At 40.1% G+C, this 144,179-nt stretch overlaps 2 protein-coding genes across 12 annotated transcripts; one reads left to right on the forward strand and one right to left on the reverse strand.

The window, feature by feature from the left end:
- Positions 1–3,565: 3,565 nt before the first annotated feature.
- On the reverse strand, positions 3,566–65,196 carry ESYT2 (extended synaptotagmin 2). 4 transcript variants are annotated; one of them, XM_044425330.1, is made up of 23 exons: positions 64,794–65,195; positions 50,824–50,865; positions 49,999–50,133; positions 47,741–47,817; positions 45,175–45,247; positions 44,855–44,944; positions 36,833–36,888; positions 32,631–32,751; positions 31,260–31,436; positions 29,941–30,023; positions 29,044–29,092; positions 28,000–28,089; positions 27,118–27,213; positions 20,292–20,354; positions 17,661–17,735; positions 16,042–16,128; positions 14,176–14,325; positions 12,153–12,538; positions 10,707–10,805; positions 8,470–8,601; positions 7,639–7,744; positions 7,240–7,289; positions 3,566–7,155 (listed from the first exon to the last, which is right to left on the reverse strand). In XM_044425330.1, the coding sequence occupies exons 1-23, from the start codon at positions 65,136–65,138 to the stop codon at positions 7,110–7,112; spliced, it is 2,628 nt and encodes an 875-aa protein (XP_044281265.1). In that variant the 5' UTR covers positions 65,139–65,195; the 3' UTR covers positions 3,566–7,109. The 4 variants fall into 4 exon arrangements, with proteins under 4 accessions (XP_044281265.1, XP_044281262.1, XP_044281263.1 ...); XM_044425327.1 differs by lacking the exon at positions 20,292–20,354 and adding an exon at positions 24,438–24,539; XM_044425328.1 differs by lacking the exons at positions 10,707–10,805; positions 20,292–20,354 and adding an exon at positions 24,438–24,539 and having other exon boundaries at positions 64,794–65,196.
- Positions 64,894–102,955, forward strand: DYNC2I1 (dynein 2 intermediate chain 1). Of its 8 annotated transcripts, none has more exons than XM_044425324.1 (25): positions 64,894–64,958; positions 70,242–70,295; positions 72,239–72,677; positions 75,499–75,551; positions 76,039–76,362; positions 77,976–78,043; positions 79,014–79,074; positions 83,788–83,859; positions 83,986–84,057; positions 84,691–84,937; positions 86,469–86,571; positions 87,609–87,738; positions 88,600–88,714; positions 89,312–89,397; positions 89,808–89,937; positions 91,248–91,420; positions 93,219–93,381; positions 94,960–95,073; positions 95,555–95,616; positions 96,847–96,898; positions 97,563–97,623; positions 98,255–98,348; positions 99,230–99,361; positions 100,993–101,216; positions 102,394–102,955. In XM_044425324.1, the coding sequence occupies exons 3-25, from the start codon at positions 72,488–72,490 to the stop codon at positions 102,563–102,565; spliced, it is 2,898 nt and encodes a 965-aa protein (XP_044281259.1). In that variant the 5' UTR covers positions 64,894–64,958; positions 70,242–70,295; positions 72,239–72,487; the 3' UTR covers positions 102,566–102,955. The 8 variants fall into 8 exon arrangements, with proteins under 8 accessions (XP_044281259.1, XP_044281253.1, XP_044281254.1 ...); XM_044425318.1 differs by lacking the exon at positions 64,894–64,958 and adding an exon at positions 68,733–68,889; XM_044425319.1 differs by lacking the exon at positions 64,894–64,958 and adding an exon at positions 68,733–68,889 and having other exon boundaries at positions 88,600–88,711.
- Positions 102,956–144,179: the final 41,224 nt, after the last annotated feature.

Raw genomic sequence — 144,179 nt, forward strand, 5'->3', positions numbered from 1 at the left:
ACCATGTGAGAGTCACCTACTGAGATGTATGACTGTGTAAAGAATGGAACCTGGATCTACAGAGTTGGGGATGACTGCCAGAGGACACCAGTTTATGCTCCTGAATGCCTGGGAGCAGAGACAAGTCTTGACCTGGTGCCAAAGGATGACAAGGTTAGTGCTCAGCGGGCCTCACGGAGTGTTTCATAATCAAATACTTGAACTCAAGACAGTAGTTGTAAAACATCCAAAGCTATTCCAGCAAAGATTAGATAAGTTTAGCAACCTTAGAGCAGTGTGAGCAATTAGACACAGTTTGCAATGAGAAGTTCATCATTACAGCTACTTCCTGTTTCCTGACAGGAAGGGCAGTTTTCTGCCTCGGTGACCAAAATAACTTGAGCTGGCTTATGCCTGGAGTGCAGGTAGGTGTGCGTTTGCTGCTCAGCCTAGGCAGCCAAATGTCAAAGCTGGCCCTGCTCAAGATAATACAACAGGACAAGTACAAGTTTTCTGTTATAGAGCTGTTCCCACTACACAGATTAGTTGTTGCCTCAGAAAACCTGCTAGGAGATGTTTCCATTAGGTATAGTATAGAATAGATGCTGTTTTGATTTCTTTGTTCTTCATATTGCAGAATCATCGTGTTTTAATGACCATCATGAAAATCACAAGGAGGATTTTAAAGCATCATTTTATATGGCTTAAAGGGCAGTTCTGTTGAATTATTAATTTTCATGCATTACTTCTATTGGTGTAAATATGGTCCATGTTAGAACAGCCAAGGCAGGGAGGATGATCCCATTTAATGTGCTGGGTGCATGATAGCATCTTTGCTAAGTGGGGTGAAAGTAGGTCTTGACACATGCTTGTGCTGTGTCAGCTCAGTCAAATGTACTACTGACTTAAAATGCAGATAACCTTCTTCCCCACTTCAAGTACACATGTCATTTTTATCTGCTGCACTGTGGCTTGTGTGCCTTTCCAACATTCCCGCCCGTTGTAGAAACATACACGGCTTCCATGGATATATTTCCAAAAAACACAGTTGTTCCTTCAGGTTCCTGATCTGATTGCCAAGGTGGCCTCACTTATATTTCCCAAAAGCATTTGTAGAGGTCTCACAATAATTACAGTTGCTCATTGTCATTGGGTTTGCAGTATAGTTTCAGCTTTTGCAAAAACATAATTCCTCATATATGGAAATTGTAAAACTTCATCAATGTGGCTTCCCATTCTTATGTAGCTTGAATAAGCATCTAGGTCAAAATACACAGGCAAGGGGTCTAGAGTATAGAAAAAGCTCCTACCCACAGCTAGTAATCAGTAATCTCATTTGTGAAAATTCTATCCGCATTCTTTCCCCCCCTTTACTGTGCAGTTAACGGTTGGAAAAAGTGACCCTCATTTAGGCTAGAATCTTCTGCAGAGCACAATAAATTGCTTCAGAATTGATATACACATTAGGGGTTGCATGCATGCTATGTACATGTTTCAAATTACGTATTAGAAAGCTTTTCTCCATGAACACTACTCAAGGTGAAATAAACTGGAAGAGCAGCCATTCAGCAGAATCTGCAGCACCATCTAGTGCTATATAAGCATTGTGTGAGAGACAGAGAAAGCTGTTCTTTTAAGAATGCGCATAAAAATCCATGTGCCAATATTACACATTTTTGTGTCATTCCAGGTGCTTAAAAGGAAACATGAATGCAATACAAAGTATGAAATCAGACGTTTTCAGAAAACATTGCAAAGCTTTGTAATTGGCAAAGCCCGTGATGTTGCTTTTATTTTTATAATATTTTTTGCTGGAACCATCTGTTAGAACTTCTTTTAAAAATGAACAAGCAATATCCTTCTGAGTTATATATGTGCTTACTAATGGAAGAACTCTACTCCTTTATAGAAAACACAGTGCCCCCAGATTTATCTATGTGTAAAAATAGTGTTTTTTAAGGGCTCAAGGCAAGTTCATTGAGGATAGATTAAGGGCACACACCCTATGCATTTTTAGACAGAATATTCATCCTACAACTGGTTGGGGAATGTTGGGAGCTGCAATACTTTTTTTGTCTAAGCATGCATAGGATTGAAGTAAGTCTATAATTCTGTGCAATTTGCACAGAAGCAAACTATGGAAGCAAAATGGGATTTTGCGTAAGTACATATGGCAGTGTTGATGCATTCTCTGAATCACATTTGCTGTGGACAAGCACTGTGAAAATGTGCTTCTGGTGTATGTCACTGCCTCTCAACATCAGTTACCCATAGGGAAAGTGGGCATAGGTTACAGCATTTCTGGGGAAGTTTTTTGTGGGAGCAAGAGGGTGACTGTGAAGAATACCATCCAGTGAATGGTTGATTTTATAGTCTTCCTGAGATGCAGGCATTTGTGTTGGAAGTTAAACATATTGAAACACAGCACATAAAGAAAGAAACAATAAATACTGGGTAGCATTTTGGAGATAAGAATGCATACAAATGTGGGTAAAAACACATATACCAAAAAGGTATATGCATAAACACCATGTAACTGATACGGTTACATTTATATTTTACAGGGTCATCCAGAAATTATTATTAGCAAGGGGACCTCTGAATGTGAGAATATTTCCTAGTAGTCTAGAACTACATAATGGCAAGGCACTTAAATATAATACCCCATTTGTTTTGGGGGATGCTGTGTTCACAACCAATTAGACATCAGGGTGGGCCCACTCCTGTTCAGGACTATCTAAAGGGTTTATGCTTTTAGGATTTACTGACATTAGAAGCATGGTTTTAATTATGTATAATTACCATCATTCCACAAAGAGGATTACAAGAAAAAATTAGTTGCATTAGGGTGAGATAGCAAAAATAAAGAACATTTCAAATTGTTATCTATATTCCGTATTTCCAAAGGTTTTCAGTGCCTTATTATGTCCAATCTAAAGATTGGTAACTTAAGTTTTGCTTTTTGATTGCTGTAGCACATTATATAATTTCAAACAGTGTGTCAAGTCCTCCTTTAAACACAATCCTATGCACTCAAAAATAAGGCCCACTGAGCTACTCCATCTGGGTTAAGGGTGGGGTCATAGGATTGTTTGGATTCCCAGATTTAAGGTTGGAAGAGAGCTCAGGCCTTGGAGCTGAGGGTCCACATTCTGATTTCCCCTCCTAGCACAGCTGGCTTGGAAAGAGCCATGTTGGCTGCTTCTTCAAGGTCATAGCAGTGACCTTAGAAGAGGAATTTAGGTGCTTTGCAGAATGGAAGCAGTGTGAAGGTGACCTTTGCTTAAGCATGTTCATTCCTGCATGCTTAATCACCAGAAAAGTTTGGGTAATGATTAACAACAGCCTTGGTAGTCACTATCAGCAGTTTCCCTAAACCAAGCTGTTGTCTTCAGGTACAATACTTCAGGCATATTGATTAACGTCTTTCCTGAACCACCGGAGTCTCATTGATTTCAGCAGTCAATGTACACACAGTACAGAACTTCGTTAATGCAGTACAGTGATGGTGAACTAATGGCTGCCAATTATGTTGCATAAATATATAACACTGTCTTGGAATAAAGGAAAAAAGACAACACCAGAATAAATTCCATATGAATCATTTATTGAATAAATACATGCAGTTGCAAAATTACATGAGCAAAAAAGGCAATCTGTACTAAACCAACCAGCCTTTCTTCTCTTTTCACCAGCTGTTGCAGGTTGAATAAAGAAAGGGATCAGAATTGATCTTAAATCCCAAACCCAGGTAACACATTGAGTTGATTACAGTCGCTACTTTCCTCTTCAACAAAGCACAGCATCGAACAGCTCCAATAGCACAAAAATAAAGAATGGTAAGTGCAGAGAAAAAAGCTTGGGTTTAAACACATAACATATTCAAGCTTTCCTTTAAGGCACAGGATTTAAAAAAAAATGGAAAGCTAGTCCATTGACATTCAGTTCTTGATTTGCTAATGGAAAATCCATACTTCCTCATCATTCTTCCATGGATCATCAACTATGGAAAAATAGATTTGTGCATGTAGTTTTTAACTTTCAAAGGCAGAAATAAATTTGTTATAAGTAATGCTGATTTTGGTCCAAATTTTCAAGAGTTCGCCATCTCTTCCTTTGAGGGCCTCCTGGGATCGTCTAATGTTACACTCAATTCTTTTTGCATCCATTATTTAATATCTCAATTCTCTCATGAAATGTTACTCATTCAGCAGACCTGTACATGTTGGAAAGGACACTGCTGATGTATCAGGAGGCAGAGGGAAGAAGAGACAACATAACTTGTACTTCAATAACCAACTGAAAGCTTTTTACACCTTTGCATTGTGTGCCCTGCATTACTCCTAAAACAATTCTTCTCAAAAAGTACTTCTGATGCCCCAAGCTCTACTGATACATGAAGTTGTAGTTCCCAGACTTTACAATTCTTGAGTTCACAGAATATGTTTTATTTCTTGGACACTTCTGCCTTCAAATTACATAGAGTGTTCAAGACATAAATCACACCCTCTGACCCGCTGAGAAAGCCACTTCTTTTAGGTTGTTCCTCATACACATATGCTAGAATCATGGGCACCCTCATCTGCCAAGGCAGACATTAAATCATTATTTAGAAATGGTGGCATGAATATCACCCATGTACAGTGCCCTCACTTAGTGAAATTGCTTTCAGTCAGAAGAGAATGCTAGGTTAATTGGACCAAATTTCTTCAGTAGGACTTCTACTGACAGCTTCTGCATCTTCATTATCCTTGTTTCTCATAAAAACTGATCAGAACTATAGTTTACAGGTATTCGCTCTTCCTAGTATATAGTTTCCCGTTAGAGCTCACCAAAGATGGCCATGCACAGTGGAGGTGTCATTTCAGAAGAAGTGGAAAATTGTATTAGATTAAGCTGTAGTCATGTAAGCTGGTTCTCAAAGAGCTCATTCAGGCTATTCTATATGCAGCCAAACAAGTGAATGATGCCTCAGAGAGCTACCTGGCGAAGCCTAAGCAAAATAAAACATCATAGATGCCAATGTACAGGGGTATATGTGTCGTGCCGAGGTCCAGATTGACACATGAAACTGAGTGCGTTTTTAAAAACTTGTATGAACAGTGTTTACGACAGGCACTTTGGTAATTCTTAGTAGTGTAATTAAAGGGCACAATGGGAACATCTTCTGTGCAAGCCGAACTGAAGGGTGCTTGGTCAGGAGAAATTCCTGCAATATACCTATTATCTAAGCTAGAATTAAGGTTCTGTACATTTCATTATAAAGCTAATAAGCTAACTTCCTGAAGTTTAGTCACCTTAAGTTATTTTGTAATCAAAGCCATCCTAAGTCCATCAAACATGTGATAATCTGTTTTAATCTGTTTTAGACACTTTTTCTAAAGCAATTGCATATTTACCTAAGACTCTAAGACTACTGACCACAGAGGAACTGCACTGTCTTTTTGGGTCAAAACACAAAAATGTACATTTTTTTGTTAAAACCACCTGAAATATATCTATATAATGCCCCACTGATTCTGTTCGGCAAGCAACAATGAATAAAATGAAGCAAAAAGTTCCCTCTTAGATCATAATCAAGTCCATTTTTGTAAACTGCTCTTGCACTCCCTGGGCCTGTAAAAATCAAAAGAAAAGACTACACTGATTAGACCATATATTTGATTTTAAATGGCTCTTTTGCTTTCTGCGTTATTCAGAAGTGATGCATTCCAGATTCAAAGTCAGTTTAGCACAATTGTGAAAAGCACGCTGTCCTTTCAACTGCCTGTGACAGCTTCCTAACTGGTAGTGTATGAGGCTGCAGTCTCATTCTTGTTTATACAGAAAAGATGCAAACCTCACCGCATTCCCCAGCTCACCATGCTTTCTTTCCTACCTGAACAGACACAGGCCTGCACCACGAAGGAATCCACTTCAGCGATGGTCCTTGCAGACAATGCAGTACTGTTTAAATGGAATGTGACTCTTCACATGGGTCAGACCCAAAACAGAGAGAATTGCTCCCAACGCTGCTTTGGGCAGCACTGAAGCAAAGTGTCAGCCAGAAATTTAGGTTTGGAGCATTCTATAGCTTGAGTTCCAGTTTAACAACAACAGATCTGCTAGCATTTTATGGTATCAATAGTAAACACATGTATTAAACTATTTTTTATCTGAAGCAATCAATCTGATACCACCACAAATGGTAGATTATCAGTATGGTTACTGAACAGTAATCTATTATACACTTTAATTATGCTCTTGCATAGACTATTTTATGGTACTAGGGTGGGGCAACAAAACAAACAGGCAGCAATGACTGCAAAGTGCATTTAAAAATTGTGCTACCAAAGCATTCACTTTCACATCACTGGAGACCCCATATGAATATACTGTGATTTCAGGACCTTGATAATCTTATTTATATATCATTTTATATATTTTCTTTATAATATCTGAATGAATGTGTGAATTATAGGCATTATCTCAAATTCCAGGAATACATTCTTATAAATATTTAAAAAGTTACTACATTGTACTCTCCTCTTTTGCAAGCCTTTAAGGCCAGAAATATGTGGGCTAACCATTACATTAATTTCTTCCAGACTTTTTTAAAACAGAAGAAATCCATAAATTCTTAACATTAGTACGACCATTTTGCTGCTAAAACCATTCCCAAAACACTGCCTTAAGATTTTATAGCATGCATTTAGAAGAAAGGAGCTATTTGCTTTGACATTTTTTTCTGTCTCCAAACCACAGAGGAAAATTCAATTTAAAAAATAGTATCTATTTACATGGTAGCCACCTTGGTGAGGTATGAAACAAAGTAGGAAAGACAGATAAACATTGTTTCATTTTTTTCAGGGGTACAAACACCATAAAAGGGTCCATTTAAACAAATGGTTACACTACAAATTCCATTGCACATTAAAATAGCTGTAACAAATGAAGAAAAGGTTTACAATTAAACTGACTTAAGCCTACATAAAATGTCCAGGTGTTATAAAAACAGTTGAGAAGCAGTGGTGAGCCTAATAACTAAGAGTTATAAAAATAATATTGGTACATCTTCATGAACGATGCTGATAAAATATATAAAGGTTGGCAAATGTATGCTAATGGGATCTTCTGGCATCCAAATCTGCCTAAGGTGCAGTGCGTGGTCTTGTACCATCCTCAGTCAAGTCATACCTTTAAGATGAACAAAAGTAGACAGTCTTACTGAAGGTACAGATACAGGTAAGATGGAAAGAGGGTCAAGGTGCTTGTACTTACCACTGGGTAAAATTTTTGGAAAGTTCTTCAGAAGCCAGTGGTATCAATACCTATGAAACAAAACAAGAAACTAGATCAGATCAGAAAAGGCTGGGTCTGCTACTATCTTATAGGAGTAATTTACTTTCTGATTTTGAAGCCTAAGCACCGTAAGTAAGCCTATGTCCCACCTCAATCTTTAGAAGCCTCACAGGAAATAGCACAGGAAAGTTTTTGCTGCGGATCAGATGAAATGCATGCTTGAACCTAACTGAGCAGCCGTCTTAAGAGGAGAAGGCGGCATCTCTCGACAAAGACAATGTACACAGATTCAGGTCAGAACACTTTGACTCATATGGACCTATACCTGGGTCCTGGTGTTTCTTTACGCACCTATGTTTCTTTTTGTCCATAACTTACCTTACCAAGCAGCCCTTTGTCTTTGGACAGGAAACCTCCACTGTTTTTCACTGCTACATCTAGTGTTCTTCTCTGCAAGTCAGCTAATGAAACACTGAAATCAAAACTGAGAAAAAAAAATTCAGGCAGCATATCATAAAAGAATTTGGAAACATGCATTGCTATGTTTCAGACAAGTAACACCAAATCAGGCATCTAGTTCAGGATCTCTGCAGCTTCATTTTTTAAAATTAGTATTTCCAATCCACAGAACTGCAGAAAGGAACTTTAAAAATCTGCAAGTGACTTTTGAGATTGCACTTAAACTTACATAGGACATTCAGAGACAAAAAGTGTCCTTAGCCTTATAGTGACTATTTTCTCCTGGACAATTACTTGCTTTTTTGGCTTTCTGCCCCCTTCTTCAAATTGGCAGAAACCATTGCAAATTTTAACTATACTGTTTTCCTGAAGATAAATTTAAAAACTTGCATCTCTTTATATTATTTCCAACTTCATCATAGATATTTTTCTGTCTTCTTATAGTCTAGATCAAAATCCTTTCATTGTATCTGGTTTGGCACAAAGACACATGATTTAAAACCTTTTTTGTTGGCCAATAAGCATGAATCAAAAGTCAGTGACTTTTTACTTAGAATTCTAGGATAATGAAACTATTTCTATTGCATTTTGATATCATGTGAGTCCATTAGATGACAGAAAATAAAAGAAAGGACTCTGGAATCAATTTACTCTTAAAAGATTCTCTTTCAATTTCAATACAAGTAAATGAATTTTAATAATTTTATCAACTCCATGCAATAAGAGCAGCAAATGCTGATTGCAACGTACGCCTGATCAAATACTGGATTTAAATTCTTCTTGGAAACACTTGTTTTTCTTCTTCCTGATCTCCTCTTGTCAGGTAATAAATACATTCGAACATAGGGGTCAGATCCTTCCTCTGAAAAGGCGATTAGATTTCTGTGGCCAGAGAATGAAAAATAACCAGATCAGAACAAAGCACAAATAAAGAACAGCACACATTCTGGCTATTAGTAGGCACCTTGTCAGGCAGCACTTTCTGGATGTACTGTAACTTCAGCTCTGCTCTCCCAATTGCCTGCCCACATGCATATGGGGCAGGCAGAAAAATCTGGCTGGTGTTTGTCACAGCTGTTTTTCAAGCCAAAACAGCTAGGAGGAGTGGTGTATTTATCAACAAGCCACATGCCGGAAAGACAAAGGAGCTTTCCACTCCTCACTGCCTTCTCAAATGCAGCTTATTAAGAACTGCTGTTGTTTCTTCTGGGGATCAACACTATTCTGGGAAATCTTCAGAACCAAGGACAGAAAACCGGAGAGATACAGAGTAGCACCTCCCCATTTCTTGCTCCAAGCTCGGATGAGTTGCAGCTAATGAGTCGCAGCACGTGATGTCATAACCTGGCGCTGCTACTCCTTTCAGAGCATGCACATTGCCACGACTATGGTGTCATCCAATGCTTGGCTGCTGGGGTGATGCTGGGGCGACATGGCTTGCATGCTGACACAGCCGGATCTGCGTGCCCACTCTGGCACGCATGGAATACTTTCGCCACCACTGGCCTAATGCTACCCTGGTGCAAACCACTAACCCTTATATAGAAATTAAGTTCCATTAAAAAGAGGGCGATTTTGAAAAAGCCTTGCTTAAGTAGGTTTTCCAGCACAGCTCATCATTAACAGGACACCTCATTTTTCTAACCCTAACCCTACCCTGTGCACACCCCAAGGCCTAATATAGGGGTGAAGTCCCATTGAAAATAATGCAATTTTGAAAAAGCCTTCCTTGAGTAGCTTTTCCTGCACAGCTCATCATTTCTGCCCATTCTAAACACATTCCAACCATCAAAATCATGCCAGGACACCTCATTTTTCTAACCTGAACCCCAACCCTACCCTGGTGCACACCCCTAACCCTAAAATAGGGCTAAAGTTCCACTGAAAATAATGCAATTTTGAAAAGGCCATCCTTGAGTAGCTTTTTCTGCACAGCTCATCATTTCTGCCCATTCTAAACACATTCCAACCATCAAAATCATGCCAGGACACCTTGTTTTTCTAACCCTAACACAGTGATGGTGAACCTTTTAGAGAACGAGTGCCCAAACTGCAACTGAAAACCCACTTATTTATTGCAAAATGCCAACACTGCAATAAAACATGAAAACAGCCAGTCCAAGAAAATCTCTCTCTCTCTCTCTCTCTCTCTCCCCCTCCCCCTCCCCCTCTCCCTCTCCCTCTCCTTGGCAGCACACTGACCAGCCATGCAAAGGCTTGGACAAGTTATGGGCAATGTGTCGTGGCTTGTGATGTCATCGCCTGGCACCACTATCCCTTTCTGAACATGCGTATGGCCCATATGTGTGCTTTTATCCACTGCTCGGCCGCTGGGGTGATGCCGGAGTGACTTGGTTCCCGTTCCAACAGAGCGGGCTCTGTGTGCCCGCTCTGGCACGCGTGCCATCGGTTTGCCACCACTGTGAGGTGTAAGGAACTTGGAATTGGTGTTGGGTCAAATGGTCCTTCTGGTCTGGTATTGCCAACCCCAACTGAGAGAAGCTCTCCAGCACCTTGGCTGGTAATCTTTCCCAGTCCTGTTACCTGGGATCTGCTACTGGTCATGCTGGGAACACAGAGCATCAGTCAAGGAGAAGAGACCGTCTCCCAAAACAGTAGGATCCTCTTAATAAAATTCATATTCTAGCCAAGTAAGGTTGGTCCTCTGTTGAAATGGCCTGGCACCCAGACACATTCCTCAAAATTGCATAATTATGAAGACTTTTTATGAGCTTCTCTGCCCCATCATAGATTCCTAAATATGGCTGATGACCTTAAAAAGAATGCTTGCTTCTGCTGAAGGCAGCAGATATTACAACAGCAGCAAACAGTGACAGATATACATTTGCTGAATACACCTGCATTGTATTCTGGCCTTGGTTTCTCCTCCTCCTCCAATGTGTTACCTCAGAAGGGCACAGCTACTCAGTTTTTTGTAATGTCACAGTTCTGCTCCAAGATTTAGGAAGGATCAAAATTGGACTCACCTACATGTGTGAACCACTACCATAAGTTTGTTTCTTTGTGAGCTGTGACGTATTGTTAACTGAATCTGTCCCAATGGAGACTGTCCTAACGTTGTGCCACTGTGAAAATAACAATAGCAGCAGTCAGTATTTAGTTGCTAAGGGATAACTGTTCACACAGACAAGCAGACTGCCCTTTCTTTTAGATTTCTGGAATATTTTACTTCTTCATTCAGCTTCTCTGTTGAATCATAGCTATTGCTATTGAGCTTTGTTTTTCAAAATTAAATTATGTGTGTTTAAAACTTTTAATTTTAACTTTTGTTAACCACCCAGAGAGCCTCAGCTATTAGGCAGTAGAAAAAAGAAATAAATAAATAGGATATGAGATTTCAGAAGTATTGTTTCAATTAAACTTTTCATCTAGTATACATCCAGTAGCATATATGTCACAAAGTAATAACAACATGCAAATGATGCATATTTGCAAGTTGCCATGAGCCTTTTTAAAGGAAAAGGATCCAAATAACAGTAGTATACTAACAACCCCAACAATAATGATATCATCTTTATCTTCTATATGTTGGAGTCTATATTTAGATAAACAGATGTAACATACAAAACAGTTGCTGTTATGTGCAGTTGCCAACAGATGGCATCAACTGGTTTTCAGGAAAAAATAGCAGCAAAGGCTGCATATTATATAAATATATCTAACAAAGCTGAACTACACATTTTGTTCCACTCACAGGCATATGCATGTGAACAGAGAAATACGTCTATGTTCTGAAAAGCATAATAAGAGGCGTTACCAGGCAAGACAACATTAGTTAAAAAGGATCTTCGCTAGATGGCTTTGATTTGGTCATGAAAGATCCAATATATCAATCTAAATAGGTAAATGTTATAGCCTGCCTACAAAGGGAAATACATTTCTAAGAATAGCAACTTTTTCTTTAACCGATACTCTACCTGCAGTCATGCTGCTACAACAGTAAGAAATATATTTTCATTAGACAGTATTGTATTTGTCAATTTATCTGTGTACTGGGTTATGTTACTATTTATAATCCAAGGATGCCAGCCATCATCTAGTTGCCCAATCCTTATTTTCAAACATCAATCCAATTCAGAGTTTGTAATACCAAATTATTAGAAAAAAATGCAGGCATTGCTAATTTCGCTTTCAGAAAAAGTAATATTTCTCTTGTTGCATAGGTTTTGCTTTATGCAGAGACCCAAACCAATCAGTATATTTGGAAAGTATAATAAATTTTATTCCAGTCAGCCTGGCTCGCTTGCTCTGAAATCACACTGTTGGGCATTGAGTTTTCTTGCAATGCAAAATCCCATGGTATGGACTATATAACTTGACATGTAAGGATCACAGCTTCTAACATCTATTGCATAGGCTTGCATCAATTCCTTCCAAGTCTACAACTTCATAACAATATAAAAAAACTGTACTTTTCAAGTTGTCTCAGTCGCTGCCGCAGCTCCTGCGTGGCAATGGGTAGTGATATGTCCGAAGCTATACTTGGAGTTGGTTCTTTGACTGAAAGATGGCTGGGTGAATAACTCAAGTTGGAGGCAAGCAGACTGGAAGAACTTCTGCTAAGATCTGTTGGCCACTGAGGACTAGGATTTGAGGGATGGCTTTTTTCAACCACATCAGTCTTTTTATCAGTGTCTGTTGCTGTGGAAGCAGGGGGTTTGTTCAAGTCAGCAGCTGGAGAAATGGGAACCTGAGGCTTGAAAGAACCTTTTCTTGCATCTTTGGAAACAGATGGCCTCTTCACTTGGGCCGAATGTTTGTGGTCTGGAGACCTCTCTTGCTTTTCAAGAGAAAGGATCTAGCAGCCACAGAACAAAGAACATGAAATTAATTCCAGAAGAGAGCTTCCTATGCAGTTCAATTAAGATAGAACTACTGCAAAATCCATGCGTCAAGAATGGAAACTATTTACATAAACAGATAAACAAGGCAATCAATTCAGTTCCAAACTTGAACTCTGGACATGAGTGCTTGGAGAGTGTCTTGCTAGCCAAACAGCTATTTATGCTCTTTGTCCAAACAATTCAGTATAAACATTGCTGAAAGATCCCTAACATGACCTTTGTCAGAGAGGTCTGTCCTCCATTATGGTGGGGAAAATCCAATTTGTTAAGCTTAGGTACATAAAACCATAAAACTTTTTTTGCATTCTGCAGCAAACATTTTCGCAGCCATGGTACCTGTCCCTTTTCCATGGAAGTTTCTATTGCTTGTATTAACAGTTCACAACATTTCCTCCATTGGTCAACCACTGGCCACTCTTACACCTTTCAATATGGTTACAACCCCACCAGCAAACCCTTTCTCAGTTTCTCCCCACCATCTTTATTGAAGTTACTTCTTGAATGAGTTACTTTTGAACAGCTTTACAGGCGTTTCATATGTTATGGAGAAAAGCAGAAACAAAGATAAGCAAAAGAGAAATGAAGTATTACCTCGCCCCCACCCACAATTTTCTTGAAATGTAGGAACTGAAATGTGTAGACCTCACCTTCTGCAAGATTTATTGGTGTACCAGAGGCCACTTGTGGCACAATGGATAAGTGCAGGGACTCGCAGTTAATTGTCACAATATGTTGAGAAAGCACGAGTAATCCGAGTTGCTACCTTTTTCATACTGTGTAGTGTTTATTCTCATCAGGAAGTGATCTCATTTATTTGCTCTTTTAAAATGTTTGATCTTGAAAGTTTATGTGAATATGTTTTGAATCAAGATGCATTACCAAAATTTAGAGTTACCCACATGCATTCCAGAGTTAACAGAGCTTTCTGCTTTTCTGCAGTGGATCAACCATACCTAAGATAGGAAACCGCCTCGTACAGAGTTAGGCAACTGGTGTTTCGAGCCCAATATATTTTTTTTAAACCTAATAGAAAAGCAATCTTCAATTTCTTCAGGCAAGTCCTTTCCAGATCTGTTAACTGAGATGCATTTAAAAAGAGATGCTAATGAGAGTCTGGAACTGACCAGCTACATGCAAAGTTTGAGCTAGGGCACCAATGCATGGAAGACTGTGGTACTTTCCAACTGTCTGCAATCTTATCTTGAAGAATGTTTGCTGTTTCCTTAGTAACTCTACATATAAAATAAATGATGGTTTGTAGTATTCAAGTAATTTACACAGGGCTGACTCCAACATCACATAAGCAGGATATTGCTTAAGCAGCAGGACTTCCCTGTCCTCTCCTCCTCGAGGCTCTCATGCCACCCCTAAATCTGCTCTGTAGTGTTGCCCAACCCTCTGCAGAAGATCTGGTGGGCACCCAGGAGGTTTCAGAGAGAAGGAGTAATCTATTCTGTCAACAGTTTCCTCTCTTGGAAAGAAAAAACATGGATAACAGTAGATTTCTTTCCTTTGAAACACAGGAAATACAGTTGCTTATCCCCCATCAAAATGTAAACGTGTATTCATTTAGATAAATTTTATAATATACCCTGAGAGCAATCTTCATGTTTACAGTGCTGTTTGGACCAGAATTGCTAAGGTGAAATCTCTGATGCATAGTTAGATCTTCACTCTCAAGAAGTTGGCTCAGAGGAAGCTTGAAATTTCCCAAGGAGCACTGGTGTTGTTCATCCTTGACCTAAAGCAAAAAGGAAAGATGAATGATAACATTTAAATGATTTTTCTTTAAAGATACACAAGTTCACACTCACTAACAGTTATTGATTGCATGGTAAAAAAAAACAGATTATTAAGCTGTCCTAATTCTACAAATATAAGCTAAATCCTGCTGAGAATAAATTCAAGGGAAAATGCTGCTAAGGTACCTTGAGTTGCCCTAAAAAATTCAAGAAATGGACTTATCAATTTTGTTCATTTTCTTTTATAGTTTGGAACTTTAATTTATTGCACTCCTCTCTCTGTGAACCCAAAAAATCCACATAAGGTGAAGCCAGATTTACTGTGGCTACCAAAATGTACATTGCAAAAGCTATGTGAAATATCACTATCTGACTCTGCTAAATAACATTTGACTATGCAAACTGTTCAGTATTAGTAGAATTAGCACAATTTTTCCCAAGACAATATTACCCATTCTAGCTGAAGCAATGAAGCACCTTGTAGCACCTGACAGATTAAACATATTTATTGTGGCTCATTTATTACATTTATATCCTGTCTTTTTCTTTCCAAGGAACTCAAGGAGGCTTACATAATTCTCTTCCATTTCTCAGTCTTATGTTCACAACAATATATACTTTTGTGAACTAAACTATCCAAGTTTACAGCATAATAAATTGGTAAATCTGTAAGAGCATAATCCAAATCTGAATTTGGAGGATTATGGGCATCCTGTGAGTGCTGGGAGATAAAGGCTGAAACTACTCTTCGTGTAAAATGCATAGATATCTGCTTTTGATCATCAAAGTGTTGTTCAGCCTTGGAACAGACTTAAAGAGTGTAAACAGCTGATAAGATACTTCATATTGTGGTGAATCCTGCCTCCTCCTGTTCTAGCTCTAGAAGCTAATATCTCTGGTTGCTCTTTGCTACATTGGAGCTGCAACCAGGGAATTTCTTTCAGCACTAGCTGCAAGGGTGGGTGCAGGACACTCCAAGTTCAGAGATCCAACTCAAAAGGTAGAGTAAGTTTTTGCCCTCAGAGCTGGGACACTGAAAAACCTACCCGCTACCAACCTATGCTTAGGCCCTGGTTACCTAAAGGAGCACCTGCGTCCATATATGCCCTCCCGCCCCGAGATCGGCGGCAGAGGCCCTTCTCTGGGAGCCCTCCGTGAAGGATATTAGGAGGGTGAGTACTTTGAGGAGGGCTTTCTCTGCGGTGGCGCCCAACCTATGGAATGCACTCCCCAGAGAGGTCCGCCACGCTGTCGTTTTTCGGTGCTAGGCAAAGAACTGTTTATTTAAACGCTATTTTAACTGTTAATGGTTTACTTGTTGATTTTAAATTGACCAGGCTGTTTCCACTATTTTATGTATTTTATTTATTTGTTGAATTTTTTTGCATTTTATACGGGATTTTAATGATTGTAAGCCGCCCCGAGGCTCATGCAATGGGGTGGCATATAAGTTGTCTAAATAAATAAATATGTCTAGCAGGCACAGGATTGTGCTGTAAAATGATGCAAGACTTTTTCTCTTGCTACAAGACTGATGGACCCCATGGGATTTGTTACCATTGTTCTTTAGGCCCTCAAGATAAAAATACTAAATGGGAAAGGAGGAATTTAACCCACAGGAATGAATAGTAAGATACTTCCTCAGGGACAGGAGTTGCAACTAGTATAAAGAAGGAAGGGCAAAACCTCAGGACAGTAAGAAAATAACATCCTACCTCAACTTCTAGTTCTTGCCGCCTAGGATTATGAACAAAGAAAGTGAAATTTTCTTCCCACACCGGTTCATTGGTTTTGTAGCGAATCTATTTAGGGATAGAGAGAGGTTTCTATTGAAATGCACGGTTAAAATGAAGTCAGCATATACCACATGTTGAGAACCTACATTCCCCCAGGAGTTATGTTTCATGGGCTGAATAGCAGTGGTGAGTGATGCTTGATCCAGAACTAGGTATACACTATACTCCAAGTGCCTATACAAGAGGGGCCCCCACTACCATTTACACTGGGAAAAAGTCTCCAATTTGTCCTGCTCACTCTTACTCAGCATTCATGCTGGCTGCAGAGGGAGAGGCATCTCTTCCTCCACAGCTAACAAATAAAATCAGTAAACTGGGTGCTGGATGCTGCCTCCCAGTGGATTGAGACACTGGTGTGAAATGAGCTTTAACTTTTTGCCCCTCCCTTGCCAAACTAGGCCCCACACATGTGCAATTTGCACTGCGATAAAAACAGGAATAAATGAGATTCTTTCTCCAACTACTAATTCCAGATTTCCTGATTAGAATTGGGACTACTGTGCAGGTTTAAATTGCTCATGTTTGCTCATGCTGAAGTCCAAATCCCGATCAGCCTCCAGGTCCTGCAATTTGCCACTTCTGTTCTGGCTGGAGATGAAGTGATGTGCTTCCCTCTCTAGCTAGCAATGATAACGAAGGAGAAGCAGCATGCAGGGCAGAGGAAGAGGGGCCCTGCAGTCCAGATGTGAACCCTCCAAAGATTCCCTCTGGCCTCCAGGTTTCTCATTCCTGAATTAAACAGATTATTTGTATTTTTCTTGTAACAAAGAAATTGACTAAACCCCCCCTCAAAAAAAAGAAGACAATTTCCTGTTGGCTCTCATTAGATAAATCACATAGCTTAAATAGTTCATGTAGTAAAACTGTGTATTATAGATTTAAAACCAATTTTCCAGTTTATTCTAGAGCCTTAGTACTGTGCTGAATAGAATGTGGATTTGGAGACAGAAAACCAAGATCATGTGTTTGGTTATGAGGCTCACTGGCTGATGTTGTGCAAGTCACCATTTCTTAACCTGTGAGGAAAACTAAATCCTTTTAATGAGGTCTTAGGCTCCCTGAAGGAAGGGCAGAAGACAAAAATGATAAATATATAACAGTTCAGAAAAGGTTGCAGTACAAACTTCATTCTTTTTTAAAAGAACAGAAAGAGTACTGGTGAACATATTCCCATAACATGCACTCTTCTGGCAAAAGACCAAGAGAGGTCTTGTAAAAGCATGGCAGCTTCAAGTTCTTCATCAATGGGGTGATAAAACTAAGGAAACTGCTGTACTGTTTTGCCTCTTTCTCCAGACATCTTGTCAGTCGTCCACCACCAAGGTACAGGATTGGGAGAGAAATGCTCTCTTATACATGAAAAATTATCTTATGGAAAACCTTCACCAGATGGAAATTTGCTCTTTGTCTCTTATTGAGAAGCACAGTGAGTACAGCTAGCTCTTCTATTTTTGATCGCAACATCTAAACTTGTGGGCAGGAGAAATACATGGTATTTTTATGCCTAACTAAGATAAATGTCGACAGTAGACGCTTACCTTACTTTCTTGTGCCTTGTGTCCAACTGTCAGCAAGACAAGCGGATTAGGGTTGCTGTTCATTTTCTTTCCTGACTGGAAATGAGGAAAAATGATGCCCATTTAATATATTTTTCAACTCCCATCACTTCAAAAGGGTTTTGAAGCCCACCCTCCATCTTCTATCAATTATTCTTACCACGTATTATATATTCATGGGAACTGGTGGGGCATAAAGTGTTCACACTGCATGATACTACTAACAAACTGGAATTTTAGATCCTTTCCTTATTTTCTGTATACCTTTTGAATGAAACTGTTTTATAAAATTCAACCTCTCATCCTTCAATCTGCATTCAACCCCCAAAGCCAATGAAGCAACATCAGAACAAATAAATGAATGTTGCAATCTGCATGCAAATGGGGGATATGGAGAAAGCGCAAGCTTAGAAAGCTTATTTTTACATATACATATATATGAAGGAATATATGCTTAAACTGTATTGCAGAACTGTAAAGCATTTTGTTCTGGGCAGTAAGGAATTCCGCATAGGTTTACCAAGCAATTACTAGACACCAGCCTTGCTCACCATATATATAGCTTTAGGTCAAACTGCAAAAGTAAACAATCCCTCACAATAATTTCACAGAAATTGAAACATTCCTCAACCATGAATATCTGTTGATATGCTTTGCATCAATTTTGCAGAGAAAAGCTTTTATTAAGGAAAAAGTAGTTACGGTGGTTAATCTAAAGCATTTATTAAAGCTGTTAAAACACATTACGTATACTGTTAATTATTAATTTGAACGGGGTCTCAAGAAAAAAACAACACAAAACTCAGATAGGCATGTTAGCTAAAATTAGAGGGCAACAAACATGTATTTTCTGGTTATATCAGTTATTCTCCTCAGTTTTTAAGGTAAGAGCAACTTGTATTTAGTTTTAATACTTATGCAAGCTTTTTCTGACAGTCTGCTCCTTACGGTCATTATTTCTCACTGATTGAAGCTTAAGTGTCTAGGTTGGGAAAATTATGCAGTATGTTTTGAATCTAATCAAATTAGGTATTCTTACTGGAATTGATCTTCAAGGGTCTTCCATTTCTTGGGCCAACACTCCATTTAAAAAGAAATATGCAACCAACATTGTTAATCATCAGTGGTGTCCAGCAGAATAGAAGGAGTTCCATTGATCCTATAACCACTCCCCACAGAATATGTCGCAATAGTGCTTTTTAGTGAACACTTGACTTTTTGATTGAAGTATTCAGTCACACCTGAATATAATTTAGTAGAATGTGTTGGCCTCTGATTTTCAAATAATTAGAGTATGCCCTCATCAATAGTTAGACAACCACCTACACACCAGTGTAACAACCTTCTCAATAGAGGTGGTTTCTTATTTTGATTTTTCAAAGATAGAAATATTGTTATAAAGTGTGTATAGTGTGCAAGTTAAATATAGTGTGTGCGCGCTCTCTCTCTCTACACACACACACACACACACATATATTCTGTCTTATATAAATTTATATGTGTGTATGCGCACACATGCACACACTGCTTTAATTACTTTAATCCAATTACTTTAACGCAGTGTATAAATATTTCAGGACTATTAAGCAGAAAAATATATTTGTCCACATTTTGTAAGGTGGGCAACATTATATTTATCTACAAGGCCCCACACATTTTAGGTGGGCTGGTTGCTCATAGGCAGGGGCGAGACTCCTCTCTTCCACAGGACAGCATGGCACCTCTCTTTTGCATCTGTCTCATGGTTTTGGTGAGGAGGGGTAGGTGGTATGTGCTTGGGAAGCGCAAGCACCTGAAGCCAGCTCTCCAATCCAAGCATGATAATTATCCTGTGTTCCCCAGAACATACCAGCTAGCACCATTCCGTACCTCCAACATCTTTATGAGGTACTTATTCCTATGGCAAAGTACACTAGAGACTTTCCCCTACCAGTTTCCCTACTGTATTTATTGTTACCACTGACTATTTGTCATTGGAACGCAGAGAGCTGCCTTAAATGGTGTCAAAGCATTGGTACATTTAGCTCAGTATTGTCAACACCAACTGGTAGTAGCTCTCCAAACTTTCAGGTGAGAATTCTTCTGGTCTTACTTGGGGATGCCAGGAATCCTAGGACCTCCTGTATGCAAAGCAAGTATTCTACTACCAAGCCAAAGTCGCCCCCCCCACCTGTTTATGTTGATTCTTGCCTCTATGTCTATGCAAGAGGCTACTCCTAAAAGTGAATGAGGCTACTCCTAAAAGTAATATACTACTTTTAATAAGGCTACAACATCTTTGTCAGTTCGCTAATGCCTGTCAGCCAGTTTTCAAAATAAGAGTTCCAGGATATACCTGTTCAGCAACAAGATGCTTATGCTCCACATCCAGCAAATCTTAAAAGTAATCACTAAATGTTGAACAAGTAACTTGGAAGTTTCTGGATTTAGCTATAAAGAGGCTCCAAGAAACTTAACATATTGCTGTAACCATTGGAAAGGATCTTGGGTAACCCCTTGCCTTCACTTCTTGGTACCAGGCATTATGCCTTCCAGCATAAAATATATATTAGAGTATCTATTTGTTGTATACAATCTTGTGTCTCCTTTTAATTAAACTTGCATTAGTTTTACCTTTAGGGCTTTCTGAACAGCAGACTTCTTCAAGGCATCTGGATTATAATCTAATGGATTATGCTTTTAAATCAGAAGAAAATGAACATATGAAGGGTTAATATAACATGCAATGAAGCAGTTCCACTTGGTTAATTAAGGACAGGACAAGAGGAGACCAAACAAACATTCTCAGAACATGGGGAAAACAGAAAAAAAAAGTTATTTCAAAATAATCTCACACAGCCTTTTGTTCTCATTCCATATTTAATTCCTATATTCAATTCTCAAGCACTCTTTCTCCCTTTACGGCTAAATTCTCCCCCATGGTTATTTTCTTCACAGCAAACTCTTTAAATTGCTACAACACAGCGAGCCCTCTGACAATTTCCATTAACTATTTCTCATTCTGTTTCAGTAAAAACTGCAGCCTCCTGAACATGAATGAGGCAAGCTATGGCTCATTAAAGTAAAAGTGCAATCCTACTAGCTGTAGGATCTTGCTTGAGGAATTAGGGCTTTAAGGAAAAGGAAGAAAGAAAGAGATCAGGGTGCTGCTCTATTCCACAGCTGTTGTGTTTTTTTAAAAAAGAAACAGAACACATTTCAGTGGTTAAGTTCTGTTTAAAAAGCCACAGCATTAGCTTTTTTTTTTTTTTAAAGTATATAAATAGCTCTGTAATTGTGCTATAACCCAAAACAGCAGGAGCAATTTTAAATACTTTGTTCCTCAAAAGACAGATTGATAATTTAATTTTGAAGAATGCACTTATTTTCTACTAAAAATAGTTATAAAGTTGTTAGTCACATCTTGTTGTCTCTGCTGTTTTATGGTCTAGCATGAGTAAGGAAGGAAATCATGCATATATTGGTGGGGTATAGTGGAGCTGCAGTTGCGTTCTGACTTGTGTGGATAAGAGAGAATGAACATCAGGAAATAATAGCTCCTTAAAATATTTTTCTAAGGAAAAAAACCCAGAAATCATACTTAAATCTTGTCAGTTCTTTTTCCTGAGATTCTCTCCTCAACTCAGAAAAATGCAAAAAAATGTTTCTATACTACCTGTGTGTCACTAGCATCTTGGCCATCAGACAGGAAGTGCAAGAATTTGGCCTCCCTGTATGTACCACTGAGAATAGCTGTGTGCATTGTGTACACACTAAGAGTAGAAAGAATGCCTATAAGAATTAAACAAAAATATCCAGAAGTGGTTTTATGTTGCACTTACATCTGCCTAGAATAGAAATAAGTCCATCTTTTTTTCTATATTGGTTCTTGGCATGCAAGATACTTGATTGTTCTTGTTGCTTTTGTTTGGCAGGAGTTCACGGGCATCTTAAGTATGTTACAATTCATGATCATGCTGAAATTTTGCCTCACACTACTTTAAAAAAATCTTCTCAACTTAGAATGAGCACTGTAACTGCTTTAAATCAAGAGAAAGAAGCAACATCAGAATAAAAGCAACTGATGGTAGAGAGGGTTGCAGTTTGCATGCCCTTGTCATGCAAACAAACATTAATGTCTGCTATGTATAAGGGAACAAGGTCAGTCACTCCTAAAAAAGACAAGATGAATTCCACTTTTATTTGGGTCAAGTTGCTATTAACATGTTTGTCCCCCTTTCTGAATCAAAACCTGCTTGGCTATAAGAAATCCCTATCTAGGGATCCAAGGCACAATACTTGGTAGACTGAAACCAGGTGACCAGAGGTGGGATAAGGGTTTGGTGACTGGTAGCAGGATAGAGGATTATGTACGCTTCCTCCCACGTGAATTTCCTCATGACCAAATAATTTTGGCATTCCATGTCATCACTAACCTGAGCCAAAGACAAAATTGGCCATGCTCCTTTAGAATTTTGAATACAAGATGAGTTGGTTCTGTTGTGTACCAGAAATGGACCATAGAAGAAATTAGTATCTGTCCCTCCAGGTAAATCTTGTTTATTAAATATTTTGAAAATGGTACATCAGGTGTAAGACTCCATATAGCTTGAAGTGCCTGATCCTGGAAGCCAAGTAGAGTCAAGCCTGGTTGAAATCCGGATGGGTGACTTAAAATGTTGTAAACTACCCAGACGTAGTAATAATAAAAAACATGTATAAAGCAAATTTTCATATCTATTACTGTTTAGCATTCATATATGGTCCAAAGCACTAAGTAGAAGCCATGGTGATATTATGGAGCCAAAATATATTTTCCCAATGTTAATAGTTATTAGCTAGGAAGTTAGCTATCTTCTCAAATTCTTTATGCTTCCAGATTCTTTCAGGTTGTAGCTAGTCTTTGCTGAGATTAAAGGTGACTACTTGTCAGAGGTAATCACAACTCAATATTCTGTTTTAAGATAGGATTTCAAAAGTTTCTGAAAGCTTTGGCAAAAACATTCAGTTCATCTTAGGGTCTGGAGTCACACACCATGACAAGCTGCACAGCAAGCACACCATGCTTATTCAGGCCGGCTTATAAAACCAGCTTATGAGCTACCCTGACAGGCCATAGCTTGGTGTTGCTGGTAAGTGCCACTGACACCCTGCCTCCATGTGCCCAAGCACAGGTGGTTTTCAAAAGCTTTTCCCAAGCCATGATTCAGGGAGTTGGCAGCTCAGGATGGGGGGGAATGACAACCAGTTCAGCTGCTCCATGAGTCAGCTGAGTCAATTGTGGCTGCTTCGATCCACGGCCATCGGCCCTACTGAATGAAGACTGCAAGATGAAGGTCAACTCACCACTGCCATCAGCAGTGGAAAGGGGAAGCCAAACGCTTGGCCTACCTACTCCAGCGTGGGACAAGCAGAGCATGTGTCGTAAGTCACTGCACTGTTTGACCCACCCAGTGATTTCGGCTGCTTGAGATGAGGATTCAAAATTATCTGCTTAGAAACCAAACAGTCTGTATGTCCTCAACAAAAGCACCTAAAAACAAGAAAACCATATCAAAAGGAAAAGTCCTCAAAATGATACATTACTATTTATAAACAAATGCAAGACACTAACGAATACCTATCTAGGATATAGGTGTGAAAATAGACTTGGGGTTATAATACTGAAAAAATACTAACATCGAGCCAATGTTAAGATAGACATGTTTAATACCCCAGCTCACATCTCGTAGTATCGTTTGCACATAAGACTTGTCTTTCTAAAACTTCATCATAAAGTCTCATAGAACCCCAAGTTTCTGCCTCTCACCTTTTACAGATTTTAGTCTATAAACTAAAACATGCCCAGGGTCCAAAAGTACCCCAAAATCTCCACAGGAGTAGTTCTGTGGGTCACTTTTATATGCAAACTATAATAAAGGAACCAAAGAAGGTTCCATACAGATCTTGGTTTCTTTTTAAAGCTAAGATTCTTAGCAAAAACTCAAGCAAACAGAATCCAGAGAGAAAGCTCTTCTACGATTTTTTTTAAAAATCAGTAGGCCAAACTATCCTTATGCAGAGAAAAGATCAACAGGCCAAGTATTCTTATGCAGAGTTTATTGTTCTGCATAGCGTTAGTACTGCATCATCTTCCTTGCCTAAGTCAATTTCACCTTGGATCAAAAAGTACCCCAAATGCAACTAAAGTTACTTGTTGTGGGCAGAGGAAGTTCCACAGTTGACTAACTGTCAAGGCATTACTGGATTTTTAATCAAAATTCACCAGCTTCCACAATCAAATTCAGTATTTGTTGGCTTGTATTAATATGTATTCTACAGGGCCACTTCTACAGGGGCATTTAAGAGGTTTCCAGAGTTAATTTTGCAACTTGAACCAAATGAGGCGGATTCCAGACCCTCACTTACACCACACAAAATACTTGCATTTCATTTTCAGTGGCATCACACAAAAAGGTTGACTCTTCAAATTCATTACAATTTCATTTCTCTGCAAGCAAATGTCAGCATTTTGTCTAGTGAATCACATAGATTAATGGATGAACATGCTATTTTTCGAAAAGGCTAACTTAAAATTGGCACACTTACCTAATAAGCTAAGCTGATAATACAATCTGGAAATGCAGTAAAAAGTATAACAACGCACGCTTTTAAAATCATGCATATAGACAAAAATTGCATGCTCCACCATTCCACTATTAGGGCTAAGTGGGTTTAGTAGCACTAATTCACTCTGGTAAGTTAAAAAAAAGAATATACATATAACACCCAAGAACTCACAAATAGTGTTCTATAGAGTGAGGTAGTGTTTTCACAAAAGACTAGTCCCGATGCTCTCCTCTCTTTTAAGTATCCACACCCAAAGTTTCCCTCGTAGATACTCTTTAGAAAGATGGAAATGGGAGAAAGCAGAGAGTGATGGGACTGGGGCAGCATGAATGCTCAAGCAGCTTTACCATTTGCACAGTTAAGGAAAACAGTCAAAGGAGTATGAAATTACTGACTGGCACACAAACAAAATGTTCAGCATGTCAGTATCTTTTTCTATGTTTTGTTCTCATCTCGTTAGCACTGAAAAGCAATCACTCAGTGACAATACCACTTGAAGAATAATTTTAAAAATCACAACACCTTTTAAAACACCCCATTTTATCTCTTATACAGGTATCAGTGAAGCAATCTGTATACCATCTGACCATCTACTGCTTGCTATTTTGGCATGCTTACAGATAAATATGCAAAGATTACATATTTGTGATCTCTTTTTAACCAGATCTAGGTCCAGCCTATGTGGGAGGGGAGGAGAGTTCCAGCTTTTCCAAGCCAGCTCTGAATAACTCACTAAAATCGTAATGAGCAAGTACAAGTCACAGCTTTTGTTCAGGTTCTGTTTTCCTCATATTACATTAAACATGTTTTTGATTGGGAAGACCCTTAAATATAAGGTTTTCCACATACTACAACTTTCTTCATTACTTAATCATGTTAAAAGGTACACCATAAACTGCACCACAAAATACATTTAAATTATGATCATGTTATCAAATCCTACCGTAATCATGTGTGTGCTCATTCTCACTTATTTGTTTTTTCACCATCTGTTTGTTGCCTGCTATATTTATATCTTGCTTCCCCCACTAAGGAATCCAATGATGCTTAGATGGCCCTCCTCCTCTCCTCCCCTCTCCTCTTTATCTTCACAAAGAGCCCATGAGCTAGTTAGGCTGAGCGTCAGTTACTAGCTCAAAGTCATCCAGGGATCTTCATGGCCAAGAGGGACTAAAATCCATGTCTTCTGAGTCTCAGACCAACACTCTAAACCACTACCGGTGATTCTGCATACTGCCTGTCAACCTCTTAAGAAATTTCAAGGCAAGGCAACGTACAACCAAAATCAAATCACAATATAGAAGAATAATAAAACATACATTGTGGGTTTCTATAGCCCATTAAGTTATCTGGCCAAATAAAAAATTTTCAGCCTGCTGTAGAAAGGATTGCAGTGTAGGTGTCAGACAACGCTTCTTAAGGAAGGCATTCCATAGCACACAGACCTGAGAAAAGCCCTCTCCTTTGGGACTGATAAAGGAGGCGCCTGTAAAAGGCCCTCAGTAGATCTCACAATTCAGGTCAATTATAAGCTAGAGTTTATTTTATCTCTTGTCCAAACGGATTAGTTTACTAAAAAGTTTCAAGTGTTGTTAGGTACAAAAAAGGTATCTTTCTTATTTATTTAATATATATATATAATATATATATGTTATATATCATATATAATATATATTATATTATATATAATATATATGTTATATATGTGTATGTGTGTGTGTGTGTGTATATATATATTCTGTTATATATATATAACAGAAAGGGAATAGAAAAGCTTTTTCTCAGCTCTTTTTAGCCATTTATTGCAACAATTTGTTTCTTCAAAAATAAGAATGGTTTTACAAATGTCAGTGCAATAAGAATAAATAGTGCAAACTACTGAAAACTCTACAACTAAAAGGTTAATTCTTTAAACTGTATTACTGCTTTACAGCATTATTTAGAATGGAAAAAGCCTGTACTCTGAGATCACCAGTATTCATTTATTATTCTATCTAGAAATTATCATTTGGACATGAGCAAACCTGAAACATTCTGAAATTGATTTTTGTAATTCTGCCTGCCTGCCAGAAAATGGAGGCAGGCAATCTTAAGGTGTTTAATACATTACCGCCTCTGCAAGAACAACATGTAAGTGGAGCCAAGAAGCATGGGCAGTCTCTAACCCAACCTTGGAATGTGAACTCCATTTTCCATATGAATAACAGAACCACTCAGGATGTGCCTATTATAGGAGAATGGACAGCAGAACCCAACGACCCAGTCCAGTATAAAGTACTATCACAAAGGTACAAGCTCAAAAGCAACTTTGGGCTCTTTCAACTCAGCCTTTATACCAGAAGACAGCAATGTCTTGCAAATTCAAAGAAGTGTTGCATTCACAAAAATAGCCATTCCATGTGTGTGCAACTCTCATTTTGATCATGAGCAAAAAGATCCAAAGTAAGAGTACACAGAATTGCAGCCCCAGCCCTAGAAGCTCCAAAGTATCTGCTCCTGAATCCAAGAAAATATACAAGTACTTGAGTTGGGACTGAGGACTGCTTACTCCTCTTTTATGGGATTGTTCAAGACATTCTTCAAAGATTGTGACATTAGCAGCAATATTTGGAAGTTATAAAAATAACATTCTGAAAACCCCATTGCAATACTAGCACTGCAAAACAAACTTAACCAGAATGCATGTTTGCCCTCGAAAAAATTGAGAGTTACAGAATGCACATGAAAATGTAGTTAAAACATGGCATAATGTGGGTTAGTGAGGCAAAGTGGCATAGCAGTAAGCAATGTGCAACAGAAGAAAAATTAAAGAATTGTTCAAGAGAAATGTTGTTACCACAAGGAGACTTACTGGCAGATTTCTTGCTGAGTCCAAATAGAGAATAAGCAATGCTGATGAAAGCCCATCATTGGCTTGGTCTTTATCAGCTCTAATGCTTTTTAGCACCTAAAAATAGAGATATGTAAAAATTAATTATCCCATTACACGATTTTTGTACATCATTTGCAAGTAAAACCAAAGCAAGTCACAGCATGCATATTAAAAATATTAATACATAAACACATTTGAAATACTACTCTTACTCATGAGCAAATAATCATCTAGAAATGAAACGTTTACATGTATCTCCAAATGTACTAAGATCTAGATTCAAGTGGTACTTCCTGGGAAAAGAAATCTCCAGAACAGAGACATTTTCAGTTTTGTTCACTTCTATGGTTTGATCTAGGGTCAGGCTTCCTTAAAAGCAAAGCCTCTATTTACTGGAGGTGTAAATGATCTGGGCAGATCCACTTCCCCCATACTACGGTTCACTGCATCAGGCAGGGTTTCTTATGTCCCTGTGCAATATTTTCAAGAAAATGGAAGGATAGCATGCTAATAAGGGCGCAGAAACATCCATTTGCATCACTATAGTCAATCCAGCTTAGATCTGGTTCCAAATCCTCCTCCTGATAGTAAAGAAATACAGAGCTCTCCTCCACCGTAAAAAGCTCTGCATGCAGAAGGCTACAGGAGATATAGAAGGGAATCTAAATACTACTGAACTGCTGTGTCACTTTCCAAGTATTTATACCCACAGATATCTGGTTGCTACCCTATATTCATTTGAAATAGACTGTGAGTGGAACTATGTACATAAGTGTGCATATACACGTACACAAGAATTTATCTATACTGAGATGTCCTGAAATTGTATTAAGTTGTGGTAGTGCAGTGTAAAATAAATACCTGGTCAAGATTTTCTGCAGTAGGCATCAATGTGAGCCATTCGAGTTTTAAATGTAACTTTCCTTTGGAGACTTCATCCAAAGTAAACCACTGTAAGCAAAGTCAGTAACATGGGTTGAGAAGCAAAAATACTCACTGAAAATTAATGTATGCATTATAGTTTCCTGGTAAAGCAGACACTGGTGGCACTTTTTGTGAAGTACCACTGATATAGCATAATGATACTGGAAATGGCAGAAGACAGCAACGTCTTTTTTTAAATGGTCAATTTGATTTCTACTTTCCCCTTGCATATATGTATTAATATGCATTCATATTAAGAATATCTTATGATAACATATTAAGAATTACCTTATAATAGCAAGTCAATAATAACAAAAGATGAGGTTTGTCTGTCTATCCATGCCATAGCCCCCAAGACCATGAAACCAGTCATCTGAAACTGGCATGCATGCTAAGAGGACCTTGGGGGTGTACACGTCAGTGTTATTCGCATGTTAAAACATACTAATTTATTTCAATTAATTTAAATGCATTCCTGTGGTTAAGGCCTGCAGTAACATCGTCAGTGACTAGGAGCAGGCAACCCTAATGAGCAAATAGCTCTGCAGTCCATAAAGTTTGAAGCAAGGGAAGATTGGCAGGCTGAGGAACACAGTTATCTGCTTGTCCTCTTCTGAACAAGAGTCCACATAGAAGCCAAGGGCTCAGCATAATGCAGTGGACAGACCCTTCCCTCAGGAGCCATAGGGGCGCACCATGGCAGAAGCCATGCCTGGAGGTGCCAGTGGACATGGCCTTGTTCAGACAGACCCAATGGGTAGGTTCACACATCAAGACAAGTATTACCATGAAGTTTTCACTGCAGTTTTTCTTCTTTTTTTACACAGATGTAACTGAAAGATGTTCAGGCTCAGCACAGTAATTCTCGTCCTGTCCCTCGTTTATTCCCCCCACCCCCCGTTAAGCATGGTTGGATCACCTCTCTCAAGGTACAAACCTACCCACCACTCCTCTCTCTTCCATGAACAGATAGAGACTTACCTCATCTAGGTGGCGCTCCTTTTCAACCTCAGTTAGGTCTATCATTAGACTAGGAGAAGAATGCAATGCATTAGAAGAATGCCATTATCCCTTTTATAGGATACGAAGCTAGAGTTATATGGAAGTAGAGTGATGAATAAAGTATTTTGAAAAGATGAAAGGATACTAAATGTATTTATCAGCAGAATGAGAAGAAGAGCAACTAAACTGTAATTGGGCAGGAAACAATTTAGAAAGAAAAGAATTGTCTAGCAGGTATGAAGTAAAGTGTAATTGTCAATTAAGAGTTGTGAATAAAAATGGCAGCATTTGCAATAGGAGGGGAGAGATGGAGATTTGGTTCTGGAATTGCGATAAAATGATTTTCGACAGTGGTGGTACAAGTAAACCAAAGACAGCTTTTTGCTGTCATTTTTCCCCAAACACGTAACTGACAGTTAAAAGCAAGCATTTCATTAAAAAGAAAGGCATAGTAAGTGGAACACTTTATTGTTACCTCTATTAGTATCAATATTTGTTTCCTTTCTTTTTAAAAGGCAGTCATTTTAAAGTCACAGCATTTAAAAAAGGAAGTTAATTTTGTATATATCCTTATAGGAATTAAAATGTACTAGTAAGTAAAGGTAAAGGTTTCCCCTTGACATTAAGTCCGGTCATGCCTGACTCTAGGGGGCGGTGCTCATCTCCGTTTCCTAGCCGAGGGAGCCAGTGTTTGTCCGCAGACAGTCTCTGCGGTCATGTGGCCAGCATGACTAAACACCGAAGTGCACGGAACACTGTTACCTGCCCACCGAATAGGAATTAAAATGTCCTAGAGAGGCTAGCTATTTTTCTTTCATGTCTTCAGTTTGAATCTTCATTCATTTTGGCAATAAAAATATTTTTTCTGGCATTTACCTTCCCAGAAAGTCATCCTTGTCTGGGTCTTCATCAAAGAGTTCAATCTCTAACTCCTGTCCTGGGTGCTCATACACTAAGGCCTGAAAATATTGGAGTTAACAAGAATAGTTTACTCTTTTCAACATAAATATTTCATACAGTTTGAAGCCTGTGTCTAAATTATACAAATAGCAATTATAACAGAACTATACAAAATAGGTGGGTAAATGCAGAGTACATACAGGTTTGGGTAAAAGGATGCTGATACACTATTGTGATTTACCATATATGTAGACAGAAACAAATAATGAAAGTCTGCTCGTTTATATCTTCCTCAGTGTGGAATGAGATGCTTAATTTCAAAATGCACTTGGAATCTCTACCCAGGCATTTATAATTAATCTGCAAGCAGAGGGTTTGGAGATCAAGAATTCCTGCCTCAATGAATCATGAGTCACATGGACAAAGTGGTGTGCATATTACGAAAAAAGAAGTTTGCATTTTTTCCTCCCATTCTGTACCAAAAGCCACATATGCAATCCTAGCTGTTGTTAGAAAAGCTACAGAACTAAGTTAGAACATTCCAAGAGGGTGGAAAAATATCTCTTTCAGTTTACACCAGGCTAAAGCTGTCACAAGATTTAGCTAAAAAATTCCAAGGAACTGTAACTTGTTTAATAACCCAAGAGGTTATCCTAAAATATTAAAGAAACTGCATTTGGTCTTCATAGTTATAACAACTAAAAGGATCAAGAATGCAATTTACACAGTTCCTCATATTTAGCCACTGGAAAAGACCATTAGATGACCCTACCAGTTTTAACTGATATTGTAATAAGCACAGTGCATTACAACAGTTTAAAACCAAATTCTAAATCTGGTGTCTGGTTTGTAGCTTATCTTGTTGATAAGGTGGTACAGACCCAGACTTGCTGTTTGTGGATGGATTAAAATAAAATGGTAAACCACAGTGTTAGGCTATTTATGAGTTTCCTCTTTCAGTTCCAGTTCAGTAACAAACCACTCAGTAAAACTTACTGTGGTATCCCAATTAGTATTTTCATGGATCTAACATCTAACATAAAGGTATTACCAAACACAAATGAGAGGAAATTACAAGGAAGGGGTAAAGAGGAAGAGATCATGCAGCAATGTAGGAATTATTAGTGCAATACTATTCACTGTGCCATGTGCAAAAAGGAGCGAGGGAGAGGGAGAGGGAGATAGATTCTCTCCATGTAAGAAAAATATATGATGCTGGCCCTGATGACTCTAGAACCACCTTAATGAAATTTGGATACCACAGCAAAATTTATCAGTAATTTTAAGATCTGTACCTCATACACTTCATTCCACTTTGGGTTGAGATTTTCTTTGATTACTTTGGTTTGGAAGATTTGATTACCAACACGAATGATTCCATAAGGATCCGACTTTCCCTTAACAATTCCCTTTAGGTAAGTATCTTTTCCCTCAAGATCCTGAGCTTCAATAAAGTGTATCCTTAGCACACCCTAGCAAAACACAAGAAAATAGTTATCACATAGTATTCAACAATAAATCACAATGTATTTCCAGCTATAAATTTGTCATTAACTAGACTGAGTTAATTCTGATGGGCACTGCTTGGAGTGATGTGTTCTGTCAGTTGCACAGTACCACAGGGCTAGAAAATTGATTCTGTTCCAAGGGCAAGTGTACATCAGTGTCTATGACAGAATATAAAGAAAACAGAAATCAGTTCATACTTTTGTTTTTACTCTATTAAATTGGAGAACAATTAACACTGGAAGCCATTAATACCACTAAGTCGCTAAAGACAAGCGGGTTCAGATTTGTTCAATATCCTGGATGGGGACCACATATAAGAATAGGATTTTAAAAAGCCTCTCCTCTGAATATCATCTGAAGAATTAGACAAAATGGAAAGGAGGGGCTTCTACTGATAGTTCCTTATGCACCCAATATATCCCTGTCCACACTCTTGACTATCCAGTTTCTGCACATATGACATCTCTTGATAACAGTGCTTTTATTTTGTACTGCAGTTCTATACACTTTCCATTTTAAAACTTATTTACAGTAGGCACTATATAAAACAAGAGGAAAACTTGAGCTATGGAACTAAATGTTATTAATAATTTTGTTTAAATATATGTCACAATATGGGGCAGTACAGTAATGAAATTACTAACAACAACTCCTCTAGCATGGGCAGGACATGGAATGTACTGTACCAGGAAGCAGCCACCTACAGGGGTTCATTGCATCCTACAGCCCCTTTATATTAAGTCACTTTGTTATGGCTTTTTCTAGGTTACCATAGTAATGTTCAGAAGGTCAGAATCATAAGAGTAGAGACAACAGAACGAGTTCTCCCAGTTACTTGATAATCAGGTTGGAAGGACCCATCCAACTTACCTCATCCTTATGGTTCCAGGTTTCTAAATAATATTATGATGGAATGTAAAGCAAATCCTATGCTGTTGTGGATAAAATTGAAGAAAACCAGACTCTTACACTGAAAAGGGACATTAATGAACAGTTATCTAGTTCTACTTTAGATTATTTGTTCAGTCTTTGTTTCAGAAATAGGTCTGTTCATGAAAGAGAACCTCTTATGGGGTCAGCACTCAGAGGAAGGCATCAGAGGTTCTCAAATGGTATAGATGAACACTATATCAGGATTTTCTACTGAAATTTCTTACCTTTGGTATGGGGAACCGCAACTGAGCAATCTGCACCTCACTGACAAGAGGAACAGTGATCCGATTTGGAAGCACTAGATAATTGGATATTATATCTAGTATTATAGTGTCTGATAAACCACTAACAGGGAGAAAAAAGGAGCAAAATTATTTCAAGGCATTATTCACAACAGTTTTACAAATTGTCATTATTTGAATATTTCTTATCTTGCCGAGTAAAGCCACAGTTGTTCATGATACTAAACAGTACAGAATAGGAAAATGTCAAATTTGGGATTTATTCATTCATGAAATTTATATGCTTCTCCATAACCAAAGTTTCAGGCAAGTCAGCATCATATTTGCCTTCCATTAGCCTTGGCCTTCCAATCAAAAAACAACAATTAAATTTACAGAGACTTCTATCTCTGGTTTGTCAACTCTTTTAAAAGTATTCTTATAATCACAAGAGATCTGCACAATTTTTCTTTGTCTGATGAAGTAGGACTTGTACAAGTGTGGAGGTGAGCACTTGGGAGGGAGGCATTCAGAATGGCCTTGCCTGACCAATGCCCTGGGAGGTGGCTGCTGAGAAAATGCAGCCACACCAACGATGGACACTGATCCAGGGATGCTGTCCTATACACTCTATTGGCAGCTGCCAAAGGTAAGCTGTCAAGGGAAAGCAAAGCTGTGAGTAGTCAAAGATGGACTGATTTAAAACAAACAAACAAACAAACAAACAAACAAACATTGTGAAATTTCTTGTGCTTAAAACTTAGTTTAAAAAGCAGTGGCAGAGCTGTTTGAATTTACTGTATTGCATCTAGTACCAGTCTTGTCCTATATATACATGAAATAAATCTACCACTTAGAATGCACAAGGATCTCAAAATGGAAGCAAACAAATTAAGTTTGAAAGTTTGCATGTATCCCAGCATTACATTAAATGGCCACAAGATGGAAATAGTAGCTCAGAGTAAGCAGATGGCCTAATGCTCTCCTTGTTCCCTGGATTATCTTTTGTCATAACTGTTGAGTATATTATACTGTTGGATCAAGTATAAGGTTTATTACATCAGGTTATTCTTTCATACATTTATTGATGAAGCAGATGTTGCTTCATGTAATCTAAGCATACAGGTTAATCACTTCACTTTCCTAAGGGCTAGTCATACAAAACAAGCACTGCTATGACAAAATAACAGCCATGAGTTGTTCAATCGTGCAAACAGATCCATTTAGTAAAAATCAGAATAGTGTGTGCATCATGGGAAGGACTTTCTTTTCTCTCAATATCTGGAGGGTTTGATAGATGATGCAGATAGGCTGTATGTAGCAAATCAGAACTTACTGAAGCATGCCACTTGCTCTGATCAAGAATCTTTTTTTCCTCCAAAAAAAAAGCAATGATCAAATACAAAAAACAATTCAGCTCCTTTTCCTCCTGGAAATAACTAAGCTGCCTTTCCACAAACAGTTTATTAATCTACTGCAACACAGCAGGCAGGCAAAGAATAAAAAGTGATAGTCCATTAGAGTCCATGGGAAAGGGCATGCCTTCCAGCATCCATCTAGCTTAAAATAGTTGTCCTTAAAAGACTGGAGGCTTTAGTAGCCTTCAATGGTTGCAGAGAAGCAGAATGAGGAACAGAATTGGGTGTATTCATATGCATGAATCTAGTATGACATAGGAGCATTGTAATTATTAAATGACAGTGACAAGGGCAGCTGATAGCATAGCATACCTCCCTGCACGAAAAATTCTAGAGTTCACTGGGCCCTCAAAATTTTCAATCTAGCCCAGTACCTAGAGCTCTTAAAGACTTAAAAAATGTATTTTTTCCCTGGGGTACCAAAGATACGGGTTAAGAAAAATTCAATTTCAATGAGTATCAGTATAGTTCAAATCGACAGCGAAAGCTTGAGTTTATTTTCTTTTAAATGGGATGCAGTTGGCTTGCAGTATTCCAGTTTTCCAACACTTGTTTGTCCACAGTTTGCACTGATTTTCTTTCTAGCACTTCCTTAATTAGTGTTATCCACAAGTACTGACAAGGTTTAATCAAAAGCTGACATTTTTGTAACAACAGCTGGTTGAATATATATTAATTAGACTTAACATCAGTCATTTTAAGGAAACTTATTCTTACATCTGCTGTCTTGCAAATGGCAGATGCCACACTTGACAGATATTGGTTCCTACAAAGAGACTTCAGAATACATAGCTTCAGTGATAAACACAATTTACAAGGCACCTAATTCTGTACTAGGCTGCCTAGGCAATATTTAACTTACTTGTATTTTAATAAATTCTAGGTGTTATTCAAAGGAACAGAACAAGTAGAATACCAATACAATCTTGTTCTTTCTAATGCATCTGAAATCCTTATAAAGCATTCAAAAGCCTTGGACTAACTGTCAATTCAATTAAAAGTGATGTAGCAAGTTAGCCTCTTAAAAGCATAGGGTAGTATCCATTGCTGCTGCTCTGTTTATACAATTGATGCGGAGCTAGTTCAAGTGACATCTAGCACTATGCCAGTAGCATAAACTGGCATGATGGATTTTCTCATAAATGGAGCATCAACAATGAAAGCTTTAAAAAATAATTCTAAGCAGTCTAAATGCAGCAGGAATGAAAGAAGAAAAAATGAAATCAAGCTACACTTTTCTGTATTATATATAGAACAACCATGCTGGATTTCTGAGACATTCAGGCACTCATGCCCTAAATATGAGCTGCTAGAATGATCCAACTGTTATTTTGAAGCAGTTTTAGAGGGAAAATTCTCTAGCAGAAAAGCAAATTCGTCTACAAAAGTCTGAAGTGCTTAAGTTTAAAGATCAGTTTTGATGACTCAAGAACAGCACAGAGTGAGTAATTGGGGCAGCGTATAGTAAATGAGTAAGTATGAAAGCACCAGTGCAGCTGTTAATACATCGACCAGGAGCACCACAGTAAAATTTCTTGTAAGCCATCCCGAGACACTCATAGTGGATGGCCTATAAAAGCTTTTAATAATTAACACACACACACACACACACACACAGATTGGAGCAACAGCATCCCTAACCAATGGAAGCTATCATGTACTGACTATAATGGGAGACTGCAGGGAAGTTTTTTCCTTTCCTGTATGTTTACAATTTCCTAAATGAGAGGTGAGATATAGCAGGGTGATCAAAAACTTTACATGGCATGTTTTTTCCCTCAGAGGTACTAAACCATCATCTTAAGAATTTCAGACTCAACAGAATGTATTGCATTTGGTGGCTGCAATCATAACGAACACAGTTATGCCTGAACATTTTGCACACAGATTCTGATTAAGCATTTCCCAAGTTAAGCACTCCAAGAGAAAAGGTCTTAACCAAAAGCAAACATAAGAGTTCAGAGCTTAAGGTACTGGGTGGAGCCTTGCAATTTAACCTCAGATATTTACCACCTCAAGACTGAGACTTCTCTAACTGCAACAAAGCCAGAATGGCTACATTCTTTCCTTTAAAGGGGTGAGCCAAGAATAGCTAGAATGTTAATAGCTTTCACTGCATAAAACATTTTGTTTACTTCCAGATGTTAAATCGCTGCAGATTATAAAAGCTATTGATTCACAAGAAAACATGAAACTTGTAAGCACAACTTTTCCATCTAAAATTATGTAGATCTTTCTCTCAATACAACACTTTTCCTTAAAATTTTAAGTCAGAACAAACAATGCACGGTATATCAGCCTAGTAGCTTTGCAAAATAGCTTGGATTTGGAAGAGTATTCCTAATGTCACATATTACTTCCTTTAGCCATTTCTGCAACCTTTCATGTACCATTAGTTTCAAGTTCATATTTAATACAATGAAGACTTTGTAAAAAATATTTAAAAATCTAACCAACATCTGTAGAATATTCTAATTGCATCTGTGGTACACATTTGTCAATTATGTTTCTACTGAAAAAAGATTAAAAATCTTTGCAAAAAGCTGCAATTGTCTGCAAATTTAGACAGGAAAAAAGGCCAACAAACCCCAGCAGGCCTGAACCAGTGACAAGGTTAATTTTTGTATAGTATGTTTATCTTAAAATTCAACTGTTGTATAATTTTCAAAGTCCCCTAAAGAGTATAGTAGAAACCAAATGCCTTATTTCTTTGTGAATACATGCTAAACACACACACTCTAAATTTCACACATCTATAAAAATAGTTACATTATATTTTCAGCTTACTTTAGTCCTGGAATATCCAGAAGATTAGTCAGTCCTGTCCAGTTAATTTCCAAAAGCTGAAAAAATGAAAACCGTATTAAACATTGGTCATAATTCCTACAGCTAAAGAAACAGGGTAAAGGGTCATACATTATGACAGTTGTAAGAGAGGTAGAAACAAATCAGTTTCATAAAGACACACAAGAATTTTAGCCAAAATGCCGAAACTGAAGAAAGCATTTGTGTTGTGGGCCTTTTGACAACTCCTGCACGATATCAGGATGGATATCAAACAATTTATTTATAGTTACAGACTAAGAACAGCAGGATAATCCCAGAATAATTTCTTCTTTACAACATATTAGGCTGCTATTCTGAAACAAATTTACACTGGCTAGTCCACCTAAATCAATCAGGACTATTCTCAGTGTTAAGAATTACATGCTTCAAAAATGAGTGCTAACCTTTTACAAGGTTGCATGCTATACATATTACAAGTGGCTGCATTGCATATAAACTAGAAGCAATGTGTTGTTGAAAATTTCACTCTGCAAAATGTTTTGGTATTTCCCTGTTATTGAAGATTACTTGGCTTATTATTGTACCCTGTTTGCAAGCTCTGGCTGAACTATTATATTACATCTCAGAAGTCTAAATGGTCAAGAAGGAAAGAAACCTTTTAAACTAATCATATTGGTTCACTGCATAATGAACTCTATACAATGTTTCTGATAGAACTTATGAAATAAATATTTACAGAGAGAGTTTCAAATGTTGGCACAATTGCTGCAGAAAAGGCTAACCCCATTCACCTGACCCAGTGCCATAATGGTGGCAATATTTGTTTATTATTAGTCTGGACTACTTGCTGTCTGATCTAGTCACCTTTTTCCAACACTTTGTAAGAAGTTTAAAAGGCACTGTAACTAAGCTTAAAGCAGATACATCTATTTTAGACAAGCTGCCAACCATAGCAGGATGCTTTAAGAAATTGGGAAACTTTCAAATTTCTATGCAATTCACAAAGATGTCAGCAATGTTAGTAGGCGGGAGAAAGCAAAGACTTGGAAGGAGCTAGACTATCTTATGATAATCCATTAGCAAGCTTAAAACAGAGTATAAAACACAGTTCCAGCTCTGATGCCTTCATTAAAGATTCCTCGGATCTTTTCCAACACTATACAAAGGGCATTTGAAATAAGACAGATCCTTCACCAGTGAACATAGTAAGATAATGCTATTCCTTTTCTCTTTCTGTACCAAGTATGAAAGCTGTGTATGGAAGTTATTTTTTTCTAACAGTAGCTTTCAACTCCATTTTAAATTGTCGGTGTGCGTGAAAGTCAGCACATTGCAGCATCAAGGCAACCATTTCTCTAGCCCATGCTAGACAACAGGAAAAGGGAACCTGTCAGAAATAGCAGTTCAAAGAAAAATCATCAGTACGTTCAACATCACAGCCAGCACTGCTTGGAAAGGCCCCTAAGCAGGCACAGAATCTGTCAGTCCAGCCACACACTTCAGAAAGCATTAAGCATGAGGTCTGCATGTATTGCTGTGCTCACGGGACTCACGCTACTGCTGCACTGCAGCATTTCCTTGGGCTTGGCAGCAAGCAGGCACCAGGTGATACAAAAAACAAAAGCTGCATTCCACATGGCCTAACCTGCTCCCCCCTAAGCTAGCTGCGGCAGAAGACACTGCCCTGTCACCAGGGTCACAGAAGGTTCAGCTCCCAGTCCACTTAATGCCTACATGTAGATGTGAGGTGTGTGGGGAGTGGTACCTCGTCTGTTACTATGGAATGCAGTGGGGTAGCATTCCCTCCTTTTCCTAAACAAATTAACTTTTCTGAGGAAAGAAAGAAAGATAAAAAGAAGGAAGGAAGTGTTGACAGGATGCAAGGCATGTAAGTTTATGGGCCTCAAACTTCAGGCTCAGCTCAATTTTGAGAATAACAACTTTTCAAACCCAAGCAATGGATGTTCCTGACCAGTATTATTATTAATTGCACTTCTATACCATCCCATAGCCAAAGCTCTCTGGGAGGTTTACAACAATGCATAGAACAAAACAATAAAAATACAATACAAAAAACATAAAACAGCTATGTGCCATCAAGTTGTCTCTGACTTATGGCAACCCTATGAATTAATGCCCTCCAAAAAAAAAAAAACAAAACCCTGTCCTTGACAGCCCTGTTCAACTCTTATAAACCCAATGAACTTCTTTTCAGGAACTGACCCATCAAACTTGTTGGATTTCTTCTTCTGTTTTCCTTAATTTCCTTAACACTGTCTTCTCCACTGAGTCTTACCTCCTCACAACGTGCCTGAAGTACATCAGATTCAGTTTCATCATTTTTGCTTCCAGGGAAAGTTTGGTTTGATCTGATAAGATCTAAGGTCAACTTAGCTCTCCTCTAGCACCATGTTTCGAATGCATCCATTTTCTTCCTGTCAACTTTCTTCACTGTCCAGCTTTCACACCCATACATAATGATCAGGAACATAATAGGGAGCATTCATACCCACCAGCCGGCAACTAAATATGGATCTCAAGTCTCAGCAAAGAAAGATAAAAGATTGTGTATAAAACAAACAATGTGGTGTACAAACCAAGCTTCCTGAATCATTCTTGGGAAGGCAATACATCAGATCACCTTAACCAGGAAGACCTGTCAGTACCAAAACTCAGAAGGTAACTGTTCCCACGGATTTTCCATGCTCATTAATGAATATATATTTTATGTAGGATGGATGCGGCAGTCTTGCAATGCATTGAGGCAGATGTCCAGGGCCCCTTCCCTTTATAAAAGATTGAGTGATGAAGCCCTCACTCAGTTGTGATTCAGTACCTCTTCCCATTATGACACAAGAGGTAGTAAGAGTGTTGGTATGTGTTATTTGAGAGACTAACGCTATGATGTTCCCCCTTTTAAAGCACCATTTTAACACAAGATCCAAAATGAACCCCATACACAATTTAGTTTATATCTTCATCCTCTGCATAGGCTGAATTCAGATTGTGGAATCCATGGGCAACTACTGGATAAAACCTGATCTCTCCAAGTAGCCTGGTAGAAAACTGCTACATTGATCCTTAGTTAATAAGAATGTTAGATTTAGAAGCAAATAAAATTTGAGTTTTGGTTATAGTAATGAGTAAGGACTGAGAAAATAACACTTCGCAAAGTTTTTGAAAGTAAATAGCAGGCAAAGCTACAATTCTACAGTTCCTTTAGGGCACACACGTTTAAACAAACACATTGAATTATTCTGTGCCACGTTAGTTATGAAGCACACCATGTTCTGAACTTTAGTGTACTATATAGAGATGGGATTATCCTGCCTCATAGAAGATATAAGATTAATTCTTCTTGTTCTACAACTTTTAATTACTACACAAAGGTCAAATAAATTTTGTTTTGTAAGTCACGTTTCACATGGAGCAATGGATAAGTACTAGGGAGAAGTAGCAATTTCCTACTTAACAAAAAAGCAAGCACATACGACCACCTCTGTATGATAACTTGAACAATATATAAAAGCTCCCAACATCCTCCTCTGCTGTGACATTACCTGCCTCCTTCACGATCCTCACTTGTTCTACCCTCTCCTGTAGAACCTAATGGTTCCCACTGAGTCCTTGCTAGTAGAAAAACAAGAAACAATCTACAGAAGATTGCTACAATGAGAACCAAACCTGTTCCCGATTTCTCAGACACAGGAGGTCATCGGGTTATCTCTGTTCTTCAATTATCCCGCCCCCCACGGCAGTTCCTTGACTGCAAAAAACAGCTCCCAACAAAGTCCTTCACTTTTAAATGGGAGAAATTATCTACAATCCATATTGGTATGTGTACTAACAAATGTTCCAATTGCTACAAGTCTAATTCTCACAAACAGCCCATGTATCACTTTAAACTGCACAGAGGACCTTTTTATTTACATGTTGCCTATAACAAAGGTGTTCCTCAAAGACTGAATGTTCTGCACACATACAAAAATATATGATTATAAAGAGAGAGCTATATGTTAAGAAAAAAGTTTTAGCCTTCTCCATAACTTACTAGATTTCTTTGTGCAGGGAATGGTTTTCTCACATGTGAATATTCAGGCACATGAGCCTGCATTCTAAAACAACCCAGTCCATTTCAGTTCATACCGCAGTCTGTGTGAAAAAGACCTGAACTTTTCTGCTTGAATGACTCACACATGTTAACATGCTTTCATTGTGAATAAATGTTTGAAATTTGGTAGACCTGTTTCAAATCACTGCAGCTATGCTGAAGCCTGAAATGGGGAATGTTGCATCTAATCAAGGAGATGGACTGAATTCATAAAGGAAGACACAGCCTTGAATTTAGAAGAGCAAAGTGGGGCTGTCATGGAGAGGACATTTTGGAGGGTTTCCATTCATGGGGTCTTCGTAAGTTGGAGATAACCAGATGCCACACAACAACAACAAACATCTAACCATGCAAACCTTGAGATCTGGTCTCAATAAAAATAGCTGAAAGACATCATCCCAATCCCATTAGGTGAGCACGGATATTCTTCCTCTTACAATACTCAAATCAGTCTCAGATTGGATGAGGAGGAGTTTCAGTTTACAAAAAGCAAGCTGTATTTACCAATAATTAAAGGAATTAATTAAAGGAATCTTCTGGTTTTTGCTTAAACTGAAGACAACTTTTCCTTTCAAAATGTCCACATGTGTAACATTTATCAAGCCAAGGCATTTTTATATTCTTCCTGTGCTCGCTATTAAAATACTTGCTAGCATATTAGCTGAACAGCTCTTGATAAGCACAGTAAAGCCATCCTGTAAGCTTGATCATGACTAATTTTGTAGAAATTATAAATTCAGGGATGCCTGACAACATCTTTGTATGGCCGTGAAGCCATACAAGGCTTAAGCAAACTCATTAGACAAATATGTTCAGAATTATTAATTTAGGCACTGCTGCCATATATAGTCATTGAGGCCAGTAACAGATACTGACTGCAGAGTATGTTGAATTTTTGCCAGTTGTTACTCTGGCCTGGAAAACATGAGAAGATGAAAAAATGTAAATAGTTGCCAAATAACTCCTCTGTTTCTTTCCTCACAAAAACAGTGCAGAGAGATTTTTATTAGATGCAATCACTGATTCTGGGTAACAAAAAATGACTAGTAAAATTTCCATCCTACACAAAAAATGATTTCCAACTACCATACTGAGTGGGAAATGAAACACGTATCATAAAATGGACCCTAAAACCCATTAAGAATTGCACTAGCTTTTCTAATTAATTTACTGTAAACTACAAAAGTGGGCATGCACAGAATATTGCCTTGGCTTATGAGTCATCATTTGTTAATTTTACATAAGAAATTTCTATCTCTGAAGCTTTGCAGAATTTGCAGATAGCTTTAGGGAAAGGCAACAATGCATCCCATTTGCACTAGGGAAAAAAGCAAGGTGGACCTGGGAGTGAGAAGCAGGGAGAGAGAACACAGGCTCACATGTGCACAGATCTGAAGACAGTAAGGAAAGGCAAAATAGTTCACAATATAAAGGTCAAGTCCCACAAATCACTAAAATCTCACCATTACCTTGGTTTCCTATTTTCCATTTCTCACTCTTGGGCATTTTAAAGTAAGAAGGTATCCTTTCTACAACAAGGTTAAGGAAACATGCATTCTCCATTACAACGGAACAAAGCAACATGGCCTTATGAAAAAGATGATTTTCACTGAAGTTGACTTAACAAGGTCAGATGCTTATTCATCTGCAATGACTGGAAGAATTTTACTGCACCTTCCCAAGACTTTTGCTTATCTTTAAAGAAGGCTGTCTGATGACTAATTTTCCCCACCATGTATTTTGTTCCATCTGGGTCATTATGATTGTGAAGTTTTAACTGCTTTAAATCTTGCTCCAGTATGATTCGTCATTAAAGTAAACCTAAATATAAAATATTGTTAAAATGAAATGAAAATAATGAAATGTCATTTAAAAGTTCTCCAGATTTACATAACTTTGCAATATTTGGGGTTTTGCACATCCGAGAATATTTTAGAAAAGGGAAGATAGAAGAGAAGCAGACAGTAGATCCAGAGATGCAAAACAACAGGATCAGGGGAGGGCATATAGAGCTTATGAAGTGCTGCCTCATTTCATTTCCGAGCCTACAAAAGACACTGTGCAGAAATTAAGAATTCTATTGAAAGCCCACTTGAATTACGTTACATTGGGGTTCAGGTTTTACTTCCTTTTAGCTAATGATGTAATGCAGAGGCAGGGAACCTTTATAAGCCATGGACACATTTGACAACTTGAGGAACTGTCCTTGGCACCAGGATAAAATGGATAGTATAGCAAACTATACTAACGAACTGTTCAAAAGACAGAGGTGGGTTCTGGGCCCCAACTCATTAACAGAACCCAGAGAAGGAACAGAACTCTATTCACAGCAATCCCATCTGCCAGAAGAAAACACGTCAAATCATAAAAAAAAAGTTAGAGGGATAAAACATCTTGAAAAGTGCCAAGGACAGCGTCCAAGGCAGCCCTGGTGCCCATGGGCACGATGTTGCCTGCTCCTGATGCAATGAAACCTAATGTCTAATTCTCAGTTGGAGTATGCTTAATGAACCATGCAGTTTAAGAAAACACAAACTAAAAATGACCTACAATAACTATGTCCATTGTCATAAATCTCTGGTTTCTAAACATTAGTGATTCAACATGGTATTTATTTTGATGACAGAAATTATATCTCTGCAAAGTCTGAAAGCAGGTGGCCCTAAATGAGAGAGTGTAAACTGGGCAGATTTGAGTTTTTTTAAGTTACTCATCAGACAGTACTTTCCATAAGTACTTTCGCAAAAAAGGACAGGAACATATGAGTCCTAATATCACCTTCTGGATTACAGTCAGCAAGTGGTGACCCCTGGAGCCCAATCGGCCCCGGTTTCCACTGCAGAGGAAAGTGTGGTGGTTATATCCATCAGACCAGCAAGTCTACTCTATCAGCAACCCAGTTTGGGTCAGGAAATGGAGACAAGCCTAGTCTCTGCAACTCCTGCTAGATTTATCTTCAAAACAAGTTGTCACTGAGCTCTATATAAAAGTGTGATTAAGAAGCTAAATTCCTAAGAATGCTATTGTTAACCAGAAATTGTAAAGTGACATACAATAGATTAGTTGCAGTTTTCTCCTCACCCAACAGCATCCACTGAGAAGAATTCCACTAATGACATGCCAACTGTCAAGAAGGGGGAGAGGTGATTTTTCCCAGTTCTTCCCACCCTCCACCTATGTCAGTCCAAAGCATTACCATCCATATTTATGTAAAAAAAGCCTAGTCCTTTGGATCTGATTTTCAAGGTGCAGAGGAACAAGAAGAGAATCAGTGAAGATCACCTCTATTTCTGCTCCGACAACCAAAACACTCAGTTGAAACAGAACCCTCCCATAGAGGAAAGAAGCTCTTTTATCTGTACAAAGCAGGTTCTAGATTCAAGCTCGAGATTTTGTTATTTTTATTACCAGTATATTAAATTAAAGAAGCAACAATTTGTAAGGTTGACTTCATTTGCACAAAATGGTTAACCAGAAATTTGCCTTTACTGGTAATGAGCAAAGATGCTACTGTAAGCAACCAGGTGCTCCTTCTTGGCTCCTCCTGCAAGTGGGTGTTACTACAGAAACCAGGAACCTACCAGCCATACAAAATATAGAATTATGTCTTAATCTCACTCTTGGCTGTCATTCCACGAACAAGCCACAATCTAGAAGACCAGTACAAACCCTGCCCTGACAAAGCAAAGACAACCCAGGAGCCCAGGTCTGAACATTATGCTCAACAATCTATAAATTCCTTGTGATTGTAGCTGTTCCTACTTAAAAAAGGAGCCAAGTGGGAGTTATCGGGGAGGATGCAACAACATTCTCACACACTACCAATAAACCAAAAATCTCAGCAGTTCTGCCTTATGGTTTTGTGTTAATCAGCCATAGAATTGGCAGGAATTTAGAGATTTTTCACTTACCGGTTTCCTAAGGAAAAATAAAGATAGTGCTCCAACTAAGGGCATGTCTCCAAGTAAAGGTTCTAATATAACTCTCATTGTACCATGAATCTAAAAGAAGAAAAACATTGACAAGTGTAAGAATACCAAGCATAAATTAAGGGTACAATGTTTAGAATAGCTATATATTACTGTAGGAAGCTGTCAGCACCTGAATACTTAGAACTATGTTAAAACAAACAGAAGAGTTTTGGTTCCAGTTTGGAGTTAGATAGCATGATTCTATGAAATTTCTATCTGAAAGACTGTAGTTTTATGTCAGGTAGAAAAATAGAACTTACCTGAATACTCTTCACACCAGCTCTACAGAAATACCTCTTGATCTCCAAGTCAATTTCACAATTGCCAACGAAACTGAGAAGTGTGAGGACATATTGCAATATTGTATTAGACATAAAACGTATACTGATATTTACTGTTTAAAAATTTCCTTATTTAAAATATTTTAGGTCACTTTTCAGGGTACAAACCCTCCTAAGGCAACCTCTAACCATAACATTCACTGTAATTAGCATTATTAAGGGTAACCCTAATAACAACAGTCAACAACAAAACCCAGGAAAACAGCAGCCAGCGTTCATAAAACAAACACAACCATGAAGCATTTGTCCTGGACTAAAAACCTGGAGCACAAATTCAGTTACAATCCAGAACAGTCTGATTAAATAGAATCAGGAAAAGGCAAGAGTTAACAAGTAAATCTTCAGGGCCTTCCTAAAAGCCTGTGATGATGAGGTCTGACAGATTCCTGACGGCAATGCTTTCCAGAGGTGTAGGGCTACTGAAGAAAAGGTACTTTCTGGTAAAATAACCACTGAACTGCTCTCAAATGTGGGCAACTGTTGATCTTTTACTGAGAGGAAGCTGATATAGGTGAAGATGGTTCTTCAAGCAGTTTGATCTCAAATCTATTAAAGCTTTAGAGTGGTCTCTGAAACACAATGGCAACTAGTGCTGCTGATCCTCATTCCCACCAACACAAGTCTTGCTTAAATGTCGCCACTATGTGATTAACTGAAACAAGGTCTTCTTCAAGTGGAAGACCTTGTTTCAGGTGAAATCTAGAACACCAGATGTCCCCTGAGCTGGCACTACTGCAGCCACCTGGCCTTCCTCAGTTAGCCTGGAGTCCAGGACAACTCCCAAATTATGCATTTTGTTTTTTAGAAGTGCAACACTTCCTAAGAACAGCTGTAAAGCTCCACCCAAGTAAACTGGTTTCCAAGCCAACAGTCTCTCCATGTGGTTTGTCTTGAATTCAGCTTCAGAGAACACCAAGTTGTTGGGTTTTTTTTTGGGGGGGGGGGGCTATGATCCAGTGTTGCTTGGCTAGATCCATACACTCCCCAGTACCTAATACCCTAACTAATGCATGTGCTATTTATACTAGATCTTGTTATTTGACAGGGCAACAATGCTTAAGTAAAAAACTACCATTAGAACTTCTTATTTAAAATGCATCTAGTCAAATCTTAAGAAAGCTTCTAAATCTTGATTTTTTCTTATTTTATTAGCATCTTTGGCATTATGTTGATTCACAATACCAAACCACCCAGCAGAATTGAACAAGGTCAGTAAATAGGCTAGATGGCTGTACCAATGTAATTCAGTAATGAAGCTGTTGCCTTCAACCCATATTTCTTGGCCTAGATATTTGGATTACAGTTTGTATGAAACATGATCTACTATTTGGACACTGAGTTAGGCAGAACACTTTATCCACCGAGTGCATAATGGCTGTCAGCTATGTAGGGCTAAATTAATCTGTGGATCCCAAACATGTCAGAAAGACATTTTACATATTACCAGGCAATTCATTAAAGTCACTTTATTTTCATCAAAATTTTCAAGATAACTAGAGTTGGAAGAACCAGTGAGAAGCTTTATATGGGTATAACTGCCAATAATTATTTGTCAATTCATGTGTAAAAGCAAACACCTTCTGTCAGTAGTGGCAGGTCCAATTAATGCTTAAAGTAGATACTGTACTTAGCTATTGGCCAAATATTTAGGCACACCTAATAAGATTTTCATCCTGGGCCAAATACTTTTGGCATGTACAATACAATATCTCATCCTCTGAACAGTAGACTTCTGCTTTTGAAACTCCCCTTAGTTTCAAAAGAGTTCAGAATGTGGGGGAGAGGGGAGCATTGAAAAACACACGTCCAAAGCTTCCTAGTTTGGATCTAGACTACTGTAAAATCCTTTACTATACGGTAACATGAATTTAAAGAAGAAAAACAAACTTTTAGCTACTGCAAGGAATGCAAGTATGTTGTGTGTCACCATGTTTTGTTTTTTTTAAATTGTGAGCTTTCAAGATACTAAAACTACTGCATATTTAACATTTCTTTTCATATTTTATCTTGTCATTTCAGTAATGAACAGAAATGGCAATGTTTGTTTCCAAATATGCAATTTCCTCTCCATTTGGCCCTCTTGCTCAGGGAAGCAGGTCTATTAAGTTACATGAAGACAGTTTTCTTATTGCTACTTTTATCATGGTTATACTGGCAAATTTGATCAAGGAGAAATTAATCCCTTATTACTGAGACAGGATATATAAACACATATGAGAAAGTACAATAACATTTTATTTCCCTTTCATGCTATGAAGCAGTGTTACACAATCCTAATGTCTGGTTTTTTGTCTGTATAACAGTACCTCCTTGTCTGATGTTATATAATCATGCTATTAAGACTTCTGTAGTTTTCCCAATTTTTATAGAAACAAAAAGGCACTTTTCTTCCATACCATTTTGCATTTTACAATATTTTCTGCAATAGATAATAAAACATTATTTTCATGTACATTTACAACTTAAACACACTTATAAAGATTACCTGATTTGAAGATCCAGAATGATCTGCCTTTTATCCACATTTTCAGTGTATACTTTAACACCATTAATCCTAAGAGGCTAAAGTAAGAATTTCAGACTTAATAGAGGAATTTTTCTACAAAGTTAGGTTTAAAAATAAAGCTTGTCCCTTAAAAAAAAAATGCTATTTGGATACAAGATTCAGAAAAAAAAAACCCAATTCACGGAATACCATGAACTAATTCTATGAGGTAAACTATTTAAGCAAAATCAGCACTATGTCAGAATGAAGGTTATTTTTTGCATCCCTACATAAATATTATAATGTAGCTCACCTGGTCACATGTATGGATTAAAAAGTACACTCAAGACACTAGGCAAGCAAGATTACATAAAGAAAATGTTCTCTTTCCACTTTCACCATCAGTGCTAAGGGAATAATCTACTGTTAAAACGTTAAATGTTATATGGGTTTCAGCTTGGTCAAGGGGCTGATTGAGAAAATGCCTACAAAAATAGCTTGCAGTGCCCCTGGGTTCTCTGAATACTCCTGATGCATGTGCAGCAAAACCAATAAATGGGATACATGGGTAATATGGTGGGTGGCCATGGTGAGTGGACAATCAGTAAATATTGTTGCAAACCTATTAAGGCACTGTAATTCTATCTTCAGTATTTTACCAGAAAGTGTTTGTTGTTTTTAAAATACAGATGTTGCTTCTGCTGGTGTAGATGCTTAGGCTAGGCCTTGGGTATGGATATTTTCTATAATCATTCCCCTATAGCAAGGGCAGGCAACTTGCAGCCTTCCAAGATGTTATTAGGTTGCAATTCCCATTAGCCCTCACAGCTGGTCACAGCTGATGAAAACTGCAGATTAACACCTGGTGAGCCACACATCACCTAAATCTCTTCCAGAGCCTTCATCATCCCCTTACAACACAGAAGAGGTTGTCCAGTTATACATGTGAGGAGTTGCCCCATGTTCCCAGAAGTGGTACTGCTAAATGCGTTGCACACGTGTGGGGGAAACGATTCCTTTACCTTCGAAAAGCACCAGTATAAAGAGTCACATCAGCACCAGCATCTAATGCCTAGGAGTGGCTATTCCCATCATTGTTCCCCCAGCATTTCTATCAGCCCTCACCCCACTTTATATATTCTTTCTCAGTTATTGTTAAGCCGCCTTAGAGGCCTGCTGGCAGGCAGAAAGGCAGGATACATTTTAGATAAATAAAACAAGAGAGGCAAGAATTGTTTTTGTCATTTGCATCCACCTAAGTAAAATGTCAGCACTTCCTGCAATTTCTAGAAAATATCATCATGGAGACTTATCAAAGAAAACAAATAAATGAGAACACTCCCAGAAGCTGTGTTTCAATTAAATGAAGAGATGCTGACAAAAAACATAATTCACATTAGTAAAATGTTCAAGAGTTATGTCAGTCTCAATCTCGGTCCAAATGCTTATGGCATGCTTGTCTGTTACTGTTAACAATAAAACTAATATTTGAACTGCTATGAGCAGAGCAGGGCATAACTTCTGGTTGTTAAATCAACACAGAGCAGAACTGAGCAAACAGTATCTGCTCTGAACAAGAGTGCTTTAGGGCTGATGTGTCTTGTGCTCTGAGAAAGTTTTTCCAAAGGAGAAAACTTTTGTCCAATAGGCATCTAGACTGCAAGCACTGTTTTTTAGAAAACGTAAATGATTTTGTAATATGAGAGTCTGCAATTCTTCCACTTCAGTTGTTCCATCACCACAGCATACTGTGTTTGACCACTAGCAAAATAGGAAGGACACAGTCTCCCAAGAATTATTAATACAAAATCTACCAAAGCACAAAGCTGACATACACCACCACTGGACTGAAATATGTCATGGTTCTGCTGCCAAGTGCCAATACTGCAAGACTCCACTGAATATTTTGCTTAAAATATGTACTGCTGCTTCACCAAAAACAGTTACAATGGTGACAAAATACTGAAATATTTTTAAAATAAAAAATACTCCAAAAATTAACACAGACCAACAGAATCAGATTTTTCTTTCCAGAACAGCAAATGATTGGGTTTGTCTTTTTAATCACTTCAAGGAAAAATCCTGCCACAATAGGAACTTGGGTCAATCTGAACAAATTAATTTAGAGCTTGTTTGAATTCTATTCACTCGCCCTGATCAGTCATTTATAAAAGTACAATCCTAATCTCAATACAATAATTGATGTCCTATGTGAATCGTGTTTGTAGAGACTATGTACAATCTATCAAGAAATTTACCTGATGTCCTATATCAATTTTTGTGAAACTGAATGTGCTCAGGTGGCTGTTTGCTCCTCTCACTGCTGGTTCTATCGTTTCACGGAAAAGTTTCTCAATAAACTGACAAATGAAAGGCCACATGTGTTTTACAGTCTGAAAAAGAAAAGCAAAGGAAAAAGATGGGATATAAATATCATCTAATAAAATACATACATCTGTAAGCTTTTCTGATATATAATCATATTAATAAAGCCACAATGGAGACCCTAGACACAGAGATTACTGGTTATGTTGTATTCATCATCAATTTGCCTTGTATTGTCCAATATAGCAGCAATAGTTCACCTTTACAGTAACAACAGGATCATTTTCTTAAATTACGGATCTCAATTCAATAAAAGGTTTGCATCTGTATTTGCTAATCATAGCAAGTTAAGACAATCTGCCTCATGGTTACCATAACTTTTAGTAACGTATCAGTTATGGAAAATAACCCACGGCAAAAAAATTAGGTGTTCATCAGCCTAGGACTTCTTTCCCACCAGGAATACAGTTTCAAAGTTTCTCTAGAAAGTTGGATCTCAGAAACTTGCAAACCCTGAAATTACTACTTTTTATTTAGTACTGGAACTATCTGACATGAAATTAATACCTACTAATGTCAGAAGGGGGAGACTTTGATTGCCTCTTCTGTATTCTGAAGCGGACCTTCAAGTCCTATACAAGAGGTTCTGAGCTTATGGAAAGTGTATGGTACGAGTTGGCCAAAATGCATGCCTTAATGTGAAGGGGCAATAAATATAATTCTATTATCAAATGTTCTTGGCAGTAGGAAAAACTTACCTTATTCAGCCATTCTGCTCTTTCTGTATCTGGAAAGTGGACCTAATAAAATGAAAGTTGCAGATAATTAGAAAAAAGATTCCTCAAATACCATATTGCAATCACAAGTGAGCACAAATCAATCAATTCTCAAATGCTGAACTATTCCGGATGTATTAGTACCCAAGGTATTTGTTACTCTTGCTAGGCAATACCTCACCCAGTGATCCCGCCATTAAAAGGGAGAACAGGTCAAGGAGTCAAAGATCCAGCATAAAGTAACAGTACAGTTTGAATATGACATTTTGTATTAGAAGCTGTACTCCCAGGTGTTATGGCAGGGGTGGGCAGCTTGTGGCCCTTGAAATGTTGCTGAGATTGCAACTTCCGACATCCCATACCATTAGCTATGCTGGCTAAAGCAAATGCAAACTATAAGACAAAACATCTAAGAACCACATATTGCCCACACTTACGCTAAGGTGTTGACTTTCTTCCCTAAAATGTAATGTCTGATCAACCTCTGACTCATATCAGAAGACTATGGATGGTCCTTTTGGCCAGTTTCTAAAACCATAATACCTTACAATACCATCAGCTTGCAGGCATGCACAGTCTTCAAGCAAAGGGAATTTCATTCAACTCAATTAAATTAGTCCCAAGAACTTTCTAAGCCGATTTTCTACTGCTGGTTCATCACAGGGAAGAAAAAAGGTAGCTGACCCACACTATGTTATGGGTATGTAACTGCATATTTTCTAAACTGTTTGCAAACAGACTATAACTCCTGGCATTCCTGGCAATCAAGCATGATGGTTGGGGCTGATGGAAGTTGAAGTCCAAAACATCTGGAGAGCAATAAGTTATGGAAGGTTGATCTGATGAATCAAAATGATTCCTGGCATTAGATAAAACTTTCTTAGCTTCCTTTCATGTAGACCTTCACTGTGAAGTTAATATAGTAACTTCAACGTTACTGTAACCTCAAAAGAAAGCAGGGCTGTTGGAGGTTTTGCTTGCTTGTTTTTTTAACTATTTCAGGATATAAATATCTTTAAAGCCCCCTAATGACAGGCTAAACCAACAGTATGAAAAAAAAAATTACATTGCAGCTGAAGTTCTTTAACTCTTTTCACAGCCAAAGCTTCTCAAACACCCTTCTCTTCAATGCTGTGGTTTCTATCATAGTTCCATTTACATTCCAAAGCCCTCTTTTGGTCCACAAACTAATATTGGGACCAACTTAGGCATCAGCTAAAGTAAATTACTGACAATAAACACAAGTGAAATGGTAAGAGCTTAGTATGACTATGCTTTCTAAATGTATTAGGATGTTTGTCATTCCCTCCAACAGAAACTCGGGTGGCTAAGAGCATATGAATCTGGATGTGAAGCAGGGACAGTAAAAATATAGTAGCTTCTACATGCTCACTGGTCTCCATGGGCCAGCAGCAGCAGCAGCAGCAGAAGTGTTTGTGAAGAAAAACATGTTTTTTTAAATTCCCCAAATGATCCAATAAGAAGTCTGAGTTTACAAGGGATGCGAGAAGGCGTCCAAGGAAACCAAAAGCCAGGAAGACAGGACTAGTCTACCAATTATATCTATGGGCGTTAGCCATCCTTCCCCAACCTGATACTTTCTGGATATGTTGACTGAAATCTTTGCTTAAGAAAGGGATAGTAAGTAGTTCACAGGGTTCTTTATGTTTTAAGTTTGGTCCTGAAAATACTCAATGTCCTCTACCTTTTCCACACTTTTCCAAGCTGCTAAATGTGCAAAAAAAAAAAAAAAAAAAAGGCGGGGGAGGGATGCAGCTAACATTTATAGGAACTGTCAAGGTTAAGTGCTTCTTTTAAAACAGGGGTTTTGATAGGGACACATAAAGATTTCATGGCTTGATTTCCAAGTCTGGATTTACTGTTACTAATTTTTTAATATAACTGCTTATGCTCTATCAGATTTTACTGTATATTTAATATTGCATTTTAAAAGGTATTGTTAACACCCTCTGGCTTTCTCTTTGAAAAAATGGGATAGAAATACTAAAAATAAAAGTAGATTCATCTGTTACAATCTGGCATCTGTGCTCATAATGTCACCCATATTATGCAATTTGCCTGTGCGAGTTAACTGCAGCCTTTCAGCTTATAATATATTTTTGATGCAGCTTGCAATGAACTAAATTCCTCTGGGATAAACATTAGACTAAGTTATAGAGCTAACTGTTCTTTCTTTAATTCAGTATCCTCCAGATATTTAAACTGCAACTCACATAATCTGACCAATGGCCACCGTGGTGGCAGTTGTAGTTCAAAAAATCTAGAAAAATTTGCTTGGGGAGGAAATTTTTGGTCAGGGGAGGGAAATCTGTGTCTCCCAGATATGGCCTACAAGTTGTCCATTCCTGCTTTATAGAATCATGATCAAAAGAAAAACAATACTAGATATCACATTATCTTCCAGAGTAATATCTTCCAATACTAGATATTACATTATCTTCCTAACTGCCACAAATGTGGAGGGCTGACTATACATGATCCAACTTACATACAAATTTGACTTACAAATTTATATTTTCTCAGGAATGGAACTCGTATGTAACCTGGAGACTGCCTGTAATAGGAAAATGTAGCTATTTATTGAAACACAGTAAAAGAAATTATACCTTCCATTGCAATGAGCTACCTAGTAGTCAGAATGTACCCTATTATATTGCCAGGTGTAAAAGCTGAACTGAGGAGAAAGATGACAGGAAGAGAACTGATGCATTCAAAACATGGTGCTGGAGGAGAGTATTGTGAATACCCTGGAATGACAAAAAAGATGAACAAGTGGGTGCTAGATCAAAACAATCCAGAGATTTCCTTAGAAGCAAAAACGGCAAGACTGAGACTGCCATACTTGAGAAAGCAAGTACACGTCATGAGAAAGCAAATCATGCTAGGGAAAATTGGAGAAGGAAGGCCAAATATGAGATTGAATCCATAAAAGAAGCCATAGCCTTGAATTTAGAACAGCTAAAAAGGATTGCAATGGATGAAACATTTTGGAAGTCACAGGGTTACTCATAACAAGTACATATTGCAAGTCAGCAACTACCTCACCCAGGATGTATTTAAGACATTTTTAATAAGCCTAACAGGTGGATATTGTTTACAGAGAAATGGCACTACATATTTTATTTATGATGATCTTAGTTTCTAAAAAGGCTTAGTCATTAAACTACACTTCAAAAGATGCTTATTCTGAACTCAAGCCTGTGTGCTACACTGATGCATACAAATATAACGTTAAGGTAACAAGGTAGCAACTAAAGCAAGTTTTTAAAAGATGGAAAAAATATGGGATGGCTTGTAGTGAAACCAGTTTTCAAACACAGAAATTAAAATAATTTGTTATAATTTAGAAAACTTGAAGGGCCCAATATCTCATCTGCAAAAACACAGATCTGTCTAGTACTGTCAAATCCAGTACCATGCACATACCTGTATCAAACCAGAAATTGCCGTGTGCACAGGAACCTGGATTTACTCAGTAAGTGAAACATTTTACCTGCTTACAAATAACTTCTCCTTTAACCGACGTGCAGTGTACCAATAAGCCAGCCTTCTCTAACCTGGTGAGTCCCAGACTGGTTGTACTCAAATTTCCATCCATCTTAAGAACATAGAAACACCCATATTGGCCCAGGCCAAGGATCCAATATCTGGAGGTACCAGAATATGGATAGCTGCTATAGGCTGCATTTAAAAAAAAGGTATGAATATGTGTTTGAACGTTCTAAAAGTTTAAGTTTAAAAATACAGGGTTTCCACAGGAGTAGCCACAGTGGACTATCATGCATGTGAATCTCAATCATTTTCGCAGAATAGCTTGCTTCTGGAAAAAAGCCACCCTGACAACCCTTGGCTTGGATCTAAGGGTTGTTTCACCCACACTGAGTTAGTCTGTTATCCAATTCCTGGTGACCATCCATATCATGGGTGAAGGGAAGCAGCAGAAGCTGTCTTATATTTCAATATCTGCTCATTCCTTAGAAAATTTTTAAGCATAGTATTAACTAAAAATACTAAATATCCTTTTTCCCCTAAAGGCTGCCCTCACAGCCACAGCCTAAAACTGAAGAATAACTAGTCATCTTTCATTATCCCATTTTAAACACTGAGGTTGTGTTGAACACTGGCACTTTATTATCAGACTCAGGTGTTCTGTTCCATATAGAACAGATGAGAATGCAACAAAGTGATAACTTTGGTCAGAAAATTCTGTGTAATCTAAGCCCTGAATTCAATGTTCACATTGTATTTTAGATAAGATGTAGATGGAAGTACCGGAGAAGCAGTACAAGGAACAGGAGCTGCTCACCAGCTACATGGATGGGTATTAACACCACCTAAAACTCGTGCTGAAGTTAAAGAGGGACCATGTATCAATGGAGTACATGTGTTGCATGCAGAAAACCAATCCCTGGCATCTCCAAGGAGAGTTGGGGGAAAAAATCTGCCTCATCTTGCAGAGTACTGCCAGTCAATATCTAGAATACTAGGCCAGATGGACTAATACCCATATTTGTTATAGGGTAGCTTCCTATGTTGCTATATTCTGGGTGGCAGACTGGTATGCAACTCACAGTTTTAAAGGCGAGAAGCTGTTAAAATGTTTTCCCTCTTAAGTCTCAAGAAGAATCATACCTTTTTTTTTTTTTCAGTGTACTGTACTGGAGAGGAAATTCTCAAAGCCCTTACTTAAATAGAAGCTATCCCATTTCTATGTTTTATTTCAGATATTTAACAGTTTCTGTTAGAACAAAACAATTTTAATCACTGTATACTCCTGAAATTTACTAGTGAATGGAGGGAGGGGAGGGGAAGCAGCCCAAACAGACAGTATGAGATGTCTTAATATTTAGGAGCCTTGATGTGTGGCATGCATCAGGCGCAATGACTCACAGGTCCTGCTAGAGATTGAACTGTATCAACTCCTTCTGCAGGACCATAATTGCATGCCTGCTGTTTTACACATGACTGTAACAACATTTAGGGAAAGACCCCCCCCCCAAAAAAAGCACAACAATAACACAGCATAAATGGTGAGAAGGTGCTTGGAAGTTATCACTTAGATATCTATTTATCTCAAAATAATAAGAGATTTTTTGAAAGAGATATGTGAGTAATACACAAGTAGATTTAACAGTGTATAAAGAAATATCTACCACTGACTGTATATGCTGTTGGACAAACAATTGTACTGACAGCATGTAGATTTGGAACTACATTAATTTATATGCCTTTATTTTCCCACTCTAGCTGGTTTTAACTGGGGTTTTTATCTTGACTGCTGGATGCTGTGTTTGTTTTGTTTATTTTATTTGTTCTTTACTGTAAGCTGTCCCAAGACATCAGTGGTGAATGGGGTAGAACAGTTTTAAACAAACAAACAAACAAACAAAAAGCTCCACAAAGGTGAGCAACCCATGTGTGTGATACACAGGAACCACAAAAAAGAAATAAAAGTTTTAGCATTCTAAAATAGCAAGACCAACTTTGTTTGTTTGTTTGGGAAGAACATCAAATATTTGGGCCTTCAGTTTACAAGCCTGTGCCAGCATAGTGAAGGGTAGGAATACTGGGAGCTGAAGTCCCAAACATCTGGAGATCTACTTTCCTCCCCACTCCTGCCCAAGCCAACAAAGTGACCAAAGCAATCACAGCAAACCCAGGAAAAATGTATCAAAGTTTTTTTTTTAATGTCATTTTGCTAATGTTCTTAAAAATACTAACTGACATCTGTTTAGTGCTACATGCAGCCCAACAGGGTCACCACATTGACTTACTGGAAGATATGAGACCAGCTGAGCAAATGGTGTCACACAAATGTTCCCCCCATGCTCACTTAGAATCTTAGAGAAGCAAATACAGACAGACTGAAATAAAACAGGTAGATGGGCTGCAGCAGTTGCAACAGGCTGGTTGGACAAAGAGGTATCTATGATACAACTCTAGATTTGTGTTTCCTGGTAACCTCTATACACAGGAAGTACACACAATTACATAACTTTCCAAAAGTATTTCATAAAGAAACAAAAAGTTTTAGAAGACAATGAACACTAATTTTCTTTAAACTATAATTAGTACATAGAATCTATTATAATAATGCACGAAGGGTAGCAAACAGGTAACAAGATACATCTCATTCCGCAAATAACCAAATGCGGTTCATGAACACCACAGTAACAGGAAGAAATAAATTCACCTGCATTGTATTCATGCCCTAGAAGTATTCTGTAAGTTAATAATGCACTATGAGAACCAAATACATAAATCCAGTAAGTTAAACACAAGTTGTCAACGAGTTCTAGCCTCTAAAGTCTCCAGTATCGTCTGGCCTGAGAAAAAACTTATACAAAACAAGTTGGGAAGCTTTTTGTGTGTGTGTGTGTGTCTCTCTCTCTCTGACGCATTTAAGTCCCCAGTCGCTCCCAACCATTTCTGAGTGGGGGTATCCTCTGAAGCAGAACAGCAGAACACTGAGGTCAGGGGGCAGCATCAGAGGAAACATCCTGTTCACATCACGTGAGCAGAACTGCTTTTTGCTAAAGCATATCCACCACAGGGTACAAAATTTGAAGAAATGACAAACTGACGTGCAGGACAACAGGAAGAAAGCTTGAATCACCTAAATAAGCACAGCTACTTTCACACTTTGGTCACACATGCTGCAGGATATATACCACTTCTATCATGAATTACTAGGAAAGTATCATGAGGTACTTCACAGTCATCAAATTATATGACAAATATTTAGACATTCTTAGCAACTTCACAGCCATATATGTACACAGAGGTAGGGCTAGAAAGGCTAACACTATCTCATTTGAGGATAGCATTGTTAATATTTGCAGAATTTAACTATTTGGAACACAAAAGGCCATAGGTCCACGTATTTTTAGAACTATACTGCTAGAAGGCCAGCATAAAATAGTGCTGTTAAATATACAGAGTGCACTGGAACACTTAATGCTGTATCACAATTACACAGTACACCAAGCACAAAGAAGGATCGTCGTCTGTAGAACTAGTTGATGGTACAGAAAGGTTATGAAAACAGTATCCCAAAGAGGTATGCTAAAAATTACACTTGTTAATGCCTTCACTATTAAAAATCTGATGCAACTGAAAATGTGTTTTACATATGTTAGTAGACATAATCAAATTATCATGAAGCGCAAAGCGGTTTGCCTTTGAACCAGAGGAAATGTAGCACTTAAACCATACTGCTATATGATAAGGACAGCCAAATGACAATGTAATGCACATCATATGACAGTTATTTTCAGCCAAAGACAAACTACAGTCTCATTTTTAGTAACAAATTCATTGCATATTATTCAACAGACTTGGCTGGCATCCCCAACTACTGTTTAATGCTTTAATCCCAATGTACCTGGAGATCCCATCAAGCTCAGTGAAACTTAGTTCTCCGTATGCATGATTAATATCACTTTTAGTTGCAAGTAAGTTACATAAAATAAGTGGAATTAATTTCTGTGGAAGTACAGTCAGGGTAAGTAAAAGTCTAACTTGCTGGTTGGAATTTTACAGCTGCACAAGAAGTCTGTTGAAAAAAAAAATGCTATTGCATTGACTCATTACAAGGGAATGTTACTAAGATTCTTCCAGAAGTTTTTATAAACTCACCACTTCTGCAACTGATATATGAATCTGTTTAAATTAGATGGACAAAACTCAACTATCATATTATAGCCAATATTACTTTAGCAATCAATCCTAACAGAAATAGTTTTATTTCTGATCACAATGCAAGTTTATGATAACTTTGGTGCAATTTGTTCAGCATCAGGTTGTCAAACCCCAACAATGCATATCAGTTAAGAAAGATTAACTCAGAGGTAAGTCCCTCTAGGATCACAACCTAGAAGTTTTTTGTGTAAGACTTAATTATCCTTTTAGACCTGTCCAGATAAATAAAAATCCAAAAGAAGGTAGGAGTTGGCAAGAAGTGGCATAGTTTTATAAGAATTTGGTAAATTATACTTTAAAGGTTTTCTCAGATTTCAACCAGAACCACTACCATAGTATTTGTAGGATCAGTCTCAGGTCTTGCTGAAGTGCTCAGGCTCCTAATGAGCGCCCGCTGGAATTCATTAGGTTGCGATGTACACATGGCATTGTTGTTTCATTTTAGTTCATTAAAAAAACAAGCTTCAATAAGCAGCAAAAGCAAAGGCCATAGTTCTTTTGTTTTTGTTATGTGCCATTAAATTGTGTCAGATGTATGGTAGTTGGTCTCCCTGTTCTTCTTCTGCCTTTGACTTTCTCTAACATCAGTGTCTTCCTCAGTGAGCCTTTCCATGATATGTCTGAAGTCCAACAGCTTAATGTTTGATTCCAGGGAAAGCTATGGCTCGATGTGTTTTAGGATCCACTTGTTTATCTTTCTGTTGATCCAGGGTATTCACAATGCTCTTCTACAGGAACATGTTTCAAACTCATCTATTTTCTTCCAGTCATTTTTCTTCACAATCCAGCTTTCTTAAAAGTCTTAGCAATTATAGAATAATTAAACATGTTTCTGGAAAGGCCAAGATAAATTTTGTTATATTCAGCTACTGAATGTGAAAAGGGACAAACAGTTTTGCAAAGCAATAAAGACCTTATCCTAATCGTTGCCATTCTTACTCCCTCCATCCCCGTAGCTTCTGTGATTCCAGGTATTGCCCATACCCTTTTAGAGAATAAAATTCATCTACAGAGTAAGTGTGAACTAAAATTATCTGTGTGTGCATACAGCTTGGGACTGTAGCTTTGCTGCCATCTTCTCTGAAGATATAGTTTGATATGAAGGATGGCAGGATGGAATTTTAAAAGCTTAGGAAATTCTTCTACAAGCTCAGCAAGGCCTTGTTCTTCTCCTTGGTTTCCACCAGGACTTTGTCAAGACATTCCAAAAAGAAGTGTCTTCCTGCAAAGGGGACACTTGTCAGATTAGTGCTATCCTGAAGAAGGCTCTTTGCCTCTATGAGCCCTGGAGAAGCACTCACACAGCCTCTCCACCTTGCATGCCCACAGGGCAGCATGCACATAGCCTGCGTGCCTTCTGCTGCAGCCTATGCAGCTGCAGCCTGGTCATGTCCCCCAGGCCTGTGCAGAATCTGAAGGGCAGGGAAGGTAGCATATGCAAACTAGCAGCCACTGATAAATTTTTCCTCTATGAATTTGTTTTGATTCCTGATGTTACATCATGCTTAGTAGAAGGAAGTGCCAACTGAGCATTTTTACCATTACTAAAGAGAAACAAACCCATACATAAATAAATTAGACATTAATGCAAACTTACAATTTTACTGAATATATAAGTGGTATCAAAACACAATTTAAAATAAGCTGGCTTTCATTCATAGGGCTGCCATAATTCAGAAGCAGCTTGACAGCAACTTGACAGATAACAACATACATATTTTCCTCATCTTACTATACAAAGAACCTGCTACATACAGTCCCGAACATTTAAGAAAGGCTATTTTAGATCAAAACAACTTGTCATGGTTGCACAGTTCTTATTTTACTCGCCCCCAACAGACTCAAATAAATCCATGACAAAAGACTTATTAAGCAAGTGATACAGATCATAGCCTGATCAAAAGAATTGTTGAAACAGCAAATAAGCACCTATGAAAAAGGCATATTGATTCTTTCCCAGCACACCACTGATGCTGCCACCAAGTATCATATGTCAATGTAGCAGCTCAGCACAAGGCTAACAATCAATTCCATAAATGCACACTGTTTGATTTATCCCAATAGCCTCAAACTGCACTCTTAGTATCCAGATTCTAAAATAAATTCTAGCATAAATATTCCAGTAGCCACTTCAGGAGGACTACATAATTCAAGCAACAGAGAGTTCCAACCATGTCGATGAATGAATTAAGTACAAAGGACTGAATTCTTTGTACAAAGGGCTGCAGTAAAGTCTTACTATTACGAGGCATAGGATTCAGACCAAGCCTACTTACAGAGGCTTGTAACTGAGTTTCCATCACCCAAAACAAACAATATAGCCACGACAATATAATGGTCTTCAAACCTGCTTAGATGTTATTATTGTAACTTCCCAACAGTGGTTTCAGCTTAGATGACACTTTTATTAACCCATAATGAGCACTGTTCCTGATTTCAAAGTCTGTTTTATAGAAATGTATCCTCATATATAATAGACAGAAACTGGGCATACATGTATTTCATGTATCATCTATAAACATGTATGTGAAAAACTTGTACACACAGAGGAGGAAAAACAAATGGTAAACTGGGAAGATGAACAGAGGAAGCACTGCAATAGAAATGGTATGCGCAGAACTAAAATAATACACTTATGGAGGAAGAGGACAGCCTTGTGAATAAGCCTACAAAAGTACTAGCTTAGGTGCAGATAGGGGCTTCCTTGCTCTGACAGCTTGTTTGGTTTCCATGTTGGGAGTAGAAGAGGGATGAAACATTCTCTGATCACCTGCTCGCTCGTGTGCCTGCAATACCTTGTCACATGTGCTTAACAACATGTTTGAAGAATAATATTCAATAAAGAAAGGTAGGAACCATCCCTAGAGTGCCTGGCAATCCCTGGGAGCTGGGACGTTTGCCACTAAAATTTGAGCTAAAAACACTCTTTCAGAGATGCAAAAATTTTCCTCCACACAGCATCTTCTTTAGTAATCCTAACAGAAATTTGTAAGTCTTGTTTCATCTTAGCTGCTGCAGCTACGTTTCCCCCTCAACCCCAAGATACTTTCCTGAATGATCCCAATCAATAGCCCATATGAACCAAGCTATGACATCACATTACTCAGCCTGATTCTGCTACCTTTTCAGTAAGAGCTAAAATCTATTTGCCCTCACTGAACTGGGGGAGCGGGGGGGGGGGGGGAGGAAAGACATTTCCCTTCCAAGACAACTGCTTTGGCACTCCTTGTTTCACCATGGTGCAGTACAGCAGTTTTACTGATCACATTCCCAGCAGGGCAAAATGCCAGTCCAGTCATCTAAAGATACATAAAGAAGTGTTTCTCCAATTTTCCTATTCTGTGCTGTACAACACAGCAAGGCAGAGGTTTCCTTAGCAAGACAGTTGTCCTCATACGTATCTACAACTTTTTAATCCCCCACCCCTGGCAAGGTACCGACTATGAAGCCCTATTTCAGGATATAAACAAATTCATGAAAACAGGGCCCTCAGTTCAACTCTACTTCTGTACAAATAGTCCTGCTTCAATGGAGTCTTTCAACATAAGAAAATTAACTGAGAAAAAAGTTTTCATCATTCTGGAACGAAATCTTAAGAACTCTAACTTCACTCAACTTTTTGAAGAACATAAACCCCAAAATGTTAGGAAAGCTACAAGTAGGATCCCCTCCACATCCTGGATGGAACAGAATTCTGCTGTAGGGGCAACTGAGTAGAAGTCCGACACTATTAGGTGATGTGGCGACACTATTAGGTGATGTGGCGTTCTTGTTCTTCTTATCTAGTGCAAGATACTATTTGTATTACAAAATACAATTTAATTGGTGTTACTGATAACATTGAGGAGGGCTGCAAGAAACAAGATTTAAGAGAAGGGAGAAAAGGAGATATCCAACTTTAAAGGACAGAATCTGGGACCCTTGCCATCTGGGGGCAGGGGAGACATAGACCTATCTTGCAAAACACATTTTCTTAGAGATCCAAGAATAGCTTCCAACACTGAGATCCTCTGTATTCAGAGTTCCTAACCAAACATTTGCACTAACAGAAATAACCTTTCCTTCTATATATGCATGTCTAAAATATATGGCACAAACATACTCCACCAACCAACCATGGACTACTGTTCACAAACATTCCGCTGCTCTTCGGTTCACTAAACATCAATTCATTCCAGTTCTAGTGTCTCTTTCTATGATGGCCTATGTTCAAAACTTAAAGCAGTTCTTACAAACTAACCCACACTTTTCCTTCACAAAGGTTTCTTCCAAACTGACCTGCAACTGAAAACATCCCTAGTTCATCTGAATAAATCACAGTTTATTAATAACCTTCTTGTTTAATTAAGGGTAGTGTGAATAAATATGTTTATTAAAGCTGAATCAGCAGATTTTTTAAAAGAACAAAACCACAAGAGAAATCTTGAAGGTTTCCTTTCACATTTAAAGTTCCTAATAAGCAGAAGAAAGACACACCCACAAATTACTTTCTTGTACCTCACATCCCTACAAATGGAGATTGAGCATTTAAAAGGCAGGGTTTTCATTTAGAATAGAAGCAACTATTTAATTAAAAGAACTAAACTCCTAGGGCTGAAAAGAATGTGGTAATAATGAGCTGACAGAGAAAAACAGGTACCACTTGATGAATATGCATTTATGAACAACTGCAGTGCTTTTAAGAGTAACTGCTATTTACCCTCCCAGCTTCAACAAAAGCTTTAGATAAAGCAGAGACAACATCTCTAAGGTATGCAAGCTGATAAAAGAACAAAGTCTGTATTGCTATATCTTGAGGATTCAGAAACTAATGTCAGATCCTATTGGGCACAGGACTATGAAGCAAATAGAACAGAACTAGTCAGGATGCAACTGTCACATCACTAGGAGAACGCTGCTCTCAATGAATTAAACATCCCTCAATAGTCGTCTGGATATGAAAACTTTAATTAGGCTCTTTGGAAGCTAGAAAACAAACTAAAGGCAGAATCCTATGCATGTTTATTCTTACAACTGCCAGAACTCCTCTTGAATCCTAAGAGTGTAATCCTATGGCCTCCAGCCACTCTTTGAGAAGCCATAGGATTCTTCAGTTCTAAGATCCCAGAGTTGGGACTCTGGAAGTTTGAGTTCCAATTGCAACTAGTATAAAAAGAACTGGATTGGCTGCCCCCTGCCCCCAGAGGCTGAAACTGATGCTGTAAGGTGGGAAAGGGGGCATGCTGGGGGCTAGGAGGGAAGGTACCTGGGGCTGCAAATTTACACCATTTCCAATCTATGCCTCCTCCTTTGCTCCCTGGCACAAAATCTAGATGTCCAAAAGTGTATGTCTAGAGAAAATGTAGGGTGTGAGGTGTGGCAGCAGCATAAATAATTGCTGCTGCTTGTTCCTGCCACTAGATCCTTGTGTGCCTTTGAGTTTGGAGGCTTACAAGTACCTGCCTCTGGGTCAACAGAATTGCACTCTCACACTCCCGAAAGGTGAAGAACGGGAGAAGGAACTGCCACAAATATACAGGCCAGGTCCGGGGTGCTTGTATGCTTTCAGACAACAGATGGCCTCCAGATGATCTGGACAACAACTGCAATCATGCCTGAGTATTCACTGTGCTGGCTCAAACTGATGGAAGCTTAAGTTGAAAACATCGGGAGGGTACCAGGTTGAGAAAGACTGCAGATAAGGAATCAGAACTGGTCAAACACACCCACTGCGTTAACTAGAAGCTACTTCTAGAGTATGCTCAAGATTACGGTCCAATCAGGCTTCCTTCCTGGGGTCGGCGCACAAATGGCCCGTCTCCAACGCCAAGAAAAAGCCTGAGCTTGAAGGCAACGTGTTTCGGCATGCGTCGGCTGGGAATTAGCTCGCCTTAGGAGCTAAATCCCAGGATGTCTTTGGATACCAACCTAGGAGCCTTGAAGGAGCGTCTTGACACAGAATAAGGACCACGACTAGCCTCAGTGCACGTAGGATTAGGGAGGTAATGCCCGCCAGAGGGGAGGAGAAAGAAGTGGTAAAAAAGGCTATGCAAGCAAGGAAAGCACTTTTTCTCTCAAAAGTTAAGCATCGTTGATGGGGGCGGAGGGTGGCGGATAAAGAAGCCGAGAGCTGACCTCTCCCCCCACAGGCGGCCGCCGAAGGGAGCTGAGCAGGAGACGCGCAGAAACGGCCTGTGGGTGGAGTAGGGCAGCCGGGGTGGGGCGGATGCCAACCGCTCGCTCGCACTCACCCAGGCGGGCAGGTCGCCGGTGGAGACGGTGAGCCTCACGGCCCGCTCCTCGTCCTGCAGGAAAGCGAGCGCCCGGCCCAGGCGGGAGCTCTTTCCGCCTCTGTGCCTTCGCACCCAGAAGAGGCAGAGCAAGGCGATGAGGACCCAGCTGAAGCTCAGCCCCAGGTAGCCCAGAACGTAGACGGGGAAAACCAGCGCGAAGCTCCGCGCGAACTGCGACACCAGACCGGGCAAGTCGACGCTCAGCATCGACGGAGGGGGCTCCGACTCAGAGTCGCCCCCGGGCCCCGCGGGGCTCGACCCGGGTCCGGGGGTCGGCTGCGGCTGGGCCCCTGCGCCGCTCATGCTCCCTCTCAGCGGGTGCTCTTCCTGCCGCGGTGGAGGCGCTGGCGGAGGAGGGCGGGCACAGAGGCACGGCGCGGGCGCGAGTGCGGGCGGCGGGAGCGACTCGGCGCATCTCTCTCGGGCGCGCGCCCGCCTCGGCCCCACCACGCCCGCCTCACAGTTGCTGAGTGACAACAACAACCACCGCCATGCTCCTCCCTCCGCACACACTTCCGGGTTCGGAGGCGGAGCCACCCGCCCCCCTCGGACGGAGCCATTCCTGAGGGAACGGCGGAGGGGGAGGGCGGAGACAGCCTATAATGTGACAGGGGAGAGGGCACGATTCCCTTGAGAGGCCCCGCCTCTTCCTACCCTTCCCCTCGCCTCGGTGCCCCTGTGGGCGCCTGTCCCGTAATCGGAGCCTCCTTCCATGGGCACCTCCCAGTTGGTTTTCCTGCAGCGGGTATCCCCCCTCCCCACGCCGTCCTGCTCGTTTTCATCGCGTTGACGCACGTCCAAGTCTTGGAACGCGCGCGCGCGCGCACTTCCTAAAAAGGAAAATAGACAAACGTACATGCGATTTGATCCTCAAAATTATAATGAAAAGAAGCGTGCTTTACAAAAAAATAGCTGTTGAATAAATGCATTCCACTAGTGATTTCTGCATACGAATTATATTTTCCCCTTTGCCTTTATCTGACACTTCCTTTGCTTGATGTAATTAATCCCATTTTAGAGAAAGGGAATGGGCGCTATCCTGTGCTATTCGGACAGGGAGAAAAAGTCTTAAAACTCCCAGTAGTCTGACATGATGCAGCCTAGGCACACATATCTGATTTCCGTGAGAACTGGATGAGTGGTAGAATATTTGCCCCCAAAGCCACTTAGCAAGCCCATGGCTGAAAGTGCACCTGAATCTTCAGTTTCCATCTCTGAGAAGAGTTTATTGGTTTCCAAATAGTTTTCAGTCTTTACAAAGTACTGAGCTATTTCGTTTTCAAGCAGGATAAGCAGAAACAGTCATTCTTAACTGTTATAGTTGTGAATGTTGATTGGACTAAAAGCCAAATGTCTAGAAAGACAATCCCTGCCCTAGAGCTTTGAAATCAAAAACAGCTAGGCAGTGTATTTTGATGTGGAGATCTGTGTATGCCAGCAAAAGCTGATAAATTAGATACTTTCAGTGTAAATTATAGCATGTTGCACAGCTTTCAACACCTTTGCCTGCAATTAAATCACCAGTTTAGTACTAGGGAGTAGCTCCCACTGGGATATATATCCAAACAAACATTCCTACAGTTGCAAGGCAAGTGACTGTGCAAGAAAGCAGAACGCCTCTAGTTCAAATGTTGATTCTTCCATGAACTGACAAGGTAACCTTAGGCAAGCTATTAATTCTCAGTTTCATTTTCCATCTGCAATATAGGGAAGATAATACTGACCTATTTTACAAGATTATAGACAATGAGATCCGTTCACTTCTGGTATTTAAAATCAAAATCTTCAATCTATATCTTTTTTATATTATGTTTTGGCTGATGAATATCCAGTGTCATAGGAAGATCACACAAGCCTGAAGTCTGTCTATTCCTGCTTTAAAGCAGTTGTGTGTCTTGCTTTTCTGGGCAACTATGACGTTGGCATATAAACCCACTGGGCAATTTATATTGCCATGATCTGCTTGGGTTCTGCTTGGCTTAGTGTTGTTGTCTTATTTATGTACATTCAACCAAGTCTGGATGCTTCAGGAGTATCAGACATCTATATTTAGATGCCCTACATACACATTTGTGCTGGGAAAATGAATTCTTAATACTGAGTTTGCTAATAAAACTTTAGAGACACCTGAATTTAATGACAAAAACTAAGCTAAAAATGCAAGGGGGTGTCTAAATTCAGGTTACAAACCTAAGCATACAGTTGGATGTTTTCATTTGATTCAGCATCATTATATGCTGCTTTTTTTTCCTATAAGCAACCCGGGAAGCTTACATAATCCCCTCCTCTTCATTTTATCCTCATAACAAACCTGTGAGGTTGGTTACCTTAAAAGTCAGTGAATGGCCTGAAGTCACCCAGTGAAAACCCCATGTCTGAGTGGGGATTACAGTCCAAATTTTCCGAGTCCCAGTCCAAAACTCTAACTACTATGACACACTGTTTCTTACCTTTGAGTAAATTGGGGCCATGAATTCTTCATGCAAGAGGCTTGCATATGTCACGTCTGCAAGTCACACTTGTATAACTTGCCTAAAAGATTTGCACAGGTGTCATGTTGGGCCACATTATGAACTCAGGATATTCTGAGAGGAGCAAGGAAGCTGTAGCCGCCTGATCCACATTAGTGTCCTGCAGGGCTTTCTCCAGCACTCAGACTGAACAAATGAGTTGAATGGATTGCACCCCATTGCATTATGGCTCCCCGTCTCACCATTGCCAGCCGTGTGTTTCAAGCCCTCCCCATTTATCAGCAGATCTTGGACTGAACCCAAATAGACAGAAAACAGAGCCACAGCACCTTCAAAGAATTCATCCTCAGACAGCATGTCAACAATAGATTGTTGCCTGCCTGTTCTAGGAATACAAATTCCAAGAAGATCAGTTTTTTTCATTTGCTCTTTTTGCCATCCGACTCCATAAAATCTATCAATTATAAGCCACTCTGAAAATCATAACAGAAAGCCACAAATATCTGCATCCCAGGGAGCTTCAGCCATTGGGAGGTATAGAAAAAAATACATAAACAAGAAAATATTAGGTATATCAAATACATGTTCAGTCTCTGCCCTTCTAGTCATTTTATGACTACAATTATTTGGAACCCTATACTTACATGGTTCATTCTTTTGTGACCTCAGTAATAAAAAATAAAATAGATCGACAAATAGAAGTTGCAAGCCAATCCATAGATATAAAATTGCATTAAAAATTAAATCACATTTTAACTAATTCAGTGGAGTCTGTACCAGTAGGACTCCTAAAAAACAGTGGGCAATTCCCCCACCATTATGTGCTATTTGGAGTTAGTGAATGTCTTAGGAAAGAGATTGGTCTAAATCTGGTGCTTAAAATATACTAAAGTTGGAACCAAGTGGGCTTCAGTAGAGTGCTTTAGTTTGGGACTCCAGGCCACAGAACCCCAAAGTCCAGTCCTAGCTGCACCGCATAGCTCTTGTGTTCAAAGGGTTGTTTTCCAACGTGAGTGAGGTAGGAAACAATGCAATAGTCCACCCCACTGAAGTACTGTAATGCACAAATGTGCATATTTGCTTTGCAGGAGATAGAACAACACTTCATTTTAAAGCTAAAAATGTTAATGGGAAACAAGAATCTATCCCTTCAAAGTGATGAAGAGTGTCTCTGTGACAGCACCTTTAAGACTCATTCTTTATTTGCTGTAGCAGTCAATTACAACTCTCTTTCTCTTGAGTTTCTCAAAATGATGTCCACTCTGAAAGTTCTATTTCCACAAACCTCTCCCTTACAGTCCAAGACGCTCCTATGCCTGCTTGCCTACATTTCCCAGATTCCTTTGCTCCCTTACTCTTTCCTCCTACATCCTAACTTTCATTCGATTGGCCCTCGAGATCGGCTCCACCTATCAGCTATGATCTCGCTTACCGACTTGTTGCCGGGTAGAATTTCAACGCAGTTGCCTAGGTTCCCTAACCCAGCTGCGGCCTGCAGTTTCCAGAGCCCGAAGTAAGGGCAGGGTGGCGATCGGGCATGCTGAACCTCAAAGCAACTTCGCTTCGCTATGGAAGGCGATAAGGTGAGCGGTCAGCCTGTGAGGACGGGGAAGGGTGTAGGAATGTGAATGGAAAAGGCCCCCCTCTGCTCTGTCTTGTCAACGCAGAGCAGCACAAAATTCTGGTCACGTAATTCTGTTTTAGGCTGCAACATACCTAATAGTAAACCTCGTAGTAGGACTTACTCATAAGTAAACTGCACATGATTGGGTTGTACACAATCCAGAACAATTCATCTCCTGGCACCACTCGGACGCAATGACTAACTTACATAGGTCTACTCAGAAAGTCGCACTGAGATTAATTATGCTTACTCCTATGAAAGCATGCGTAGGATCATAGCAAAATGGTTCATGTCAGGTCAGATTATTTGTCCGTTAGTCCAGAGATTGAAAACTGGCATTCCAGAAGTTGTTAGATGCCTATCTTCCATCGGATTCAGCAAATCTAGCCATTACTGATTGCTCTGACTGGCAGTGGTGCTTCAGAGGCTCAGGCTGAGGGCTTTCACATCCTCTGCTTGCTACCTCTCAGTCGGAGATGGCAGGGAGTTTTTCCATACAGGGCAAACTGTGACTCTGATTTGAACTTGGAAAGACTTCTGAGTAAATATGCACTAGGATCAGGCTTCAAAGCTGTTTGTCTGCTCCTGTATGTGTTTACTCAGACGTCAGCCCACTGTGTTCAATGGGGCTTATTCCCATAGGGCTTTAGCTTGCTGGTTGCCACTTCACCCATAAGTGTGCATTCAAAAGGATGGCAGACATACATGGCTGTGGGTATGAGTATGACAAGTCAATTAAAGGGTTTAAGGAGCAGCTAATCTTCAGTACAAGAGCTTGAGCAGGGTGGGCAAAAGGTATTTTTAGACTTCAGTTCCCAGAAGTCCCTGCCAGCATAGCCAATGGTTAGACATGCTGGGAGTCTAAAATTCTGGAGATCTACTGGTTAATCTACAGTATATGCTTCAAGTTCTACAGTAAACCTCCAATCTGCCAACTAATTGCTGCCTTCTCTACCCCTCTTGTCACCATTCAAACCCAGTATGGTGCTGAGACAGCTTCCTCCTCTTCCCACATAAAACTTTTCTGTACAGATTTCTGGTGGGTTTGTCACCTGCCACACACCTTGAAGCAATCTACTTTCATTGGTTTGAGCAACTATCATTTGTTTAAGGTCTGCACTACTTGTCTTTGCAGTCCTAACTAACCCTCTTCTTTTTGTGTTTGGGATGTATAACTTCTGTCCCCTGAGTGCTGATAGGTTTGAAGGATAAGTGTTCATTCAAATATAGATGAGTTGCCTCTACAGGTCCTGTTTCTCTTAATATATTCCCTAGTTAAGAATGCCTTGTCATTTTTGTCTTGTTTTCTAGAGAAGAACCAAAGATGATACTTGGAAATCAGATGAGCTAAAGAAGCATCTTAAGGTATGATGTCCCCATATGTGATCACAATAGTTTGCTCAATATTTTATAGAAAATTCATTGGCCAAAATCTGCACAGCTACTTTTTTGGTTTGCTCAAGAGTCTGGAAATTCTTAGTGGAATTCCTAACTTGTTTTTGTGAATAGCAGACCCCTGCACAAGATCAGAAAATGAATGGTAAATGCCTCCCAGGCATGGTTTACCAGGTAGTGTGTGCACTTACTGTTTCAAATCAAGAAACATAAACTCCCACCTAGATATAGTAAACTGATTATGCAGGTCTTTGGATTTCAGCCAAATTAGCATTCAGAGAAACCCAGGTTAATGTGGGCATTTGAAAGAATTTAAGTTTTATACTGAAATTTAAAATTACTAGGTTAAGGTTCTTCTCAAGAGGATACACAAGTATGTTTTAAGTAAAGGAAAGAATAGTAACACAACTATAGCAGGCTTCCAGGAATGACCAGGTCTGTTTGACTTGGTTACCTTGATAAAAATGCCCTGGCAGCACAATTTAAACATTCCAACGGAGTGTAAATCCAGCCAGCCAGAAAGAAAAGTTGCAGCTAGAAGAAGGTGAAAATTTGGCTGCAGCTGTGAGTATACAAATTGCCCTTATAAATAGAGCCCAGAGCAGGCTGCAGTGGAACCTGGCAAACAAGCACAAGGCAATGATCCCACAGAACCTTGAACCCAAAAGGAAGAGAAAGGAACATAGGCTACAGGAACTTGGGCGAGAGCTACTTACCTGGCAAAATATTGGAATAGCCAAGGAATACCCAGAACAGCTGATTGCTGTCCCAGCTTGGAACTCCTACACCCAACATGAGATTTAGCTTTACTGACTGAAGAGCCTACAGAATCATGTCACCACATTGCACCATCCAGCAAGGTCTCCCACACAGGTCTCCCTGTCCAGAAAGGGAGTCTATTGAAAAGGAGTGGAAGAGATAGAGACCTCGCACCACTGACCTTCGGACCCTGTCTTCTCAAGGAGAAACATGAAGTGAAACTATCTAAAGGGCCTGCCTGTCTGACAGAGGGCGTCTGGATAGTAAAGTTTTAAGGCTGATGTCAAGGACTTGTCCCAGTAAAGTAAATTTTAAGTCTGCAATAAAAGTGTAAATACTTACTTGGTACCCCAGATGGATGATGTTGAATTTTATCTATGTTTACTAAGGGTTCTGCCCACCATTCTCTTCCATTTGTTGTAGGAGCAGGTCTCAGAAAAGCTTTCACCACAATATCATTTCTTATTTAACATTTGCATCTTTTCCTTGCACCCTAACTGTAGATTATTAAAGATGATGTGCATGGATTGAAAAGGAAAGCTGTAGCACCTCCCTGCAAGACTGAAGGAACAATATTTTTGATCTTGGATGATGTGGTTATAATCATAATGATGATGATAATACCACCACCACCAATAAGAATCACTGCTGTTTATTTTCCTACCAGCAGTGGTAGGTTCTTTGTCCCCAAATGAAATGCTTTCACAGCCAGTGGCTTGTGGGCCATATCCTTAGCCTCTGATTAAAAATGTGGCAGGACTACTAAAGTATAAGAAAAATAGAATATTTGTTAGTAGTTTCACTTGTAAGGAAAAACAAGGCATTAGACCCTGGGGCCATTCACAAGTAGTGAAGAACAATGGGCTGGCATTATGTAAATAAACTTCAGGCTTATTTGCTTTCTTCCTCATCTCCTTGCACATAAGTAATTCCCCATTTTTGTTTAACTGAACAGGCAAATAGGGGCTTGCCGCTATACTAGGGCAAATGTAAGCCATAATTTGTTTCTTCAAAATGGAAAACTATGGTATAGAATTCCTTAATTCAGCATTGCCTGTAGAAGTCTTTGCTGTTTGTGGATAACAAGTAAAATGGAGGATTTCATATCCCAGGACTGGTATATAAAAATAAGTTATACTTGGTCTGTTTTTCAGGTATCTAGATCAGGTAGTCAATCTGAAGATAGGAGGCATCGACAAAGAAAACCACGAGATGGAGACAGTAATGATACAGAAGACTACAATGAGGGTTTGTGGAAGGATCAAGATAGGGACAAAATAAAATTGAAAGAAAATACAAGAGAAAAACTGAGATTTAAATCAAGTGAAAGACATAAGGATGAAAGAAGAGAGAAAGGAAAGGGAAAAGATTACTCTGAAGAACAAGAGGGAGAGAAAATTAAGATGACTCATGAAAAATATGCCAAAGAAGAAAGACACATCTCTAGAAAAAGTGGAGAGAGGCACAGTGGTAAAGACAAAGAGAGGAAGCATAAGAAAGATGATCCCAGTCAAACGCTTGTGCAAAATAATAGAGAAACTTATGGGGAAAAGCATAAAGAACATAGAAGAAGAGACAGCAAGGAGTATGCAAGTGCGTTGGTTTGTGTACTGCATGCTCTGAAGTCACCTTCTTAGTAGCTTTAAGTTGGCCTTCTCTAGCCAAATCTGTGTATTATTGGACTACAACTCTCATGATGCCCCTTCAGTATGCCCATAGTGACTGGAGGTGGTGGGAGTTGTAATAGAAGTCAGAGAGAGAATTACCAGTTGGAGAATCCTGTTAGATGGTGATGAAAATGGGCCCAAACCAATTTTTTGTCAGATCCTGACTTTCCACCACAAGGTTCAAGATCCAGTAAACCTTCATGGCTGGGTTTGCACAATCAGGAAAGGAAAAGAAGCCATGGTGGCTTCTATTTCCCACTCCACGTGTGCTGGTTGCTGTTGCCTCATTTCTGTAATTATGCTTGTTTGGTATGGGTTGCCATGTCATCCAAACCCAGTGAGGATGGCAGCGGGTTGTTCTTCCAAAGTATTTTGCAACCCATGGCTTGTTCTAGAATTTTGAAGTGGTTTTGAAGCACCCCCTTCCTCCATATTCAGACAGCAGGGCAACCCGTATCCGGTAAGGCAGGGGTCTCAAACTCGCGGCCCGGGGGCCAATTGCCGGGACGGGCGGGGCACGGGGGAGGGGCCCTGCGGCCTTCAAAGCGCCTCCGGGAGCGACGCGAGACGAGCGGCCCCCCACCACCGCAGGGGTGGAATACTTGATGCGGCCCAGCCTCACCCAGACTCTACTTCCAGCGGCCCCCAGGTCAGTTGCGTTTGAGACCCCTTACCGGGTAAGAGTGTGATGGGTAGGTGGTGTGCAACCAGTATGCACGGGGAAAGAAGACTTGTGCCTTCTTTTTCCACTCTGATCATGCAAACCTGGCCTGAGTATAGTTATTCCATGAATTAGCTACAAGCCTTTATAGTCGCAATAAAGAGCCATATATAACAAAGTGGAGTTCCTTGGCAAAGATCAATATATGCATAGCTCAGCAAAAGACTGAAACAGCTTTGGATGCAGCTTTGGATGCAACAATAAATCCAAAAGAATTTATGGTTCCATCTAAACAGCAAGACCAGGAAGCTTCTAGGTTAAAATGCCATTGCTTCCAGCAAATTTTGCTGTTGACCAGTCTTGATTAAATACAGGGGAGTTGCCACTACAGATCACTATCAGATACTCAGTCCTGGCAGGGAAACCTAGCTCATGTGCTGCACCTCGCTAGATACTCCTGTCTCTTCAGTTCCCGACACATCATAGGACACATTCCAGACCCACTGTCCTGCAGATTCCTCCCCCTGCTATCCTGTTCCCATGGAAGGCATTCCTGGTCAAGCAGCCAGGGCCTCCATCAAGGTCAGGTCTTCCGGCTATAGAAGACAGACCATATCAGCATCCTGAGTCTTGCCTAGTCCAGCTTGTAAGAAGCTAAAGGGGCTCATGGTAGAACTGAATTCTTAGGCATCTGGCTTCCTGTGGCTGTGCTCCTGTACACAGCATCCAGGTGTGATTCAGAACTGGTGTCAGGGTTGTAGTAGCCTTCCCTGGATTGGGGCAAAATCTGGTGAGTATTACGCACAGGATGCATAGTAATAACCCTGATTAATATTCCTTTTTCACCTACTTTTAACACTAGCCCTTCTTAACAAGGTAGCAGATTCAGTCATCTAGGAACTTAGGTGTTTTGGGGTTTTTTTTACCATCAACGTTGCTTTCAGAGCTTCATGCTTTCTACTTCGAGTGAAATCCCCCACTGCACCTTTTCAGTGCTCCGTTTGTTCATCTGAAATGTGAATGAAGGTTCTGTCTTTTACACTATAAAGCCAGGCTTATATTCATTCAGAAAGTTTAGCTGTAATACCCCCCACTCTCTCCATGACCATTTTTCAGGCATGCTTTTTACCCTGTGTGATTGTGTCTTTTTTACCTTGATCTATCATATAGATGATCAAGTGGTCTCCATCATGGTTTTCATCCTCACTTTTGGCACCTACCTCATCAGCCACTGCATCTGAAATTCAATCTCAGGGTGCATCACTCCCTGCCTATATTGTTTGCCTCTTCCTTATTGGCCTAGAGAATGAGGAACAGAGAAACTGTAAAACAAACCATTGTTTCTTATCAGGGTTTCTGAGGATGAAATTTTCTTTGGTGCAATATCATGACTGGATGCAGACAACACAACAGACCCACATTGCTAAAGAACCACCATGACTTAATATGTTGTTTAACCCCATGATCATGGTTTCCACACAGTCTTGGTATGCAACTACCAGAGTTCTCTGTAAAGAGTGATATCTGCTGGAGTTACTCCAGCCATCCTACCTGTATTTGGGGACCAATGAGGAAGAGGCAGGCAAGATAGGAACTGACACGCTTTGGAATTGAATTTCGGGTGCAGTGGCTGATGGGATATGTGCCAATAGCAGAAGGACTGAGTGGGGAGAATGGAAACCACAATAACACAGAAACCACTTGATTATCTGTTAGGTAGATAATGCTAAAAATTGTGAGCCATGGTATCCATGCAGTATTATTTGCCATCATGTATGGACCAGCTAGTGTGTGAACCGGGCTGAAGAGAGTGGAATGTATTTTGAAGACAGATTGGGATAACTTGAAAATTAAACTGTGTAGAGAGGTAATGTACATTTGTTTCCAAATTTTTGATAATTATCCTTGGAAGATACAGGAATTTTTATACACAATATAGGCATGCCTTTTTAAAAAGAAGTTTGAACCTGAGCTGCTTCTTGCAGAGAATACAGCACACATTGTATTTACTTCCTCTGTAATGTAGTAGGAGCTGAAGTGTACCCAAGATTAATGCCTTAATTGTGTATATGTGATTATACTTTAGATCACTCAAAAGTAAAAGATGTTGAAAGAGAAAGAAGACATTCAGAAAAAAAGGTAAGAATACAGTAGGAATTGTTGCATAGCAATGTAAGGGAAAATGAAAGGCAAATTTCCAGTACCAAACTAACAGTATCCAAGTAGGGACTTGCACACAACAACATGCAAGTAGCCATTGTGTTGAAACAAGTAATTCAGTTTTTATGGATACAGAAATCTGTTTATCATGAAAATATAATTGGCTGTTTGGTTTTGGAACCAGTTCAACCCTTCCTGTAAGCTGTTTCGTTGGAGTGCCTTACCGTGGATTTGAGTGGCATTGCATAGATACCTTCCAGAATATTCCACTGGTACCAGCTTTTGCTTTTTTGTACATTGCAATTTTCCAATTATGAGGTTAAACTTTGAATATGGCTTCCTAATAGCAAATCTGTTCTTGAAGAGATTGATCATAGCTCTCAAATATTACAAAAGATAAGAATGACTAAATCTGGCTCCAACCCAATATATTAAAATTCTTTGAACCGTTTTTTGTTTTTCTAAGAAGGAAGAAAGCAAGAACAGTGTGGGAGAGGATTCCACAAACAGAGATGAAGAATGGGAATACAGGCACAAGACACACAAGGAAGAAGAATCGGAGAAGGACAGAAGGAGAAAGCACAGAGAGAAGAAAGAACATGGACCTTCAGCTGCGGAAGGAAAAGAGAAGTATATGCAATTAAGAAGTCTAGCATCTGTCAAGGATGGGGAAGAAGGACATACGACTAGGAAACATAAAGACCGAACTCATGATGAAGAAAAGCATCATAGGGAGAATAATGAAAAACGACAGAAAGAAAACAGTGAAAAAAAGAGGAGAGACCATAAGGTTTGCTTCAAATTGATTTTAAATCCTAACAAAATTTATCATATGGAATTTCTAAAAATTGGCTATGAAGATGTTCTGTGTGATTTTTTAATTAACTACAGTGTGCAAGTATTAGCTATGAAAGAAATCAAGCAGTACTTTGGCTCAAACAAAATATTTTATGATAGATTTCTACAAAGGAAATTACTGATATTAAACTGAAAGTCAGTATATAGTTGAACAAAAAGTTTGTATATAAATGGATTCATTTATTATTACATATTAATCCTACTTGTAACCTCCTTTTCTTCCAAAGAATTTTGGATGGCAGTATATTTTTGGTCATCCTTTTTAGCAGAGAAATCTGTGAAGTTGCTATTTGCAAATGCTGAGATAATCTGATGTGAATGCCCAAAGCACAGTCTTCTTTTGTGATGTAACGTAGCCCCATTTTCATAGCTCAAACTAGATTCATTGCTTTCTTTACTGCTGCTTCATGGTGCACACAAACAGATGTAACAGTCAACTTGTTAAAAGCACAAGGCTCAGGGTCACATGTTCTCTTCTATCCGTACATATACATGAGGAGAAGAATGAAAGTTTCTACTTTCACTTTTGTATAAACCACAGTTTCTTGTTATGTCTGAGCTTGGACTGCTATGTTTCTAACCATAGTTTGTTAAAACAAGCCGGGGTATTAAATCACAGTTTGATTACAGTTTGTTGCCTCTAACCACAGTTAGAATAAATGACTGTTTCCTGAATTTAAATGTACAGGAAGTTGTAGTTTAGCTTTCCATTTGTCTTCTCAAATGCAAAAAGGGAGAAGAGGGCAGCATGCAAGCCCACACCTCCCCTCATGCAGGGTTATGCTCATAACAGCAAAGTATTGTTTGTTGTTATATCTTAAGTGAATGCATAATTAATTCCAAGACATATTTCTGCTTCCTGTTTTGTGATCTCAGTTCATATCAATATTTTTCAGTTAATTCAGGATTAGTTCACCTGAACAAAGCAATAAAAATGTCAATGTGAAACAACTTTCTATATTCTCTCAAATCTGGCTAATTATGTCTCTTTAAAATTCATTTTCCCATGTAACAGCAGCATTAGCTTAGATCAATACAATCTGATCCTATGTGTGTTTGAGCTTGATGTGCATATAGGATTATAGCCTTTAACTAGTATAGAGGATATTTTTCATGTTATACAATGGGCACATGCCTGTATTCCAGGTTTATTTGCAGTGATTTCTATATGTATTAGAGCATTGTTTTTGGGCTTGTGTACATGTTTTGGGGATCTAGGCCATTGATGTATCCCTATAACATCTTCACATATTGCATATTTGTTAAAAAATAACTAAGAGAAAGGAGTATATTATCAAAGTCTGTACAGACATGTTTCTGTTATTTTCCTAATATGTGAATTCTATATAGTCAACATAAGAAGTAGCTTTTGTCATTGCCATTTCTCAATATATAGTTTGTAACTAGTATAAGAATGAAGTAGATGGTAAGAAACTTTGATATATGAGAGTGCTTTCCTATTTGTCCAGCTAAGAGGATATCTGATAGTGCTAAATACAGTGATAAGATTTTACTTTTGAATGCAGTGATATAATTTTTTTTCAGCACAGTGAACACAAAAGTGAAGGGAAAAGCTCAAGGCATGAAGATGAATTAGATCGTCCATATGAAAGGTGTGCTCTGTTTAAATATTTGAGCTGTTTTGGCTGCAAACATACATTGAATAAACCTTGTTGGAAAGTGGGGCTTATTTCTGGATAATAGGAATGCAATGTTTGCTTTATTTGTCTGTGCCTAGTTTTCTTTGTCTCTAAAGTTTATTCCCAAGGCAATGCAAAGGCAGAATGCTTACCTGCCGTCTGTAGTAGGCAATGCAACATGTGTGTTTGAGTGGCTTCTGCTTTGCTCATCTTGTTTTGGAAGCATCTTATTTTTCCAACATGATTACCAGTATCTAATGCTGCTATTCTGCTACTGCAAAGTATATCACACCAGCATAAGGGACTTCTAGCACAATGCCAATAGCATTAATGCAGGCAATGGGATTACACAGTAAACCTATTATATTCACTAATACTAGTTCAATGTACTTTGTGTGAGCAGAATGGCACTGCTAGATACTGCCTTAGTCCTGTACAGGACTGCAGCAATAAAAAAAAAATCAAGACACCAGCATCATTTTGATGATCATGCCTGAATTGTTCTTTTCCCCTTTCTGAGGATAATATGGTGATTCCTTTCTGATTCTTTTTCAGATCTTTTTGCATTTCATGGGTTTTAAACAAAGTAAAATCCGCCACAGGATTACATGATGCTGCTTCCACTCTCTCCCATCTCCTTTTTTGTTCTGCCTAGCCCTGTTGTCAGGGAAAACACTAAAATATACTTATTGTTCCTTGAAATTTCAAATATGAAAATTATGTGAATTCTGTGTTTAAAAAATTAGAAAGGAACAAAGTGTTGCGATGAAAAGTATCTTGGTGCTCATGTTAAAATAGAAATAGGAAAAGATGAAGCACAAATCACTTATACACTTCCATAATTTGTACACAAAGGTTTAAAGCACCTGAAACCAATGTTTTCCATGCAAACAATATTTTCTTGCTAGACAGTCCTAATTCAGTGTATTTGTTTTCCTTATAGGAGTAAAAAGGAAAAGGTAAAGAAACACAGCAAGAGTTTAAGAGAGGACAAGAAACAAGAAGTAAGATATTATTATATGAGGAATTAGAAGGCCACAGTGTGGTAAGGCCAGGTAACAAACTAAAGAAGAATCAGACACAGGATGAGAACAATAAAAGAAACAAGTGCCAATATAAGGCATATAATTCTGTTGATTTCAGTTGGAGTGTTACGTACTTTCAGGTTAAATTAATGGAACTTGGAAGTACTCAGTTGGAGGTTTATTCCCCTGAGTTCAATAGGCCTTACTTCCAAATAAGTACACATAAGATTATAAACTTAAGACACGTCTTCATGGATTAATATGGCCCAGTACTATAGCATGCATTAAAAATATTACTAAAAACTACTAATCCAGTCCCTTCCACTGGAGTATTTTAAAATGCTTGAAATTATTTATGAAAGTAAATACATCAAAAAATAATTTAGCAACTAACTAACCACAGTTGGTTTAGTTGCTGTTTTTGTAAAAAAGCAGATGTTCATCATTCCAGAGTGGACACCCAATAACAAAATTAAATCTAAATAGTTTAATCTTAAATCTTTTTGATCCATCAAGACATTTCAAAACTGAACCTAGTATACCATTGAGGTTATGGAAAACAAGGGCTCCAAGGGTCAGTAGACCAATAGAGTAATTATGACCATAGAGTCTAGGGCAAAGGTGGCAAACCAATGGCATGCGTGCCAAAACGGGCATGCAGAGCCCTCTCCGTTGGCACAGGAGCCAAGTTGCCCCAGGATCACCGTAGCAGCCAAGGATTGGATAACAGTGCACATACGGGCCATGTGCATGCTCAGAAAGGAATAGTGGTGCCAGGCGATGACATCACAAGCCACGACACATTACTGCAACTCATCCAGGCTTTCGCATGGCTGGTCAGTGTGCTGCCAAGAATATATATATATTTCCGTGGACTAGCTGTTTTCAGCTTTTAATGCAGTGTTGGCACTTTGCAATAAATAAGTGGGTTTTTGGTTGCAGTTTGGGAACTCGGTCTCGAAAAGGTTCACAAAGATAGGGTGAGGATTAGAAAAACGAGGTGTCCTGGCATGATTTTGAAGGTTGGAATGTGTTTAGAATGGGCAGAAATGATGAGCTGTGCTGAAAAAGCTACTCAAGGAAGGCTTTTTCAAAATAGTTGTCTTTTCAGTGAGAGTTTCACCGTCTATTACGGTGAGGGTTGTGTACCAGGGTAGGATTAGGGTTAGAATAACGAGGTGTCCTGCCATAACTTTGATGCTTGGAATGTGTTTTGAATGGGCAGAATTGATGAGCTGTGCAGAAAAAGCTGCTCAAGGAAGACCTTTTCAAAATTGTCCTCTTTTCAATGAAACTTTCACACACTATTAGGGTTAGGGGTGTGCACCATGGTAGGGATAGGGTGAGAGAAACAAGCTGTCCCGCCATGATTGTGATGGTTGGAATGCGTTTACAATGGGCAGAAATGGTGAGCTGTGCAGAAAAAACTACTCAAGGAAGGCTTTTTCAAAATCGCTCTCTTTTCAGTAGAACTTTCACCCTATCTTAGGGGTGTGCACCAGGATAGGGTTAGGGTTAGAAAAACGAGTGGTCCTGGCATGATTTTGATGGTTGGAATGTGTTTTGAATGGGGAGATAGGATGAGCTGTGCAGAAAAAGCTACTCAATGAGGGTTTTTTCAAAATTGCATTGTTTTCAATGGAACTTTCATACTCTATTAGGGTTAGGGATGTGCACCATGGTAGGGTTAGGGTTAGAAAAACGAGGGGTCCTGGCATGATTTTGATGGTTGGCATGTTTTTAGAATGGGGAGAAAGGATGAGCTGTGGAGAAAAAGCTACTCAATGAGGGGTTTTTCAAAATTGCATTATTTTCAATGGAACTTTCACCCTCTATTAGGGTTAGGGGTGTGCACCAGGATCGGGTTAGGGTTAGAGAAACAAGGTGTCCCGCCATGATTTTGATTGTTGGAATGTGTTTTGAATGGGGAGATAGGATGAGCTGTGCAGAAAAAGCTACTTAATGAGGGCTTTTTCAAAATCGCTCTCTTTTCAGTGGAACTTTCATACTCTATTAGGGTTAGGGGTGTGCACCAGGGTTGGGTTAGGGTTAGAAAAACGAGGGGTCCTGGCATGATTTTGATGCTTGGAATGTTTTGAGAATGGGCAGAAATGGTGAGCTGTGCAAAAAAAGCTACTCAGTGAGGACTTTTTCAAAATTGCATTGTTTTCAATGTAACTGTAGCCTTATATTAGGGCTAGGTGTGTGCACCAGGATAAGGTTAGGGTTAGAGAAACGAAGTGTCCCGCCATGATTTTGATGGTTGGAATATGTTTTGAATGGGGAGATAGGATGAGCTGTGCAGAAAAAGCTACTCAATGAGGGCTTTTTCAAAGTTGCATTGCTTTCAATGGAAATTTCATACTCTATTAGGGTTAGGGATGTGCACCATGGTAGGGTTAGGGTTAGAAAAACGAGGGGTCCTGGCATGATTTTGATGGTTGGAATGTTTTTAGAATGGGGAGAAAGGATGAGCTGTGGAGAAAAAGCTACTCAATGAGGGGTTTTTCAAAATTGCATTATTTTCAATGGAACTTTCACCCTCTATTAGAGTTAGGGGTGTGCACCATGGTAGGGTTAGGGTCAGAAAAACGAGGAGTCCTGGCATGATTTGTTGGTTGGAATGTTTTTAGAATGGGCAGAAATGGTGAGCTGGGCAGAAAAAGCTACTCATAAAAGGCCTTTTTGAAATCGCATTATTTTCTAAGGTATTTTTGCTCAATATTATGGTTAGGTGTTTGCACCAGAGTAGGGTTAGCGGTAGAGATATGAGGTGTCCTGGCATCTTGATGGTTGGAATGTGTTTTGAATGGGGAGATAGGATAAGCTGTTCAGAAAAAGCTACTCAAGTAAGGCTATTTCAGAATCACATTATTCTCAATGGAACTTTTTTCTTGTATTAGGGTTATGGGTTTGCACCAGGGCAGGGTTAGGCAAGTGGTTGCAAACTTCTGTTATGCGTGCCACACTAGGCACACAGATCCCTCTCTTATCAGCTTGCGGGCCAAGTTGCCCCAGATCACCCCAGCAGCTGAGCATTGTATCATTGCGCACGTAGGGGTCATGCGAATTCTCTGAACGGAGTAGCGGTGCCAGGCAATGATGTCACATGCCACTCCTCTTTAGCTGTGAATTGTCTGAGCATTCGCATGGCTGATCAGTGCGCTACCAAGGAGAGAGAGAGAGAGAGATTTTTTTTTTTACTCGGTCTAGATGTGAGGGTTTTTTTTCCAAACTTAAACCTCAGTTTTCTGTTTTTATTGTAGTGTTGGTACTTTGCAAAAAACAAGTGCGTTTTTGTTGTGGTTTGGGTACTTAGTCTCCAAAAGGTTCTCCATCACTTGTCTAAGGGAACTTCTATTGGGATAGTAGTCAAGTCTATTTCAGGAAACACAGAACCTTAAAGAATAACAGATTTATTGGAGCATAAGCTTTTTTACTTCGTCTGATGCTTGAATGTTGTTTTCAGGCTGAACTTCATGCAGAAACAAAATGTAAAAAGTGGTGTGAAAAGACCATGAGATGGAAATAGTACAGTCTCTGACATTTCTTTGTAAAGCTCAAATGCATGCAAACTAAGCTCATGAGAGCACTAATTGATGATAAATTATGCAATCTAATTCCCTGTGTTGTGCTAACTTAAGATCTGAAGTGTAGAGAAAATCTTGTTCTCAACTCCATCATGAATAGAATCATGACCATACTTCATGTTTGAAATAAACAGCGTACAAGCAGATAAAAATCTTTTGGAACTGCTGGTCAATCTGCATTCAAATAAAATGGTTTCACAATGGATTAAGTAAGAGAGTCTGAGCTTCAAAACAAGAAGAAAATTATACTGTATTCTCTCTGCTTTCTGTAGCTGGATATCTGGATATCTTCCCTGAATATTTTTGTTTGTTTGTTTGTTTCTTTTTTGAGAGCAAATACAAACAGATATGATGTTTTTCTCCTGGTTGAGCTTAGGCACTACTATGTTGTGGGTGTTATTCCTGCCTCACCCAGAAGAGGGAGATTTTCCAGAATCTAAAGAGATAGTCATCATAGTCTGTTTCTGTAAAAATAATAAAAAGTCTTAAGCAGATGCATTAGTCTAGCTTAGATAGCAGTCCTGGCTTAATAAAGCAGAATATACATCCATTTACAGCCACTTCATTCTTCTCTTTGTATGAGCAAGTGAATATAATTCACTTATAAATCATAATTTCCGGTTGCATCCCAACTGGGAACTATTGTTAAGGGCTTCCAACTAAGCCAGGATTCATAAGCCATGTTTAAACCATGGTTTAAATCAACAAAGTCTGGTTTATTTGGAAACCATCATTTTCCAGATTCAAGATGAAATAGCAAATTATAATTAAGTACAACTTTCTGGCTTCTTTTGTTGCATACCCAAAGGCACAAACGTAGTGACTGCATACAAGTGTGTGTATTTCTTGTTGGTTTTCCATTGGCAAATAGAAACATTATTTAGGGCTCAACTAGAGCTTATGAAATTGCTGTTTTGAGATTTGTGTTGTGAAATTTCCAGTGTAGGTGGGGTTTTTTGTTTAACCGTTTGATATGTATGGTTTTTTTATTACTGTGTTGTTTTAATTTTTTAAAATATTTATATTCAGTTCATCTAGTCAAGTTCACATCCACATTGAAATGCTTTTCTCTTATTAGTTGTTTTATATATTGATATATTAGCCCCACAAAGGTGATGACTTTACAGCGGCGGGACCATTTCACAGCAGGCAATCAAAGGAAGAAGAAGCAAATGTAAGGACTTCATGTAACAATATTTTTTCCTATGAGCACAGATGTGCTAAATAATATTTTCTGTAAAACAAGTTCCATAAATATTTTCAGACTTACATTTACATTGTGATTTAATTCTCTTGCTAGGAACAGAAAAAGGACCCATTTCACTCAGATGCAAATTTTGATTATTCAGTGAACTATGAAGATGATTTTGAGGTAAATGCAAAAAGACATATTTTGAAGAGGCTTAAGAGGTGAAATAAGCATAGCTCATCCAAAGAGCACAAGCACTGAGACATTTTAATTGAAGTTACTTCAGAATCACTTAAGAGTTCTGCAAGCACATCATGCGAATACTAGCAAGAAGCAAAAAAGCCCACAGCTATTATCATAGGGATGCAAGAAGGAAGGTTGCAGGATGGCTCGTACTGCACTGTGTTTCTCCAGGACTTTAGAGAGGTGTCTTCCCAGCCTTAGCTAGAGTTACCTGGGACTGAACCTGGGACGTTCCCTACAATTGAGTTCTGACCATTCCCAAAAGGCTTCTTTCTGACTTTAGTGGGTCTCGTAGCCATGTCCATGAAAGGCCCGTGTGTCCTCTATGTAGACATCTACTTAAGGTTGCAAGTAAGCCATCAAGAGCATGCTGTTTCCTTAGAGTAGATCACATAAATGCAACCTATATGAGATCCATGCTTCATTTTTGGAATGACAGCCACCTTTTGAAGCACTTTGCAGTGACAAGAGAAAACTTGGAGGGTTTAAAGTTGTAGTATTAGAGATTAATGATTTACTTTGGGCCACTCATTTGTATTTTAGAGAAAGTAATTACTACTATTCTTTTTGAAGGATTATGAAGATGATTTTGATGAGGTAGATGATGAAGATGGTGAGGAGGATGAAAATAGTCAGGAGCAAGAAAGGGCTGACAGAGAAACCGAAGAAAAAATAAGAAAAGTTCCTATTGCCAAGAACTCAGAAATAGAAGAAATTCAAAAAGCAATTAATGCTGAAAATGAAAAGATTGAGACCTTATTTCCCAAGCAAGGAAAGAAGGAATTCCTCCCAAAAGAATGTGAGAAGAAAGTGAGAATGGGTATGTGACAAAGGATTTGTTTTGGTTAAAAATCATGTTGTTGTTTTGTTAGTCGCGAAGTCATGTCCGACCCATCGCAACCCCATGGACAACATTCCTCCAGGCCCTCCTGTCCTCCACCATCCCCCGGAGTCCAATCAAACTCACGCCAACTGCTTCAGTGACTCCATCTAGCCACCTCATTCTCTGCCGTCCCTTTCTTCTTTTGCCATCTATTGTGCCCAGCATTAGGCTCTTCTCCAGGGAGTCCTTCCTTCTCATTAGGTGGCCAAAGTATTTGAGTTTCATCTTCAGGATCTGGCCTTCTAAAGAGCAGTCAGGGTTGATCTCCTCTAGGACTGACCGGTTTGATCGCCTTGAGAGAAACCCAATTTAGGTGTAAACAGATGGTACAATTTAAGGTTGTCATCAGTCATTCTACATGTGCAGGAAGACATCATTTGGTGAGCTAGCTCTTCATACAGACTGTTGCAGGCATCAGCCATGACCAGAACATGGATCAACTATTTCTAATGTCCAGAGCCTCTGAACTCAGAGACGTACAGACATCTCATGCAAGAGCCTACGTGAAGGTGAAGATTGCCTACATGCTCCTTCCACCCTGCAATTGACGGCTCATTTGGCCACCTTGTGGAGGGTTTTTGAAGTGGGAGGGAAGGAGACTAAAGAGCAGCCATGAAATATTGTGTCCTGGTTCTCCTTCCCTCCCTGTCCCTTGGAATGCGCTCTTCACTCCTCTTTCAAGGTTGTTGCTCCATCCACCGAAATGTAGTCATGTGATTGTCTCCATGCACAGGGAGGATGCTTCAAGTGTGTAGCCTTAGCTCTGAGTTTGCACTTCTTTTTTGACCTCGGAGCTAACTACGGGCCATAGGATTGCTCTGTTACTGTGCAATTGTATGCAAGTCTAATTAAAAGTACGTTCCTTTGAGTTCACTGAGGTTTATTCTGAGACAACTGGATTTCTTGAGAAACCCTACTGGTAGGAATCACACAAATCCAGGAGAGCCATGATTCTTCCCCAAACTGTTGTTCAGAATGCCACCGCTTCTCATTTCTACTCTGTATCCTCATGTCCCTCGTGGCCCTCTGAGATTCAAGGACGGAGAACCAACATAAGTTCCCGCCCCCCTGAAATCTCAGAAGCCTCATTGTCATTTGCAACTTTTATCCTCAACTGCACTGGACCTTATTTTGCCCATTACTGTTCAGACTGCAGGTATAGGATTGTACATTTGAATGGTTGCTCACATCAGGAAGTCCCCTTACATGCAAAGCAAGCAAATAATGGCAACACTAGATTAGTTCCTTTGTCCCAACTGTGGTATTTCCACATGTAGGGAAGATTTGCATGAGGAGAAGATAGTACAATCCTAGGCGCTCCTTTTGTAGGTTTGCATTGGCACTCAGGCTGTTATCCTAAGATGGCAGGAAGCTCTGTTGTAATTCATGAGGCATGTTTTCATATATATTTAGCATGTGTATCAACTTGTATTTTAAATAATTACTAATGTATGTCCTTATCTTAAAGACAGGCAAGGTTCTCCTGCTCACAGCCCTGTTTCTGGAAAGTTCATTGATTTTCGGACTGCCAAACAGCGACAGAGTATCAGAAAAATGGCCAGTCAGCAGAAGTAGGTGGTATTAAAATAAATCACTACCTGGGACTGTTGCAAGGCGGTTTGCATGTAACATTTCAATAGTGTTTACAATGTTACAAATGCTGTATGTCTAACAAAGTGCAATAAAGTATTTTACTGCAGGACTTATGTGTACTAGATCTAAATTGATTGAATATATCGCATCCAAGATGTGTTTGTATAGTTTTGGAACTCAGACTGATGTAATCATTTTGGCTAATGCCAATGTGTAAAATACAGAGACAGTATTGTGTCTTTAATATATTCTTTTTCTTTGTTTTGCATATCCCCAGTAGGAAACAAAGCTGTTATATTTTCCCTTTGTTACACTTGGGGCTGTTTTAACATTTTTGCTCCTGGTTTAAGACTGGTTCTACTACAACATGAAGTTATTGCAAGGTCTCTTTTGGAAATGGAAAAAAAATCCTTATTGATTTTCAGCTTTCTGAGAATGATCTAGTGGCCACATTCTGATTTATAGTTCTGAGTTTCCTTCCAGAAGTGTGTGTGTGTGTGTTTGTATATGTATGTAGATAATTAGTATTAGCTATTGCCTTTTTCTATTACTATATAACACAGAGCCATTTTTAATACAACATTTAACACCCAGGATGTTTTAAATATACACTCAAAATACAAAGCACAAAAGCAACTCATCTGTTTTTGTAAATAGATGCTTTGTACAAGATACAAGTCAGAGAGCCATGAGTTGTTGTGGATTTTTATTGATCAAATTCTTGGTGGCAAATTCAGGTTTCTCTCAGTGTAAGGTATGAAAGAACCCTTAGTGTCAACAGCAAGCTGCTCTAAAGTCTCCAGAAAGAAAACTTTTCGTATCCAGAAAGCATATAGTCACCTTGCTTGATTCTTCTTGAAGTACCGTGGCATGACAGACACAAACCATCCCTTCCATGTTTTGTATCTCAGTGTTGAACTCTATTCTTGAGGAGCCAAAAAATTTTATAGTAGCTATATGTTTCTATGTAACTGTGCTGATTAGCTATTTTGCTCTATTGTGACATATTTTGAAGGAAACGTAGCTTTGAACTTCTCCGTCTTATTGACCTCGACTTTTCAGTCAGCTTCTGTTTGCTCGATCTGCCTCCAGTGAATGAATATGACATGTATATTCGAAACTTTGGGAAAACAAATACTAAGCAGGTATGGAGCAAATCTTATTTTAGTTGCTTACAATTCTTAACAAAACAATAATTGCTATTCATTGCTTTAGTTAGACAAAGGTAGGTAAAACACTGCCTCAGTTGTAACATTAACAGAGCTGACAATGAGGCGTATGTTGCAAATGAGACAAAACTAGAGAAAAATACAGTACTTGCCTTTGCTAGTATTTTTAACATAAGAATTACAGCCAGAAGAACATTCACAGTTGGTGCAGTCTTGAAACAGTTAAATAATCTCACTGAAATGAAATCAGACTTCAGTGGTACAGGATGATCCTTTTAACTTTAGACGCTGTCTGAACTCTGACCAGTGATTTGTCGGAACCCTTTCCCACTGTGCAGCACTTCCTCTGAACACCCATTTGAATGTCCAATGATTCTGGTTTGTGTGCTTGATTGAATTTATCAGTCCAGTAATGTTTGGATGCTGCTATCCATTTTCATGAGATAACAGTAGCAATTGTTAGTCAGCAGCTTCCATTTAGCATCCCTAGAGAAAACACAGCAAAAGCTACAAAACAGCCTTCTGTTTCATTTACTAAAATCCCAGAAGACCAGAAGCATCATTCAGGGATCCAGATTTTCATGGAATTCAGCAAGATGAGAAAGCAAGATTAATGTTAGGACTCTTCTTGATTCCCAAGAAATACACACATCTATGCAAATATATGTGTGTGGACGGCTAGAAATTTAAATATATTCATATACATAACTTAATATGTTGAATGTTGTGTGAACTAAGAAATGTGTTGGCATACAACCAAGTCTTAACTGATGCACAAGCACAAATTTTTAGAGCTTGCAGGAAATTCTGACCACTAATTTCACCTTTCTGCTTCAGGCCTATGTTCAGTGGAATGAGGATAATTTGGAAAGGGATGTTCAGACTGAGGAAATAGAGACGCAAGAGAAATGGACACAACATCCAGGAGAAACTGCCCTTGTGTTTGGAGGTGGTTAGTATTAAATGTATCACAGTTATTAAGAAAAGAAATCTATAAACATTGTCCAAGGTGCCAAAGGATAGTTTGGATTCTGGGTTTTGTGACTTGAGGCAGAATTCCAGCCTTGAAAGTGAGAATTGGAGTTCCAAATCCATCTACCCCCCCCCCCCCGCCTTCATAGGCACTGCCTGTTCTCTGCACTGGGCTGCCTCGTCTCCAAGTTTGGGAAGGCTTGGGAAAGCTTGGGAAAGCTGGCCTAGCCTCCTTCCCTCCTCCTACAAAACACGCCTTCTAGATTGCTTTAAAAAAGCCTGTGTAGGGAATTTCAGGGCAAGAAGGCAAGGATTGCCTCTCCTGTTCTGCTTTGGATATCCGTGAGCCTCCGAGTTTGGGGATTTATGTCCAGCTTGATAGGATTGACTTCTAAAGGCAATGTAACTGAAGAAAACCTTGAAAGATAACCCTCACTTTCTATCTCCATCTTTTATTGTGTCATTCTCTATAGTGTCAACAGCACAAAATTTAAACATGTTCAGGGTAACATGGCGTTTCCTAGGACAACAATTATGATGCTTTGCTCCTTATATGTAACTTTATATCCCATTTCAGGTCCAAAAAGCAGCACTGATATGTCTGTCCTTACACCAAAAATTGATTCCCAGAGACTGGCAAATTTTCTGCGATCTGCTTGCCAGGTATATTTTTAAAATGTGTTGTTATTGCAGTAATAATAAACATAGCTTGAAATATTTGCTACATAATAGAGATAGAATGACAATTTGAAATACTTTTCTATGCATGCATTGTTATGCCATTCTTGCCAGTGTTCAGTATACAGGATGGTTTTCCTTAAATAGGCCAAAATAGATATTCGATGAAGCAAAACTCCCCTCTGCAAATGCAGCTTTTCTGCATGCATTGAACGACCCCCCGCCCTGTGCGCGCACACATACGCTATCCCACTATCGCTGTGGTCACTGTGTTGGGGTGAGAGTTTCAAGTGTTGTGCCCAGTTACTTATTTTGAGACTCTAGGACAAGGCTATCGAAACTGAAGGAAATTATAGTTTTTCTCTCCACATTTCTGTATATATTATTTTCAAAAGGTGATTGAAGTTCTGCTTGAGGAGGATCGAGTAGCCACACAGCCTAGACGAAATCTAAGGTCACGAGCATCCAGTCTTTCTATTAGCGATAGGTGCTTCCAGTTAAATACCAATCTTCCTTTCCTGAACGGTAAGTAATTTTATCTCATAAAACTGTAGGCAGAGCCCTGCTGGAACAGACCAAAGGTGTATCTAGTCCAGCGTTCTGCTTCCCACAGTGGCCAACCAGGTACCTAGGGGAAGCCCACAAGCAGACTTTCCCTACTGGGATCCAGAGCCTTCCTGAATAAACAATAGGAATATCTAATGTTTTGCAAAAATAACTAGATGCCATGCTGATGACTAATCAAAGTTGCAATCTGAAGCAATGTGTAGTCTGCCTCCTGAATATCAGATCCTGGGAATGAAAGGTAGAAAAAGCACATCCTGCTTGTGAGTTTCCAGAGTTACCTGGATGGTTGCTGCCAGGTAAAGAATGTTAGATGGATCTCAGTCTGATCCAGCTAGTAAGTCTTGCATTGTGTGCTTCTGCATTCTTTTGATTCCTCTCTACCAGATTGAAGCCTATGCATATTTGGTAGTTTTTCCAGATAGACACAAGGTGCAAACCTTGCATTGCAGTCTCTTTTTATTAATAAATGGAGGACCAAATTGGAAGAGATGTGGGTCAATGTGATTGGATCCCCTTTTTACTCCTTTTATGCTTACACCTTGAACTGAATCAAGACTAAAGCCATGGAATCAGGTTTATAGCCCTTTCCCCACAAAACTTCCTGAGTGTAAGTTTTAGTTATGACTTACTCAGCTTGTTTACTTTGTCTTCAGACTCCCCATTTCAGTAGTATTGAGGAGCGAAACAGCTAAAAATAATGGAGTCTTCATGCAATATATACAATATACACATAGGAAAACTGCTGCTATAATTGTAAAGTAGTGCAGGTAGAGTGAGAGTCTTTTGGTCTACATCTGCAAAGAAAGTATGAAGGAATGAAGCAAATGGATAACCAGGAAATCTGACTTGCTTGATGGTATTCATATCTCATAGGAGCCACCCCTTTAGATTTACCTTCAGTTGCCTGTGCAGTGGGGAGTCCTCCAGAGCTCAGCTTCATGTACAATAAATGTTATCTTTATGGTTTGATTTCAGACATGGATCTTTCCTCCCAGTGCATTTTTCTTCAGGCTGTTTGCAGGCAGCAGGAGTATAAATGCCTCCAAGTTCCTGTATGTTTTCCCCAGCAGGGGAAATAGCAACTTCAGGGAACAAGGGAGATTTAGAATGAATTAATTTCCAATTTCACTAGTGCTTCTGCTCCAGTCAAAATCAGAGCATCCCTGTACTACCATGCCTGCTCCCTAACTGAAAAGAGAAAAATTTGGGTGATCTTGTAATTATTAAAAAAATAATGTAACTGATAATTTTGGGGGTTTTCTGCTTAGGTCGAAAAGTTTCCTGTTTGCACATCTCACAAGCTCAGAGGCAGGCTCTACTATCTGTTCATGGATTACCTGACACATCAGGTCACCCAGTACTGGACAGCAAATACATCATTTGTGTGTGGAATGTATGGCAACCTTCTAGTCCTCAGAAATTATTATTTTGTGAATCACAGGTATGCATTATTTACAATATATGAAGGGAGTCAAACCAAGCCTGTACCTGATTGTTAAACAGAAACAAACCTTGATTTTTTCCGCTTATCTGAACCATTATCTGAAAATCTCTGTTGAAATGGAACAGAATTCTCTGGCACCACCAGAATCAGAATAAGAACACCCATTGAAAACAGTATCGGGAAGGATTTATACATTTTGGGTTTATGCAGCCTTCTATACTGTACTATAGCTCATCTTTAAGGGCTAGGTTTTGGAAGCATTATGTACGGGTTGAACTGGAGGCTTGCTCCCCCTGAATGGAATTTGGTCAACATACAGCTTACAACATCTTTCCAGTCTGCTATGATATTTATGGATACAGAATGTATGGATATTAAATGTTGATACTTCTTCTAGTATCTGAGTTCATAGATATGTGCTTTTCCTGATGCTAAGAGTTCAGGCATTTTGTGTAGTTGCTTTATAAATAGAATCTCATAGACTTTATTGTAAACATTCATTAACACCAAGCAAGTGTATTTATGACAATGATGAAAATAAATTGTTTCAATGATTTTTGCTGATCACTGTTGCAATGCGGAAAGAAAACAAGACAAAGCACAGTGTATGCATTACCAGTTTGGATTTCTGCCAACACAGATTATTCCCCATGGAGAACAACCTACTCAGTATCTTCTTTTTACATTTGTAGCTTTATATTTAAACCTGAGACATGATGTGATTGCTTGCTATACTGGTTGGCTGCTGTTTTCTTTTAATCCCACCTCCTCATAAGTATTCATATTTGCAGCATATTTTTGCATCTGGACTACTATAGAAATTTCCCAGCTTGTCTGCTGTGGCTTTTGCCTGTCTGAGAGCAAGTATGTTTCTTGTAATGTTTCCTCTTCATCAGGTCCAACTTCCTGCTAGTGATAGGCCAAAAGAAAACATTGGCTCAAACAGCCATTTTAACTAAGCCTGCTTAATATGGCTGATGTGACTATTGCCTTGACATTTCCCACAGATTTACTGCTTAACAGAGAAAGCAAGTCTCTAGTCTAGCTCCTGCCTGATGCTTTCCAGGTCCAGCCTTCGCACAGATGTTGAAGCCTGGGCAAAATATATCAATCTTCCTAGATGCTGATTTTTTTCTGTGTGCTTATTCTAGTTCATAACCATGGACCACCTAGTGTATCACATCAGGTATTTTTGGTCAGACCTTTATTCTGTACTCATAAGTTGTGTCTGTCTGTTTTTGTTTTGGGGATTTCAGTTTCAGCAGAAATGTTCAAATAATGGCTCCTGTTCTGTTTCAGATCTGGAAAAAAGTAAAGGTTCTTTCCAGTTCTTAATGCAGACTCAGTCTGATTCTCCTGTCCTTACCCATACTACATTGGAAATGAGAGATTGCTTTGCATCATATTTATCTAGGGTTTTAAAAGTGTATGATGATGGGTACACAGTTACAATATTTTTCTGCTGTAGCTTTGCTGTATATCAGCCAAGGGCCTACACTACAGCATGTAGGCAGGTGACATCGCAAGGGCTTCAGGTTATGCACTCCTGCTGCATCTTGGATCTATTGACTTGATGCTTGTATGGCTATCACTGGGGTGGTGCTAATGTCAAATATGCCACTAGTGAAATGATAGGAAGCTTCTGTATTGAGTTCTTTCTTCCTGTTAATTTAGAATTCTGTAAAACCAGAATAATTTAATTGGGCCTGTCAGTCTTTAAGGAAAACTGTATATGCAACAGAAATATTTCCATTTTTAAATTTGTGATTATAGGATACTTTGTCCTGCCCTACAGGTGACATGCTGCTGCTTTAGTCCTAGTAAAGCTACACTAGTGTTTGCTGGAACAGTGGATGGTTCAGTGCTGGTATGGGATCTCAGGGAACATGCAAGGATGCACCACTGCCTGAAGGTCAATGACACAGACTGGACATTTAGATCTCCAACATTTTCTACTGGTCAGTAGATCTGTAAATTATATCACATCTGTTATGACCTGATAGGGCAGTATCATAATATTATAATAATATGGATATTTTATACATATTTATTTCATAGAATCATAGAATAGAAGAGTTGGATTTATTTATCCACATGTACTTTTCCCTTCCAGAAAAGGAGTTCCTTAAAACAGTTTACAAAATATGAAAAGGATAAAAACAACTCAAAAGCACTCGAAAAATGGAAACGTTTTCAAGTTATTTTGGGCGTTTGTGCAAAATGTGTGTGCCCTGTGCAGTAATAAGATAAATCATGTGCATGTAAATCCTGGAGTTACAAATGTGCAATTTCAAGCAACCTGTACTTACAAATGAACTGCCCTACAGCCTGTTAATTTTTAAAAAATTACTGCAGAAAATCGCCATCACCATAGAGAGAGAGAGAGAGAGAAGACCTCCAAAGGATCACCATAGGGAGAGGAAGCAAAAGGGGAGAAAGGGAGGCATCCAAGTCTCTCCAACATTCCTTGCTGCAAAGAGGAGGTGCTGATGAGTTTGGGGAGGGGGCTAGAGATAGTCACAGTTTTTCCACTTTCATGGGACTCCTGCACCCCAACCCCTGAAAATGTGGAAGGCCAACTATATGTGATCTGACTTACATTCAAATTTGTTTTAAAGACTAATTTCTGTTTTCTCCTGAATGGAATTTGGGATTTGTTAACCCAGGAACTGCCTATAATTAAAGTTGGCTGATAAAAGTTCAGTAAGATAGCAGTTCTTACCTTACAGTAAGCCCCATTCAACTTAAGAGGACTTACTTCTGAATAAACATACACAAGAGGGTATCAAAATGTTTCTATGTAAGCCATCCTGAGGGTCTGAGTGCTTGAAGCAATAGGATGGGGTAGAAATGTATGAAATAAATAAATATTTAAAAAATACCAAGTCTGACATGTTTTAGGTTGAGGTTCTTGGAGACTAATATAAACAATTATTTTTAAATATAATTTCCAAAAGAGAGAAGTGCATTTCTTTGTGATGAACAGAATCCTCTGCTAGAGAAATTAAAGTTAATTCTGCTCTCTGATATGATCACCACAACTTGAAATGCATTGGACATGGTGCTTTCTGTTTCAAAGAACATTGATTTCTATTTAGTGAACTTTTTCTGTCACTATATCTGATAAAAGAAGTATGATTTAAAATAACCGAAATTAGCCAGCTACAGCAGGCCTGAATAATTTACGACTGGGGGTGGTTAGTTACAATATTTCGCACAGTCGGGTTCCAGCCCTGTCACTGGGCAAGCTGAAGCACTGCTTCAGATGGCATGCAATAACAACCTCTCAAACATTCCTTCTGAGCTTGCCCAAGTATTCTTCTCCCTCTCCCGTGCACCAAAGAGCACATCTTGCAAGCTCTAAACTAGTTTGTTGCTTTCAGGTGTGGTGAAGGAGTTCAGGATATTTGACCCCCGTGAAGCTGGCTTCAGTATTGAAAGTGAAGCAGTTGTCCCATCTTGTTCTTTATCCCAGGCAGCAAAATGTCTTGGACCAGCCCTGATGAACAAGATTTTATTTTTTTCCTCCACCGCAGATGGAGTATTCACCTCAGTAAACCACACATGCCCGGTATTGACAGTTGAATCTGTCTCAACATCTGTCTGCAAGGAGCAGAATTGTGGTCTCTCCTATCTCTCATCAAGTGAAGGTACGTGGACTATGCTCCAGAAATCAATAAACTTTAGAAGGGTTGCATTTGCCTACTGTTAATGCTTTTGTGGAATTCCTTGCCAAAAGACTCTCTCATCAGTGTCTTTCAGGGATCAGTTCAAGACCTTGTTATTCCATAGAACTTTTGACATGGCAGACCAGTCAGCTGAACCTTGGCCTGCTGTGAAATGTCATAACATTCATTTTACTATATTTTGTTTTGAGGTTTTATTGCACAATGATATATCATGGTATTTTAAATTGTTTCTTGAGGACCCTGGATTGGTGGAAAGACAACATACAAACTTAATGATCAAATTATGGGTGTGGGAGGGGGAGTGGATATTTTTCTGTATGGCATTGCATGAGTCAGTTTTATAGGTCTTATATATTAGTTTGTCTACATTTTATTACGTGGACAAAATTAAATAAGACCACAGTTTGTGCAAATGTACACTTCCCCACTTTCTCCTCTGCAGAAATGTTAGGACTCTCATTTCAGATTGCCTCGATGGATGAAAATGGGACTCTCAGTTTATGGGTGAGTCGTGGTCTCTTGATAATAGTTGCTCATTTATTGTGCAGTAACCAGGCATTTTCATTGAAGGGATAAAACATTTTCCTACATTACGATCCATCTTGGCTCTTTTAGGAAGGCCTTACACAAATGTTTAAAATAAAGGGTAAGATCTGATATCCATGGATGGAAGGATTCCATTCTCAGAAGGTGCTTCTGCCCAATTTTCTTGGAAAGCTTATTGCTTAAGATTTCTGTTACTTTACAAACTAGGTTTCTATATTATTACTTTAGTGTATTACTGATACACAACTGTTGCTAGTAACCAAGTGTTAGAAGTTTTAGTTCCTAACCCTAACTAAATCCAGGCTTCCCCTGTTAAGCTGCACCCCAGTTCTTTAGCAGAGTTTGACTATCAGGTTTGGTTGAAGAATTGATTTGGTTGAATTTGGCTGAACCTTTTCACCAGGTTTGGTTGAAGAATGCAGTTTGATCAAGCAACTTTTCTGTCTTCAGATTACTGCAACTAGTATAAAATCTTTTCTCTTAATGGTGTTCCAGGAACCTTCTGCTCTGGCTCCTTCAGCTTCTGCTGATGTGCTCTCAGACTGACCTCTTGGCCTTGCAACTGATCCCCTTCCTGGCTAATCTCTCCCTTAGGCTACTAGTCTCTCATAAAGACTTCTCTTGACAACTCTTCCTCAAGCATAACTCTCTAGTCAAATGCCACCCTCTCAACAGCCCCAACATTTGCTCCAGTCAGAATCCTTCAGCCAATCAGATTAGGGATGGCCATCATTCCATCACACCATCTCTGTATAGCCCTCAATCTGTAATGTGGGGCAGTTGGCTTCCCCCAGCTCCAAAGTCAGTGGGCCAAACTATTGTTATGCAGGGAGAAGATCAATAGGCCAAGCATTATTATGCAGACTTTCTTGGTTTGCATAGCCTCAGAAAAGATTAAACCTTAAATTACAATGACTTTGCATTGTGAAATTTAGTAGTATATGCTAACAAATGGAGAGCACATATGTAAAGGTTTGTCTTGCTTACTCCTGAGTAGGATTAAAATGGTTAAACAACACATTTTGGTCACACCCTCTTGTCTTTTGCCAGAGGGGAATTCATTTAGTGGCCTGAAAAAAGGTTCCCCACCCCTGGATTAGGAAACAGACATGGAAACATGCATTGTAAATATTAGAGAGTATCTGCAGTGATATCTCCCTTTACATGTTAATTTTTTCTATTTTCTAGGTAGTAGTGGAACTTCAAAAAGGGGATTTGGCTGGTTCACAAAGTGATTTAGGCAAGTAAAGCCTATTCATAGAAACACAGAAACAGTGAGTCACAAGGGGGCTCCTAGTCATCCAGTTTGATCCCTGACTCCAGCCAGCTCCACTCATGACATGCCTATCATGTGCATGTCCAGCCTATCCTTGAACACCCTCACCGATGGGATTTCAACCACCTCCCATGGAAACCCATTCCATACTCTAGAGGTCCTAACTGTCAGGAAGAACTTCCTGGAAATCAAATTGAACCTTGGTTTCCTGAGCTTTGTTCCATTGTAATGCATCCTGCCCCCCACCCCAGGGGAAAACAGATCTCAACCCACCTCTGCATGACACCCCTTCACATACCTATATATTGTCAAAAGACCCCCCCTTGGAATCTCCTCTTTTCCAGCCTGAACCAACTGTTTACAGAATGAGGGAGAACAAAAATAGTTCATTTATAATCCGTGATGTTTGGTGCTATTCTGGGCTGCCAGCTGTACAGCTGCATACAATATTTAATTAAAATATTAAAATAATATTAAAACATTGATTCTGTATAGAGTCATTCTAGGCATTGAGATGGTATCCTACATCTACCAAGTTTGTTTGGTGGACAAAACTAGAATCTTTTATTCATTTGTGATTGTGGTTATTGGGATTACTGTTATTACAGTCGAGTTTTATTACTTTCAGGCTTAATTCCTGGTGGGAAGATAAAGTTGGTTCATAGCTCTAAAGTTCAGCTAAACTGCAGGTAAGAATATACTGTGCTTCTTCTTGAAGTAAATGTTCCCTCTAAACAAACCAAGAATATTTCTGCTAATATCTCTGTATTTGAGTATTCTTGGTACTGCAGAAAATGTGCACATGCCAGATGTTTGCATTGTTCCATCAAAGTAAAGAAGCTGTTTATGCTGCCTATAGATCCTACCCATGGATGCAGATTCCATTTCTCACTCACCCTGAAAGCAGACTGAGCTTTCTGTTCTATTTAATGTAACAGCAAACCACTTTGGGAGAAGAATTCCTATTTATCATTCCCTGTAATAAAGGACTTCGACAGTACCAGCAGGATTGTGGCTGAGACCATACTACCATTGAAAAACAAGAAGGCAGCTACAGTCTTGGGGAAATTCCTAGTTGGAGAGAGCAAAAATTGTTAGTAACCCTTCCCTACATCAGCTTATTGAGGACTGAGTGTACTTCATCCCTACAGAATGTTTTCAAGTTGTGGGGAAACAGGCAGGGCAACAGAATGAAGTACCATGGATGAACACCTGACTAGTTGGCTGTAATACTGAACAGGAACAGCACATACTGCAACATTTTGTTGTAAATTTCACCTGTTTCTCTCTCTCCTCTCTGTTACCCTTGCATTTCCCCAGCTTTTCCCCAAAAGACACCATGATGGTACCCCAGACACTGAATATTAAATTTCTACCTTCAAATCCTAATCATTTTGTTGTTGGAACAGATGTCGTGAGTAACCTAATTTTAATTCCACTGTTGTCTCCTTTTCTCTAAGTTTTGTAGATTCAAAGGTATTAACTTTCTAATAGTAGCATCCCTAAATTTAAGAATATAAGAAAAGCCATACCAAGCCGTACCAAGATCAGCCTAGTGCAGCATTACACAGTGGGCAACTTGCTGCTCACAGGAAACTCGCAAGTTAGGACATGATGGGTGTACATAGGAATACTGCATCTGGTGCTGGAGGTGGCATATAGCCATTGGGACTAGTAGCCATCGATAGTCTTACAGTCCATGAATATGTCTAATCCCCTTTTAAAATCATTCAAGTTGGTGGCCATCACATCATCTTGTGATAGTGAATTCCGCAGCTTAACTGTGTAATGTCCGAAGATGTTATTCCTTTGATCTGTCCTGAATCTCCTATCAATCAGTTTTGTTGAATTGGATTCTTCTTCTTCTTCTTCTTGTTCTTCTTCTTCTTCTTCTTCTTCTTCTTCTTCTTCTTCTTCTTCTTCTTCACCACCACCACCACCACCACCACCACCACCACCACCACCACCACCACCACTGCTGTTACTGAAAAAGAAAAAAAGTCCTCATACCCACTTTTGCCACTCCATGCATATGTTTATACACTTGTGCACTGTTTACATGCTTTTGCTGGAAGAATTTATCATCCATTCCTGTTCTCTACTTTCTGTTCCTTAATCAGTTTCTGACCCATAAGAGAATTTCTCCTTTTATTCCACGTCTGCCAGGTTTACATTAAATTGTTGCATTTTGAAATCTGAACAGAAATGGTATCTCTGTTTAATGTGTTTCTCATCATTTTTCATTTAATATAGCAGAAATGAGAGGGGTTTTTTTCTTTTTCATTAAATCCACAGGCTGTAGTGAGTCACGGTACAAGGCATGAACTAAAAGTACCTCCCAGGTGGTTCAAGCCCCAGCAAGGGGGATCAAGATCAACCAGAGTGAACACAATAGACTTCTCCCCTTTTGGAAAGCCAATATTTTTGGTATGGATGCCCTTCTGCATTTTTCAGTCAGAATTATCAGGACTGTCTAACATAGACAGAAGTAAAAGTATCTGAAAGTTGGCTTTGAACTAAGGTGCACTGTGCATGAATCACCAGATTCAGTTCAGCCCCTGATTTGTTACTTTAGAAAATGGCCCAGTTCAGAAGCCGTCTACTTCAACTTGGATTCTGCATCTGAGTCAAGATTTAGGAATCCAAAATTTTATGCCTCCCATTGACTATTATGGGACATTTAAAAACAGTTATAACTTTTCCTCCTGTTTGTTAGAGGGGATTAGGTGTGCTAAATTTCTGGGAAAAGTGCAGTGTTTTTGTGCTATGCAATTCTCTCTCATTCTTGATTGAATTTGATATAATTTGCTGGGATGGATGCACCTTCTAAGGGCACTGAGTTTGCCAACTTTCAGAAGGCCATTCCTCAAATTGTATGTGTGTGCAGGACCAGGCAGGGGAAGAATAATGCATTTCCCCTTCCCTTCCCACGTACTTTTTTGGCCCATTTCTACAGAAATAGCACACATCCTCCAAGTGTCCCCAGGCAAGAAACTTGGAGCATTTCAGAACACCTGCAGGGGCTAAGGGATGATAATTAAAACCTAGTTTAAAGCTTCTGTCATAGTGAAGCCTGGTGGAGTGGGAGGATCTCATGGTCTCATCCTTGCCCTTTCTCAAAGCACAGTGAGTAAGCCTAAATCTCTGGTAAAGTGTGCTCTGCAATTAGAAGGAAATGCTCAACCCCCACTGAGCTTTTAGAGGTAGGGAGAGAGAGAGCAAGCAAGCAAGCAAGCAAGCATGAGCAAAAGACTATTTGCAGGGGTTCGCAGTCTGCTTTTCTCAAGCCAAATGGCAAATGAGACTTTGAACAAGATTCAGGTTCAGCTCAGATCATTTCAGTGAGAAGCCCACCCCCTTTGGGAAGCAGCAGAAATAGTCAGAAAGTGCCAGGGTATCACTTGAATCAGAGGTACATCTCTACTTTGAATTATACGTGGCCACACATACCATAGATATGCCGCTGGATTTCTATACAGAGTTTGACAAGCAGCATTAAACATTCCCACTCCAGTGAAGCAACACTAGTCCTATTACTCAGATATTTGTCTTTCACGTCTTTTATATTATTAGCATTGAATGTGTTACTAAGCTTATTTCTGCACTGAGGGATAGCTAAAACAAGAACATAATTATGTCTCCTAGTAATTCTGTATGCAGCTACAAACAGAAGCTAAGTAGAAACTAAGATCAGGTATCCTTGCTTACTCTGCTCCTTGTCTTGTTAAGGCACAAGTGAGCTACTCACACAACTGGCAGGTGTTGTGCTATGTTGCCATTGTAGGAACCATTGCAAGGCTGGGATAAATGCCAGTCTTGCTTCTTCTTACTAGGGCTATCTGGCAGGCAGACTGGGAGGAGGACATTTCAGGTTTACTTGCAGTTTGCCAGTCATCTGGTTGTTGGTGGACAGTTGCTACGTGTGGCTGGTGAATGGCAAACTGCGTCTCCCCTTTAACGCTTGTTTGATGTTAATAATGAGTAAGAAAGTTATGTGTATTGATGAGCTGTTTGTGTTTTTGGTGTGATCATGACAGACTTTTTCTCAACGTTTTCAGGTGGGCTGTTCAGATGGGAGTATAAGATTGCACCAAATAACTTCTGAGTTTCCACTGATGCAGTGGAACAACAGCACATCAGGACAGGCCATAGTTGCCCTCCAGTGGGCTCTGACCAGGCCTGCCGTGTTTTTTGTTTTGGATGCAATGTCAGTTGTGTACATTTGGGATCTTCTGGAAAATGACTTGTCACCTGTAGCCAAGCAACCTATCTGGTCAGATAAGTAAGTTCATAATACTCTGCCTTATAAAAATTGTCGTTTTAAGTAAATCCAGTCAAACTTTGATCTTTATAAATATTCTGCTTCTTTATTCCATGGTAAAAGCACATTCCAAGTAATCATGTTTGCCACCAGAAAGGAAATCCCCCCTTTCTTCCTTTACATTGGCAAATAGCTCATTGCAGGAATAGCTTTTCTCCCTTCCAATGAGCAAATGCTACAGAGTCAGCTGATCTTACATACCCTGTTACAAGGAACTCTTGAGAATTGTATTACACTCCACCTCATTCCTTCCAGTAGCATGTTATAGGGGGAATACTTACATAATGTGTTATTCTGTTAATGAAGCTGCTATGATTGCAAGCTAGTAACACGTAGCTATGCTGGTTTGTTTTTTTGTTTTTTGTACTATTGTTGCTCTGTCATGTTATCCAAACTTTTACAAAACCTGGTACATTTGATCTTTAGAAACCACAAACAAAAGCAAAGCTCTGTTTGGTGGTTTCTTAGCTTGTTGTGTCATCCGAACTTGGAAAACACAACTCATTGTGGTACTGAGGTCAAAAGTATACAGATGCTCTTGCCAAATGGCTATCCAGAGAGCAGCTTTGTGCAGCTCTTAGAGGCATCCCTGCTCTGCCTGCCTTCTGCCCTAAAGATCGTCCCTAACTTGTGGAGCAGCACCACTCAGCCAATTCCTCCCTCTCCCCATGCGTGTGAATTAGCTGGGCAGTACTGCCCACTTGGGGACTGTGCTGCTCAGCTGATGCCTCCACTTCCCAAATGTGGACCTGAGGGAAGTCTCTCACACATGTAGGCAGGAGGCCAAGAATCAGCAGGACAGAAGAATCAGCAGGGCACGCTATTCCACCGATTCCCTCACTGTCCCCCTTAATTGCCCCACTTTCTAACTCAGCGCCTGCTGTGAGCAGGGAGATATAAACAGGGAGCCAAGAGGCAACTGGTCCCAGCAAAGCAGGCAATGGAGGGGTCTGTGCTATCTCACCAAGCAGAATAACAGCTTAGGGAGGCAATTCTAGGAGGTGAGGAACTATGTAGACCTTGCTCTTACCTGAAACAATACAGGAAGATCTGCCGTTTCATTGTTTAATTGTGTACGTACATGTCCTCATTTCTCTCTCTCTCTTTTATTGAACAAAAGCTCTTTTTCCTCCTTTAGGGTTATAACTATGGCTGTTCTGGGTGAGCCTGAAAAACCCAATGGTCTCCTAGGGATTGTGCTGGCCAAAGAATCTGGAATAATAGACATTAAATATGTAAAGAAGAAATGGGCCCTACCTCAACAGGAAGAGTCTGAGAAATTGAACCTACTTTTGCAGCAGGCCTTGTAAAATCCAAGCAATGCCTTTCTATGAATACATAAATATGACTATATGATTTTAGGTGTATTTATTTATATTTGGGTTTTAGCCAGGTATCACCTGGTTAAAAAGATATAATTTCATATTTTTTCATTTGTATTTTTGTAAATACTATTCATATATTTTACAAGTATCAACACAGTATTAGAACTTGTGATAGAGAATTTTTTAATCAAATGCAAAACAGAACAAATATTCATGATGTCAGACCTATAAAGGAGATATAAATTGTATTTATATTTATTTCTGAAATGATTTACTTGTAATAGACTATGCATTTTAAGTGTTTAATAGATATTTTGGAATAAAATTGTGAATATGCAGGCCCATGAAATTTTGGGTATCTGTTTTTAAATTGCATCATTGAAAGCCATTTTGTGTTTGTTCACATGAAAAGACCTCCACTTCCTAATGTTTGCAGAATTTTACCAAACTCAGTTTATTTTGCCCCTGACTCAAACTGACATTATGCACGCTCCTTCCCCACCACTGTGAGAAACTTGCTTCCCTGCTTTGCACAGGAAACCAGAAAACATGAAAAAATCATTTTATCTGTTTTTCCTTAACAGAAAAGCAAGCACTTAGCCATCATTCCAGGGATCGTCTCACTAGTTTTAGGGTTACCCAGATTTTGAGCTGGTTTTGTTCTGCCAGCAGTTTTTCTGCTGACGACTGACGGTGCTCTTCATCTTGGTCCAACAATGAAAATAAGTGCACAAATGCAAACTTGCACATACAGATCCCCTTGCAGTATCAGATTTTGCAGGGGCTGATATGCCCTTGAATCTCCTCCTATTTTCATGACTCTGTGCTGTTCCTGGAAATGCATGTGTAGCAGGATTTGATCTGCATGTAGATCTAAAATGGTAATGAAATGCAAATAGAGCAGTGATGAAATTTCTGTGCAAATGTACACAAAATAAGCACAATGAACATTCATAACAGCAGTAACTGGGGATAAGTTACACTGATTCAAAGCATGACAAAGAAAAATAGCCACACTGGTCTATGAGTATAAGCATGAAAAATCCAGGGGAAACTCACAGTTGAGCAATGCCTTTATTAAGACCAGCCAAAATGCTACAAAAGCATTTGAATTCACCACAATTCTTCATCAGACCAGATGGTATAAGAGGCAGAGGTTACAAAAGTTAAAACAATTAGATCAGATCATATAATTAAGACACACAGGTCCCTACAGAGGTAGAGAGTAGAAATAAACTGAAATATGACCATCTTTATAGTAGCAAAGCCAGATATTAATGGATAGGTTGTGACAAGATTAAAAAGTTAATTGAAGCCAAATTGTGTCATTTTGCTTAGTGGTTGGAGGGAATGAAACCCTCACTTGAGAATTTAAAGTCCCTGGGTGCTAAAAGCAGACCTCAATAATTTCAGAAGGGGTGTGTGTGTGTGTGTGTGTGAGAGAGAGAGAGAGAGAGAGGGAGGGAGGGAGGGAGAATTTGCTTTCCTGTCCCAGCATACACTGACATATCCTGAGTCCTTCAGTGCAGTTTTAATCCCTGAAAAGACTTTTGCACTATCCGTGTGAATTTTATTCAAATATTTTACGCTCAAATAGTCTTATCCACAAGAGGGCACCAAACCATTATTAGTAAAATATGGGCATTTGTGTAAAATAAACTCGAGGCGCAAAAGAAGTTATGGTTTCCTTTAAATCTTGCATGAATGTAATATTAACTCCTTTGTCCAAAACATGGCATATATAATGCACAGCCTCTGATTCACATTTATTTCAGAGAAGGCCAGGTTTAAAAGTATTTTCTAACACGATAGTTTGGCCTAGATCAGATGAGAATTGTAGGCTAAACAAACCACAATGGCTTGTTTAAGCTGCAGCAGTTTGCATCCTTACCTACTCAGCAGTGACTATCATCTGAACAAGGGCAGCATTGCTAGTTTGAGGGGAAAGAAGTCTCAAATAGCTTATAGGCTGTTACTGGTTGTTTATTGTTTAGTCGCAAAGTCATGTCCAACTCTTCACGACTCCATGGACAACTTTCCTCCAGGTGCTCCTGTCCTCCACTATCCCCCAGAGTCCATCCAATCCCGCGCCCACCATTCCAGTGACCACATCCAGCCACCTCAACCTTTGCCGTCCCCTTCTCCTTTTGCCTTCAATCATTCCCAGCATCAGGGTCTTTTCCAATGAGTCCTTCCTTCTCATTAAATTGCCAGAGTATTTGAGCTTCAGCTTTAGTATCTGTCCTTCTAAAGAACAGTCGGAGTTGATTTCCTTTAGGATTGACTGATTTTATTTCTTTGCAGTCCAAGGAACTCTTGAGAATCTTCTACAACACCACAATTCAAAAGTGTCAATTGTTCAGGGCTCAGCCTTCCTGATGGTCCAGCTCTCACAGCCATACATTACAATTGGTAAAAACATAACTTTAGCTATACAAACTTTTGTCGGCAGGGTGATATCTCTGCTTTTTGGTATGCTGTCTAGATTTGCCATAGCTTTCCTCCCAAGCAACAATTGTCTTTTAATTTCTTCATCGTGGTCTCTGTTCTTGGCTGCAGTCACCACCTGCAGTGATCCTGGAGACCAAGAAAATAAAATCTGTCACTCCTTCCATTTCTTCCCCATCTATTTGCCAGGAAGTGAGAGGACCAGATGTCATGATCTTAGTTTTCTTAATGTTGAGTTTCAAGCCAACTTTTGCACTCTCCTCTTTCACTCTCATCAAGAGGCCATTTAGTTCATCTTCACTTTCTGCCATTAGAATGGTATTGTCTGCATCCCTGAGGTTGTTGATATTTCTCCCAGCAATCTTAATTCCAGCTTGTGATTCATCTAACCCAGCCTTTCACGTGATGTACTCTGCATATAAGTTAAATAGGCAGGGTGACAATACACAGCCTTGCCAAACTCCTTTCCCAATTTTGAACCAATTAATTGTTCCATGTCCAGTTCTAACTGTTGCTTCTTGACCCACAAACAGGTTTCTCAAGGGACAAATAAGATGGTCTGGTACTCCCATTTCTTTGAGAATTTGCCACAATTTCTTGTGATCCACAGAATCAAAGGCTTTATGTAGTCAATGAAACAAAGTAGATATTTTTCTGGAACTCCCTAGCTTTCTCCATGATCCAGTGTATCTTGTTTAGTGACAAACAAAAGATAGTGCTCCCTAGCCATCTTATTTTGCTAAGACTACTGATCTGTCTAGATCTGTATTGCCTAAGATGACTAGGATTAGCTTTGTAGGGCTAAGAGACCACCCTTCCTCAGTTAAGAAAAATCCCTGAAACAATTTTATCTTCATGTGTGCCACATCTCGCTACCAGGACAAGCCTCAGAATAAATAGCAACCAGTGTAAGAAGCACCTTGGTGTCCACACTCAGTCACTTTACAGTTTCTTCTATTGTCTAATCTTTTGCAGTATTGGTAGTTTTTAGGATGCAATCTTATATCTATTTAGATAGAAAAGAGTCATATCATACCCCGTATCCCTCCAAACCAGCATGGTTGGGCAGATTGTGGGGAATTATAGGGCTTTTTTCTGTCTGAACATACATAGTTACATCTGTATAGCTCTTAGTAGTTTCACACATAAAGCTGTTTGCTGATTTCTGTCTAGACCTTAAACTGGAAATTGAAACAAGAAGATACTTCAAAATTCATTTTTATAGTTAGTACCCAACCGACCAAAAGAACTTTGGTGAAAAAGGATTGAGGACTTTGTTCACTCAGCAAACAAGTACATTGAAATACCAAGTCGCCAAGCTCAGTACTCCCTTCAGCTTGAGATCCATCCTTAAGCCTTCCCTACTCCCTACCTAAAGGTACTTGTCCCATCTTGGGTGTTGATTTGCCTGAACTCATGAGGAGCTGACAGAGTGTGTGTGGTGGGGATGGGGTCCTGTTTACCAGCTCTGACCCCAGCGTCCCTGTGTGTGCTGAGCAACACCCCTTCAGTGTCCAACGTGGCAAGATCTGAAGAGGAGGGCCATGTGAGTAGAATGGCCTTTTCTTTCTCCTTGTGCAATGCAAAGAGGTTGGGGACCAAGCAGGTAAAGTCAGAATGCACAGGGTGGCTGCAGGCATCACACACAGCTTTGTCTACTTGTGCCCTCAGCCCCCAGGACTGAGCAGAATGGCTGGATCCCTTTCCTCAGAACATAAGAAGAACTGCTGGACCAGACCAAAGGTCCATCTACTATAGTGATCAATTAGAAGGGGGAGATGAACACAGGAGTAAATGGAGGATGAATGTGCATTTATTTCAATTCCATGTCCTTAGTGATATGGAGACTAGGAGTCTGTCACAAAAGCATCATAGAAAATGCTTTTTTTTACTACAAAACAAATTTTGAAATCAATTTGCATCCACTTAAATTCAACATTAAGCAAAAGAACAATTTATATTACAATTCAGTATTTATAACTGTTGGGGTTCTTTTTCATAAGGAAAATGAGTTATTCACTTTTTAATAAATGGAAACAGACAGACGAATTAAGCTGACAGGAAACAGGATTCTATCAGAGTTGGTGTTAGGGAATGATCCGCTAAGGTCTGAGCCCAAATCTTACATTTGGAGACCCAAATCTCAGAGATGCCACCTGCCCATTCACCCTGCTGTCCATGGTCACTTGCGGAAATAAACGTACAGGAGCCCGACAATCTCTGTTGCATCTGATTTCCCTGGTTTGGTGGGCTCTTTACCCACATGTACTTCACCTCCTGAGTCCCCACCCAGAATATTTCTGATGGAGATTTTGGGGTTTCTTTCCTCCAAATGTCCCTCTCTATTCTGACTATAGACACCTTTTTGCAAACAAGGTCTCCTTTGGAAACAGGGTCCTTTAAATGTGCACACACACTTCAGAACATAAGTAAATGTGTGCATGTTTCTTGTCCTGTACACCTGAGCACCACACCTCACTGGCCCTGGATTTTAAGCATTTTCTAGAATAGTGTTAACCAACCTAGTACCTGGCAGCTGTTTTGGCCTCCAGCACCCATCAGGGCCACCTGGCAAGGCCAATAAGAATGCTGGGAGTTCCAGATATAAGAAAGTAAGAAAAACTATGTTGGGTCAACCAAATATCCATCTAATCAAGTGCTCTGTACACACAGTGGGAAGCCAGCTGTCCATGGAATTCCTCAGGTACGATGGGTGCAAGACCTCCTCCTGCCCAAACTCCCCAGCAACTGGTGTATGCAGGCAGGCCACCTCTGATGAAGGAGGAAGCACTTGGCCAGTCACGGATAGCCATGAAGCTGTCGAATCCCCTTTTAAAGCCATCCAGACTGGCAGCCATTACCACTTCCTATGGCAGCAAATTCCATAGTTGAACTATACGTTATGTGAAGTACTTCTTTTTACCTGACCTAAACCTCCCACCAATCATCTCCATGGGATGAACCCTGGTTCAAGTGTTATGGGAGAGGAAGAAAAATATCTCCCTCTTTACTGTCTCCACACCATGCATTACTTTAAGCCCTTCTATCATGTTTCCCCTTATTTCCCTTTTTCTAAACCGAATAGTCGCAGTTGTCATAACCATTCCTCATAGGGATGATGCTCCAACCCCCTGATCATTTTTGTTGCCCTTCTCTCTACCTTTTCCAACTCAGTCCAAACATCTGGAAAGAAACAGATTGGAGAAGGTGACTTAAAATAAAATTGGTGTAGCCAGGAATACTAAGTTGAAAAATATTCTGCATGATGCTTTTGAAGCATCATTTAAAAGTATGGTGTATTTGATTGTTGGTATCTTTAAGCCTGACTTTAAAAATACTAAAATCATATCTATAATATAGGTTTGTAATATCTCTCCAGGTGGCATCTCAGTGTAACTCAAAGTTCAATGCATCAGTAATTAATGGTTCTTAGAGTAACACAATGGCTTTTAACCTAAGCAAACAATCAGGCAGATGCTGCACACAGAACAAATACAATTTTATTAAGCACAATGGTGAAGGATGAAGTTAAAGATACATTTTCTACTTTCAGTCATGCTTTCCGTTATGCCACTGAGCACACATGGAAAAATATCAGGAAGGAAGTAGGTAATACTGTGTGGCTCAACAAAGCAAAATTATATTTGCACAATGCAAAGTAAATGATCCAAGTGGCCTAAAGCAAGAGTTAACATAAGCAGCAGGGTGTTTCATGAACAATACTTACAGGCAAATCTGTCCTCTGCTATACAAGGCGGAAGGTAGATAAGATCAGTGCCTTGTCTCCTCAGCTCTCTCTCAAGCACCAGTTTAAGTTTTCCTCTATCCACCCCACCAACAAATTATTTTAGCCTCATCTCTCAGATTCCTTTTTAAGCTGATACTATTGGCTACAATGACCCACAGCATGGCAGTCCTTCTGCAACTCAGGTGTGTGCCCATATATGAGGGAGGGAAGGGATGGGGGAAGAGAGAGAGAGTGTGTGTGTGTGAGCAGATGAGAAAGGAAGAGGGACTTTGAGAACTATTTGTCAAGATGAGACTCTGCTTTAACTAATTTTCTGCAGCAGTTAAAGCAGTTAAATTAGTAAATTTAACACCAGCTAATTAGTTAAAGCATCTGCTTTAACTAATTTCCCCTTGTATTGAAATTCTGCCCACAAAGCTAGTGAGTCCAGTGGTGGCCCGTTACTGGGTATGGACAGGGCAGAATCTTTCCCTCCAGCTTGGTCCAGGCTTCAGCAAGACTGAAAAGCGAACAGTACAAAGAACACGAGAGAGAGATGCACCCCCACCCCACCCCCGTCCCCAGGGAATGGCATGATTCTCCCGGCGGCATGTTCTGGCTGCCGTGTGCTTCTGTTCTCCAGCCGCTCCACCCACAGCTTCTTGCTTTTGCCGTTGCTTCTGGGCTTGAGTGGTGGAAGCCATGCTCAGATGTTTACTTTTAGGGTCAACACAGCGGCCATGCCCTATCGGCCCCCCGCACATGGTCATGATAGGTTTTCCTGCGCTTCCTTTGGGAACAGGATGTCCACTGAGATGCTTCTAAGATGCTGTGCTGATAGCAAGGATCGTCCGGTGTATTTTTACTGTCGTTTCTGCCGGGCAGAAGACTAATGGGCCATTGTTCTTTTATTGCCTGCCAAGTGAGTTCCAGCCAGAGCAGAATGTAAGAAAGGGTGGTGCACATAGTGTGGACACTTTCTTACCATTATTATTATTATTATTATTATTATTATTATTATTATTATTACATTTCTATGCCGCCCCTTGCTGAAGCCTCGGGGCAGCTTACAACACAATAAGATACATTGAAATACAATAGAACATAATAAATTACCAATAAATACAGAAATACAAAAAATACACTGAGATACAATAATATAAAATTAAAATTAACAGTACAAAATAAGTAAATAAAGAATATAGGAGGAGGAAAGAGAAGGAAGAGGAAGTTGCCCTGGCCAGATCATATATTTTAACAATTAAAATGATGTTTAAATAAAAAGGTCTTTACCTGGCGCCGAAAAACCAGTAATGACGGTGCCAGGCGGACTACCAAGATGTTAGGGAAGACTACCAATGACTACCAAGAAGCAGCAGCAGTGAGTGGCATGTGTATGTGTGTGTGTGTGTCTGAGAGAGGAGAGAGACACGGCCCAGACTGCAGAAACACATGGGCAGAATGCTTTGTGTGTTTTTATTGGGTGAGGATGGGGGGATTCTCTTGACGCACAGCAGTCGGGGGGGGGGGGCAAGAGCAATTGCGAATGTGGCATGTCCCATGATCCTCTGATCTTTTCTGGTTTACCCCATTGTCTGTTTCATCATCCTTTTTAACCGGAGGCATGTGTGTCCTAGATGGCCAGTTTTCCCACAACAGTTCCTATTTTTTTAATTGCTACACTTTTCCGTTTCTGTGCAATGGGCTGCTGCTGTAGTTAAGGTTGGTCTCATAAAGGACTGCTATTGTGCTCTTGTAAAATAAAATGGATGCAAAATAAAATGCATGCAGAACCAGAAATGAACTTGCAACTATCATCAGTAACATCAAACTTTGACTTTCTTTGTGGCAAGAAACAAATATATCCAAGAAAATGAAGTAGAATTTTTCATATTTGTTAGTGACATTATACCTTTTTATTTAAACGTCATTTTAATTGTTAACAATATTTGCTTATTTACCTGGCCAGGGTGACTTCTTTTATATTGTTTATTTATTTTATGTTGTTAATTTTAATTTTATATTGTTATTTTTGTATTTTATTGTATTTTATTATGTTGTAAGCCGCCCCAAGGCTTCTGCAAGGGGCGGCATAGAAATGTTTTAATAAACAAATAAATAAATAAATAAATACTAAAATTTTGTAAACCATCTAGGGAGCCTGTGAGTTGATATGCAGTGAAGAAATGAAATAAATAAATAAAATTTAGTATGTATTCAGTAAATTTAGTAGTATTTAGTTAGCAAGCAATAACTGGATTCTTTAATGCATTTCTAAATAGTTTGTTTACATTGCATGAAATGTATTATTACCACATTAAGTGTAACATTTTGTTCAAATAAAATGTATTACATGAAGCATATTTAGGAATGGTTTCCACAATGACTTTCCACATTGAGAAGGGTTTCATTGATATCTGAAGTCTGAAGGAGTGCTTTTGTGCTGTTACTGTTGTTGCTGTGGTGAATGAGGTTCACCCCTTCCAAACATCTGCTTTGCATTCCTAATATTTTAAGTTAACTTGTCCAAATTTGTCCAAATCCTGTGAAAGTTTCCCACTGTGATCCCTTGGTTCTCCTGGCATGAACTGTCCCAGCCTTTCCCCTCCTCCCTGAATCCACAGTGGGCACCAGCTACACCTGGGGCAATCCATGGCAGTAGCAAAGATGACAAGGCACAGACTTGGAAAAATTTTGCAATTCCCATCCAGGCAGTGTCCTGACACTCCTGAGCTTGGTTTACCATTTTTAATACCATGTAGGTCAAATAAAAATATCCCCAGAAAAGCTGTGGTGATGGTGATGGCGATGATGTATATAATATTTTTGAAAAATATTTTTTATGAAGAATGAGAAGACCCAGAAACAGACAGAATGGAGACCACAGAAGATGGGGAGGGAAATGAGTCCGAGTGGATGCAAGAAAGAATATGTAATGATTTCATCAACCCGTTTTTTATATCGAAGTGACTAGGACAAGTTACTTGGGATTCACAAAAATGACAGGTTTGCTGCCTCATGCTTGTGTTCCCCGATGCAAAAACCCATTAAATAAAGTGGGGTGTTTACTTGTGAGTAAATGTGCAGGTGCTTAGGCTGCATGACTGCGATCCCATGCGTGCTTGCTTAGCGAGAGGCCCTGGTGTTTCCGTGAAGGAGGGAGTTCTTAAATGGGCTGCTATACCATTGCATGTAGAAACAACAGCAAAACTCTCTGGTTCAAAGCCCGTGCCCTGCTTTGTTTTCTTTCTTTTTTAAATACATATTTTTTGCAATAACTGCTAATAAGAAAAGGAAATAGGGAAGGAAAAGTTAAATTCCTAATACTGAATTTAGTGGACTTGGGTAACACCATTTCCAAAATATAACAAGGCGCTTACTTAACTTCCCAGGTTTGTACTGCTGCTAATTCAGGGCTGTCATCTCATTTGTGCAGATGAGAAAATGGAAGGCAGAAAAATAACAATAATAAAACAATTCTTTGAATGGAATCTACCCAGAGCTTCTCAAATGGCTGCCTATTTACATGATATCCTCCCAGAGCTTATTTTTCAGTCCCTCATAAACATAACAGCGATAATCCCTGCAGTCCATTTGCCAAGACAGTGTATGGAGTTACAAACAAAAAAGAATAAATTAACTTTGTTTTTTTTAGCCCTTTCAGCCACATAGTCTTTGATCTGAAGTGGGAGATGAAGTATTTTTCCACATTTTCTTTGACAAATTAAAATGAGAAATGTGTGTGAGAAATCCTGAGCTAGAATGCAAGGGTAATACATAGATTTCTACATAAGGAATGCAGAGAGCCGAAGAGGCAGCATTTCACAGAAAGGTATGCAAAAGAAAAAATGTTGGCACCAATGCTAAACAGCAACGGAAGGGTTACCAGACGTCAATCTAGACATCGAGGGGAGAGAAGGACTTCCTCTGAGATCTTTTCAAAGCCTATCAAACCAAGCCCTCCTAAGTCATTATACATATTTATCTCAACCACCAGAGATACTTCCATCGTACTCAGTAGGCCTCACAAAACTAGCTCACATGAGAAGTAGTTGACACATCTACTTATCAGTAGAGATTGGCTTTCATGTAATAGCAGCTTCTTCAAATCTTTCAAATCAGCGATGCACGGTTTCATGCTTGTGGGATCCATTTGGTTTCTTTTGCTAGGACTCCAAACTCAACCAACCAGAGCCAGCTGCAGAATGGTGGCCCTGGGATGGAAATCATTATTACTCCAACCAATGAGCCATACATCTTGGATAACCTACATGTATAACTATTAATTTACACCAGGGATTCTAACGCAATCAGTCTGACCGACTAGGTGCCCTTCTCCAGAGATGGCATTGAAGGCCATGGAGGCATACAGGGAAATAATGGCGCGGCTTCCCCTAGCCCCACAAAAGTTGTGTTTGCCTCATTGCTACCTCTCAAGTTTGGGGCTAACCTCACCCTGTAGCCTCAAGGTGTCTCTGAGCAGACAACGCACATCCACACTGGGACAGTGGGGGAGGGTTCCCGCCAAAATCCCTCAGCTACAGACATCTCCTGAAATGGGACTCCATGCAAAGCAAACCACTCAGAGAAGTAGTTATAGGCAAGCAACTTGCCTTTACCAGCATAACTTCAGAGGTACAAATATCTTCCTCCAGAGAAATCCTGTAATATAATTTTAGCACCTCGGCAGGGCCCTGGGATGATACTTGCAGGCCACATGACTGAAATACATTGAGACAAGGGGTAGAACCCATTGGTGCAAGAGGGTAGAGTCCAGTGTCTCTTCAGCTTAGGTGGGCATCTATGACCAGTGCTGCTTTCTTTGCCATTAGCAAGGTGAGCACAGACACAGTGAAGGTGCCAGGCAGCCCCCCCCCCCCCCCGGTCTCCCCATGGGCCGCTCATCTTCTTCTCCACTGGGCCAGACCTCTATGGTCAGCATTGTGGGGCACAATCTTATTCCATAAGCTTATAGCTTGTAGCCTTTGGACAAGACTAGCCCATGCTCACTGGATCTGAAAGATGCAGAAAATACTCCCTAATGATTAGCTTTAAATCCAGGTTTTCAGTTCTGTAATTTCAGAAGCATATAAGATATATTATAAATATTGTCTGAATTGAGTGCATTTCTGTGTAGATAGCAGACTCAGGATATGGTGTGGTTACTGTCCAAAGGTCTATGTAGTAATTACAATCATAGAAAAGACAAAATTCTTGAATAAATCTGCTTGGCAGATTTGGAAAGAACTGGAACAAAAAGGGAACAAAAGGAAAAAGGGTCCCTCTGAATTGAAAGTGGCTCTTACATTACCTTGAAATAGAGAATTTAAAGATGAATTCTTGGACACAATCTGACCAACCACAGGTCATCCACTCTGTTGCTCCATGTGTCTAGGATGCTGTCCAGAAACTCTCTGAAATGCAGGAATGTTGTGTAAAGGAGGCTGACCTGGGAGACTTTTCCTAATCCATGACCATCTCAGTTCAGTTTAATAGCTGCTGCTCCACTCAAGGAAACAGAACCAAGGGCTACTCTTTTGTACTTTACTTTTTCAAAATATGGAGGCAAATGATTGCATTTGCCTAGTTGATAAGCTCTAATTACACAGTTATGCAAGTGATGTAGTTTTCTGAAAAAAGAATTGAACATAGGTGACCAGAGACCCATTTACTGTGTGGAAATGGAAAGATTAACATCATCAAGTTAATGGAGGTTGTATTATTTGCAATGCATTGTAGTAATTGTGTGGAAATTTATCTATCCTTTCTACAAAGCTTTCAGGTTAAAAAAAGAGAAAGAGCTTGAGGGTGAGAGTGAGAGAAAGATGCCACTGCTTTGATAGAATATAGGCAGAGCTGGTAATGAAATGTCAACATTTGATGCCAGTCTTCTTTAAAAGCTTTGACTTTAGAAACTTGTCTTAACGCCATATGGTTAGGACCTGCAACAAAATGTTACAGCACAGTCCTGCCACTATGAGAGTATCCTTGTTCCCGACACCAGATAGTTCTGTTCAGGTCATTTGTGGGGGAATACATGTCCACACATGTGCATGCAGGTGGGTGAATTTCAAGAAGGGGGAAGGAATTAAAAACCCTTCCTCCCTCTGCCCCCAGGGCTTTCCTGTGCTGTCCTATATAATGCTAGAGGGCTGCCAGCTCCAACCCTAATATTTTCTAGCTATTTAATGGGTGGGGACAGCATGCAGTCATAAAGGTGGGAGAGGTATCCTCTAAAACTTATAATACATAACTATATATATATATAAAACTATATATATATATATATATATATATATATATATAGTAATGTTATGTTTTTATTTATAATATTTACATCCTGCCTTTTTCCTTTCAAAGAACTCAAGGTGATTTACATAACTCTCCTCCTCCTCCAATCTTATCTTCAAACAACAACCCTGCAAGGTAGGTTGGGCTGAGAGTCTGTGATTGGCTCAAACTATATTATTATACTTACCCTCCCAGGGGCTTGGACAGGTCAATTCCCTCTCTTGCTCTCCTCTCCATTTTTCTTGTGGTTTGCTTTTGAGTTCAGTGCAGATGGCTGATGAGCCACACTGGGTTTTTCGCCTTCTGCTGCCTGATTCGCCAAATTACTCTCACCAGAGAGTAACATCTGAACCTGGTGAGGGTGAGTGACTGAACATCTGTTTAACAGCTGAACACAGTGAGGGAGAGTGACTGAACCACCCAGAGCCCCTGCACTCTCCTAGGGTTGCTGGCTGACTGTTAATGTCTGGACAAAATGAGCAAAAGCTTGGCCGTAATGTGGCTGCTAAAACTCTGACTAGGTAAGAACAGCTGTAGACTTAGGGTGGGATTCCCAAGTTACAGGTCTGCTTCCCATGTACACCTTAGGGATGCTAATGGGCCTGTCCTGCTCAGGTACACTCTTAGGCATGCTTATTGCTACCTGTCCTGAAGGTTCTTTCTGAATCTTGTTGTCTTAATCCCATTCAGTCCCTCTTGTTTTATTCTCGTATGTAGCACACAGTGCAGGTGATTCCCCACCCTCCCCTAAACTGTGTATGCAACTGATAGGTCATAAAAAGCTTCTCGTACTCCCTTTGGGGGCCACCTACATGCTCCCTGTATTTCCTGCACATCTGAATAAGCTGCAGATGCGCTTTTGCTTGTACATCCCCAGCGGACTCTTTTTGGGCGTTTTTCCACTCCTGCCATTAACCAGGCTTTCGATGTCATGGGAAGCCACTCCCAATAACGGCAATTAAGTAAATAGTGCAGAAAGTGGCTGGTGGTGGGGCTGTGTGTGTGTGTGATTAAGCCACTGTGGTTCAATAACCACCCTTGAGTTGTGTGAACTGGGTTGCAGCGTCCCTGTGCAGCCTCGCATCAGAAAGACAGCCACCATTTTGAATATTCAGGATGCGGCAGGGCATGCTGTCACTTCTTGCAACACAGGAATCTGGCTGGAGTGGAGGGCTGGTACAGCTGGCAAGCTACCCAGAATCTCTGGCTGTCTTAGGAATATGGGGTAACTTCACCCCCACAACAACACACTGCCACCAAGTTTGCACACAACAAAAAGCCCCAGCGAGCCCCACCACACCCCAGATATTCAGAATGGCAGCCACCACTGCGATGAGGAAGCCCAGCTCACCCATGACGGCTTCTCATCATGTGTGAACCAGGATCCCATGCTGCAAATCGTTCTTTGCTGTCAGCTTGGTGGGTAGGTTTAAGCAGGTTTTGGTTCGTGGGGCATTTGCAGTCAAACAGGCAACTTGTTGGCCAAATACCTGCTGTACCTGCCTGGCATCCCACAGTTCACATCCAAGATTCTGCATGGGGGGCACTACAGAGCAGGCTTGCCTCTACTGATGTTCTCCCCCAGTGAATGGATACTGGGAAGTGAGGCTGTTGGGGTCAGGATCAGCAACTTGACCCCTGCAGTTATGAAATGCATACGAGGCATGCCCGGATATATCTCCAATCCCTGCCGGAGTTTTTAGCCCTCCAGTGGAGCCCTTTCCAAGTAGGCTCCACGGCCACCAGCATCCTGTAAGTTCAGTCTCCTGCCAGGGAGTAAGTTACTTATTCTTTACTTCATTTCTTCCAGTTCACAAACTTCTATATTCTGAATGTAAGTAGGAGTACACTCTATTCTGCAAGTAGGCAGAAGTGGCTGTCTTATTTTGGGTGGGCCTGTTCCACTGCCAGAGAGTCACACTTCCCCGCAGGGGGTTGCAACGAGGAGGAACCCGGGTCTGACCCAGGAGGGCCCGTGCGGTGTAGTGGCTCAAGTGTTGGGCTGGGATCCAGCAGTTCTGGGTTCTAGACCCCACTCTGCTACAAAGCCCCTTGGGTGACGCTGAGCCAGTCACTGACTCTCAGCCTGACCTACTTCACAGGGTTCTTGTGAAGATAAGATTTCCCACAGAGTTTGGGGTTTTCTTTTCCTAAAGCGTTTTTGTACTTTTGCAAATGGTGGGCTCCTTGGAGCCTGAACTTACCTCCATCTTGTGTGTTGTTGGCACCATTTAGCTACATAAAGACTGGTGCTCAGAGTGATGAAGCATAATCATTTATGATGTTTTCTCTAAACAACAATGTTTTGGCAAGAGTATTTGAGATGATTCTTGTCTTTTTGAGCCTTTGTGGGATACAATGTCCAGAATACTTGATGAATATCAGTTAGGTTTTCATAAATTACCTAGAATAATAGTGACTCCTTTCTAGCATGGACTTTTTCAAGCAATGTACCCTCTGGAAAGGAAATATTTATAGCTGTGCAATGGATCACCTTAAGGAATTCAAGACAGTAGCTTAGGATGTCTGGATCCCCAGGCTATTTTTCATCTTCTTTTCCTTTCCTCTTTCAGTACTATTTGATCTGAAAGACTCCTTTCTGCTGATGAACAACGCTTGTCCTTTGCTAACAGTAGCTTGAAAGTGTTAGAATTTTGCAGGGAAGAAATGAACTAAGATGTCACATTTAAAAAAAGATCAGCCCTGGTTTTCTGTTCTTAATTTCACAAATAAAAACGGATGCCTCTGCACACATATGGGGCTTGAATTAGCATGACCAGCCCCAGGGACAGGCAAGTCGGAGCAAATACAGTCCAGAGACTAGGGAAAACTACGTTCTGCCTGCATTTTCACAAAACTGTGCTCTGCACTTAATATTTCCCCATTTAACTATTGCAAAGGAGCAGGACTATTGGCTATAAGAGCAAGCAATCGGGCAAGTAGCCATGCATATGGGGAAAAGCCTTCACTTCCCACAGTGCTCAAATCAAGACTTTTAATAAATATGTACTTGTGTACATATCAACAGGATCTCTGGACAGGCAGCAGTGGCAGATGGCAGCACAAACTAGAACTCTGCACATCTATTTTTTTAACCAGTCCTGGACGTGCGATGGAGGTGTGAAAGAATCTGCACCTGCAAATGGTAAGAAGTGGTGAGAATTTTGGAGAAATTTCCTAGAAGCAGAATGTTGATGTTTCCCTTACTGGAAGCAGGTGTGAGAGTGGCGTCTGTGCTTTTCATTTATTTATTACACGTACTGCCCAACAGTTAAGGTTTGAGTGGCTTAGAAAGTGTCTCAGAGGACTTAGTCTTCTTGCTAAAAGGTCTTTGAATACAAAGTAAAACCAAAAATGCCTCTCTGAGTTGTCAGACACTCAAAAAGCCACAATGTTAGAAAGCCTCAAGGAACAAAGACCAGGAAGTTCAAACTCAAAGACTGGAGAGACTGCAAGGCCAGAAGTGTGTGTGTGTGTTGGGGGGGGGGGCGGGGGAGAGAAGTAAAAGATCCCATCCATTTTCTTACAGGAAGGTAGGTATTGATGTCCTGTGCCCTCAGAAATTTCTTCAACATATTTAACGTTGCAATGAAAGAGGCACACAAAAGATTGCCCCTTTTGAACCTGCTGAGGTGCACACATGCATAAGAGTTCATCATCTGCTTATCTATTTTCAGACCACGGGCTCCAGTTCAAATATGCCATCTCCCATTGGTCATGTTGGGTGGGGATGATGGGAGTTGTAATCCAACATAGCTGATCCAGGGGGCACAAAGGTAACTTAGAAATAAGTTAAATCCTACAGTGACATAACAATAGAAACACAGAAACAGAGTGAGTCAGAAGGGGCCTCCTGGGCCATGTAGTCTGACCCCCGGCTCCAGCCAGCTCCGCTCATGACATGCCTACCTATCCTTAAACACCCTCAAGGATGGGGCTTCAACAGCCATTTAAAGTGGTTTCTTGCACTTTTTATAGAGCACATATTCAGCTTCAGGCTACTAAATAATTTCTTCTGTTTTCTGCCTACAATGTATGCAGGAATGCTGATTAATGCCAAAGACAATTCTGAGGATTGCTTAGGTTGAAGTCATCAATAATGGGATCTGTATTGCTGCTTTAGCCCAGCATGTCTCTTGGACGTTGATGTCTGCTGGGGAATTGATAGCAGGCATCTGATTCTGTTGGTTCTCCTGTACCTTTCATTGGCTTTCAGTATCGGAACCATGGCATTTTTCTGGGCCTTAAAAAAAGAAGGTAGCAACTAAAACCATCCCAAAGAAAAAGAAATGCAAGAAAGCAAAATGGCTGCCTGAGGAAGCTTTACAAATAGCTGAGGAAAGAAGGGAAGCGAAAGGCAAGGGAGAAAAAGAAAGATACCGAAAATTGAATGCAGAATTCCAGATAATAGCTAGAAGAGATAAGAATGACTTCTTAAATGAACAGCGCAAAGAAATAGAAGAAAACAATAGAATAGGGAGGACCAGAGATCTCTTCAAGAAAATTGTAGATATGAAGGGAACATTTCATGCAAAGATAGGCATGATAAAGGACCAAAATGGCAGGGACCTAACAGAGGCAGAAGAGATTAAGAAAAGGTGGCCAGATTACACAGAAGAACTATACAAGAAAGAGCTTAACGTCCCTGATAACTATGATGGGGTGGTCACTGACCTCGAGCCAGACATCCTGGAATGTGAAGCCAAATGCACCTTAGGAAGTCTGAGCAACAACAAAGCTAGTGGAGGTGACAGTATTCCAGCTGAGCTATTCAAAATCTTAAAAGATGATACAGTAGAAGTGCTACACTCAATATGCCAGCAAATTTGGAAAACTCAACAGTGGCCGCAGGATTGGAAAAGGTCAGTTTACATTCTGATCCCAAAGAAGGGCAATGCCAAGGAATGTTCAAACTACCGCACCATTGCACTCATTTCACATACTAGTAAAGTGATGCTCAAAATTCTGCAAGCTAGGCTCCAGCAGTATGTAGACCGAGAACTACCAGAAGTACAGGCAGGATTTCAAAGAGGGAGAGGAACTAGAGATCAAATTTCCAACATACGCTGGAGAAAGCTAGGGAGTTCCAGAAAAGCTTCTACTTCTGCTTCATCGACTATGCTAAAGCCTTTGATTGTGTGGATCACAACAAATTGTGGCAAGTTCTTAAAGAGATGGGAGTACCAGACCATCTTATTTGTCTCTTGAGAATCCTATATGTGCGTCAAGAAGCAACAGGGAGAACTGGACACAGAACCACTGATTGGTTCAAAATTGAGAAAGGAGTTCGGCAAGGCTGTGTACTGTCGCCCTGCCTATTTAACTTATATGCAGAGCACATCATGAGAAAGGCGGGGCTAGATGAATCACCAGTTGGAATTAAGATTGCTGGGAGAAATATCAACAACCTCAGATATGCAGATGATACCACTCTAATGGCAGAAAGTGAAGAGGAACTAAAGAGCCTCTTGATGCAGGTGAAGGAGGAGAGCGTAAAAGTTGGCTTGAAACTCAACATTAAGAAAACTAAGATCGTGGCATCCGGTCCTCTCACTTCCTGGCAAATAGATGGGGAAGAAATGGAGGCAGTGACAGATTTTATTTTCCTGGGCTCCAAGATCACTGCAGATGGTGATTGCAGCCAAGGAATTAAAAGATGCTTGCTCCTTGGGAGGAAAGCTATGGCAAATCTAGACAGCATACTAAAAAGCAGAGACATCACCCTGCCAACAAAAATGGGTATAGTCAAGGCTATGGTTTTCCCAGTTGCAATGTATGGCTGTGAAAGCTGGACCATAAGGAAGGCGGAGCGCCGAAGGATTGAGGCCTTTGAATTGTGGTGCTGAAGATGATCAACCCTGACTGCTCTTTGGAAGGCCAGATCCTGAAGATGAAACTCAAATACTTTGGCCACCTAATGAGAAGGAAGGACTCCCTGGAGAAGAGCCTAATGCTGGGAACAATAGCTAGCAAAAGAAGAAGGGGACGGCAGAGGATGAGCTGGCTAGATGGAGTCACTGAAGCAGTTGGCATGAGCTTGAGTGGACTCCAGGGGATGGTGGAGGACAGGAAGGTCTGGAGGAATGTTGTCCATGGGATTGCAATGGGTCAGACACGACTTCGCGACTAACAACAACAAAAAAAGAAAAAAAATTATATCCCACTTTTTTGTTACAAAGAACTCAAAGTGGCCTACATCATTCTCCTCCTGCTGCTCTCCATCTTATTTCAACAACAACAACCTTGTGAGGCTGGTTGGGCTGAAAGTCTGACTGACCCAAAGTCACCCAGTTAAGTTCCAGTTCCACACTCTTAACCGCTACACCACACTGGCTCTCATTGATCTGGGTTAAGCTCGAGAGGCAAAGTGTTAAGATGGTCCTACTTGGAAAACTGGTCTCAGAAGATGGAACCAGAGAATTTGTGCTCTCCCTCATGGGCATTAGACTACAGTGTGCCACAAAGATCCATTTTGTCCTCCATGGAGGTTTTGGACCAAAGAGCAGGAGCCAGGAGCATGTTTAGCCAGGTGTTGGCTCATCTAGAAAGGCCTAACCTTGCCTCAGTTATCCATGCACTAGTGACCTCCAGGCTGGTATGTAGCATATTATACCTGGAACAGCCTTTGAAGATGGTTCAGAAGCCTCCGCTGGTCCCGAACACAGCACTGGTGAAGGCCAGGCAGTTTGGAGATGTGACACATTTCCGCATTGTTGCCAGTTTGTACATCTGTGAATCAAGGCATACAAAGCTAATATATTACACAGAACACCAAGTCTAACTCTCTTGCAAACTATACTCAGAAATTTACCACCTTCACAGGCCTCAAGAGTCCTTTATGATGCCTGTAAGCATAAGTCTGAGTAAAAGTATTTGAAAAGATTTCCTTAAACATAGCTGAGTAAACTTTGTACTTTATAAACTTTCAGAATAAGAACCTTATTACTTTAAAAAACTAGTTCTTAACAGTTCATTCCACAGCAGCAACAATAAATTTATTTATTTATTTATTAAAACATTTTTATGCCGCCCCATTCGCCGAAGCCTCGGGGCGGCTCACAACATAAATTAAAATAATATAAAATAAGTTGCCCTGGCCAGATAAAATAAGCACATAATATTAACAATTAAAATGACGCTTAAATAAAAAGGTCTTCACCTGGCGCCGAAAAACAAATAACGACGGCGCCAGGCAGACCTCTCTGGGGAGCGCATTCCATAGATTGGGCACCACCACAGAGAAAGACCTCCTCCGAGTACCTACCCTCCTAATTTCTTTCACGGAGGGTTCCCAGAGAAGGGCCTCTCCCGCAGATCTCAAGGGGCGGGCGGGCATATATGGATGTAAGCGCTCCTTCAGGTAACCAGGACCCAAGCCATTTAGGGCTTTATAGGTCATCACCAACACCTTGAATTGGGCCCGGACTTCAATGGGAAGCCAGTGAAGCTGATGGAGGACTGGAGTCATGTGAACATAACGCCCAGTCCCCATCAGCAGCCTGGCAGCTCTATTTTGCACCAATTGAAGTATCCGGACCGTCATCAAGGGTAGCCCCACATAGAGTGCGTTACAGAAGTCAAGGCGGGAAGTCACCAGCGCATGTGTCACTGTCGCCATGCTAAAGATAAATATCATGCTAAAGAGCTCACAAACATGGACTTCAGAGATGGTACGAAAAGATAACTTTTTCTTCCGCAATATTTGTTTTGGATTGATTTAAGACTGCAGCTTATAAGGCAATGTACCATAAAATATGAGGTTTGTCACTTTAAAATTGCCATCTTTTCTTCTTTTAGAATGAATGGAATTTATTAATGCAAAGTGCTGGTCAGATCTGAGCTATAAAAATGGGCTATCACTGATCGCTATCTTCCTAGAATAGCATTTTAATTATCAATGCTCTGTGTTTCTCTTTCAGCTAAAAGCATGGTCTAATTACTCCTCAGACTGCCCTATTTTCCTAATGTATACATTCCTTCCTGCCAAATTTCACTGCACGGGGAAGATGGCATGACATGAAAGCCACTGTGATGAAGTTTAACAGCAATTAGGCAATAAAAGATTCTGACATTGTATTATTTGGCTTTGTATGTTTTCCAATCCTCTTTTTATTTTTATTTTTTAGATTTTTTTTCTTCAGTAGAACACTGTCATCCAGTGACACTGATGATATATATTACACAACATTGTTCCAGATTATTTCTTCATTAGAAAGAAATGGAACTATATCAAAAGGGGAGGATGAAAGTGAGATGATATATTGTGTGTTTGATCTGATAGAGTAAGGATAATCATAGCTTATAAGCAGAAGGGTTCATCTTTGGAATGAACAGAAGGATCAGCTTTGCCTCTTCATTGGAAATTGTTTTAAAATGGGGCAAGAGCATAGAGTTTATGACTGGAGCATACAAGATGCATAAGGAAGATCAGGGGGGTCATTCTTGGCTTCTCCAGCTTAAAAAGGAATAGAAAGACAGGGACATGGAAGATCTCTGTCTGTGTCCCTGGAGAAATGCTGCCAATCCCAAAGGATCAATCTTGCCCAGCCAAACCTGCCAGGCTACAGCATCCATCATTCCCAAATTATTTAGGAATGGTGAGAGTAGCCATTCAACACATTGGAGGGGTACAAGGTTGCGGAAAGGTGCTGCAGATCATATTGGGCTGGATCTCAATACTGACGAAACCCCTAGGAAGATGGTCAGTATTGGGCTAAATCCACAGGAAAATTAGGGCACAATCCTATGCATGTGTAGACAGAAAAAAGTCCTGTGGTTTCCACCATGGCTGCTAGCAGCGTAGCTTAGCTGGGGCAAGCAGGGAGCTGTAAGACTCTTTGCTGTCTAAACATGCATAGGACTGAACCCTGAGATGATTAAACCTTGCACAGGAGAATAATTTGTGAAAAGCCAGCTACACCCAGACCTGCCTTCTTTGCTTATTGCTTTGTTCTCTGAATCTGTCCAACTTTTTTCCCATTCTGCACTTTGTCCTAAAACCTTAATAAATATGTTAGCCCATTTTCATCAAAACTCAGTCCATGGGCTTTGTGGATAAAAGGGGTGAAGCACACCACATTATTGGCCTTGCTAAGACTAACTAAATAACTAGGTTGCCTGCAATGTGCTTAGCAAAACCTATAATCTGATTTTGCTCCACTGGGGATGCAAGAGAACTACAAAGACGTCCAATGCAAGATATCCCAGAGGGATCCTTGGCCGGTCATTCACAAGGGACTGACAGCACTTGAGGACTTACTGGGTTTGTTTACTCCTGGTGTTGGCAGTTCGAGCCAGCTGGTTCTGCTGAACCAGATCTTGTGCCTGGAGCTGCAGTGCTCACTTAAATCAGTCCACCATGTATACAGAAAGCTAAACGTGTAAGAGACAAATTGGACTGGACCCTAAATGTTTAAATGTTGGATTGACAGAACATGCAGTTCTCCTGTTAATGCCTCCTAAACGGGACATTGCCACACAATAATGAGCAAGCAATTACACTGTGTGTTCTCTGTTTTTGCTTTTCTGTCATCAGTGCCCTACAGTCTAACACATAAGCTTTCCCATTTTTCTTTTAATTTTAATCTCACCACATCAAGCCAACTGACTAGGTTGAAGCATATTTACTTTTGACTTTCTCACCTTCCAGTGACTGCATTTTTTCTGCATGTCCTTTCCCTGCTTCTATTTTGATTTTCAGACCTAATGCAGTTCTAAACCAATGGGAGGAAATGTAGGTTTTAACAGCTTTATTCTCCCAGGCAAATTCAGTGAAGTCCAACAGTCAACTATTATTTTAAAAAACTAGGGCATTGTCAAGTGATCGGAAGCTATTTTCATGTGGTAATTAAAGCAAGAGAGTTTCTATTCCATTTTCATCCTTATGCATTTTAATCTTGGTGATTATAACAGCAGCTGAAATGGTGGCCCATCCCTGTCCTCGCCACCCGGCTTGAAGGAAGTCACGGCTCAGCCAAAGGGGGGTTCAGCTGATCGCTTCTGCCAGGAGTCAATTATCTGCTTGCTCTTGACATCAGATGTCAAAGGCACATTGAACAAAGAAGAAGTATTTGTTCCGTGGCTAATGAGGGAGAAAATATGGCTTCTCCTAATGGCCTGTTAAGGAATTCCTAGGCAGAACCTTCACTGGAGCCGTTTGTATGTTAGCAAAGCATTGCCTGCTCCTGTCTCCTACTCTGCTTGTTGCCCCTCACATCTGGTTCTTGCGCCTCTCATACTCTTCAGTTCTGACTTCTGGCTAGCTTTCTGGTGCACCTCTGGCCCAGCCCTGACAAATACGCTTCCCTGGACTTCGTTTTGGTGCAGCGGAGTGTTTAGCAGTGTGACTCCCTGCTTACAAACTGTACAACCTTGACAAAACCTTACCACCACAGGAAGGAGTAGGCCACCCTTTAAAACAAGAAAGCAAATTTGTTTCAATTAACTCAAGTCCTATTGTTTTCCATTTGACTATTGCAAGTATTGGTTGGATTAAGATCACTTTGCTTATTACAACTGATTTTTAAAATACTCTGTCTCAGATGCCCAGGTTGGTTGGCAATATTTTTCAAAATAATCTCAGTGCCAAAGAAAAAGTGACATCCTTGGAGCAACAAAGGAAGCCAAGTCAAGATGGTGGGCAGGATTTCACACCCCCTGCCTTAAAAGAATTAAAATAAAAAAAGAAACCATCCAGTATGGTTAAATGAAAAGAATACCTTCATGAATGTTATTTTCCTTAAAAGTTAGGAAAAAAGTTAAAAGTTATTTGTGCATTTTCCCCCCTCAGTTCATGCAATGTTAAAGGAAGGGAATGGTGCGTTTCATTAAAGAATTCTAGAGCCCATTGTCTTAGTCCTGGAGCAAGGGTTGCAAGAACTACTTACAGTTTGTACGAAGGCATCGGAATAGGCTATATATTACTAGGCTTCAGAACCATTGTGATCATGAGAAGACAGTGGTGCATGGCCATTATGTCCTCATGGCTGGACCTTCTCTGCAGAGCCATTTAGGTTCCTGGTTTTTCCACCAAGGCCTGAGCTTGTTCTCTCTCACTGTCAGTGTCCAGTACTAATAATCTCATAATAGTTAGAGATTCCCATGAGAAATTTGTTAGTTAATTTAGCTTATAGATATGTCAACCAAGAACTAGAAACATTCCTCAGTTATCTGCTGGCCATACTTCAGTTGCATAGATACCTGTTGCTTATTGTTTAGGTGAGTTTAGAACTAGATAGAGCCTGGAAACCAGGTGTCTGGGCAGTACTTCGGCCAACTCTGAAGTGCTGTTTATCCTCAGATGGTCCTGGCTGAGGACAGCTTTCAAACTTCTCCTGCGAGTAGTTATGTGCAAAAATATATCAATTTTGTCTTGTTTAATGAGAGCAGGTGTGGTAAACACACACATACAAAATCATATACAAGGTTAAGGAATCTTCCCAAGAGCACAATTTCAGTACAGACTTAGCGGCATAAGATGCTGTATGTTGGCCAGAATCTGCCTCCTGTCCTTTCTTTGTGGGATCCCTGATGACAGATGGGATGTACCTACCTTGCCTTTATAATCTCTTTTCTATGATTTGCTAAAGAGGTTTTTTTATCTTTACCTGGTCCTCCTCTTCATTTTAGCCTCACAATGTGCCTGTGAGGTAGGTTAGGCTGAGAGGAAGGAACTGGCCCCAAATCACCTAGTGAGCTTCAGAGCTAGTGGGGACTCAAACTCAGATCTCTGGCGTCCCCATCCAGCAGTTTCACTACCGCATCGCATGGGACAATCACATCCTATCTCGGAGCCTTGTAGTAGTGGCACAGTTCTGCCTTTCTGGGACCATCTGCTTCCTCAAGCTGAAAAGATCCTGGACAGCATGCCAGTGGAAGGAGGACCATGGAGTGAGTGCTTAGCCGCAGTGATGCTTCTGATAGCTGGTATCAGAACAGGGAGATCCCACTTGGCATGTCAAAGATCAGCGTCAGGGAATGGGTGACCCTCTAGATGTTGTTGGACTGCAACCCAAAGCAGTGCCAGCTAGTACAGCCAGTGGTGCGGGAAGATGGATGTTGCAGTCCAGCAACATCTAAAGAGACACACATGCTTCATCCCTGTCAAAAACAGCAGCATTAATATGAATGCATGAGGGCCAAAAGCAAGAGTGTTGCATGGAGATCTGCACACAGCCCCACCCCCAGAATCCCCAGCCAGTGCATCCTTGCATGCATGACGTTGGGCCCAAGGTCTAGAGGGAACCTCTACACGGGTTTGGTGAATGTGCCCAGAAGTGCACCCATGAGCCACCTCTCCTGTTCAATCGCATTCTCCATTTTGATGCAGGATTGCCTGAATGCATACAGGCAATTTCCTCCCCCTCCGGACTAATGGTGGAAAGGTCAAGAATGGAAGAGATACTCACAGGTAGATTGGGGACAAGACTTGGGGCAGGCTGCTATGTGCTAGATACATGTGTTCTCTCTCCCACTATATTTGCATTTTCAAGAAAGCAAAATTCAGAAGAGGCTAGCAACATGGTCAGAAAAACAATTACTTCTTGGTGCAAGTTCAATATGCATCCACAGCCAACAGAGAGGGAGAGAGAATTATGTACCAATGTACCAATTACGTAGGTCCAGTTGGAGGCCATAATTTTTACTGGTCCTTCCAAGTGATAGACACGCCTTCCAAGGCCCTGGAACAATTTTTCACTTTTTGTGCGGAAGCAGAACATGTTTGCAACAAGTTCCAACAAGCTCCTGCTCAGGGGAGCTGCTGATTTAAAGGTTAGAGTCTTTTCTGCTTGAGTTATTAAACCAAAACGCTGTTGTCAGCCTATGAAAATGTTGCTCATTCCCCATAGGAAACCACAGGATGCTGTAGCTGCATGCTCACGAAGCACCACTTCAACCCATCTGCTTTTACCATGGAGGTCCCAGCTATGGCTGATTTCCTTGTTGCTAAAATACAGTCCTATGACTTGTGAGCCAGAGAGACCATTTTGCTCCCTTCTGCTTTCCAAGCACCTCTCATTCTGATAACCTGACGCAGACAGGCTTGCTTTAAAAGTACTTGTCTGGGAAGAAGTACTGCAATGACAAGGAAGAGAGAAGAAGGTTGAAAGCCTGAATCCAACATGGTCTTTAAAAACCATAGCCATCTTAACACAAGGCCTCCACATTTAATATATATGATTTTCTCTTGTCCGTGGGAGAATAGAAAATGTCTTCTTTGAGAGAATGCTTGCTTTAGCACAGGAATAGCAGAATCTTGTTTTTCAATGTACATATTCGTGTAGATTTAAGGTATAATCCTATGCATGTTTAGACAGGACAAAGGCCTACAACTCCCAGCCTACCCCAGCCAATATGTGTAGGATTGGTCCCTTAACTGATGAATTAAGTGATTAATCAATTATTCACATTCATTCATTTATTTATAGTCCACCTTTTTTCCTTTCAAGGAGCTGGTGAAGGCTTACATAATTCTCCTCCTCCTCTCAATTTTATCATCACAACAACAACAATCCTATGAGGTAGGTTGAGCTGAGAATCTGCAACTGGTCAACCGTCACCCAGTTGGCTCCATGGCCAACTGAACTTATATGGTCCTTTGATTTTAGCAGAACTTACTCCCAACTAAGTATAAATAAGCTTTCAGCTTAAGATTGATTCATTGGAGCACAAGCTCTTTTGACATTATCATCATTATCATTTCCTCTTTCTATAGCACTTCATAGCTGAAGCTCTCTAGGTAGTTAGAAGCTTAGATGATGCATTGAATTTCCCATGCTAAGCTGCTCCTGTGCCTTTTACATAATGCTGTTAATTCACTGTATCTATTTTTGGTGTCATTGCAGAATTGAAAGCCAGGCATTCCCTTGCCTTATAGTATTATCCGAGGAGCATCACCCTGGATCTCCAGACAATGATGCTGTTCTGTGTAGCAGACTTCCTATTTTCAAACTATGCATCATGTCTGTAATTAGCTGTTACATCACTGCCAAGTACAAAATGTCCATTTTTTAACAAACAATTACAAGAAGAGATTTCCACATAGTGAACAAAAGTTACGTTGGCGAAGAAAACTTTCAGTGTTAAGATTCACAGGCAGTGTAGATTCTAACTTGGAGGAAGCTCAGGAATTTAACTTCTGTGTAGTGAATGACACAGGATTCTTCTCAAGTCATTTTCTGAACTTTCTCTTTGACAGCCCTGCTGAATACTGTGGAATGATGCACATAATTGCAGGGCTTATGTCTGGAAGTGGAACTGCTGGAACTATACAAAGCTGTCCTGAGCAGTGAGTTACTGATCTGCAGTCAACCGTCTGTACAGTGAAGAATCTTCTGGCATAACTGATTTCACTCACCCAAACCAGATCTTCTTGGGCAGAAAGACATGTCCACAAATTGCTGAGGAGCTTGGGCACATGAAAATCTTGCACCTTTCCTGTTTGAGGGATTCTATGGGCAGCTGGTTTGCCGCTATGTGAATGGAGTGCTGAACTGGGTAGGCCATTGCTGTGACCCAGTGTGGCTGTTCTTCTCATCTTAGGAAGGAGAATAAAAGACTTCCTTGCTCCATACCTAAACATCAGAAGTTTGACCTTACTTGGACAAGATCTTCCTGAGCTTTGGTGTGTTCCTGGCTTTCTTGAGCATTCTTTGGTACTTGGATCCTGATTTGTCCAAGTTCTGACTTGCTCTTTGGACCGGCCGACTGACCTGCCCCAGAACCCTTTGGTATTAATGGTTCCTCACTTCTGTCTTCCATAGTTCCCAGTGGTTGCCATCTGCTGCGTGTGACCTTTGCCCACCTAAGGACACTGTGCAGTGCAAATCTAGCTTTGTTTGCTCAGAAATAAGTCTTTCATGAGTTCTCTGTATGAATTGAATTACAATCCAAAACAGTGGAATGTATTATTTTGAATTCGCTAGTTAAATGATTGAAGCTGCATGCATTTTTATTTATTTAAACCATTCAGATACTGTTCTTTATTAACAAATCACAGGGCAGTGTACGCAATTCAGTTAAACAAAGATTAACATAAAATACAAATCCCCCAAACCAATAAATAAATAAATATCCCCATACAAATGAAAGTTTTTCTAAAGAAACAAACTTCGTGGTTTGTAGGCGGTTAGCACCACCTTAGAAGAAACAGGCATTCCCACCCTCACAGTCCATTACTGCACGGTTATCTCTTGGATGCTGTAGGACATCGGCAGGTTTTGTCGGTACTTGCATTAAAAAATAATTAGCCTTTTTAAAGGCTTCCAAATTATCTAGAAACCCCTTAAATCATCAGAATTATTTATATCAAGTTATCCAATCAATCTATTTCTGCTGAAAGTCCCAGTAGATGATTTTAATGCAGTCTGCACACAAATAGCTCTTGAGGAAATAACCGTAATAAAGTGCAGTCAGAATTAAACAGCAGTATTTGGGTCACAAGGGAGAGATGCCTGTATCTCATCACTAACATTCACAATGAAAGAATTAAATCCCAGAACTTCACCACCCACAAACAGACCCGAGGCCAAACTTAACAAAAATTTTGGCAAGCGGGGCTTAAAATTGAACAAATGAAGCTGCCTCATATTGCAGCTGGCCGCTGGGCCATCTCATTCTGTTTTGTATGCTCTGAAAGGTGAACCACGCATGACAGACAGTTCATGTAAAAAGCCTTGAAGCGGGTTTGGCTTTTTTAAAATGAAAAGCAGCTTTGGGAGAATGCAGTTTGGAATGAAATGCAGAGCAGGAAGGCTGTTCCCTTTTAGCCACCTCAAAATTTCCCTCCGAGCTGCATTCTCCATAGAGGCTTCAGAAATACACATCCAAATTGGGAGCTTACAGAGGTAGATCAGGGAAGCTGTCACTAAAAACTCAGGTGGTAAGGAGTTCACTATACACCCCACACTTTTCCCTGTGGTTGAAACTGTCTGTCTGTCTATCTATTTAAAACTTTTGTAGACCATCTCATTACCAAACGGTTTACCAATACAAAAATTTATTTATTTATTTATTTATTTAAAAATTTCTATGCCGCCCCATTTGCCGAAGCCTCGGGGTGGCTTACAAAACAACAATTAAAATATAAAACACTAAAAATATCAAACACATTAACATTATAAAATAATATAATGTTATTATAATAATTAATATAATGTTATTATAATAATAATTTTAAAACACAGTGTCCTACAATTTAACTAGTAATAAAACTACAATTAAAACAGCCAGGTCTTAAAACATTGGGAAAATAAAAAGGTTATTTATGGTGCCAAAAAGAATAAAGTGATGGTGCCAGTTGACCCTCTCTGGGGAGTGAATTCCAGAATTGGGGTGCCACCACAGAGAAGGCCCTTCTCTGGGTAGTCACCCACCTAATCTCCTTCAGGGAGGGCACCCAGAGAAGGGTGTCTGCCCCAAATCTTAAGGGGCGGGGCAGGCACATGTGGAAGGAGACGCTCCTTCAGGTAACCGGGCAATTTCAGGTTAAATTGCAGCCTGCCAACACTGCTTTTCATTAAAAACAGTGATGACAACAACATTGGCCTCAAGATATTGGAACACAGGCTTGTGTTCTAGACCCTGAAGTTAGCTCGCAGTTAGCCAGTTTCAGTGGAAGTTGTTGTCTCATTATTGAAGACCGATTCGTCAGCTAGTCCAGGTGCCTTGTGTGCAGGGAATGTAGGGCCAGCCCTCCGTAAAGCACTGTTAATTCCCTGCTCAGGCCTCAGAGTGGGGAGGGTGGCAGATTGCTCCACCCCCGCTCAGAAGGCCCCTTGTGGTCATTGCAACTCCTGCCCTGGACTTGCTCGCATGCTGCAAAGAGGAGTAGCCACCATCCAACTTTTGCTCTGAGCCCTCTCCCAAAGTAAGCCCTGAAAGGCAGTTTGCATGCCTTCTCATCAGATCTCTTTGCTGAAACCCCTCTGCTGGCAGTCACATGTTTCCATTGTTTGTAGACTTTAAAGCAATCTATACAGTGTCTGACAAAGCTGGAATCCAAATGTACAATAGACTCACTTTGCAGGATGTGAATCAGAGCATATAAGAATCCTGATATAAGAAAACGTATCGAACTCATGGATGCTGGCGGGGAGTGGAAGTTAAGATATCAACAGCAGTATGCACAGCAATAGCAAAAACCGTGCCTGGTGTAATGTCACAATTGAGCTATGAAGTGCATCCTTATTGGAAGGGGATTGCCAAGAGTAGAAGAAAATTATACAAATGCACTCTTAAAAGCCACAGTCCAAGGAAAACGGATGTTGTTGCTTTAGGTTGCTATTTATAAAAATAATGCTCTTGCAAACGGATGTAAGCATGTGCTTCCCTTTATTTTGATCCAGGCTCAGCAAAGGACTTCACTGAATTTTTCAACTTTTTTTTTTTTTTTTTTGGGTTTCACATATGTGCATATTGTTAAGAATGGGCATAACAGAAGCCAATATTATAGTTGCCATTCAAGGCACAGAGACAACAGGCTCAGTCCAGCGAAGTTTAGGCTCTGCTAAAAGTGTCATCAGTTAGTGGTGACAAGTTGGTTCCATTCATTAAAACACATCTCCACATGCAAGTGTGTATTAAGCGTGGAAGGAACCAGCGTTAACATTCAGGCTGCAAGACTTTTTTTTACCTTTACCTGCATATAATTATTACATTTAAGGGGGCTTTCAGTTCTTGCAATTCTTCCAGATTTAATATAATACACTTAATTTCTCCAAGATTATTAGACATTTCTATTCTTCTGGGGACATGCATTACATTTATTATTTTGTCTTATCTGAGCCTCTTGCCCCATGCTTTTCTATGCATAGGTTTGACATCGGAATTCATTGGATCTGATGAATGGACCTAAGAAGAGCCAGCTATACCATACTTTAGATTAATGGGACTGCAGAATGCAACTTCTCATAGATCTATTTAAATGAATAATTTTAGTACTATTTAAATTTGGCAGAACAAACTGCAAACTGGATTCATAATGAATTTAAACTAATCCCTCAAGGTCAAAACTTTGATTGAGGTTAAAAAGGAAAAAGAAACTAAAAAAATGACTGTTTCTATAGGTACATAGCCATTATTTATATCAACAGCTTCTCCACTGTAACCATTTTTCTAATGTGTATAATGCTGACTGTTAGGGCTGCAAGAGAAATCTTATTTCCTTCCTAATCATTTTCTTTTTAACCTATCATTTTCTAGAAAACGCTGAAAAACTCCAGATGCCACTCTTTCATTCAGAGAAGCATCCCATAAACTGAAGGATCCATGAAATTTGAAAGATGGCCCAACATGCCTCCAGCTTGACTAATGGAGAAGGGCTGTCCTCTCTGCAGGACAAGATGATGGCACAAGCTAAATAAGCACTTGTATGCCCCATTGAATTAAATGAACAAGTTTTGTGCTTTTCTCGATTCAGCCATCCATTAAAATTCATGAGAAGAAAATGATCCTATGGCTCCTAGACATTGTTGGGGGAGGCACCAGAGAATTCGGCTGTCCAGCTCTGAGGTTGACACAGAGTCCCGATCCCCCTCTGCCTCACAGCCAACTTAGCAGCCAGTGAATCACATGCTCTCTGAGGTTGAGACTATGACTCAGAGAGGGAGCAAAGGGTGTGCTTCATGGAAGGGAGCAGCCAGGTATGAGCTGTTCTGAAACTGCTCCAACCTCCTTCCCTCTGTCTCAAAGATGTTCCAGCTAGTCAGCCAAAACTGGACATAAGCAAAAATGAAGAGCGGGAGGAGTTGGGAGGCGACGAGTGCTTCCACTGGGTGAGCACGAGACTCTGCAACTAGACGCCCAGCCTCATCATGATAGCACTGTGCCCTTTGGCAGAACCATGTGCCTGATGCTGCTTGCAGTGGGAACCAAAAGCACTTGCCCTGTGTTATGAAATAAGACGCTTATTGAACCTGAGTCCCAGGGGCCTAACTGGGCTAGCTAGGGGAAAAGGTGTGATTCACCTTGGACATCTTTTCAGCCTATGCAAAGTAATACAACTGGTTTTATCTGTGAACCAGATGGGATGTATCTATATTTAGGTGCAACATGGCTATCGGAAGTGGACTTTCCTGCTCCTGATTAACCACAATAGTATCTCCAGCTCTGCACAAAATGCTAGCCAGAGGTCCAGAGCCTTGTTTAATGGGTGAGTGATAGTGCAGGACATCTCCAAACCTCAGGTGGAGGCAACGTCTTTGACTACAGGCCCTGAATCCAACTCCTAGTATTTACAATAACATGCATAATTGACACTTTTCTTATGGCTAACATTAAATTAAATGTACCCAGAAGCATGACAGAAGGCTTTCAAATGAATCCAGAAGCTCTCAAACTTTGGTAAGGGCAAATGAACCTGCCATGAATCCTACTTTATGATCCAGAGCAATTGCTGCCTGTTTTCATGGACTAGGTTATGCCTGATTTTTGCCATGTGCTGTTATGAGGAAGTCTTTGAAGAGCACCGAGAAATTTATTCTGGAGCAAAAAGTAGCAGCAAAAGTTCTTGCTAGAGTCACTGACCCAGTATGCACAATTCCTGGGTAGTTAATAAATCATGGTGACTTGATTATCACCCCTAAATGCCAATTGCATGCCAGCTGCATTCACATAATTAGCTCCATTGACATGGCTTGTTATGACATCTGAAACTGGTAATAAGGTGGATAGTTGGCTGCTTTGTAAGTCCTAATACAGGACATGGGTTTTTGGGAGCCTGTTAACCATTCTGCTCACCCTGTCCTGGTTCAGATGTTAGAACAAGCAACCCTTGAGGGTAATTACATAACTCTGACTGGCATGCAACCGGAGTGCACAGGGTGATTAACAAGCCATCATGGCCAATTAACCACTTTCAAACTCTATTTGCTGGCTTAGTTTGCTAGAGCATGTGACCCTTTTGTTATCCAACTTGAATAGCTGTTTGTTTCTGGGCTCATTTCAAACTACTGGATATTACCTTTAAAAATTAATGTTTGTTGAGTCAGGAATAAGTGTGAGGCCTGCAAACTCTCCCTCTATCCTTGTGCTTTGGCACTTTGTTCATGGTTCTTTAAATAAAGTTTCCTGCTAAAACAAGGATTGTAGTTTCATATCTGTTTACCTAATTGGGCTGTAAAACCAGGATCAATTCTTGGTGTCAGAATCAATTCTTGGTGTTAAGTAAATCAACATTAAGCCACAGACCCTGTGTCCATCTCTGCTTTGGTCTGTGATATGTTATATCAGTATATGCTGAACAGGAAATGGAAGACAATTGTCTTTCCAGGAAGCAGCTCATAAAACACAAACTGTTCTTGCCATGCTGCATCTTTTGACAGAATCTTATGACTTAAAAGCTGGATGTTTTGCCAGAGCTTTTATCTTATCAAATTTATATGCTTGCCAAAAGAGCATGTGATATTGGAATGCAGGAAGACTCCATAGATACACACTGCTGGCTGCCGGCCATTCTCAGAATATCTTAAGGGATGCATGAGACAGTATATGTGCCGTCAAGCTGATAAGCAGATCTTCCAAGACAGGTGTGCTTCTTGTGAGATCATCTTAGCCTGCAGGAGATGCAGGTTCATAAGACCAGGTTTCCCAGGGGATGACCCTGAATGCAGACCTGAACCATGCGCTGGCCATCCTGTGGCGTCTTTTCCTTGCTGAGATTCTTCTGAGATTCTCCATGACTGAAAGGAGAACAAAACAGACTCAGCAACACTTTTATGACTGCAATGCAGAATAGGAAAAAGGAGGTCACCTATTCGAGTAAAATTGTATAAAAATTGTTGTAACTGTGTTAATTTTTTCTATTGCTATTTTATGTTTTTTTAATTTTCCTGGTCTATGACCATAACATTAAAAAAAAAAAACTCATAACGTTAAAAAACTATGTTATCCTATGTATAACACACATATATTGCCTGCTTACTGACAACCATGCAGTACACTCTGTTATTTGCCTTTGTTAGTAAGCTGTTTAATCCTCATCCCCTGCTGCTCGTTGCTTCTGGATCTAAATAAAAGGACCACTTGTCTCCTGGCAAGACATGTGCCTTTCCACTTCATTTCCTGTAGGAGCCTGACGCTGGGTATCTCCCCACAACCCATGCTGTGCATGAGGCTCAGGGCACAGTGTCATGCTAACCCACATTGCATGGGGACTCACCCACATCCAGGGCACTGAACACGGTGTGGCAGTGGCCGTCTGGATGGAGAACCATGAAGGGAAGGCGGTTGGGACACTGCTTGGAAATGGGCCAAGCCATCCACCGCCCCGTCTGCCAGCACAGCCCTTTTCACGTCCCTGAGGCCAATGTGTGACCACGGAAGGGCAGCAACATGGTTCCTTCCATGCTGGCTGTGTACGGGGTGAGGGGCTTGGTATACAGGGACTTTATATGACCTCAGAGTGTGGGCTCTGAGTAAGCCTACGGCCCTTAAACAGTGCCAGGAAGGCAAAGGATTGCTTCTTGATGGAAGGGGCTGGTTCCTTGCCATATGAGCAGCTCTGAAATCATGGAGCTAAGCCATGATGTCCCTGGTCCTGACGTGCTGCAGCGGACTGACCGTTGCAAATGTTCATCAACTAGTAGCTTTCTTCCATGATTTATTTGTATAGGAAGCCCAGCACTAAGCATTAGGAGACCTTCCAAATGCAGTCTTTTGAATATGTCTCACGGAAGACGAACTCCCAAGAATAGCTCTTAATAGCTCTGTTATTGTTTCTCGTGGCTGAGAAATATTGTGGACGCTCTCCTGGAATGACCCCAGATTTTCAGTTGCTCTTCCAGACATCAGTTGTGATGAACTCGTTGAGTCCTGTTCAGCTATAGCTTTTCATCTCGGCAACTCAGTTTGTCTCCATTTGGATCCTGGGTGGGTGCACGACATTCATAGTTAAATGTCTCTTTCATGCTTTCTTATTGCTGTCTTCTGACAGGGAGAGGAACCCTTTTTTAGAGGAGAGGAGTCTTTAGGAAACTGCATTTTAACACTTGCAAATGATGGATTTATGTGCAACGCAGACCGGAAAAGCACTGCAGCAGAATGACAGAATTGAAACTGTTTCAACAACTCTGTCAGCATATGCAATATCACATTAAGGGAATGCCCATGGGATTTATAGAATTTCCCCAGCCTTCTACTGGTGACTTCCCAGGGGAGTCCACAAAATGGGATTTCTGTGTACTGCAGGAGTAGAGGAACCTGTCACCCTTCCAGTGTTAGGCTTCAGCTCCAACCTTCATTATGAGAACTGGGGGATCCTGCAGCATCTGGAGGACCACAGCATCCCACTCCTCCTCTGTCTCCTTGTAGTCCTCTCCTCGGGTCCAGCAAGTTCTGTCCAGAGAAGGAAAGAGAACAGGCCTTTTGTGGGTCCCCTTTGGCATGTGGAGTTGCACTTGGCCCCAGAGCAGTCGCTCCAGCCACCTGAAAATGCTCTACAGTCAGAAACTCATGTTGACCACAATGAGACAGGATCCATCATACATTCCTTCATGTATGAAGAGAGGGTGCTCCCCCCGCCCTGATCAAAGGGCCCTCCAAGAACAGATCCCTTCCTCTTGTGGGGGACAGATTCTGGATTCAACCCACATGTGGGAAAAAACCATGCTCTTTAAGTCTAAATCCTAAATATGTCTGCCAGCCCCATCAAGAACTTATTTCTGGGGTCATCAAAAGTATGGTTCTTACATGAAAGACTAGAATGCCAGCATCTCCTGGGATGCATCTCAGTCTAGCCTCCCTCACAGGGTTGTTGTTGGTATGATAACACAGAGGTGAGGAAAATCTTGTAAGTCTCCTCAAGTTCTCCATAAAGGGAAGAAAGTCAGGGTCTAAAATGCCATAATAACAGAGAACGCCAACTACAAATGGGAGGAACCAAGGGCTGCTTTCGTTTGCCATCTCTGCCTCCCCAGGGTAGCCCCCCTCCCCCATTTCTAGCAGCGGAGGAAAGTATTTAGAGCAATTCCTTTACTCCATTTGCATTTTGTTTATTGCCCTGAGCACACAAGTAGGAAAGCATGGTACAGGAAGGTGTTGGATCCAGGATCTGCCTAATGCCTCAGGGACATTCTGCAAGAGGACGGATTCTTTTTGGGGAAGGTCCTCTGCCTGAGCTTGGAGGATGCCCAGTTTGGCCCACCCCACAGGTCACCCCATTCAATTGGGTGCCTCTGATCCTCCGTGTAGCTTTTGCAGGGCGCTGGAGGGGCTGCCCCTGGAAGGAAGGGGCGGGGAAGTCCACTCCGTCAGAGTAGGTGATCCCACGCTTTGTTTGCACAGTGTCCAAATGGCTGCTTTTAGGACAACCAAAAGCAGGGCACGAATGCACTAGAATGCCCCCTTTGGGCTCCCCCACAGCTGATCGAACGATCACTTCTAAGACAGAGGCAGCCTATGACCATTGTTCCTAGTAGCTATTGATAGAGCTTGTTCTCCATGAACTTATTTATTCATTTAGAGTTTTTGTATGTCATCTCATCACTTATAGCTTATAACTTGTGCGAGGGGTCTTCAAAAAGTTTCCACACTTTTACATTTTATATATATTATAAATATATTTTATATATTTTTTGCCGATGGCATTAAAAAGTTGGTATGACGCTGGGAAAAATCCATTGCAAAGGAAGGTGACTATGTAATTTGTGATGTAATTTGTTTTTGAAATTCTTAATAAATAGAGCTTTAACAAGTGTGGAAACTTTTCGAAGAACCCGCATATAATCCTCTTGTGAACCCTACCAAGTCGGTGGCTGCCACCACATCCTCTGAGAGCAACTTCCACATCTGAACCGTGTGCTGTGTAAAGACTTCTTTTGCCTGCCCTGAATCTCCCACACATCAGTTTCATGAAATGATCCAGGTTCTGGCATTAGCTCCCTTTTCACCTTTTAGGATTTTCACCAAGCTGTAGCAAGCTCTGGGCACGCGATTAGAAATAATGGGCATTTAAAAAAAAATATTAAGCTGATTTCTGCTTCTGTAGAGAATAATCTACAAATGTCATATCTTTTGTAGAATATATTATAACTTAAGGGACAAAAACAACAGGTACAAATGAAACCTTGCAAATATGAAACATCAGTCTATTTACTATCCATCATAATTCTGTACATTTTGCTAAAAAGAGAAAGTCACATTCATTTACATTTGGGTTTGACTGTATTTCACAGGTTAAAAGAAAAACAGCTTTCAGAAAGTCAAACAGAGCATGATAATGAATTCAATGGATCTGTTGCTAAAAACCTGACAGGAAATATTAAATTCAGTACATGATGTACGGAGATAAAGCTATTCCGTATGACTCATTCTCATTAATTACATTAGCTTTTATGTTAGCCATTTGCTATAATGCCTCATCCTAAAGAATACATTTTGGTCTCTGCTGGAAAAACAAGTGACATAGACTGAACTGTATCAAGCCATAGCCCTGTGCCATGGGAAGGTGGATGCAGCATTAGGTGACCCAAGTGGGTGGACGGTACGCTTGTTCGCCAAAGTCGCTGATGCCACTTGAAGAGCCAAACCCTGAATTCTGAATGAAACTTGAAGAGGGCGCTTCCTTAGCAAATGACCAAGCACAACCCTCAGCTGCTCTTTTATTTGCAAGCTTGAGATTGTAAGGTAGTTTTTCCTCTATGAACACTAATTCAAGACAATGGAATAAATGGATTTTTGAAGGAGCACTGATTAAGGTTATTAGTTTACCAGCCTGGCGCAAACTGTGCTTAATGGATTCTCCATTTTTTTGCATGCACATCAGTTTGCAGTCAGCAATGTCAACATTTCCCAACCTGGTGTTCTCCAGCTCTTTTAGATAACAATTTCCAATCAATCCTTGCTACAGGGGAGGATGGGATCTGCAATCCTGCACATCTGCAAGTGCAGGATTGCATTTAGCTCATCTGGGGGCTAGCAGCTTGGAGAAGGCTGTGGGCACACAACTCAAGACATTGCCTACTCTAAGCCTGCACATATTATTTAAATACAGCAAGGGAGCATTCAGTCACAAAAAGGGTACATGCCATTTATGCAAAATAAACTAATACATGCTTTCATTCGTTGCAGGATTTATTTTGAGCTTGAAATTGCAATTGCCTGGGTGCAAAAATGGAGCTCCCCCCCCCCGACCACCTCTGCATGAAAATATGGACAGCCCTTGCTAATCCCTCAGTTTAAACTGACTTAATTAAAGTGGTATCAAACTGCAGTTACCAAATGTAGCACTAAGGTGGCAAACTACAGTAAAACAGCTCCAGGTTACAGGCTTTCAGTACTACTGAAATCCCATGTAGATCAGTGGGACCTAACCGGCTCAAGACTATCTTTTTCATGCTGATTCCAGAGGGCACCAAGTGCAACGAATTTGGTCTGAATACAATTCAGTCTGGTTGTGGGACATTCTGGCTGCAATTCATGAAGCTCTTCAGACTTGTACAAGCTTCAGTCACAGGATAGGTATGAGGATGAAAACCCACACACTTTACACAGCAGTAAACACCATTCTCCTGAAGCCAGCATTGGATGTGCACATCCTTGAAAAAATCAATTAGGAATTAGGAAAAGCAAATTGGCCAGGTGAGATCCTACCCCCCATAATGTGAAGTGTCTGTCTTGGAGTTTTCTTGCCACTGGCAGGGCCAACTTTAATAGCAGGTGGCCCAAGGGACTACCCTGGATCACACAGTTTGCAGAGGTGGGGGACTGCCATGGGTGAACATGGAATTCTTCCCACAACGAGAACTAAACCCAGCTAGAACTATAACTCTTCAAATTTCACTTGGAAAGCTGGCAACCCTGGCCTGTGTGGCTACCACTGTGTGGCTGCCACTGTTTATCAGAGTCCTAAGTGCCTAGAATCATAGAGCTGGAGAGGGGAAACTGGGCCACTGGGTCCAACCCCCCTGCTCAGTGCAGGACTCCAAGTTCAGCCATCCCTCTCAGATGGCTGTCCAGCTGCACCTTGAATGCCTCCAGTGGAACAGGTCCCAGAACCTTGAGGGAATTGGTTCCACAGCCAGCTGCTCTAACAGTCTGGAAGTTTTTCCTGATGTTCAGTCAGAATCTGGCTTCCTATAACTTGAGCCCGTTATTCCATGTCCTGCATTCTGGGATAAATGAGAAGAGAAATATTTGTAGCATCTCTGCCCATTCAACAAATGGTGTTGTACGAATGACTACAAGTGATTGTGAGCAGTACAAGGTGCACAAATTTCCCATCTTATACTGGAAGGATAAATTATGTCTGCAAATCATGCATTAAGGTCATGGAAAAGACAGCACAAACTGCCAATTTTGGTTACTCGATCAATCATCATTCCAATCTTAAATTAGGCTCTTTTGAACTTTGATCATTTCTCCAGTCTTAAAATTGGGTTGTCCCCAAATTGAGATTTATCTAAAAACAGTTTACATGAAATCAATATTTTGTGCACATTTTCCCAATGCCTACATTTGGCACGCACTTTTGCTTCATAAACACAGTTCTGTATGTAATTTTTCTAACATAACACATTGATTGTGGAAGTCCATTGCAAAAATCAGAGAGCTGGAAATGTAGAAGAGCAGCTGGGTGTTGGTTTGCATAGTAATTCAAAGGTGTGAAACTGAGTAAGCTCACAATAAAATGTGATCTGAATGAATTTATCCTAAATCCCTAGCAGCACATTTGGATCTGTGAGTTGTTTCAGCAGCATTGGATCAGAACAGAATACCCATTTGGAGACATTTGAGCTGCACTGATTGCACATGAGACCACTCACTTAAACATTGCACTGGAGAAATGCTCTTTTGCGGCACTCCATAAGGCCAGGACATTCCTTAAGCTGAATTGCTTTCCCTACCGGCTGGTGATCGGCACTTGTGTGGTGAAGTTGCACATCAGGTAAAGTTGGCTACATGGAATTTTTGTGATTTTTAAAATATGTCGAGGGGGTCCTGCTGATATAGGCCTTTTGCAGAAGACTAAAAGATCTCTAAGTTCTTCCTTGGCCAAGTTTAACTTTGAATTTCTTGCCTGTAAACCACAGTGCTGTTTGCAGCCTGCCGGCACATCAGTTTAGGAGGCTAAAAAAGCCCTTGTGGAGCGTACTTCAGCCTTCACATCCATTGTTTAGAAAAGACACAGTCAGAGGCGACAACAGAAATAAACAGAGCCACATGGAGTTTGTAGACATACCGTGCCTAGATTTATAAAAACCCATCAGCTTCACGTCTCCCCCATGCAATGGCTGCATCAAGATAGGAAGTTAAAACAAAATAGTCCCTTTCAGTTTGTGCCTTTTATGGTAATTAAAAAGGGATCATGTTAGATTTTTTTTCCTTTTCTTATTTGGCCTTATTTGGCCCGAACTTGTAGAGAGCAGCACACAGATCGAGGTATGTTGGTAAGAATATTTACACAGCCCATTCAGTTATAGCAATATTTAAAATATGATATACTAAACATTAAGCGCTAAACGAAGTTATTAAGGATATGGAGTGGGGGGAAAGGCAGCAGGAGCAAGGGTGACTAATGACACGGTTGGCACGGACTCTGGGAGGCTGATCTTGCGCATGCCATCAACCAGCTCCTTTGCAAGGAAGGCTATTTGTGTTTGGTAAAGTGTTAAGGTTGAACCACATCCCTTTTTAAAGTTATTTTAGTGCTTCCAGCTGATGAGCTTTGAAAAAGGAAGAAATAAAACAAGATACAAAGCACGGCTAGGAAAGCTACCGCGTGGGGTGGTTGATTCTACTGCGGTTGATTCTACCCAACCCCTGGCCAGCCATTATAGAAGGTTAAGCCTCAGCAAAACTTGGGCATCCCAGGGGCCACCAGATGTGCTTGTGACACAGTTGCTGTGACAGGCCGGAGCAGCTGCCAGTCAGAGACAAGAAGTGCTTGGGGCGATTGCTGCCACCCCGAGTCTCAGAAATACCGGTGGGAGGAGCTCAACAGCTGAAGGAGGGGGCCTCAGGGCCCCAGTTAACAGCAGCCTTAGACCTTGTTGCACCCTGTGACCATCAGTGCAAGACCCACCGTCCAGGAAATACATCAACACAAGAAAAGCCCGTCCTCTAAATCTATATCCTTTTAGGTGCATGGTCAAAAATTTTAATTTTGGTGAATGCATGGAACAGAACAGATCATTGGTCCACTTAGCCCAGGAGCATCAACACTTATGGGTCCCAATTCTCTAGGATTTCAGGAAGGATTCTTTTTTAATCCTACCAGGAAATTCTGGATTGAACCTGGAACCTTCCACAGGAAAATCCAGCACTCTACCACTGAACTGTTGTTCCTCAATCCAACCGAGCCCAACCTAACCCAACCAGCTACTCTAAATAAAATGTTTTATTCTCTTTTTGAGAGAATTAAAACATTTATATAGTAGTTACTGTGGAGGATCTTAAGCAGTTAGTTTTCTAAAACTGGGAGGAACTCATAGTTCTTCGCTCTGCTCAAAGACCATATTTGTCCACCCCTGCCCTCCTCTTATCAAATGATGCATTTCTCCAACACCTAATACGGCCTTCAGAATTTATGCTCTATTCACCATTCTCTATTACGATGTTCTAATTTTTTCAAAATCCTCTTCACCCTCTTATTCTACTCTTTACAAAGGAATGAAGAACTGCACAGTGGACGTAACACATTCTGGAAGCAGTACATGATGTTCAAAGTACGTTGGAAGAGCTGTTACGTGAATTGAGGGAAAAGTCACAAAACACAATGAATATGAACCAAAAGCCCACTTGGATCACAGAATTCATAAAAAGACTTGTGATCGTTTCATTCTTTTATCTGGAAACCATGCTAACTGCAAGATATTTCAGAGTTGGGTTGGCACTACCCATGAACTGAAAATAACTCTGCACATACAGTTACCAGTGTGTTGTAGTGCTTTAAGGGGGCTCTCCTACACATCCCACATTGTCTGAATAGGGCATAGGAAAACCTGGAGCTCCCAGCTCCAATTTCAGAAAAGCACCTTTTCAGAAAAGGTTGGCGCTGGGGCTCGGAAGCTGGAGTGCTCTCTTTCCACCCTCACAGCCAGCACAACTCTGGCTGTGATTCTGAAGTCACAAGTGCATCTTCAGAGCCATTGCTGGTGGGGGTGCAAGAAGGGAAACAGTGACTCTCTACCAGGATAC

The sequence above is a fragment of the Varanus komodoensis genome, unplaced genomic scaffold, assembly GCF_004798865.1.
Source record: "Varanus komodoensis strain SLA01 unplaced genomic scaffold, ASM479886v1 scaffold15, whole genome shotgun sequence".
NCBI classification, from domain to species: domain Eukaryota; kingdom Metazoa; phylum Chordata; class Lepidosauria; order Squamata; family Varanidae; genus Varanus; species Varanus komodoensis.

Bases quoted from the DNA above. Each gene is read 5' to 3' on its own strand.
- DYNC2I1 (XM_044425318.1), top strand. The intron at 95,074-95,554 runs GTACGTGGACTA...TCTCCTCTGCAG, and splicing joins CTATCTCTCATCAAGTGAAG to AAATGTTAGGACTCTCATTT. The intron at 96,899-97,562 runs GCAAGTAAAGCC...TATTACTTTCAG, and splicing joins TGGTTCACAAAGTGATTTAG to GCTTAATTCCTGGTGGGAAG.
- ESYT2 (XM_044425327.1), bottom strand. From the start codon at position 65,138: ATGAGCGGCGCAGGGGCCCAGCCGCAGCCGACCCCCGGACCCGGGTCG. The intron at 32,752-36,832 runs GTAAGCTGAAAA...TCTCCCTGTTAG, and splicing joins CTGGATATTCCAGGACTAAA to TGGTTTATCAGACACTATAA. The intron at 10,806-12,152 runs GTACAGTTTTTT...TTATTTTCACAG, and splicing joins CGACTGAGACAACTTGAAAA to TGGCACAACGTTAGGACAGT.